General features: G+C 57.8%; 8 protein-coding genes across 15 annotated transcripts; 4 read left to right on the top strand and 4 right to left on the bottom strand.

Annotated features, from left to right (window-relative positions):
- The first annotated feature begins 5,691 nt into the window (after positions 1-5,691).
- LOC111161895 (Src homology 2 domain containing transforming protein D) lies at positions 5,692-11,556 on the top strand. Its single transcript, XM_022525956.1, has 6 exons — positions 5,692-6,057; positions 7,520-7,625; positions 7,705-7,893; positions 8,854-8,977; positions 10,167-10,286; positions 11,370-11,556. Exons 1-6 carry the CDS (start codon positions 5,761-5,763, stop codon positions 11,554-11,556), a joined length of 1,023 nt encoding a protein of 340 aa, XP_022381664.1. The 5' UTR covers positions 5,692-5,760.
- A 1,184-nt stretch (positions 11,557-12,740) lies between these two features.
- On the bottom strand, positions 12,741-18,016 carry LOC111161762 (transmembrane and immunoglobulin domain containing 2). The gene is made up of 5 exons (XM_022525691.1): positions 17,916-18,016; positions 16,081-16,431; positions 13,376-13,408; positions 13,196-13,297; positions 12,741-12,801 (listed from the first exon to the last, which is right to left on the bottom strand). The coding sequence occupies exons 1-5, from the start codon at positions 17,959-17,961 to the stop codon at positions 12,794-12,796; spliced, it is 540 nt and encodes a 179-aa protein (XP_022381399.1). The 5' UTR covers positions 17,962-18,016; the 3' UTR covers positions 12,741-12,793.
- A 1,893-nt stretch (positions 18,017-19,909) lies between these two features.
- LOC111161759 (fibronectin type III and SPRY domain containing 1) lies at positions 19,910-30,494 on the top strand. The gene is made up of 13 exons (XM_022525685.1): positions 19,910-20,012; positions 21,020-21,115; positions 21,347-21,478; positions 22,278-22,379; positions 23,283-23,305; positions 23,501-23,622; positions 23,913-24,122; positions 27,202-27,300; positions 28,108-28,267; positions 28,605-28,684; positions 29,660-29,911; positions 30,006-30,094; positions 30,201-30,494. The coding sequence occupies exons 1-13, from the start codon at positions 19,998-20,000 to the stop codon at positions 30,309-30,311; spliced, it is 1,491 nt and encodes a 496-aa protein (XP_022381393.1). The 5' UTR covers positions 19,910-19,997; the 3' UTR covers positions 30,312-30,494.
- Positions 30,495-30,637: 143 nt separating this feature from the next.
- LOC111161760 (signal transducing adaptor family member 2) lies at positions 30,638-38,070 on the bottom strand. Of its 5 annotated transcripts, none has more exons than XM_022525688.1 (13): positions 37,753-38,070; positions 35,506-35,577; positions 35,234-35,356; positions 34,537-34,593; positions 34,002-34,102; positions 33,707-33,841; positions 32,860-32,929; positions 32,666-32,768; positions 32,456-32,530; positions 31,474-31,629; positions 31,297-31,386; positions 31,119-31,207; positions 30,638-30,857 (listed from the first exon to the last, which is right to left on the bottom strand). In XM_022525688.1, the coding sequence occupies exons 1-13, from the start codon at positions 37,852-37,854 to the stop codon at positions 30,795-30,797; spliced, it is 1,236 nt and encodes a 411-aa protein (XP_022381396.1). In that variant the 5' UTR covers positions 37,855-38,070; the 3' UTR covers positions 30,638-30,794. The 5 variants fall into 5 exon arrangements, with proteins under 5 accessions (XP_022381396.1, XP_022381395.1, XP_022381394.1 ...); XM_022525687.1 differs by having other exon boundaries at positions 30,638-30,865; positions 31,133-31,207; XM_022525686.1 differs by having other exon boundaries at positions 30,810-30,865; positions 31,010-31,207.
- A 4,877-nt stretch (positions 38,071-42,947) lies between these two features.
- Positions 42,948-51,044, top strand: LOC111161674 (MPN domain containing). Its single transcript, XM_022525468.1, is given in 14 exon segments — positions 42,948-43,016; positions 43,096-43,307; positions 43,309-43,404; positions 44,127-44,363; positions 46,060-46,192; positions 46,611-46,695; positions 46,936-47,032; positions 47,301-47,373; positions 47,454-47,530; positions 48,527-48,695; positions 48,800-48,870; positions 49,253-49,342; positions 49,915-50,007; positions 50,858-51,044. Coding segments are annotated over 14 exon segments (1,527 nt in total). The 5' UTR covers positions 42,948-43,009; the 3' UTR covers positions 50,945-51,044.
- A 298-nt stretch (positions 51,045-51,342) lies between these two features.
- On the bottom strand, positions 51,343-82,265 carry LOC111161675 (SH3 domain containing GRB2 like 1, endophilin A2). Of its 3 annotated transcripts, none has more exons than XM_022525470.1 (10): positions 82,072-82,265; positions 56,953-57,021; positions 56,659-56,731; positions 55,597-55,740; positions 55,030-55,163; positions 54,721-54,879; positions 54,340-54,443; positions 53,566-53,690; positions 53,370-53,426; positions 51,343-52,874 (listed from the first exon to the last, which is right to left on the bottom strand). In XM_022525470.1, exons 1-10 carry the CDS (start codon positions 82,114-82,116, stop codon positions 52,678-52,680), a joined length of 1,107 nt encoding a protein of 368 aa, XP_022381178.1. In that variant the 5' UTR covers positions 82,117-82,265; the 3' UTR covers positions 51,343-52,677. The 3 variants fall into 3 exon arrangements, with proteins under 3 accessions (XP_022381178.1, XP_022381179.1, XP_022381177.1); XM_022525471.1 differs by lacking the exon at positions 82,072-82,265 and adding an exon at positions 76,296-76,356; XM_022525469.1 differs by lacking the exon at positions 82,072-82,265 and adding an exon at positions 57,491-58,191.
- A 3,075-nt stretch (positions 82,266-85,340) lies between these two features.
- LOC111161779 (chromatin assembly factor 1 subunit A) lies at positions 85,341-110,913 on the top strand. Of its 2 annotated transcripts, XM_022525725.1 has the most exons (15): positions 85,341-85,492; positions 88,074-88,124; positions 89,159-90,024; positions 95,197-95,250; positions 96,829-97,058; positions 97,241-97,301; positions 97,537-97,605; positions 100,992-101,218; positions 101,698-101,866; positions 101,992-102,072; positions 102,972-103,064; positions 104,156-104,408; positions 104,875-105,365; positions 109,768-109,864; positions 110,435-110,913. In XM_022525725.1, the coding sequence occupies exons 1-15, from the start codon at positions 85,441-85,443 to the stop codon at positions 110,533-110,535; spliced, it is 2,895 nt and encodes a 964-aa protein (XP_022381433.1). In that variant the 5' UTR covers positions 85,341-85,440; the 3' UTR covers positions 110,536-110,913. The 2 variants fall into 2 exon arrangements, with proteins under 2 accessions (XP_022381433.1, XP_022381434.1); XM_022525726.1 differs by lacking the exon at positions 95,197-95,250 and having other exon boundaries at positions 85,394-85,492.
- Positions 110,914-112,443: 1,530 nt separating this feature from the next.
- Positions 112,444-123,300, bottom strand: LOC111161886 (UBX domain protein 6). Its single transcript, XM_022525941.1, has 10 exons — positions 123,203-123,300; positions 120,168-120,331; positions 119,778-119,842; positions 118,877-119,005; positions 115,950-116,047; positions 115,319-115,394; positions 114,234-114,318; positions 113,791-114,141; positions 113,540-113,688; positions 112,444-113,014 (listed from the first exon to the last, which is right to left on the bottom strand). The coding sequence occupies exons 1-10, from the start codon at positions 123,283-123,285 to the stop codon at positions 112,886-112,888; spliced, it is 1,329 nt and encodes a 442-aa protein (XP_022381649.1). The 5' UTR covers positions 123,286-123,300; the 3' UTR covers positions 112,444-112,885.
- Positions 123,301-124,389: the final 1,089 nt, after the last annotated feature.

Below are 124,389 nucleotides of genomic sequence, written 5' to 3'. Positions count from 1 at the left end.
CATATATCATTTATCTATAAAGTACATATTAAAATGTGTATATAATTTAATATATATCGTGAAATTTATAATGTAATTTAATATTAATATAACTTTATATAATCTAGACTTACTTATTTTATTATTTATTACACAATTTTATTTTTTATTTCATTAATTTTTTTGAGCACCTACTTTGTGCACAGATGTGTTTTAGGGACTGGGGCTACAACGCTGAAGGAAAACCTATGACGATAATGCTCCAAAGAAAATAACAACAGTCCCCCCTCCTAATGGTGACATTATGTTCGGAAGATGGGGGATAGATAGTGAACGTATCTAAACAGAACAGCAAGCCCTGAAGAGAGGTGAAGTTACACTGGAGGCAGTGACGGTTCTGGATGAAAACAGCAGGGGTGAGGGTTGGCACCATCACGGGGTGGGTCTTGTCCCCCGCGCTGCCCCCCATCAGCTACCGCTGTGGAAGGAGATCCCTGAGAAGGGCGCAGTGGCAAACACAGGAGCCTGGGGGCGGATCTGCTGGGTTCTTGCCCTCACCTGGGGCAGGGCTGTGGTCTCATCTGAAGGCCCGTCCGGGGCTGGATCTGCTCCCACGCTCGCTCGCGTGGTTGTTGGCCATTCCTCACGGGCTCTGAGCCAAAGGCTGCCCTCGGCTGCTTGCCTACACGGCCCCCTGATGGCCGGACTCCGTAAAGCCAGCACAAGAGTCTGTGGGAAGTGGCATCCCCTCACCTTTGCCATGTCCCCCTGGTTGGAAGCAAGCCACAGTTCTGGCTACATTCAAGGAGAGGGGATCACACGTGGCTCTGGCCACTGGGAGGCGAGGGTCATTGGAGGCCAGTGGAGGGTCTACTTCCCAGACCACACCCCCCTCCCTCGCCCCCCATCAACTGTGAGCTTTATGAGGGTAGCTGTGTAGACGAGTGTAACCCCAGCACCTGACGCCATCTGGGCACTCAGTGGGAGTTAAGTGGAACTCACTGGACCCGTCTTCATCTTATCTCCCAGCAGGCTTTTATGTTTCCTTCTCCCACCTTATGAACTGGGAACCCTTCTGCCCTTGGCCCCCAGTTCCTGGTGGGGGTTCCTGGGGTCAAGTGAGCAAGCAGAGGGTTAGCGACACATCGGGGTCATGTGTGTGTGTGTGTGTGTGTGTGTAGACCCTCCAGGGCCAGGGCCTCAGGGCCTCTACTCACCTGCTCTCCCCTCAGCCCCCTGCACCCCCTCCCACTCTCCAGAGCCTGCCCTTCCCCCATAGCTGCTGACAGCCCCCTTTCCCCGCACCGCACTCCATGTCCTTCATCCCCGGGAGCGGTCAGCCTCATCCAGAGCCGCCTCCATCAGTGCCCCCTGGGGCCGCTGCGCAGCACCGGGACTTGTGGGGGTGGGCTGCCCTGCTAGAGCGCACTCGGCCTGAGCCTGGGCTGCACAAAGACACAGGGGCCGCCGCCCCATTTCCCAAGCTCAGCTGCGTGCCAGGCTCTGCCCCAAGCTCCCTCTGCACCAAAACCGCCTCTCCCTCAGACACATGCCCTGTTACTGCCTGGTTTTACAGAGGCGGGAAGCTCCTGGGCCAGGGACTCAGAGTGAGCAGGGGACGGGACCTGGGCTTGCCACCAAAAGGCTCCGAGGCTACACCTTTAATGACCACACTCTCCTGCAACTCCTGCAGGTAGAGCCTCCAGGGGCTGGGCCTCTCCCTTCAGACTGGGCGCTCATGACGACAGAGCTACGTCTCCCCCACCAGACTAGGTGTCTTTGAAGGCGTGACCATGCCTGCCCTATCCAACTGAGACTCCTAAGGATAGCCTCTTGTCTCCTCCATTAGACTAGGGGCCCCTAAAAGCAGGGCTGTATCTCGCAAGAGACAGGAAACCCCTGAAATCAGAGCCATGCCTTCTCCATCAGACTGAATGCCCCAGAGGGTAGAATCAGCCTCCCCTATCAGACTGGGAGCCTATTAAGGCATGCACCTGTCTCCTCCAACAGACTGAGGCTTCTGAAGTCAAGACCATGCCTCTCCCATCAGACTGTGGGTTTTAAAAGGCAAGGCTGTGTCTAGGAGCTTCTTAGGGCAGAGATTGTCTCTTCTATCGGAGTAGGAGCTCCTAGGGCAGGGCTACATCTCCTCCATCAGATTAGGAGTATTTAGGCCCCACTGTGAGCTGCCCCATCTTATCCTGGTGTCTTGACTCCCATCCCCGCTCCAGACTGACTGCTCCATGAGACAAGAGTGAGGGGACAGAGAAAGCAGGCACAGCCCCCACCCAGGGATCCCAACTGGCTCCTTCTCAAGGTCCCACCCACCCAAAGCATATATTGAGCACCTACTGTGTGCCACGTCATAGGATATTATTGGGCCATAAAAGGAATGAAGCTCTCTCACACACACGAGGATGAACCTTGGAAATGGTGAGTCCTCTCATGAACCAGCCACAAAAAACCACATAGTGTGGGATTCCACTTACATGAGAGGTCCAGGACAGGCCTGTCCAGAGGGACAGAAAGTGGACTAGAGGTGTCAGGGGCGGGAGAAGTGGGGGGGAGAATGGAGAATGGAGAGAATGGAACTCCCACATAGGGATGGGGTTTCTCGTTGGGGTGAGGAGAATGTTCTGAAATGAGTGGTGATGATTGTATGATCTTTTGAACATTCTCAACCTGAAATGCACACTTTAAGCGCGTAAATTGTAGAGCATGTGAATTGCATTAAAAAAAAAAAAAAAAAAAGGTGCTCCAAACAGTGTCCAAAAGCGCTCAGCAGAGGTTAGCTATCCTCCCAGCTCAGAGAGCTGTGTCACCACCCAAGGTCAGGGGGCTGGGATTCCAGAAAAGGCTGCACCCAGGAGATGCCCCTGATACAGGGCCTCTCAGACCCCGGGATGGAGGGCATGGGGAGGGAGAAAGCCTCAGCCCAGGACCCCTAGACCATCCCACCTGCTCGCCTTTGTCCATGCAGGGCCCCCCTCCACTGCCCATCAACACGCCGAAACCCAGGAGTTCCCGTGGCTCTTCAAGGGCACACCGCAAGGTCACTAGGCCCCCAGCCCCTCCTCATCCTCGCTGCTCCTCCCCGAACCCCTTTGCGGCAGAGGCGGGGCACCCCAGGAGCAGTGAGCTCAAAAGCGCAGGAAAGTCAAACGCCAGGAAAGTCAAATGCCGTTTGATTCTGCCTCGGGGGCCTCTAATTGCTATTCCTGACACACGCTGTAATTAGAAGGCCCCTTTCAAATATTTATACCTCAGACGTCTCCTATTTATCCGACAGGGAGAGGGCTCAGATTTGATGAGATCTGTCAACAGCTCATCCCCGAGCCGGGAATTGCCTTGCGGCTGACAGAAAACAGGACAATTACCCGCCGTGCTCCCCAGCAGTCCCCAGGGACACTGTCTTGTCGCTGATCAAAGAGGGCTGGGTTGGGGGGGGCGGGTGGAGGGGCTGCAGGAGGGGGACTGAGTTCAACAGGTTCATGTGGGCGACACAGCCAAAGCCGGGAAGGGGACATATGGAAGCCCCTGCTGCCATGAGGGACTTTGCCTGCTCAGCTCTGGACCTCAGCGTTGTCGCCTGGAAAGTGGGGCTGACCGTGGGGCAGAGGTGGAGAAATGCTGATCCCACAAAGACACTCTAGAGGGTCTTAAGAGCCACCCCAGCCAGCCCCCCACCCCCGCCAGGCCGCACAGTGCAGGCAGACCTGAGCTGTGGGGGGGCTCTGAGCAGGTCCTCCCCCCTCAGTGCCTCAGTTTCCCCATGGGAAAAAGTAACTCCCTTCTGCCGATCCTTCCTTCAGCTCTCTGGGGATTTCCCGTTAGAACCCCTGCTAGAAACCAGGAAAGCCAGGCACAGACAGCATAGACATGGCCCCGACTCACTGTTCCTCCCCAGGGGCCTTTTCCCAACAGTGTCAGCTCTGACTTCTGCTCTGGCTTCCCTCCCTTCCAAGCCTCAGGCACCAGGCCACCTTGGGGGCTGAGGTGGTGGGACAGAGCACTGGGAGAAGGGAATCTGCAGTCCCGTTCTTCCTGATCACCCCCTCTTACTTCAGTATTAGGGGGAGCTGAGCAAGCCCCCTTAGAATGAAAGAAAACCCATGTTTGCTCTGGAATTGGCCAGCACACCCCTTTGCTTCCCTTATCCCAGATCTCTTACTGTCCTCGCCCCCCAGACAGCTGCAGCTGCTAACAGGCAGCCAGGCCAGGCGAGACCCCTCTCATTTCTGTCCCCCTCCCTGCCTCCACCCCCAGAAGCCACAAAGGGACAGATGCTGAGGACCCGCGCCAGGCACAGATACCATCTCCCTTCCCAAGGCCAGCTGCCCCAGCCCCCCTCTCCCATGCTGCAATCAGTCCCCTGGGTTGGGGGTGGTTTGCAGAGAAGAGTCCTCTTGGGGAGGGGACGCCAGAACCCTCTCCCTTCCGCTCCCCGCTGCTTCCTTCAGCTCCATCAATATCAATTTTAGCCAGTGACCTCTGGAACAATCCGGCTGGTCAGTTGCGCCGCCAGATACTGGTTCAATTTCAACCCTCAACAGTGGTCGCTCTCACCCCCTCTGCTGGTCAGTTTTACCCCCTCTTGCGGTCACATCCAGACTCCCATTTCCCGGCCAATTTCCACCTCGCATCCCTCTCCCCGCTGCTCCCCAAGGCTCCCCGCCTCTGCACCTCTCGCTCCCCTGAGCAAGGTCAGCCCTGTCGGTTCCCACCTCCCGCTCTCCTCGCTCGCTCCTGCCAGCCGCGGTCCTCCGGGTCAGTGTCCAGCTGCCGCGGCCTCGGCCCCGCGACTCCCGCCCCGCACCCCCTTCCCTCGGCGGGCAGAGGCTCCCCTCCCTTCCCAGAACAGCTGAAGGTCTCAGTCACCTCCGAGGGGGGCGCAGGGGGAGCGGTGGGGGCGGGGGAAGCCGCGGAGGGGGAGGCGGGGAAGCCTTGACGTCGCTGCCCGGGACGCGGCCGGGGGCCGGTAGCGGCTGGAGCGGCCGCCTGCGCGCCCCCTCCCCAAAGTCCCACCTCCCGGCCGCGGCGGGGAAAGTCTCTCCGAAAGCGTGAAGGGGGATTGGAGGAGGTTTTATTTCCCTTTGTGCGGGTGGCTGGGGCCGGATCGAGGCGGCCGGGCCGGGGGCTGCGGGACCCGGGCTCCCCCCCGGAGCGGAGAGGAGCGCAACAAAGGATGCGCCGCGCGGAGGTCACCGTCCCCGCGGCCCAACTTTGCGCGCGGCGCCCGCGCCCCGGGGGAGACCGCCCGCGGCCCTGAGGACCCAGGCGTCCGTGCTGAGCCGGGCTGGGGGCGCCCGCCGGCGGCGCTTTCCCCGACTCCCGGCCGCAGAAGGGAATCCCGGAGCTTCCCGGAGGCGGCGGGCGGCCGAGCCGCGCACGGGGACCGAGCTTCCCGCGGAAACTCCGCGCGCTTCCGCGGATGCCCCTCGCCCTGGCCCGACCACCCGGCGCTCGGCGCTCAGGGCCCTGCGGGGCGCCCCCTTCCCCTGCCGTCCTTGCGGAGCCGGGCTAAGGTGGACTTTTGCTCTCCTTCTTCCTCTTCTTAACCACCCCCCTTCTCCTTCTTTTCTCTTTTCACCGCCTTCTGAGCCCAGCCAAGGGACACACCTGATCTTTTTCCTCCCCCTCCCTTCCTCCTCCCACGCCTCCTCCTCCCCCTCCTCCTGCCTCCCCCCTTCTCCCCGGGGACTCTGCGGAGAAAGGGGTGCGGGAAGGGGGCATGTGGGTCCCCCTCTGACAGTGGCCAGGTCTGGCGCGACACACGCACCGATGGCCAGGTGGCTGCGGGACTACCTGGGCTTCGGCGGTCGGAGGCCCCCTCCGCAGCCGCCGGCCCCAGACTACACGGAGAGCGACATCCTGAGGGCCTACCGCGAGCAGAAGAATCTGGACTTCGAGGACCCCTATGAGGACTCAGACAGCCGCCTGGAGCCCGACCCCGCCGGCCCCGGGGACTCCAAGGGCCTCGGAGACGCCAAGTACGACTCTCCCAAGCACCGGCTCATCAAGGTGGAGGCTGCCGACATGGCCAGAGCCAAGGTCTTGCTGGGCAGCCCTGGGGAAGAGGTGCGTGGCTAAGTCCCAGATGCTGGGTGGCCCCAGGAGACTGGGCGGGGAAGGCCAGGCTGGGTTTCCTGGATTTGGGGGACCTTGTTTTATGGGGCAGGCCGGGGCTCCCCAATCCCCCACCTCCTTAGCGGAATCTGATTTTTGTCCCTTTCCAGGGGTCAGCACTGGTTGTCCTACTATCTCTCTGGCCCTGCTTTGTCCCCCTGTCCTCCTGCTTCCTGCTCCCCACTCCCTAGTCCCCTTCCCTCAGCTTCCCCAAATAGGTCTGAGTGAGTCCAGCCCTGGTGAGCCCTGGAACCCCCAGCACTGTGCCCCTCCTCTGTTACTACTCCCATTTCAAAGAAGGGGAAACCAAGGCTCACTGAAGAGAAGCAAGTGGCCCAAGGTCAATGGCCCTAGTTCCTTACAACTTGACCCAGATCTGCCTCCAGTGCCCATGCTTTTCCAGTATTTTTCCTAGAGAATCAGGGAGTTGATCCCAAATCCTTGGGGTGGAGACAGACAGATGATTTGAGGAAGGTCACACAAGGCTGTGTCAGGCAGTGATTAAGAGCCCAGAGGAAGGGGTGCCTGGGTGGCTCCGTGGGTTAAAGCCTCTGCCTTTGACTCAGGTCATGATCCCAGGGTCCTCGGATCGAGCCCCACATCAGAGATCAGATCTGCTCAGCAGGGAGCCTGCTTTCCTTCCTCTCTCTCTGCCTGCCTCTCTGCCTACTTGTGATCTCTGTCTGTCAAATAAATAATAAATAAAATCTTAAAAAAAAAAAAAAAGAGCCCAGAGGAAGGAAGGAGGCAGGGACTCCAGGAAGCAGACCACCTGGGATGAAACCCTGCCTCTTATTTACCAGCTGTGTGACCCTTGGCAAGTCACTTACCCTCTCTGTGGCTTGGTTTCCTGATCTGTAAAATGGGGCTAATGTACTTCTGGATGTTGGGATTACAAGGAAACACATGTGAAGTATTTAGAACACGGCTCGCAGCTGATAGACATTAAAATTATTATTTTTTTAAAGATTCTATTTATTTTATTGGAGATAGAGCACACGCGCACAAGTTGGGTGCGGGGGAGAGACGGAGAGGGAGAAGTGGCCCCACAGAGCAGGGAGTCCCCATCGAGCAGGGAACGATCCCAGGACCCAGGATCCAGGATCCCAGGATCATGACCTGAGCCAAAGGCAGACGCCTAACCAACTGAGTCACCCAGGGGTCCCGACATTAAAATTACTGAAGGAGGGAGTTGGGGCTGTGTGGCAGGAGGAGAAATGGGAAGCTGGCATCTGAATGCAAACCTGGTGCGTGGGACAGAGGACTCCCTACCCCAGAGACAATGAGCTTCGTGGAGGGGAAGAGTCAGCCAACCAGAGGTGCACCATCACCCCAGAGGGGGTGTCTAGGGCTGGGCTTGGTCCCCCTGTAGCCCTTGCCACTCACTCCCTTACTTCTCTACTTCTCTCTCCAGCTGGAGCTCGACATGGAGTACTCAGACCCCTTTGATGCCCAGCCTCCCCCGCCACCTTCAGAGGATGGCTACATGGAGCCCTACGACGCCCAGCGGGCCGTGAGCGGTGAATGAGCGCAGCTTGGGAGAGGGGGACGGGGTCCCCGGTGGGTGTGGGAGCTGACCAGTGTTCTCGGCTCCCCCAGAACTACCGTGCAAGGGGGTGCAGCTGTACGACACTCCCTATGAGGAGCAAGACCAAGAGCCAGGAGATGGAGCCCTTTCTGGAAGTAAACCTCGCCAGAGCCGGCTGCCTCAGGAAGACGAGCGGCCAGCGGATGAGTATGACCAGCCCTGGGAGTGGAAGAAAGATCACATCTCCAAGGCGTTTGCAGGTACCCCTCCAACCCAGGCCTTGACCCTCCCCAGGCCCCGGATATCCACGTCCATTTCCTGCTCTGGTCTATCCTCTGAGTCAACTTACAAAATAGACCCCCAATCACCTGCCACCGGGGCAGTTTATTCATTCCCACTAAAGTGTGAATGGCTGATAATGGCACAGCCCTCTTCCTAGGAGAACTTGTACCTTCCTCGAGAACAGAAACTCCTTCAAAGCACCCGTGGGGCTCATTGTAGTGCAGGGATAGGCTTTGGGGTCAGGGGAGGCCTGGATTTGTGTCACTTGCTTGGGCAAAGTGCTTTATCTTTCAGTATCGGTCCCCTCCCCCCATCAAATGGGGATCACCGTAGCAGCTACAGAACATGCTGGGTGCCAGCAAGTGTTCCCACGGGCGCTGCTGGGGAACAGGGTAGCATTTCTTAGTAACTATCACTAGGCGGGCTTGGGGTCAAGTCCCGAGTTGGGGAAGCACGGGACAAGTCTGTGGCCTCGGTTTCCTCTTTTGTCAAAGGGTAACGATATGGTCAGCTTTAAGAAATGAAATAACTTGTGCGAACCCAGGTATAACTGGGAGGGAGACTGGGGCTCAGTGCCTCACCCTACCTGGCCTACCTTGGGTGGGGGGTGTCTAGCTCTAGGACTTGGCCAGAATGTGCAGAATCTGCAGAATGACCAACCCTAACGCATCCCTCGCCCCCTCCGAGGGTTTGTACCTCGTGGATCTGCCCCGCCCTCGCCAGCCACCACGCTTAGAAGTGACCACACCCCTTTCTTCTGAAGGCTGATTGGCTGCTCCTGGGCCAATCCTGCCCAGTCCTTAAACCCAGCCCCTCCTACCTTGGATTCTGATAGGTTGCCCAAGTTGGCACCGCCCTCCCGCTGAGTGCATTGGCTTACCCCGGTCCCGCCCCTCCCAGGTGGGTTGGACTTAACCCTTTCCTCTCTAACCCTCCAGTGCAGTTTGACAGTCCCGAGTGGGAAAGGACCGCAGGTTCAGCCAAAGACCTTCGGAGACCCCCATCCAGGAGCCCCCAGCCCGCAGAGCGCGTGGACCCGGCCCTACCCCTGGAGAAACAGCCGTGAGTGGGGAAGCTGACGTTGGAGGAGCCGGGCTGAATCCCTCCCCATCCCATACCAGCTGCAGACTCCAGTCCTCGGACTGGGGGGCCGGGGGAAGTACGACTCATTCATTCCCCTCATCCCTGTCTTCGAGTAACCCTCACTGGGTGCCGGAGCCTGCCGTGCGTCAGACATCTAGCTTAGGTGCAAAGCAGAATCACGTGGCATCTCATTCCTCTGGCATCGGAGTCTGGGTTCAGATCTCTGCATCTCTTGGCTGGGTAGCTTTGGGCAAGTCCCTTAACCTCTCTGAACTTAGGGCTCAAACCCCCAAGATGATACGCAGCTCAAACAGAGCTCCTGAGCCTGAGGGTAAAGAGATGGAAATCACCCTCACCCCCAGGAGATCTTGGGATGGAACTAAGAGGAGCAGGGTTTTGGGGGGTCCCAACTTTGGGCTGGAGTGCAGTGCACTAGCTGGGAGGGGCTGGGCCTTCTCCGTGTCTCTCCAGCCCAGCAGCTCCTCCGGGAGCTCCCCAAAAGCCCGCTGAGCCCAGCCCAGTGAGGTGGGGAACTAGGCATTTCCTTTAAAGCCCTCCAGTTCCAAAGACGCCACGGCGTGTTCGTCACAGTTATTCCCAAAACCCCTTAGGTGGGCCAGACAGAACTGACTGATGAACACGGAGGTACAGGGGGAGGCGTTTCTTCGCTGTTCCATTTTCTTTCAATACAAAACCCACGAAGTCTGTGTGACGCTCCTCTGTCTTGAGCCCTTGCTACAACCGCTAACCTCTCTCTGAGCACATTCAGTTCAATATTAAGTGAACGATGGTACACGTGGGCAGGTGGGTGGGGATACGGGGTGCGGGAAATCTCCAGAAGGCCAGATGCAGCAAGTGGTTCAACTTGAAGGACTAAGGAAGAGGAAACAGGACTCTGGGGACCCAGCCCAGGGAGGCTGTAAAGATCCAGGTCAGGTGGATCTTTTGAACCAGAGGGAGCAGCTCCATGTGGACCCGGGCTCAGCTGCCCAGCAGGGAAAACCGAGTCCGCCTGAAAACCAGGCTCTGCTAGAGAAGCCCAGGGGAATTGTTCTCACTCATTTGCCTGGAGCTCACAAGTCCTGGAAAGGGCTGTGCCTGCACCAGCCCCCAGGGGTGTGTTTGCAGGGGGATCGCCCTTTATGAGACATCTGCCCCCGCCCCCTAGGTGGTTTCACGGCCCACTGAGCCGGGCAGACGCTGAGAATCTCCTGTCTCTCTGCAAGGCAGGCAGCTACCTCGTGCGGCTCAGCGAGACCAGTCCCCAAGACTGCTCCCTGTCCCTCAGGTGAGCCCCCAGCCCCCTGAAGGGACCGAGGCTCACAGGACTCCCTGCCTCTGGCTTTCCGGCTTTGGCTTTTGGGTTTTTTGGTGGGAGCAGAGGGTGGCGCCAGCAGCCAGTGGGCAGGGCTTCTAGGGAGGCCACAAGCCTGTTTCCAACTGAGAGTGAGCACCCTGTCACTGGGGGTATGCAAGAAGGTGGAGTGCAAGCCATCCAGTAGATCTAGGATGTGAGGGAGGTGGGAAACTAGATATTTCCTTTAAACTCCACCAGCCCAAAAGTTGAAGCATACCCACTGTGTCTCTCGGGGCCAGAATCTCCTAGTGGCCCTGCAGGCATTTGACTTTGAGACCCTGATTCTACAAGCTTCTCTGCCTAAGATTCCAAGTGTGTGTGATTATAAAAAGCCCCAGAACTCGACTAGGCATCTGAGTGTGAGATTCCTGAAAGGGCAAGATTGAAGAGGGCTTGGAGAATCGCTTTAAATCCTGCCTCTGCCACTTTACAGCTGTGTTGCCTTAGCTAAATGACTCAGCCTTTCTGGGCCTTGCTTTTCTCATCTACGAAATGAAGATATAAATAGCGCCTGCTTCATGGTAATACTGCCACTAGGAAATGAAACACACACTCATGTGTGCACAGGCACACGGAACTGAGACTAGTGCCCCAGCAACAGGATGTGTTTCACTCATTTTAGTCATGATAAGATCATTCCCAGGTTCAAAGTCATTCCACTCATCAGAGATACAAGAAAGGAAAGGGGCTCCGGACTGGGGGTTAACTCGTGGGAAGCCCAGGAAGGGTAGCGCAAGGGCTCAGAAGGTTTGGGGGGAAAGTGTAGCCTGACCTCAGGGGAGGAGCCGCCACCAGGTAGGACCTCCAGCGGCCTTTAGAGCACATAGGCAGGCAAGGCATCCCTGCCAATGGGGAACAAGCCCAGAGCTTGGGCCCCAAGTGGCCATTGAGCAGAAATATTTGGGAATGCCAGCTGCCAGCTTCTGGGGATCACGAGGGGCGGTGGGTCTCTAGGGTCGGAGACCGTGAGCAGGTTGGGCGTGATCAAGGCGCTCTGTGATGCCTGTTCCCCAGGAGCAGCCAGAGCTTCCTGCACCTGAAGTTCGCGCGGACCCGAGAGAACCAGTTCGTGCTGGGTCAGCACAGCGGCCCCTTCGCCAGCGTGCCAGAGCTGGTCCTGCATTACAGCTCCCGGCCGCTGCCTGTACAGGGCGCCGAGCACCTTGCCCTGCTGTACCCAGTGGTCACGCAGAACCCCTGACCCCAGCACCTTCAGCCCCTGCCCGCACCCGGCGGGCCCAGAATCACTGGCTGCGAGCACTAGAGGTTTTTCCAGAGACTCGCCATCCCTCCAGGCCCTGGGTCTTCCTCAGTGCTGCCTTCTTGGCCCTCCTCTTAGGTGCTAAGGTCCAGAATTGTGTCGCCAAGCACTTCTCTGGCCTGGAAAATAAATAAGTTATTGTGTGTTTCAAGTGTCCTTTCTGGGAGGCGGGGATCCCAGCCCCAGGGAGAGGAGAGGGTGAGTGACCCTTAGACCCTTAGAAGGGAAGGTCATCCCCAGCTCCACTTGGGAGATGACTTGGGAGTGAAGCCTGAATTACTCATGGGGGCCGGGGTGGGGGATCACAAGTAATAGAGCCCGGGGTAGGCAGGGAGAGAGCGTATGAGGTCAGAGGAAAACCCGGACAGCTGATACAGACAGATACAAAGATGGAGAAACCGAGGGGGGAGGCTCTCAGGCCAGCCCTGCCCCCACCCGGCCCCTCCCTCACACCCAGGCAGACAGCCGTGGCCTGATGCTGCTGCGGAAAGGACATCTGTCCCCATGGAAACAGCAGAAGTGGGGGAGGGGAGCTGATCCCAGCTGGTGTCACATCAAGGTGACAGTCGGGCAGGAGACTGGGGGCGGGGTGTGTGATAAATTCCAGGGAGCCCCAATGTCTCCCGTCACCCTTCATCTCCACACTGACCGGGGGGTGGGGGGTGCTTCCAGCTCAAGGCGCTGTGTGGAAGTTGGGGACATCGCTTCTCTGCTAATTGGACATGACACTCCAAGGATAAGAGGGGGGAGCTGGCCAGTCATCACAGAGCCCCCTCGCCACAGTGGACCCCCCCCCCAGCCATCCTGGGTCTCAGGAAGCCCCAGACGACCCCTCAGACATCTTTAACACCCCCAACATCACAAAATCTGGCTTTCCTTTATAAGCCTTTATTGATTGCTTTGGGGGTGAGGGAGGAGACCAGCGTTACAGTAATGAGGACGGGGTCTTGGGCTGGGCTGTTGGACTCCCTGACTCTTTGGGAAATCAGTCACATTTTCACATGGCCGTTGGTGGGAGGGGGTCTTTTCTGGGGTTTCGAGTCGTCTTCCCACTTCAAGGAGCCCTCCTGGCCTCTGCTGCCCCGAGGGGCGTGGGTCAGGGGAGACGCGGGCAGTAGATATAGGGTGATTCGACCTGGGGCTGGGGCAAGTCTTCTGGGCCAGGCGCTGCTGGGGGCTAGGAGGCTGGGGGAAAGAGATCGAATAGAAGCTCTGACTCTTCTGGTCCTCCCTGGGGATGTCCAGCACCTTCCCCTCCGCACGCCACGCCTTAGTTTTCTTTGGGGCCCCCCGGGGCTGGTAGAGGACGTTCCCGTAGAGAGGATGCGCTGCAAGGGTGGGAGGGAGGGAGGACACACGCTGAGGCGAAAATCCCATGAGACAGCCTGGCTTTCCCCAGCCTACCTCTGCTTCTGCCAAACAGGAACGTTTCTCCTTTTATTCCCCTCCTCTCGCCCGCCCCGCGCAGCCCCACCCGCCCTCCCTCCCGGTCGAGCCGCTGCAGTTCCCGCCTCCGCCACGCGGGGGCAGGGCGGCGGCGGAACGCGTCTGCCGCCCGCCCAGACCCCCGAGCGCTCACCTGAGTCCTCGCGCCTGCTGCGACAGCGGCCCCACACCCAGGCGCTCAGCGCGATGGCGGCCACGGCCACGCCCCCTGCCACCAGCGGCGCCAGCGGGAGTCCTGGGGAGGGGGAGTTCGGGACGGTCTGACGGGGGGCGGGGCGCGGGCGGCGGGGCGGGCGGCGGGGCTGGGGCTCACCTGCGTCGGTGGTCTGGTTCGGGGACCCGCCATCTGCAGGGAAGAAACCTGTGTCTCGGGGGCAACTTCGAGTCCAATCTCCACCCTTCAGGGTCAGGGCCCCCCACCCCACAAGGAGTCAGGATTCTGCCCCTGCCATGTTGCCTGAGTCCGAGCAGGTGTCCCTCTGGACCTGTTTCCTCTTCTATGAGCGAGGCGGCCCATTTCGGCCTTGCTTGGTCCTTGTGAAACAATCGCCGAGCGGATGTTTTTCATCCTGAGCTCCACCATCCTTGCCACGAACCCCATAACTCCCTTAAGAGGTTCCACCATTCCCATCACAAGCCCTGTCGTCCCCATAAACCCCATCACTGACATCAGGAGCCCCATCCTTCCCACCGGGAGATACCCGATACTGGTCATGGGATCCACCATCTTTAGGGCTCCGGGGTTTTTGTTGTTGTTGTTGTTGTTTTGTTTTAGCTCAACTCTGCTGTCAAGCCCATTTTTCGTACAAGGAAACCGAGTCTCAGTCTGAGTCACTGGAGTCCCGCACCCAGGCAGCAACACCGTCCTGCTTTGAACAGAGGTGTCGCTCACCTCAGCTCCCCTTTCCTTTTCTGCTTTAGGAAAAAGAAAGAAAGGAAAAGAAAAGAAAAGATAGAAGGAAAAAGCTTATACAGTCCTGAACTTTTGAGTCTTGCTGAATAACCAGGATAACAGACATAAATAGTCACTTAGGTTTACTGAGGACTTATCATGTTCCAGACCCCATAATAAACGCTTTCGATACAATTACTTCAAATCCACCTAACTCATAGCTAAGGAAACAGGCACAGAGGGGCCAAGTTACTTGCCCAAGGTCACACAGCAAGTGAACAGCTGTGTGAGGACATGGGGGACATGTTTCCAGGTCTGTGTAGTTGACAAAAACTCCAGCCAAAGGTTCCTGGTGTGACTAAGATGAGGCCCAGTGTCCCGACCTCTTCATCGTGAATGTTTTAAAGTTGGTGTTGTGGGGGGGGGGCGCTGGGTGGCTCAGTCTGTGGGTTAAGTGTCTGCCTTCAGCTCAGATTGTGATCCTGGGGTCCTGGGATCGAGCCCCTGCGTTGGGCAGGGAGCCTGCTTCTCGCTCTGCTTCTGCCTCTCTCTCTGTCACTCATGAAGAAATAAATAAAATCTTAAAAAGAAAATAAAGTTGGCATTGGTCCCTGGGGGCTACCAAGCAGCTGTTGGTGGGGGGGGGGGCCAGCTGCGTGGAGCTGGACACGCGCCTGCCCACACCCCTGCAGATGTCCACAATGCACAGCCTGGTGCCTCCACTACCAGATTCTGCTAACTGCTAACTGCTCCTCTCATTACTGGAAGGTGGGGGCAGGCAAGACGGCCATGGCGCACCGCCCTAGAGGCAGGCGGTGGGAGGGTACTGCCAACCAGAGAGCAATGGTCACCTCTTTGGGCCAGGAACTGGGGAGGCACTCTGTCCTGTCTCATGCGTTGAGGAACCTCAGAACTATCTGTCCTTACGCACTCTGAAACTGAAACATTCTAAAAGCCTACTGAAAATATTCAAGATTCTGCAATTCCAAGACTCTAGAATCTTCTATTCCTTTACGTCAGTGTTTCTCAACCTTTTTTCATTACCACCTCCCCCAAAGAGACTTTTAAAATCGTACTTTGTTTCCCCGTGACATTTTAGTACCACAGACATAGTGTGACTCTCTTTTTGTACTGTCCATACATCCATACCTTATACAGAAAAAAGCAAAATTTTCATTGCTCCCCGAGAACCAATTCTTGCTTCCTGAGGAGCAAGATTCCCCATTAAGAATGCTGTAGTTTTAAGAGCCTAGAATTTTACACCGCTAGGATTCAAAATCTGCATGATTCTGTCTTATGGTTCGAGATTCTCAAATAGTCTGAGGCACAACAGAAATGTGTACATAGGCTAGCCAACGACCAGCTGAAAACTGCTCACAGTGCCCTTATTCGTGATTGCCAACAACTGGGAGCTGTGCAAATGCCCATCACGGGAAATTGGATTGGAGGACGGACAGCGGTGGATCTACAGCAAAGAGAAAGAACATTCCGCTGCTGCATGACCGGGATGGACGGACCTTCTGGCTGAGTGGGGGGAAGTCAGTGTTGAATGAAGGAAGCCAGACACAAAAAAGAATGCACTCTGTGATTTCCCTTAAGTAGCACACAAAGCCAGCGAAGTACGTCTATGCGGCTAAAAGACAGGATAATGGGTGTGGGCTTGGTTGGGGGAAAGGGATGTGGGAGGCAGGAAATCTTGTTTCTTGAGCAAGGTGGTGGTGCAAGGGGAGTTCGGGAAGAAGGCTCAGCAAACTACAGCCTGTGGACCCAATGAGGCCCACTGATTGTTTTTTTTTAAATAAAGTATTATTGGAACCTAGCCCCACCCATTCGCGCCCGTCAGGTCTAGGGCGGCTTTCACACTGTAACGGCAGAGTGGAGTCAAACATAGAACACAGAGCAGGAAGTATGTACTCTGTGGCCCTTTCCAGAATGTTTGCTGAGTCCTGGTCTCGAATTATAAGTTTCAGCATGTCTTTGGTTCTGCGAGTCTAGAACTGGATGTTCTTGACTTTGCAGGATCTCTGTTTCTAAGAATCCTGTTGGAAGAATTTAGAGTTTATGTTCCCAGGACTTTGAGATTCTAGAACCTTAAGATCCCTTCTTCCCTCCATGGGCCCCCATACCTTTCACCACCAGGAGCTGCGTGCCATTGCCCTGCTTCATGTTCAGGTTAGGAATCTCCTCGGTGACAGAACACACATAGTCCCCACTGTCGTTGAGGCTCACGTGGTCCAGCCGCAGGGTGAGATTGCCAGGTGGCTTCCAGGAAAGTTGTCCCCGGGGCCCACAGGCCTCCAGGCTGAGGCTGCCGTTGGTGATGTGCGGCTCACACAGGGACACGCCGTCCTTGGTCCACTCAACACGGAGCCGCTCCCAGACTTGGGACTGTATCACTTGGCAGGCCAAGGTCACCCGGCTGCCCGAAGTCGCCCGCAGCCACTTGGGCTCCTGCTGCACTCTCAGGCCTGTGGCTCCTTGCAGGATGAGGGGATACAAGAGAGTAAGGCTGTCCTGTGTGTGTGTGTGTGTGTGTGTGACTCACTCCCCTCCTGAGCCCAGCCCACAGGGCTGACGCTACATGATCTGAGCCTCAAAGTCCTCTCCTTCTCCTTCTTCTTCTTTTTAAAGATTTTGTCTATTTATTTGACAGAGAGCGTGAAAGAACACAAGCAGAGGGAGCAGTAGAGGCAGAGGGAGAAGCAGACTCCCCGCTGAGCAGGGAGCCCGATGTTTTATTTATTTGAGAGAGAGAGAGAGCACGCAAGCAGGAGGAAGGGCAGGGGGAGAGGGAATTTCGAGCAGACACCCCCGCACACACACACACTGAACTCAAATCCCCATGTCAGGATCCCATGACCCTGAGATCATGACCAGAGCTGAGATCAGGAGTCGGACATTCAACCAACTGAGCCAGCCAGCCGGCCCCCGATTTAAGTTTTAAAAAGATCACCCTGACTGCTATGGTAAGAACAGACTGTGGGGTGTGGGTGGGGGTCAGGGTGGCTGGGGGATGAGGGCCAGGAGCATAGGCACAGACTGAACCCTGGAAAAAAGCAATCCGCAGAGGAATGGATTGCAAGAGGGAAAGAGGGACAGTAGCAGATTCCCAAGGTTTCAGCCTCAGGGACCATGTGAATGGCGGTGGCTTTGGGCCAATATGGAGGACCCTGACAGAAGACCAGGGCTGGAGTAGAAGAAAAGTTTGCCCTGGGCCCCCCGAGATGTCTGAGGTGTCTGTCCGAGCCCCCAGAAGGGGTGCGTTTGGCTCAAGATGCTGGCATCTGAGATGTGATCGCTCCTGATGCTGGAGAGGTGAGATCCAGGCCGAGGGAACAGCAGGTGCGAGGTCCCAGAGGTGGGATCGAACTTGGTGTGTCAGAAGAAAAAAAGGAAAGAGAGAGACAGAGACAGAGAGAGAATGAGAGAAGGAAGGAAGAGAGGGCGCCTGGGTGGCTCAGTCACTTAAGCCTCTGCCTTCAGCTCAGGCCATGATCCTAAGGTCCTGGGATCGAGCCTCGCATCGGGCTCCCTGCTCAGCAGGAAGCCTGCTTCTCCCTCTCCCTCTGCTTGCCTCTCCGCTCTTGCTCTCTGTCAAATAAATAAATAAATAAAATATTAAAAAAAAAAAAAGGAAGGAAGGAAGGAAGCAAGCAAGAAAGAAAAGCGAACAGGCCGCACAAGGGTGAGAAAGGGAATGCCGTGGAGGGAGAAGAAAGACGCCAGCGGCACCAGCTCACGCAAGCCTGGTGTGTAGGTGCTGGTGTGAGTTCTACTCTACGGACCCACTCCGAGTATCCTGCTACAACCTTCAGCCCTCGCAAGCTTCTGAGTATCACAGAGAAGCAGTCCCTGTCTAGCAAAGCACAGAGTTTCGTTTCGAGGGGCTCAAAACCAGGGGGCAGGCTGCTGAGATGATGGGCAACAGGAGGGAGGACGGTGGTGGGGGGCAAGTACTCACCCCAGAACTGCACCAGGAGGACAAGCGCTGTGCCCAGGGACTCCATTCCTGGCCCACCAGGCACCCCTCTCCTGGCTAGCGTCCCACCCTCACCCCATCTCCCCAACCCCCACCATCCTAAGTGACAGACTTCCTGCCACAAGCTCCACCCCCGTCACGGATGCAGATGTGACACCCAGGCCAGAGGTCTAGTAATTAAACCTGCTTAGAGCCCCACTTCCTCTCCTCAGGTGCCTGGGTTTCCCTAAAGATTTTTCATTTTTGCTTTTTTTTAATCTGAAAGGCAGTATGTGTACGTAAATGGGATAATGCATTCCAGTGAGAGCAAATCTTTCCGGGAGATGCTATTCAAACACACCTGAGGGCCCCTGGGTGGCTCAGCAGGTAAGCGGCTGCCTTCCCCTCAGGCCATGATCCCAGGTGCTGGGATCGAGCCCCGCATCAGGCTCCCTGCTCAGCACGGAGTCTGCTTCTCCCTCTCCCTCTGCCTGCTGCTCCCTCTGCTTGTGCTCTCTCTCTCTCTCTGTCAAATAAAGAAATAAATAAAATCTTTTTAAAAAAAGATTAGTTATTTCTTTATTTGACACAGAGAGATCACAAGTAGGCAGAGAGGCAGGCAGAGAGAGAGGGGGAAGCAGGCTCCCTGCTGAGCAAAGAGGCCCAAGCGGGGCTCGATCCCAGCACCTGGGATCATGACCTGAGCCGAAGGCAGACGCTTACCTGCTGAGCCACCCAGGCGCCCCAATAAGTAAAATCTTTTAAAAAATAAAAATAAAAAATAAACACACCTGAGCTGGGGATGGGATGCACATTGGGAGTTTAGGGAATGCAGGTGCGGGGACAGGGGGCTGGGAGAGGAGGCCTGAGCTTGGACTGAAGATCAGAATCCTGGCTTCCGGTATTTGGCCCCCAAAGCAACCTCCTTTAAGGTTCAGAGTAGATTTGCACTGATGGCTTCAGGTCCCACAACAGGTATGGGGGCTTCCCCTGTCCCCACAGACTGCAGAGAAGTTTGGGGGCCCAGTTGAGGGGGGTTCATAGGCCCTGGAATTTCTGCCAACCCTGCATCAGTCACCCAGTGGCTGGGAGGAGGTGACTTCAGGCCTCAGTGTGTCACCGCAATCACGTGATGACCTCTTTTCTCACCCAAAAAGAAGAGGGCCCATGTGCTCTGGGACAGTGTTGTTCCTATCAACCACAGGATGACCTCTGCCTGCCGTGACACTCTGCCCACACAGCCCCAGCGGACGCACACAGCTTCCCAGCCTCCCCTGCCCAGGCCACCTCCTCCCCTCTGGCTGACTTTCCTCTCAAACTCCATCCTTCCCCCACCTTTTGCAGAGAGACAATGCTGGAGATCCTGGATAGATCTGGCCCCAGGCTGACAGGGAAGACCAAGCCAGACACAGACATTCAGAGACCTGTGGCTTCCGGTCAGACAGAGAAACTTCTGGAGGAGATATGAGAGCCTGGGGCTTTGTGGGATGTGCAGGAGTTCAGTTGTGCCTTGGGGAGAGAAAGAAGTCATTGGAGGCTGAACATCTGCTTCGGCAAAATGTAAATGCTAGGAGAGAATGCAAGGAGTGTGAGCGCTTAGGGGCCAGATCTCATGGCGGGGTCGGGTGGGTGAGGCGGTGGGGAGGGTGTATGGAATTCCAGTTAGAGGAGATGGCACGAAATGACACGGGTGCAAGAGTGGGCAGGCTTGGGCATCAGGAGGACTGGGGATGGGCTTGAGGTCACACAGCAGGGCCGGCTGTCGAACGCAGGCAACCTGCTTCCCAGCTCCCAGCTCTCCGCAGCTCAGTCATCACTACCAAAGCCGCCTGGCAGGCCCCAGGCTCTGGGGGTCCCGGCTCTCAGGGACCCCAGCGCCGGACTACGTTTCCCAGCCTGCCGCGGGGGTCGCGCGTGCGCACTGAGGCCAGTGATGGAGCGCTGACGGGGGGCGCGGCGGCGGCGGCGGCGGCGGCGGGCAGGGCTCGGCGGGCCATTGGCTCGTGGTCGCGGCAAAGGCAGCTTGAGGGCTAGAAGAGCGAGAGGGGCCCGCGGGCCGGGCCGGGGACGACCTGGGCTGAAGCCATGGAGGACCAGAGGGTAGGACCTGGGCGGGGCGGGGCGGGGCGGGGCCCCCGGTGGGGGTGGACAAGGGGGAGGGGACCAGGTGATGCCGCAGCGCCCCCCCCCCACCCCCGCAGCTGCTTTGCGGCGGAGGCCCCACCCCCGCCCCAACCCCTCCCGGATCTAGCCCTCTAATTCGGGACGCAGCTCCCCCCCAGCCGTCACCCCGACCTCTCCAAGATGATCTTGGCCGGGATCCAGACGGGATCCCTTCCATGCCCGGCACCGGCGCCCAGAATCCCGGCCCCAGCCTTGACCCATCCCCCACGCCTTCCATCCGGACTGCGGACCAGGTGTCCGGGCTCTGCCCCGCCCCTCCCGGGTGGACACCCCTCTAGCTCAGCACTGGTGGTCCCACCGACCCTGCACCCCCAGGAATGCGACCCCTCCGAGGCCTGGGTCAGGGCTCCAGGCCCCAGCAGGATCCTCCCACGCGGCTTCCTTCTCTCCAGGCGTCCCCTCACCCAGACCTCGTTCTCCCCCTGCCCGGTTACCTGGGCTCTCAGGCACCCTGTTCTCCAGGTTCCTCTTTTCTTCTTGCTAATCCCCGTTCCCCAGGTATCGCCTTCCCCAGGTTAGCCCATTTTCTACAGGCATGATTTTGCTCTGCGGTTTTCTTTCCCCACGGAGCCCCTCACCCCATGCCCCGCCCTCGGATAGGTACGAGGTTGAAGGCTTTGTGCGGAGGCGGACCTGGCTCAGGGCCAGAGTCTGCCCCTTCCCCAGAGCCTCCTTTGGAGCCTCAGTTTCCTGCGCTGTAAAAACGGGCTTGCTTGCAATGCCCATCTGCTAGGGGAGGGAACACGCGGCCAGAGCTTTGCCCAGGGCCTGCCTCGTGGCGGGTGCCTGAGCTCACCGGCACTGTGGCTCCCGCATCTCCTGGATCCCAGGAAGGCAGGGTGGGGAGCCCCTGGTGGGGGAGCCTGGCCTGGCCCAGGGGGGCTTACCAGCCCTGCCTGTATGCGTGCTTCCCGTGGCGGCAGGAGGCCCTGCGGAAGATCATTACTACCCTGGCTGTGAAGAATGAAGAGATTCAGAGCTTCATCTACTCCCTCAAGCAGATGCTGCTGAACGTGGAGGTGAGGCTGACACCTGCGGGGGGAGGGATGGAAGGAAGTGGGGACCTCTTGGCCAGGTGGGTGGAAGGGATGGGGGTGGGGGGGCGGGAGGGGCAGCAAGAGGAGTTAGCCTGTTCCTGCTGTTGCCCATCCAACACATGGCCCGGCTTTGGTGTCCAGACCTCAGTTTCCCCATCTGAGCATGGGCTTTGGCCACCTCTGGGCCGGCTGACCCCGCAACGTCTCTCCAAGGCAAACTCCACCAAGGTGCAGGAGGACCTGGAGGCCGAGTTCCAGTCCCTCTTTTCCCTCCTGGAGGAGCTGAAGGAGGGCATGCTCATGAAGATAAAGCAGGACCGCGCCAGCCGCACCTACGAACTGCAGGTGTGTGGGGGAGGGAGGGGGCCCCCCAGACCCCACCCAGACCCGATTCCCTACGGCACCCCTCAGACTCAGCAGAGCCCATATGGCTTCCGTGTCTGCCACCAAACCTGTTCGTCCTCCCGCCCCGCGTCTTGGAGAGACCCCCAAGGGTCTCCGGCGTCCAGAACCAGACACCCCAGGGGTATTGGCCTCACTTTCTCTTTTTCTTGGTCTCTTCTCAGCCCCCTCCCTGGCCTTGACCCATCAGTCCCCGCCCCCACCTGCTCTCCTTGATCTCTGTTCCTCCCACCTCCTGCCCCCCTTCTCTGTCACCAGAGCCCCACCCCCATGTCTGGCTGCTCCCTCTCTCCAGTCCTCACCCAGCACCTCCAATTTCTCAGCCCTTCCCATGGGTCCCCCAGATCTGGCAACATCCCCTCTTGCTAAATGCTGCCCCCCAACAACCCCGCAGCTCCTAGGGGGTCTTGGACTCTAAACCCAGGCACTGGGGCTGCCTCAGACCGTCCTGGACAACTTCCTAACATCAGATCCTCAATCCCAGGAGAATTGGGGGCCCCAGGGCTCAGGTGTGGCCCGGACATGTGAGTTTTAAAAAGAGGGATTCCCAGTTAAAGAAAGGGATCCCCAGGTGATTCTGGACTGCTACCAGGAGGGATGCCCCATTTCCCTCCCCCCTCCCTCCCCCACCCGGAGTTGGAGAAAGGCAAGGGTCTCTGAATCCCAAAGGCAGTGGGAAGCCCCAAAGGGTTTGATGCCATGCAGTGAGGTGTCTCTTCCGTCCGTGACATGCCACTCCCAGAACCAGCTGGCCGCCTGCACTCGGGCCCTGGAGAGCTCAGAGGAGCTTCTGGAGACAGCCAACCAGACCCTGCAGGCCACGGACAGCAACGACTTCCCTCAGGTGGGCCCCTCAGGAGCTGGGATGTGCCCTAAAATACAGGACACCTGGTTACATTTTTTCATTTCAGATCAACCCCAAGTGGTTTTTTTTTTTTTTAGTGTAAGTATGACCCCTACAACATTTAGTGTAAGTATGTCCCAAGGAGACCATGGGGCATCCTTATGCCAAAAGATGATTTGTGGTTGATCTGAAATCTAGATTTAATGAGGAATAATTCGTTTAGTGTAAGCAGATCCCATGCAAACGTTGAGTGTAAGTATTTCCAGATGTTGTGTGGAACATATTGATACTAAAAAGTTTTTGTGCATCTGAAATTCAAATTTAGCAAATTTTAAAAAAGATTTTATTTATTTATTTATTTATTTATTTATTTATTTATTTTGAGAGGGAGAGAGGGCGGGGGGGGGGGGCGGAGGGGAAGAGGGACCAGCAGACTCCACACTGAGCGTGGGGCCCAACGTGGGGCTGGACACAACCCTGAGATCATGACCTGAGCGGAAACCAAGAGTCGGAAGATCACCAACTGAGCCACCCAGGCGCCCCTAACAATGAATAGTTTTTAGTATAATATGTCCCATGCAGTGTTAGCACATGAATGGGACATATTTACACTAAAAAATCATTTTGTTTATCTGAAAGGAAGATTTCACTGGGCATCCTGTGTTGTGATTGGCCAAGTTGGCCAGCAGGATAAAATGGGCACCAGGCACTGGGGAGGGGTGGGTGGGAGTAGGAGCCTGTCTTTGCCCCCGTCCCTTTGGGCCATGGCCAAGCGTTTCTATCCCCGTGATAGGGGACTTTGGCCAGTGGCTGCCACTTTGGGCCTCCGTCTTCCTGTCTGTGTAGCAGCTTCCTGATTCACTCAAGAAAACTCTTTGAATTTTATTCTGTCGCTTTTTCTAGGCTGCCAAGCAAATCAAAGATGGGTAAGATGCTGGGATCTTGTTCCCACCCCAGTGCCCCGCCCCTGGTGTGAAGGTGGGGGCGCCCAGGTGAGGGTCTCTGGGCCCAGAGCACTGGACCAGAACAAGGGGAGTGGGTCTCCCACACACTTCCGAGAACCGGGCCTGGACCCTCTTGAGATGCCTGCCAGCAGGCTGCCTCCACCTTCTTCCCTGCAGTGTGACAATGGCCCCTGCCTTCCGGCTGTCATTGAAGGCCAAGGTCAGCGACAACATGAGTCACCTCATGGTGGACTTCGCGCAGGAGCGGAGGATGCTACAGGCACTCAAATTCCTACCTGGTGAGAAGGGAACTTTCTCAGGGCCTGGATTTCGGGGCAATGGTGGTACACTGAGAAAGGCGGGAAAAACCTGGGATTGGAACCTCGGAGGCACTGGCCCTGGGGGTGGAGCCCTGAGGATCCCCTGCCCCCTGTGGGTGGAGCCACGAGGAAGCCCGCCCCCAGTGGACGAGCCCTGAAAAGCCCCACCCACTGGGGGGGGGTAGAATCCCATGAAGGCCACACCCCCTACCCTGACCGAGAGCCTCTTCCGCCCCTCCACCACCCCGCCTTCCCTCTGTCCTGGACAGTGCCCAGCGCCCCTGTGATTGACCTGGCCGAGTCCCTGGTGGCAGACAACTGTGTGACCTTGGTGTGGCGCATGCCGGACGAGGACAGCAAGATTGACCACTACGTGCTGGAATACCGGCGGACCAACTTCGAGGGCCCGCCCCGCCTCAAGGAGGAGCAGCCCTGGATGGTCATCGAGGGCATCCGGCAGACGGAGTACACCCTGACCGGTAAGGGCAGCTCCGGGCTGCGGCTGACACCCCCGCACACCCCCCCCCCATCCCGGAGTGGCTCAGGAATTCCAGGATCCCCTTTCCGCTTTCAACTGGGGGCCTGGATGGGCTGATCTGTTGTAATTACAATGAAATTATAATGAAACCGATATTGATGCTCGCCCCGCGCTGTTCGCGGAGGGCTTGTCAAAGGTTTTACCCACGTGTAATGGACATGCTTCTCATCGGCATTTCACAGACGAGGGAACTGAGGCCCAGAGGGAGAAGACATTCTCCAAGCCCCTCCCTCCCCAGCTATGACCCAGCATTCGTTCATTTCCGCGAACTGAGTGCCAGTGGTGTACCAGGTGCCGCCCTTGCGTTAGGAAGCGAAGCGGACAAAAATCCCTCCTCTCCTGGGGCTGGCATCCTCCCAGTGTTGGGGATTTCCTTGGCAGGGGCTAGAGAGCAGAACACGTGGGGGAATCCCCCAGGCTGGAGGGGAGGGTCTGAAGAAGGTAAAATCAGGGACCTCTAATGAGTTTCAGAAGCCATCCTGAGCCAAGGGAAATCCTCAGCGGCGGGGGGTGCGCCTTGCTGACAAGATAACTATCTCCATAGCTCTCGGGCTGTAATCAGCCTGTTCTTTATCTGTAATTAGCATACATGGCTAATAATGAGCATGCTAATTGCAAGAAAGAAAAGCTACCAGCCAGCAAGAGGGGCTGTCCTTTGCGTCGGAATAAAAATAAACATACGCCACTTTTTTCCGATATATATATATTTTTTATTACGGTAAAATACATATAATGTAAAATTTACATCTTAACCGTTTTTAAGTGTCCAATTCGGTAGTAGTAAGTACATGCATGACGTTGTAAAGCCATCATACTGTTTTCATCACTTTCCATCTTGCAAAACTGAAATTCTGTCCCCATGGAACATTGACTCTCCAGCCCCTGGCTCCCACCATCTACTTCCTGTCCCCATGATTTTTACTACTTTTAGTACCTAACGTGAGCAGAATCCAACAGGATTTGTTCTTTCGTATCTGGCTTATTTCTCTGAGAGCGGTGGGCCCAGGGGTCATCTGTGTTGTAGGGCAGATCAGGATTTCCTTCCTTTTTCAGGCTGAATAGTGTGTGGAGAACCTGGTTTTCACCCCTAATAGCGGCTCATGTAACCATAGTTCAATGTCAAAACCAAGGAACCCACACGAGCACGTTCCACGGTGTCGATCCACATTTCCCTGGCGATACAGTCGCCGTCATCCGTGTGTGCGTGTGTAATCTCTCCCCTATGTGGTTTCTCCCGTGTGCAAATTCCCATAACTGCCACCACGATCAAGGCAGAGGGCTGCTGTATCACAGGCTTCCTGATGCATCGCCCCCTCGCCATACCCTCTTGCCGCCTACAAAATTCCTAGCGAGTGAATTCTGCAGGGCGGGAAGCTGAATTCATAAAAAAGTGTGTGGTCCTGAGGGTACAGACGAAGACACTCACCTAGTTAACTAACCCGCGAGGTTATATGAACCCCAGCTGCCATCTTGATCACTGGGACAGTCGAGAGGGTTTTGGTTTAGTGTTTGTAACTTACATGCCTGTGCTCATCCCATCCTCATGTGAGCCCTACTTAGGATGGGGAATATGATGGTTGGTTTGCAAGATAGGAGACCAAGGCCCGCTGTGAGCCCAGACCAACCAGAGTCAGATGGGTTCCAGGTTTCTAAAACCAAGCCTTCTGGTCAGTAATCTTTGCTCGGGGGGGGGGGGTGGGTGGGCAGTAGACGGTGTCGCTGAGCCAAGCACTGAACTCTCGGAGAAGGGAATCCAAGAAGGGGGAGATAGTCCTGGGTGCCTGGAGGAGGTGGCAGCCAGCCTGCAGCTGGAAAGAGAAGGAGTGGCTGGAGAACGGCCTTCCAAGCAGAAGGACAATCAGATCGAGGACTCAGAGGCCAGAGCACTGAGACTTTGTGTCTGGAACTAGTTAAGTTTGCCACTTAACTAGAGAAGTGAGAGGAGGAACGGGGTCTTTAGGAGGGCAAGGGGAGCTATGGGAGGTTTTATAGCGGGGGTGGCTGAGTGCTGTTTGGGATGATCAGAGAGTGGGCATCCCATGGGGAACTCTCAGGAGGCAACTGGACATGTGGTTTGGGCTACAGGTTGGGCTGTGGGTGTTGTGGTGGATGGATGGTATCTGAAGGGCAAGGAGGGGTCAGGGAGCAGAGTGAGATGAGTAAGAACCCCAGACTGAGTCACCCCGACATTTAAGGGAGTCAAGGAGGGAGGAGCCTACAAAGGAGACCTAGGGAGAACAAATGGAGGGACTAGCCAGGACACACAGTGCCTTGGCTGCCAAGGAAAGAGAATGTTCCAGGAGGGAAGGAATGGTCAGCCAGGAGACCCTACAGGGTGGGGACTGACCAAGCCAGAGGAGGGAGAGGGAGCGAGGCAGCAGAGAGGGGGTAGGGATGAAGAGAGCTCTCGAAAGAGGTTTAGTTTGAGGGGAAACATAACTAAAGACAACTAGGTAGTTGCTTTTTATTTTTTAAGACTGGAAGAAACGAATACAAAAAGGACAGATGGGAGTGTGGGACATATCCTAGAAGTAGGGGAAATTTTTAGCCCGGCATGGCTAGATCCAGGGGTTCCAGCAAATGACTGGCTCACCGTTGTTCCCTGCACTTTGTTGGATCTGGGGACTGCATTCTGAAGGGGCCTGCAAATGCACTGAGAAATTTTCCCAAGAGGAGCATCCTCCAGCCACCCCGGACAAGACAGTGACTCTGCTCCCTAGAATACCAGACCAACGCCCCAGGGAAGATTCTTATTGGCCAGTTTGGGTCATGTGCTATTCCTGAACCAATTGCTGTTACTGCTTCCTAAAGCATTCTGATTGGCCAGTCTGGGTTGGAGGCGAAGCCAAGTCATCCATAGCCCTGCAGGTGAATGAGGGCAAGGGGGGTTTTTCAGGGATAAAATGTCCTTTGCAATGTGGTCCTTAGATTGAGGAGTGGTGGGATTACTGGGGGATGCAGGGACCTATAACCAGTTGCTCAAAGCACACACAACGTTGTGATCTTTCTCTTTGTCTTAGGTCTCAAGTTTGACATGAAATACATGAATTTTCGTGTGAAGGCCTGTAATAAGGCCGTGGCAGGCGAGTTCTCTGAGCCGGTGACCCTGGAGACACCAGGTGACTGCCCCTCCCCACCTTGTCTGTGACTCCATAGCCCCTCACACCAGGGCCCCAGGTTCTGGTGTATAATGATAATCTTCTAATCGGGGTTCTGTGGCCCTTTTTGCTCTGGCTGCCAGGAAGCTCAGCACGTATCCACAGTAGATTCCTCAGCCCAAGTGTCTACTATGTGCCTGCTATCGTTTTTTGCTTTTGCAGTTGATCCCATGGTGCCTGTATGGTTTTGATACTCTTTCCCTCTCTCTCACACACCTCAACACACACACTCATTCTCTCTTCTTTAAAAAAAAAAAAAAGAAAAGAAAAGAAAAAAAGATAAGGGCTCTTAGAGAAGGGGGGGGGATATCCGTCGCGAAGCCCGATCTTACTTTCCTGAAGCAACACCTTTGCGTGCCCTCATAGGCAGTCCTTCTGCAGTGTACCTAAACTACTGTCTTATGTATGACCCGGCCCCTTCTCCTGCGGTCAATCCCCAAGAGAAGCAAAGAGCACAAGCCCTTTGGAAATACCTTCGGACCTAAGGAACCTTTAGGCAACACGCTCCCAGCCGTCCCTCCCCTGGCTGCACTCTCTGCCCCTACTGCGCTTCCCCATCTGTCTTGGTGTCTTGCTGCCTGTCCTGTCTGTCTGTCTGCCCCTGAGTCCGTCCGTCACCCTCTCTCTGTCCTTGTCTCTGTCGCCCTTGTCTTTTTCTGTTCTCTGTCCCTGTCACGGTCTGTCTTGGTCACTGTCTGTCTCTCTGTCTCTCTCTGTGTCTCTCCGGGTTTCCCCATCTCTGTGACTCCCGCGTCTGCCCGGCCCCAGCGTTCATGTTCCGCCTGGATGCGTCCACATCTCACCAGAACCTGCGAGTGGAGGACCTCTCTGTGGAGTGGGACGCCATGGGCGGGAAGGTCCAGGACATCAAGGCTCGCGAGAAAGATGGAAAGGGGCGGACGGCATCTCCCGTCAACTCCCCAGCCAGGTAGCCTGCCCCCTCCTGCCCTCCCTGAGTGTCTGCTGGAGGACAGCGAGCTGGACACGGACACCCAAGGTCCAGCATGGTCGAGGCTGGGGTGGAAGGAGGGACACAGAGCTAGAGGAGCCCCAAGAGTAAATGAAGGGAGAAGAGGCTTTTAATTGGGTTTTGCCACCTAAAAGGTTTTCCACACGGGGAAGGGCACGATATGCAGGACCCAGGGTGAAAGAACCAAACCCTGTGGAGGACTGAGGAGAAGACCATGGTGGCTGGGCGGGCCGGGGAAACCCTCCTTGGGAGCAGTGAGGCCCGAATTGAGCCTCCCCCTCCCTGCCCCTCACAGAGGTGTGCCATCCCCCAAGAGGATGCCTTCAGGTCGTGGGGGTCGGGACCGCTTCACTGCTGAGTCCTACACGGTGCTGGGTAAGGAGGGGCGGAGACAGGAGGACAGATGGGACACTCTGGGCAGGGCCCTGATGGTGGGTGGTGGGAGAGAACTCCTTTGGGTGGGAAAACTGAGGTAGCCACCCCCAAAGCTTTCTGGAAATGGTTCCAGTAATGTGTTGCTTGTGGTGCTGGAGGAGTGCGGGGATTGGGGGGTGTGGGCTTTCCGGGGGTGGGGAGCAGAGCTTATGTAGGCTCTGGCCTGGAGATCAGCCCGGGGTGCGGGGGGTCCTGGGGTTTGTGGAGTGCCTGAGATTTGCAAAGTAGCTGGAAGGAATGGTTGCCATTCTTGGCTAGAGGTGGGGTTAGAGGAAGAAGCAGGGGAAGGGGCAGAGGGGGGCGGTGTGCAGGGTGACTGAGACTTCAGAGGGGAGAGCCTCACCTAGTTGTGGTTGGGAGAGTAGCTGAGGTCGGGAAGGAGCAGGCCCAGGGAAGAAACGTACATGGGGACAAGCCCCGCATCTGTGGAGGAGCTGAGCTGGGAGATGGACAGGAGCTGGGGGCCTGGGCAGAATCTGGAAAGCATTAGGAAAGCGTCCCAGAGTGCTAGGGAGCATCGCACTCTGGGAGGATGTGAGGCCTGTGGGAGTACTGGGGAGTCGGCCGGGAGCAAGGGTCTGGGAATCATCTAGTCGCTGGAAGGACTGAGGACTGAGGAGTAGCTGAACATGGGGAGGAACTGGAGGAAGTTTCTGGAAGCATCTGGAAGGAGTAGCTTGGGTCTGCAGAGAATCTGAAAGGATTAGTTGAGGCTTGGAGAGTATCTGGGCTCTCTGAGTGTCTAGAGGGAGTGGCTGTAGCCTGGGGACTCCCCAGGAGGAATAGCCGGGAACTGAGGAGTATCTGGAGGGAAGCGCTGGGGCCTGGGGAATACCTGGGTGACCACCCCTTTGTGGAAGGACCTCTGGCACACGACTCCACCAGCCCCCGCTGCCCCCCCCCCCCCCGCCCCAGGGGACACGCTGATCGACGGCGGGGAGCATTACTGGGAGGTGCGCTATGAGCCGGACAGCAAGGCGTTTGGCGTGGGGGTGGCGTACCGCAGCCTGGGCCGCTTCGAGCAGCTGGGCAAGACGGCCGCGTCCTGGTGCCTCCACGTCAACAACTGGCTGCAGGTCAGCTTCACCGCCAAGCACGCCAACAAGGCCAAGGTGCTGGAGCCCCCCGTGCCGGACTGCCTGGGTGTGCACTGCGACTTCCACCAAGGTGACCCCGAGCCCCCTCTCCCTGCCCGCCCTTAGCCGTGAGCCCCTCTCCCTGCGCCCCCCACCCCAACCCCGTCGCTCTCCCTCCACCCCAGGCCTCCTGTCCTTCTACAACGCCCGAACCAAACAGCTGCTGCACACCTTCAAGGCCAAGTTCACGCAGCCCCTACTGCCTGCTTTCACAGTGAGAACGGTTCAGCGGCTGGGCGGGCAGGGGTGGGGCCGGGGCCGGCTCTGCGGTGCCTGAGCCTGCCCCTGCGGCTCACCGGTCCCCGGTCCCTGGTCCCCAGGTGTGGTGCGGCAGCTTCCAGGTGACCACAGGCCTACAGGTCCCCAGCTCTGTGCGCTGCTTGCAGAAGCGGGGCAGTGCCACCAGCAGCTCCAACACCAGCCTCACCTAGGCCCGGGAGCGCCCGCCCAGCCCGGCTGAGTTTGGGGAACCCCCCGCCCAGCCGCCCAGGCCTTGTTGCAGCTGCCACCCTCATCTCACCTGCTGCTTGGAGCCTTAACTCCTGATGGGGGGAGGGGGCACCAGGGCGGGCCCTCGTCCCTACCTCACCTCCTAATAAAAGTCAATCACTGGCCAGGCCGTGCCGATGGTTCTTTGGGGCTGGCTGGCACTGAGCGTGCCCCCGACCTCTCTGGACCTCAGCTTTCCTGGCTATGAAATGGGTCTTTCCTGTAGGGTCAGGTGGCAGGTTTGGCCAAGTAAGTGGGGCCTGCTGAGGGCGGGCATCTGACCCTCACTGCCCACCGCCCCCAAGCCAGGCCAGACACATCAGCCCCCAGGGGATCACTTGAGCTTTTATTCTGGGCGGGGGGGCCGGTGGCCTGGCTGACTTCCGCAGCCGAAGAGAGGCTCATGGATCCCCGGTGCCTACGCCTCAGTGCTCCAGCGCTTGTCTCCTCTGCAGTTTCTCTTCCAGCTCTGCTGTCAGATCTGCCAGCTTTGGGGCTGGGGAGGGTGGGAGGTGATGGAGGCCTCAGGTGCACCGGGCATGGGGGGGGTGTTTTCCCTCGTTCATGCCGTCCCCCCACCCTACATCCACCCATGACTCCCTGCAGAATCTGCGGGGCCCTGTGAAAAGTGAAAACGTACCCAAAAGCCCCGAGGAGTTTCAAGACTGCCCTGCATCAGACCAAGCATGGGGCACTTTGGAGCGGGGGTCCCATGTGGCTGCGCTGGCCGCCCACCGGGGAGTGCAGACCCCACAGGCCTCACCTGTTGTGGGGAAGAGAGTCTGCATTGAGCCCACCGCTAGCTTCTTGGCCAGGGCGCTGTTGAGGACTTTGGGCTCTGGAGGAGAAGGCAGATGGACAGATGAAGGCCAGGGCTGGCTCTCGGCTGGGTGAGGGAAGGCCCCGGGGGAGGCAGGAACCCCCTACCTGGCTTGGGGGCAACAGGTGGCTTTAGAGGCTTGGCCTGAACCTCCGCCAACGTCCTGGGCTTCGGGACCAACCGACTGGGGGGAGGCACTGCGTGGACAAAGGTGTGGTGTGTCACCTCCGGCTTTTAGCCCCCTCCCCCTGTCCCCATCTCCCCTCCACACCCTCCCCACCTACCATCCCCATTCATGTAGTTGGCAGCTGGGTTGTCTCCGAAGGGAATCATATAGTTCTCGTCCTGGTTCAAGAGTGGGGGTGACCTGTCCTGGCTTGCCACAGGCGTGATGGGCAGGGGAGGCAGCTTCTTGGGGCCACCCAAGGCCAGTGTGGGCCCTGGTGGGAAACGGCAGTTCCCCATCTGGGTCCACGTGGTGCAGGGACACCTTGGCGTGTGTCTGTGTGCGCCCGAATGTGGACGTATGTATACATGCAGGGATTCAAGCATGTGACCCTGTGTGTGTGCGTGTCCGTCCCTCATCGTAGAAACATGTACACTGAGTGAATCCGCATAGTTGACTATATGTAAAGGGTTCGCACACCGCACCTAAACATCTGTACGTGCATGGCACTGCGTGGATACTGAAGTGCGTGCCCCCAGCTCGTCTATACCAGTGTGCACACCCACGTACCTAGAAATGTCTGAATTTGCGCCCACGAGTGAGCATTTGTGTGTACACGCGTGGTTGTGGCTTAGGTGCGTGCACAACGGTTCCCCCCTCCACGCATCTGCCCAGCCCCAGGAGAACCAGACTGCTCACCCCACAGACCTTTCCAGCCTCTTCTTCCTGCTCCATAAACCGGACCACTTCCCACCCCAACAGCCAATCCGGATGCTGTCTCTGGGTAGTTTCTTGCTCCCAGTGAAGCCCATCTCTAGCTACTGAAATCCTTTGAGACCTTAAGCAAACACGCCCTCCTACAGGAAGCCTTCCCCCTACACTGCCCCCTTTCTCTCCCCAAGTCTAGGTGCTGCTGCCTCCAGCCCCAGGTTCTACCTCACGGGGCTGGGAGCTGTCCAGCTCCACAACCCGGAGGGCAGGGTCTGGGTAATTTCTGGGTCCTTGCAACTCTGGGTACAAGATTGGACACGGGCGATGCCATGAGGGTCCCAGGTCTCTCCCCAGGCTGGCACAGCAGCGGCTGCAGGGCGGGGCATCACCTGGGCTGGGGGCCGCGGGGGTCGAGCTTGCCACCCATACACTCTCGCCATTCTCTTTATCCGCCTCCACGTGGCCTAGAACAGAGAGCGGTCCTAGAGGAGGTGCGGCGGCTGGGCATTGACCCCGGGGTGGCCTGCGGGGGAAGGGGCTGGAGAAGCACGTACTGGCACACACACCCCCCCCCCGGAGTTCCCTGAGGCCGCACTTACCTAGAACCTTCTCGTAGTCTTCCTCCAGCAGGAAGGGCACCAGCGCGTTATTGGTGTGTGACACGAAATAGTTGACCACTGAGTCCAGTGAGGCACAGGAGAACTGGAGGCGGATAGGGGTCTCAGTCAAGGCTGTTGTGGAAGGGGCGCACAGCCCATCACTGCGCATCGCCGGAGCCCGGCCCGACGCTCACCGGCTCCTCCACGTCGATCACATACTTGGGGCCCTCACGCTTCACCTTGTAGTGCCGGACCACCGACGTCCTGCACAGGCAGTGGTGAGTGGGTGGACGGGCTCCGACCAGGGAGGACCCCGCCCTTGTCCTGGGTCCGCCCCCACGGGGGGCCTAAACTTTTCCAGCTCGCCGGCACGCTGACCACGCCCCGTCCTGGCGTGTGTCTCTGCGGAGAACCAGACCCTCAACGGACTGCAGCCTCCCGGAAGACCAAACCACAGGTCCTGGCACTGCCCCCAGGGAGGACCTAGTCCTGAAGGCTCCACCCCCGGAGGCCCTGCCTCCCTGCTGGCCCCGCCCCCGGGGTGCTGACTCCACCTTCAAACCACCCGACCCCTCACCGGACTATCCCAAAGGAAGCTTTACTGTCAGGCTTCGAACCGCCGCTAGAGTGTCTTCACCTCCGAAGCCTGAGTCAACCACCAAGGGGGAGGGCCGGGGCGTGACTCCACCCACAGGTCCTGACCCCGCCCAAGGGGCAGGTTAGCACCCCTGGATTTGATTTCTTCCCCGCCCCAGAGGCCTAGACCCAGCCGATCTTAATGCAAAGGGCTGACCTCGCCTGGAGTCCGTCCCCGCTCCAGGATCTAGCTCCTCCCCCAAGGGGGATCCACCGCCCTGTTTGGTCTCTAGCCCCGCCCCCGGGCTCGGACTCCCTCCCGCATCCCAGAGCCCGGCGGGCCTCAAGACCCCAAGCTCCGGGAGCTCTGGCCCCGCCCCCAGGGCCTTCCTCCTCCCCGCGTCCCAGCTCTGACTCCGCCCCCACGCTCGCCCCTCCTCCCGGCCCGACGCCGCGCAGGCGCACCCGTTGAACGTCTGGAGCGTGGTGACCGACACGTCGTCCCCGCCGTCCCCGCTGGGTCGCAGCAGCAGGTTTCCGCAGTCGGGATAGCGCTCCAGGAGCAGCTGCGCGTCCAGCCGGCTCACCTTCAGGAAGCAGCTGGGGCGGGCCGCGTCCCTCGCTCAGGGCAGGACCCGCCCCCGGACCCGCCCCCGGACCCCGAGGCGTCCCTGCACACCCGGCTATCCTCCCCAGCGCTCCCGCCCCGCGCTTCCGTCCGCCGCCGTCCTGGGGCCCCAAGGCCCCGCGGGCCACTCACGAGGGCAGCTCGAGCGCGCGGCGCGCCTCCTCTTTGGCCAGGGCCTCGGCCATCATGTACAGGTGTCCGGGCAGCAGGGTCAGGTTGGACGGGACACGCAGCTGAGGGTCGATGGGGCGCCCGAAGACGCCCTGCTGTCAGGGCTCTAGCGGCCTGTGCTCGTGTCACCGATGGGCTCCCTGAGGCCGGGGTGCGGGCCGAGCCCGGATGGGAACCCGGGTCTGGGGGCTCCGCAGCCCCCCAGGGCAGGGGCCAAGAGGCCTTGCAGGGGACGTGAAGACACTTCACTGATGGGGAGGACAGCGCAGATGCTAGAACGAAGGCCGGGTATCGAGCCCGGCGCCTGCAGGGGCCACGCGGGGCACCAGTGACCAAAAGAGGAATCAGGAATGTTGACAAAAACTCCAGGCGACGTTCGCATGTTTGATGTCTGTGGGCTCCGCCTGGCCCACGGGCCACCGTGTGGGAGGGGCTGGTTGGGGGGGATGCAAGGTGGAAAGAGCAAAGAGGGCTCTGGGCAGGCGACCGCTCTCACCTCGACCACCGTCAGGATGAAGCCTTTCCACATCTCCCGAGACTCCAGGCTCTCAACCTGGGGAGGGAAACAGAAGGAGGCCGCGTCGGTGAGCCTCGGCCCACTCACCCGTGGAATGCGAATGAGGAATGGTAGCTGTTTTCAGGGTTAAATGAGGAAGGACGGGTAAATTTAGGATGCCTGAACCAAAGTCCTTAGTGATGTGGGATGCTGTCCCCCTAATGTCCCTGAATCAGCATTTATTTATTTGTTTTTTCTACATCGACTTTTTAAAAAGATTTTATTTATTTTATTTTGAGAGAGAGAGAGAGAGAGGGAGGGAGAGAGCATGAGTAGGAGAAGGGGCAGAGGGAGAGCGAGAAGCAGGCTCCCCGCCCCCAGCAGGGAGCCCAATCCAGGGCTGATCCCAGGACCCAGGGATCATGACCTGAGCTGAAGGCAGGTACCGGGAGGGTGTCTGGCACATAGTAGGTGCTCAGTAATGTTGGCTGAAACATTGCAGGCAGGCAGCGACCCTCCGCGTAGCTCCCATCCTGTTCGGACTACTTTACCTGTATTATCCCTTTTTGCAGTTGTAGAAACCAAAGTGTAGAAAAGCAAAGTGAGTCGCCCAGGGTCACCACTCCAGTGGTAGACCCCGTGTGAATCCATCCTAGTGGGTGTGAATGGTGAGTGTGGTGGGGAAGGTTGGGCCTACCTTGAACTTGATCAATTGGTTCCGGAGGAAGAGGCCAAAATAGATGCCAGGGTCTCCGGAGCTTTCCCAGGGCACCTCATGCGTGAACTTCACAGATGCTCCTAGGACTAACTTCTCCACGTGCTGGGGATCCAGAAGCAGGAGTCTGAGCACCAGGCTTGTGGCTCGCCAGGCCCTCTGGCTTGGCCACACCAGCCCGGCTCTCGGCTTGGTCCTTGAGGTCAAGCTTGGGGCTGGGAGATCAGCTCTCAAGCCCTCCTGCCCATCCTTACCTGGGAGTCCCGATTGCTGTTATAGAAATAGAGAGTGCAACCCTGGAGGCCTGCCCAGAACTTCTTGTAATCCTGGGGACCAAAGGTAGAGAGCAGAAGATGAGAAGGCAAATTCTGGCTGCCTCCAGGACACCCACTCCTGTCTCAGGACCTTTGCACTGGCTGTTCTTGCCGCCTAGATACTCTTTCCTGAGATCTTCACAAAGTTTCCTTCATTGCCTGCTTTGGGTCTTTGAACAAATGTTGCTTTCTCTGGGAGGCCCTCCCCATCCACAGCCCAGCTTCTGGGGACCCATTATTCTTTGAGAAAGGGTTGAAGAGAACTTGGATGGGATGGGAGATCCAGAGCAGCCTCCCAGTGTACAGAGGTAGGAGCTCTAGGAGAGAACTGAACTAACCATCCTCCATCCATCTGTTTACTCATCCGCACCTACATACATCCCCCTTCTCCGTGTCCAGCCCATAGATATTTACTGCAATCTCCTGATTTCACATGGTTCTAGACTCTAGAAGGACTGTAGATTCAGGATGTCTCCCCAGGATTCTGATTTATAAATGTCCCAACTCTCAGGAGGTCTAAGGGGCTGACACAGCTAGGACTGTAAGCTTCTAGGTTTTTTTTCCCAGGAAATATTCCCCGAACACCTACTCCACACCCAATTTTGTTATTGTGTTGCAGGCAAAATAATAAATGAGACATGGCTCCTGTTTCAAAGTAGATTATCTTCTGGAAGAATACAGAAAGCATAGATACTAAAATGCGGGGTGCCTGGGTGGCTCAGTCGGTGAAGCGCCTGACTCTTGGTTTTGGCTCGGGTCTTGATCTCGGGGTCCTGACATGGGACCCTGCAGAGGGCTCTGCTCTTAGCAGGGAGTCTGCTTGAGGATTCTGTCTCTCCCTCTGCCTCTGCTCCCCCTCCCCTCATGCCCTCTCTCAAATAAATAAATAAGAACTTAAAAGGAAAAAAGAAAACATAGACACCAAAATCCTCTAGGGAAGAGAAATTAGTAACCTTGGAGGGACAGACCCTGAGCCTTGAGGTCACAGAAGATGAGAAAGGCCCTCCAAGTAGGAATTTGGGAAGACTTCCTGGAGGAGAAGGTACTCTAGTTAGTCCATAATGATAGCGAGGATAGTTCTCATATTGACGGCTAGCATCCATTCATCAATCCACCTGTCACTGCAACCGTCTGCCTCCCTATCCATCTGTCCATCCATCTATTCATCCGCATATCCACCCACCCACCCATCTGTCCGTGTAGACATACATTTAACATTTACCGAGGACCTACTGTGTGCCAGGCACTGGGAACAGAGCAATAAGTGATTAAACTCAGCATGGTCAGACCTGCTTCCTCGGGGACCACACGGTATTTAACTGCTCTGTGCCTCAGTTTCCCCACCTATAAAATGGCCATAGAGATGTACCCACCTCGAGGGTTGTTGTGAGAATTTGGTGCATGAATGCCAGTAAAGCACCAGCGATGGTGGAGTCAAATCCGCAGACCACTGAGGGCTACCCCTCTCCTGTAACCTTGACTAGGGCCCTAGCCCTAGCGTACCCATTTTGTACTAGAGAAAAATGAGGCACAGAGACAGAGAGTCACTTGTCCAAGGCCTGGGAGTCAGGGAGGCTTACAGCAGGGATGTGAAGCTCGTTCTTGCACTCTGGGGCCAAGCCTTTCTTAGCCCCTGGGGTCTCGATGCTGTCTAGGCTGGGGAGGATGTGGGCACTTGGAGGCACAAGGAAGGGAAGAGGGAACTGCAATGACGGTGGCTCTGGGGGTGGGCAGGGAAAGCAGCAGGTGGGTATTTGGGGTTGTAGCAGGAGATGAGTGTGAGCAGTGGGGAGGGGGGCTGGGGCTTCGGGGAAGGAGTATCTGGTCCTGCCAGATGTGGCCCCCACAGCTTGCATTGTCCCCACATACCACCTGTCCTGGCCTTGACCCCTGCAGCTGAGGTTCATGGTTTCTTAGGGACTAGGGGTGGGGCAGGGGAGTCCGAAGGCTTCCCATTTCCTGGTGAAAGTCCCTGATCCTTCCTGTATCCAAAGAGTCAGAGAGACTGGGAGGGAGACCCATGGAGACAGGCAGGGAGAGGCACAGAGAGAGAGAGAAAGAAGCTTGATGATGGACAGCCCCCAGCACACACCCTGCTCCATTCAGTCCCACCCATCCCCCTTGGCCAGATGCAGAGTTCTAGGCCACCCAGGAGCCCAGCTGTGCCAGCTCCCTGCCCCACCTTACCTGGTCATGGGGTCCCTTCTTCTCCAGAAAGCTCTCATAGTAGTGTGAGGGTAGAGCACCCTTGTGTTTGGGAACCCGGGGTGGGCTTAGGGCTGAGGCCATGGCCTGGCCTCTCCCTCCAGTGGGTGCCCCAGCTGGGCCAGGAAGCAGAGAAACAGGTTCCCGGGGAATTTCCTCTTCTGTCAGCTCCCCAGCTCCCTCCCCTGCCAGCTCTGGGTGGGTGCTGGGCCAGGCTTGTCCCAGGGAAATCCCAGCCTCTCTGGTCTCCCCAGCAGGTTTGGGAGGTCTGCAGGAGTTACGGAGTAGGGAGCCACTGGGAGGCTTTCAGTTCAGGGCAGAGACTGGACAGAGGGTTCACCGGGAGGAGGGACCTGCCTAAGCAAAGGTCTGGATGTGAGAAAGGGAGGAGCAATGTGTCAGAGTGGCAAGCGCTGTGTCACGGGAGAGAGCACAGCAGGACAGAGCATGAAGGTCTGAATGCCCCTTTAGCCCAACCTTGCCTAAACCTACCAAAAAATCTCGCTGAGTTAGGGGCGCCTGGGTGGCTCAGTGGGTTAAGCCTATGCCTTGGGTTCAGGTCATGATCTCAGGGTCCTAGGATCAAGCCCCACGGAGGCTGCTTCCCTCTCTCTATGCCTGCCTCTCTGCCTACTTGTAATCTCTGTCTGTCAGATAAATAAATAAGATCTTTAAAATAAATCTTGCTGGGATTTTGATAGGAATTACACCTGTATATCGACTGGTGAAGACCTGACATCTTTACTATGTTGAGTCTTTTTTTTCTTTTTTTTTTTTAAGGAATCTCTACACCTAAGGTGGGGCTGGAATTTACAACTCGGGAGATCAAGAGTCACGAGCTCTACTGATCCATCCCTGTTGTGTTGAGTCTTATCCATGGACATGGTCTGTCTCTTCACTTATTTAAATCTTTGAATTTGTTCATCAGCAAGGTATAGTTTTCTCATACAAGACTTGTGTGTGTTTTGTTAGACTTATATCTAAGCATTTTTTTTTGAGAAGTTATAAATGGCATTGTATTTTTTAAAAAATAGGATTGTATTTATTTATTTGACAGAGAGAAGAAGAAAGAGAGAGCGCGAGAGCACAAACAGAGTGACAGGCAGAGGAAGATGGAGAATCCGCAGGCTCCCCAAGGAGCAGAGAGCCCAACATGGGGCTTGATCCCAGGACCCTGGGAATCATGACCTGAGCTGAAGGCAAACATTTAACCAGCCGAGCCACCCAGATGCCCTGGCATCATATCTTTCATTCCAGATTTCCCTGCTAGTAGACAGATGTGCACTGATTTTTTTTTTTTTTAGGTATAGATTTTTTTTTTAATTTTATTTATTTATTTGAGATTGAGCAGGCATGAGCAGGGGGGAGAGGCAGAGGGAGAAGCAGGCTCCCTGCTGAGCAGGGAGCCCAGATTCGGGACTGGATCCCAGGACCCTGGGATCATGACCTAAGCTGAAGGCAGACGCTCCACCAACTGAGCCAGCCACATGCCCCCTTTAAAAAAAATTTTTTAGGTGACTCTTTTTAAAAAGTTTTATTTAAGGGGCACCTGGCTGGCTCAGTCAGTAGAAGATGTGATTCTTGATCTTAGGGTCATGAGTTTGAGCCCCACCTTGGGGAAGTAGGTTGTACTGAAAAATAATCTTTAAATTTTTATTTAAATTTCAGCTAGTTAATATACACATTATATTAGTTTCAGGTGTACAATATAATGATTCAACAATACCATACACCACTCAGTGCTCATCCCAAGTGCCTTCCTTAATCCCTATCACCTACTTCTCCCCTCCCCTCTGGTAACCCTCAGTGTGTTCTCTGTGGTCAAGACTCTATTTCTGGGTTTGTCTCTCTCTCAATGTCTTCTGTGAATCAACTCTTCCCAAACTCCTGGTACTGTTACTATTTTGCCCCCTTCCCATAAGCCACCATAAGTACATAATAATGATGGAAAAGATTAGAATATGATGAGAATTACCAAAATGTGACACAGACACGAAGTGAGCTAATGATGTCATGAAAATGGTGCTGCTTGACGCAGGGTTGCCGCAAACCTTTAATTTATTAAAAAATCCAATTATCAGTGAAGTGCAATAAAGTGAAACACATTCGCCTGAGGTGGTCCTGTATGCTTCTTGGCATTTTCCGTGAAGACCATCACATCATCTGCAAATGGGGCTAGTTGTGTTTTTTCCTTTCCGATTTGTATGCCTTTCATTTCCTTTTCTTGTCTTATTGCACTGGCTAGAATTTCCAGGACTGTGTTGGATATGGGTGCCCTGTTCCTTCTGTTACGGGGAAAACGTGTAGACTTTCACCATCAAGTAAAATGTTAACTGAAGATCTGCGGACATTCTGCAGCACGCAGAGGTGGTTTCTGTCTGCTCCTAGCTGAGTTTGTGTCATGCATGGGTGAGTTCCTAGGCAAGTCTGTATCATGCATGGGTGTTGAATTTTGTCAAGTGTTCTTCCTGCATCAGTTGAAATGCTCTTCCAACCTTTCTTCCTTAGTTTGTGTGTTGGTTTTCTGTGACTGCTTTGACAGATTATTGTAAATGTAGAGGCTTAAAACGACACATATGTGTTACCCACCAGCTCTGTACAAGTCCTACATGGATCTCAGAAAGCTGAAATCAAGGTGTTGGCAGGGCTGCATTCCTTTCCGGAGGCTCGGAAGATGAACCCATTTCCTTTCCAGCTTCTAGAAGCTTCTTGCATTCCTTGGTTCATGGTCCCCTTTCTCCATCTACAAATCCAGCAATGCAGGTACAATCCTTACATCGTATCACTCTCAGTTTCTTCCATTGTCACTTCTCTCTTCTGCTTTTAGGAAACCCTGTGATGACTTTGGGTTCACCCAGATAATCCAGGATAATTTCTTCAAAGTCAGTTGATCAGCAGCTTAAATTCTATCTGGACCTTAAATCCCCTTTGCCATGTGATCTAACATATTCACAGGTCCTGGGGATTAGGATGTGAACATCTTTAGGGAACCATTACTCTACCTACCACAGCCTGTTAAATGTGGTGGATAACACTGATTCTTTTTTTTTTTTTAATTAAGATTTTAGTTATTTATTTGACAGAGAGACACAGCGAGAGTGGGATCACAAGCAGGGGGAGTGGGAAAGGGAGAAGCAGGCTTCCCACCGAGCAGGGAGCCTGACAAGGGGCTTGATCCCAGGACTGTGGGATCATGATCTGAGCCAAAGGCAGGTGATTAACGACTAAGTCACCCAGGCGCCCCTCCTGATATAAATTTATTTTATTTTATTTATTTATTTGACAGAGAGAGATCACAAGTAGGCAGAGAGGCAGGCAGAGAGAGAGGGGAAAGCAGGCTCCCCGCTGAGCAGAGAGCCTGATGGATGCAGGGCCTGATCCCAGGACCCTGAGACCATGACCTGAGCCGAAGGCAGAGGCCTTAACCCACTAAGCCACCCAGGCGCCCCTTGATATAAATTTTTAAGAGATTTTATTTATTTGAGACAGAGAGAGAGAGAGAGAGAGAGAGAGAGAGAGAACTCAAGGGGTGGGGAGGGGCAGAGGGAGAGGGAGAAGCAGACTTCCCACTAAACATGGAGCCCAACTCAGGGCTCTATCCCAGGACTCTGGGATCATGACCTGAGCCCAAGGCAGATGTAAATTCAATTTCCTTCATTGTTAGAGGGCTGCCTGGACTTTACACACGTGGCAAAAAATAGCCTTTGGAATCCATTCAAGAGCTGGTCATCTCTTCTGACGAACTGTCTTATAAAGCTGACTAACCATACCTGCCACGAAGGGGAGTCATAAATGGTTATTGAGGTCACAGCCGTTTAATTTTGTTTATCAAAGGCAATGGGGAGCCATAGAAGGATTTAGAGCAGGGGAGGGAGGGGGTCATGGTTGCCTTTAGTAAGATCTGTCTGGGGCCAGGGTAGACGCTGGATAAGGCAGATGGAGAGGCTGGAGGTCTGGGGCAGGGTCTTGGGAACAAAGACAACGTGGGCAAGGTATGGGGTATGAACGGAGGTCGGAGTCTGGAGGTGCTGGGGATGCCCCGCGGTGGCTGGGCCGGGGTGGGGGGCGCGGCGCGTGGGTAAACTCCGGGAGGGGCGTGAGTTTATCTGGCTCTTTCTGGACGTCCATCCCGGATCTGCAACACCCTGAGGCAGGCGTTACCACTGTCCCCCGAGTAACACCGGCGAGGGGCCACGTGGCTGGGAAGCGCGGAGCAGGACCGGGAGCCAGTCCGGTCGGACTCCAGACGGCCGTCCCGAACATCGGGTCCTCACCGCATGCCCTGTCGCCTTCTAGACCCGCGCGAGGCCCAGCCCACGCTGCCCGCAGGCTCCGGCCACCCCCATCCCCCACCCCCGGACTTCCAGCCCTGCACGGGGTTGCGGACTCTCCGTTCTGGGAAGTGCTGCCGCGCCAAGGAGCAAAGGTCCCGGGATAGGGACCGGGGACAAAAGACAGGGACGCACCCGCCCCACGGACGCGCATCCCGGCCCCGCCCACTAATACCCCGCGCAAGGGGGCGTGGGAAGTGGGTGGGCGCGCCGACCGCGGGCGCGTGTCCGACCCGGGACCTGATTGGCTGGCGGAGGACCAACGTCTACCACTGAATGGATGCGTGAACCTCAGGAGCTCCTGCTGGTTGGCCGAGGGGGACGAGCTTGGCGGAAGCAGCAGCTTAACACTGATTGGCTGAGAGGGAATCCAGCGACCGCTGCCTATTGGTTAAAGTTTAAGTGACCCTCCTATAATTGGCTGTTGGGCTCGGTCCGATCGTGGAATCAGTTCAGGGGTGGAAGTTAACCCTCTAGAGACTGAGGTCCGACCGGGACGCTTCAGAACCATGGCGCGCGGCCCCTTCGCCGTTCTGCTTGCAGCCCCAGGGCACTCTGGCTCGTTCTCCGGGCCTCAGTTCCCCGACTGAGCTCTCCGGCCCCTCGTTTCCCGTCTCGTCCCCCTGAGTTGAACGGCCGGCAGCTCCAGGCCTTGTCCAGGGGAGGCACTAGTTCCCCGAAAGCGGAAGTCCCGGAGCCTCAGTTTCCCCACTTGTAGGCTGCCACGCGCCTCCCACGGGAGGCAGCCTCGGGCCTCGGTCTTCTGAAAGGTCCGGGAGGGCTGAGTCCCCCGGCTCCCCGCCCGCCCCCAGGCTGGGGCTCCTCCCCTTCGGGGCGGAGCCGTGTCACGTGCCGGGAAGAAAGGGCCCGCGGCGCGCGGGGCGCTCGGGGCGAGGGGCGGCGCGGCCATGGCAGGTACAGCGGGGCTGGCGGGGCTGGCGGGGGTCGGGGGGCACCCGGCGCGGGGGCTCATGCAGCTGGTCGCTGCCCGCAGCTCCGGAGCCTCTGTCCCCGGCGGGCGGCGCCGGCGTGGAGGCGCCGGAGGAGGAGGAGGACGAGGCGGAGGCCGAGGACCCCGAGCGCCCGGCTGGTGCGGGAGGCGCGCGCAGCGGAGGCGGCAGCGGTGTCGGCGGTGGCGGCGGCGGAGGAGGAGGAGGAGGCGGCGGCTGCGGGGTTGGGGCCGGGGCGGGGAGCTGCGGCGGGCCGGGGGGGCGCGCTCACCAGGCGCGCGGTCACGCTGAGGGTGCTCCTCAAAGATGCGCTGCTGGAGCCGGGCGCCGGGGTGCTGTCCATCTACTACCTGGTGAGCGCCCCTACCCCATCCCATCTCGGCTGGGGCCGGAAGGGGAAACTGAGGCCCAGAGCTCCCTGACCGCCGGTCGAGCCCGGGTGTGGGGAGGGAAAGCCGAAACACGGAGCATGCAGACCCAGCAGGAGCCCCTTTGGGCTGGAGGCCCTCGTTTCCCCAATACCCCGTTGCACAAAGGAGAAACTGAGCTCAGGAGAGGACACCGCCGCTTTCCTGGCTGTGGCACCTTGCGCAGCCTCTCCATATCCTAGCGTCCTCATACATAAAATGGGATTTTTTCCCCCTTACGGAGTTGTATGAGGATTAAATGAATACAACGCCCAGCCGGGTGCCTCGTATCCCTGGAGTGCTTTTCGGGTTTGCTGCTGTTGCTGTGGGTCTGTGTGTGGGAGCAGTTTATGAATGGAGTGCTTGCCGCGCCTGGCTGTGTGCTGCATGTTGGGGACTCGGCAGACCCCGTCCATGCCCTTTGGGGACTCGTGGTCCAGTGAGAAGGTGGAGACACAGAGCTGGACACTTTCAGTCCAGGCTGATGAGCACTGTGATAATGGACACACAGGTGCTGGGAGGTCCCTAAGCCAGAAGGCTTCCCGGGAGGGACGCTGTAAGTGGAAGTGGGTGCCAAGCCCTGGGGAGCAGCAGGGGGTCAGGGAGGGCTTCCTGGAGGTGTCTTGGTGGGTCCAGCTCTCGGCCCAGCCAGGCCACTGTTACTGCAGGGGAAGAAGTTCCTGGGAGACCTGCAGCCCGACGGGAGGATTGTGTGGCAGGAAACTGGGCAGGTGTTCAACTCTCCCAGTGCCTGGGCAACCCACTGCAAAAAGCTGGTGAACCCGGCCAAGAAGTCCGGGTGTGGCTGGGCTTCTGTCAAGTACAAGGGCCAGAAACTGGACAAGTACAAGGCAGCCTGGCTCCGGCGACACCAGCTCCACATTCCCACGGCTGCTGCTGATGAGGTGCGTTGCTCAGCCTCCTGGAGCAAGGATAAGGGTTCCCCAGAGTAAGGGCATTGGAGCTGGGGCCCCGTGGGATGAGTAGGAGTTCGTGAGAGCAAGGTGAAGAGAGTTTGCCAAGGGAATGACACAGCCAAGCCACGTTGGTTAGAAAGCAACACAGCACTTGGGGAGCCCTGATTAGCTGATGGAGCTGGAGGCTGACGTGGCTTAGGGAGCTGAGGGGACTGGGGACATTGGCAGGGACCAGATCTGGGAGAATTTCCAATGCTATGATAATAGATCTTTGTATATTCACCAACTAGGTGGACCTAGCCAAGGACCTCTCTGGGTCCTAAATCTTTGTACGTAAAATAGAGATGATCACAGTACCCATATGTATCAGATATGTATATCTGGCTGGCAGGGCTGAGATCCGTAGGGCCGCTGGCAGGCTGGAAACAGGCAGGGAGGACTTGGGCTTTTGCCCTGGGGTGGGTGGGAGCCCTGGAAGGCTAGGGGCAGAGGATGAACAGACCTGACTCAGGTGCCCACGACGCCCTCTGGTGGCCGCTGCATGCAGTACAGCCAAGGGGGCGGGGCGAAGGTGGGAGCCGGGGACCAGTATGCAGGAGACTGAACTGGTCCAGATGGGGAGATGATGGGGTGGACCAGCCCAACAATGGATGGGGAAGAAGTGGGCGGGTTTTGGCTAATTTTGAAAGTGGGTCTCATGGGATTTGCTGCTGCATGAGATGTTGGTGTTAAGGGCAATTTTGCTCTGAGCAAGTGGATGGCTGGAGTTGCCATTGTTAGAGATAATGGGGATTGGGGAGGAGCAGGTGTGGGGGGACAGTCGGGTGCAGTGTGGCTGAGCTGAGCGTGAGATGCCTCAAAGCCCCCCACAAAGAGACCTCCAGGATTAGCTGGACCCCGAAGTTAAGCTCAGGGGAGGGCCGGGCTGGAGACAGGACTGTGGGCATCATCTCGCCATAGACCGGTTGGGGGTGCAGCGGGTGGTGGATGAGGCTGCCTGGGAGCGGAGCAGGTAGGGAGGGAAGAGGTCCGAGGACCCACCCTGGGCATCGGGGGAGGGGTGGGAGACTGAGGGGGCTGGAGAGGTGGGAGGGAAGCCGTGTCCCTGAAAAGCTCCCAAGAGAAGGAGGGTCAGTGAGACATCGTGGCGAGGGGGCGAGGACAGAGACTACGTGACTGTTCGATTTGGACACTGGGAAGTCACCCCAGCAGTGGTAGTTAAAGGGAGAGCAGGAGGAGGGATTACTGAGAGAATCTGATGAAGTAATCCCTGTCAGCCTTCGCTTGCCCAGTGAGTGGATCGACAAGAGGCATGCTAATGGCTTTCCAGGCATTATCTTACTTCACCTGGATGCTGTCCCTGTGCAGCTGGAGGTCATTGTGTGGCTTTACAGATGAGGAGGCTAGAGCTCAGGGAGGTCAGGGTGCTTGCGGGAGGCCACACAGCTTGTAAAAAGGAGAGGCAAAGTTTGCATCTTCTGCCAGGCTCTCAAATCGGAGTTGCAACCGAACCATAGGCCGCCTCTGCTCACTCCCTCCCTCTAGTGGACATCTAGGGCAATGGCAGGAACCTAAGGCTCAGGCCCACCTACAGTCTGAGTGGACCTCTGGGTAGACCACGGTGAGGAGGGTGGGCAGCACCCAGCTGAGGGTCCTGTGGCCGTCCCCACCCCCACTCCCCCAGAGCCCGGCCAGTGAAGGGGAGGAGGAGGAGCTGTTGATGGAGGAAGAAGAGGAGGAGGTTCTGGGGGGCGTCTCGACGGAGGACAAGAGTCGGAAACCCCCTGCGAAGGGGCCCTTGGAGCCTCCCCACCCAGGTGAGAGGCTTAGGGGAGAGGAGGGGCTGGCACAGGAGACGGGCACAACTCAGGTGAGAGAGGTGGCCAAGGACGGATCTGGTCTTCTGCCTGACTTCCTAGCCCTGCTGCCTAATTTCCTTCCCCTGCTGCCTGATTTCCATGACCCCCTATAGGACTTCTTTGCCTCGTCGCCTGATTCCTTTGGCCCCTAGCCTGGTATTCTGAGGTCCTCACCTGGTTTCCTAAGCCCTTCATGGGGCATTTTAATTTCCTTTTCCCGATTTGTTAACCTGCCGCCCAATCTCTCCGTTCTGCGGCCTGATGTTTCAAGCTGCCTCTGGAGGTTTTCTTTCTTGGGCTGCCCGGGCTTGTGTTTTCCGGTTCTGGGCTGGAAGGGATCGATGCCGCCTTCTTTCCGTCACCCCACACTGTGCAGAGGCCGTGTCCCCGGGGAAGCGGGTGGAAAACAAGATCCGGGTGCCCGTGCGCTACTGTATGTTGGGCAGTCGCGACTCTGCCAGGTCAGATACCCCTGTGCCCGCCCCCTCATCCCCCGGTGTACTCGTGCTTTGCGGGAGTGGGGGGAGCACCCCAGGCAGACACAACCTGTCCCCCCGCCCCCCCGGTGTTCACATGCTCTGCGAGAGTGGGGGGACCCCAAGGAGGTGGGCACAAGGCTTCCCATGCTCAGAGCTGGCTTCAGAGGCCTGGGGAGCTGGCTCCTGAAGCTATGGGGCTGTGGGACCCTCTGGCTCCAACAGGAACCCCCACACCCTGGTGGAAGTCACATCCTTTGCTGCCATCAACAAGTTCCAGCCGTTCAATGTGGCCGTCTCCAGCAACGTGCTGTTCCTGCTGGTGCGTGCCCCGCTGCCCCCTTGTCCCTTGTGGGCCAAGGGCCAGGCCGGCGCAGGTGGCTGGGGCACCTGGGGGGGGTCCCTGGAATGTTAGCTCTGTGAGGGCAGGAAGTGCTCTGTCACTGCTGAGAAACTGTAGGCACTCAAGGTCCCAACGAAGGAGGCAGGTGGGGTGGGCCCTGCGCATTGCCAGGGCTCTGGGCCCGAGGATAGACTTTGGGGTGGGGCCGCAGCCTGAGCCACTCTTCCAATGTCCATCCCCTCCCCAGGACTTCCACAGCCACCTGACTCGCAGCGAGGTCGTGGGGTACCTGGGGGGCCGCTGGGACATCAACAGCCAGAGTGGGTATTCGGGGCCAGGTGGGCAGGGGGGTGCTTGGGGCCAGGGTTGATGTCTACACCTTTCCCCCGCCTCTGCGCAGTGCTCACGGTGCTGAGAGCCTTCCCCTGTCGGAGCCGCCTGGGGGACGCGGATATGGCCACCGCCATGGAAGAGGAGGTGAGGGGACACCTGGAATCAGGGTGCTCTGGGGAGGGCAAGGGTGGACACAGCTGTCCTGGCTACCGTGTCCTGGTGGCTAGCACAGTGTCCTAGTTCAACAAGTGTGCAAATGTGTGTGTGTGTGTGTGTGTGACCCCATGGTCATCCTTTCCCTGGGCACAGGTGGCCAGCCCCCTTTCCCTCTGAACCCCCGTCTCCAGATGTGTATCAGGGGCCGTCCTGATAGTGCTCACACCGTGCAGCTTTGCACGTGCCTGGCGCCGGGCCGAGCGCTCCGGCCCGCCTGCTCCCTGCTCCGCCAGGAGCTCTCGGGGGGGCGCGCGAGCAGGCGTGCACTTGGTGTGCGCGTCTCCCGGCCTCTGCCTTTCTTGGTCCTTAGGCTAGCGCTTGCCTCTACTTGCTTCAGGCCTCTGGATACGCCTGTCCTGCTCCAGTGCACCCACACCCACCCAGCTGCTTGTGTAACTATTTGGGCGCCTACTGGGCACCGGGAGTTGTTCCCTGAACTAGGGATACTGCAGGGCCCCCAGTAAACTTTCGCCGTTGCTTGGTGACGGGTGCATTTTTTTTTTTAAAGATTTAATTTATTTATTTGACACAGAGAGATCACAAGTAGGCAGAGAGGGAGGCAGAGAGAGAGGAGGAAGCAGGCTCCCTGCTGAGCAGAGAGCCCGATGCGGGGCTCGATCCCAGGACCCTGGGATCATGACCTGAGGCGAAGGCAGAGGCTTTAACCTACTGAGCCACCCAGGCACCCCCGGGTGCATTTTTTTTAATGGATTTGTTGACTGTGCCCCCTCCCTTGGCCTCACGGAGGGTGGTGGGGGCAGGGTCTGGCGTGGTCACCGCGGTGTCCCCAGGCCTGGTACACACCAGGCACATAGGTAGTGCTGGCCTCACGTGGGGGATGGAGCGCGGCAGGTGGGTGCACACACCGGCTGGGAGAGCCCCCGGCGCGCACCCCGCCCGCCCCAGCCTCGCCTGTGCCCCCAGATCTACCAGAGCCTGCTCCTGCGGGGCCTGTCCCTGGTGGGCTGGTACCACAGCCACCCGCACAGCCCTGCGCTGCCGTCGCTGCAGGACATAGACTCGCAGATGGACTACCAGCTGCGCCTGCAGGGCTCCAGCAACGGCTTCCAGCCCTGCCTCGCCCTGCTCTGCTGTAAGTGTGGCAGTCCCCCCGTGCGTGCGTGCGTGCGTGGCACCCTGGGCCGCCGACCCCACCCCACCCCTGGCCCAGCCCCTACTCTCACTCTCCTCCTGCAGCCCCTTACTACTCTGGCAATCCTGGTCCTGAGTCCAAGATCTCGCCGTTCTGGGTGATGCCGCCCCCTGAGGTAGGCGGGGCCGCTGGGGGGGGGCGGGGCCGGCGCTGCGGGGGCGGGGCCTTAGCGTCCCCCGTGAAATGAGAGCATAACCGTGGCACTATCTGAGATTTGGGCGGTGAGGGATGTTGAAGAGGTGTGGCCCCCATGGGGAGCGTGCTGCCCGCGTTACTGAGACGGCCCCCTTCCCGAACCTGTCCTGGGGTCAGAATGGGGTTTTGAGAGCTATTCCTGGCCTCTTGTGCTGGGGGCAGGGCCATGTGGCCCTGAACCTGGTCACGGTGCAGAGCCGGGCCTGCGGTCTTGATTTGCCAATTGCTGGCCCAGGGCACAACCTTCATGGGATGCAGAGGGCTGGAGGTGGCTGAGGGTGACTGGTTTGTGTCCCTGGCAGCAAAGGCCCAGTGACTACGGCATCCCCATGGATGTGGAGATGGCCTACGTCCAGGACAACTTTCTGACTAATGACATCTTGCATGAGATGGTGAGCTCACTCCCAGGGGGGTGGGCAGGGCCCCAGAGAGGAAAGGGTGGAGCTTTAGGGCCCCAGCTGGCCGGTGGTGATAGTGCAGGACTCAGGGTGGCTGAATGCCCTGGAGAGGGACTGCCTCTCCAGTCCCAGGTTCTTGTCCACCTCCCCTCCCCCCAGCCTCCTTGCTGTTCTGGAACTTGCTGGAGGTGCTCATGCCTCTGCATGTGCCCCCAACTGTCCAAGTGAAGACAAGTGAGGGCCTTCTGGTGGTGCCAGATGAATGTTTTTAGGTCCCATGTTCCAGCAGCCATTTTAAAAACAGCTAGTAGGTCACCGTGGTACTGCCGATCAGCTGTTGCTTGGGAGGAGGCTATACAAGGGGGTGGGGGTAGGAATTCAGAATCACGGGTGCCTCCCTCATTTCCCTCTGGGGGCGCTCCTCCGTGGTCTGTCTTGGGGTCCTGGGTGGCTCCCGTGTGCTGTATAGGACCAGGAGCCCCCCGAGGGGGGGCTCCCTGCTATATCCTGAGCGCCTGGTGCGGGAGGGCAGGGCGAGGGGGTCTCACTGGCCCCCTGTCCTCTAGATGCTGCTGGTGGAGTTCTACAAGGGCGCCCCGGACCTCGTAAGGTTCCAGGAGCCCTGGAGCCAGGAGCACACGTACCTGGACAAGCTGAAGGTAAGACATATGCCCCCAGCCTCCTGCGAGCCCCTTGAGGAAGACAGTTCCTGGAGGGCCTCCAAGGATCTATCCATGGGCAGCCTGAGACACGGGGTGTCCTAAGTTGTTCTGGACACGAAAGCTGATGAAAAGGAGTCTGGTTTGGCCACAGGTGGGTGGTGATGGGGACAGGGACCCCTGCTGGAGGCAGATGATGGCATAAAGGCCTGGGGAGCACAGGCTGGAGAGAAGTACACAGGGCATCTCCCAGCCTGGGCGCCCACAGGGAACACAGAGGGGGCCGCGGTCCGAGCCAGAGCCGCAGCCGCCAGAGAGTGGCTGGTGCCCTGAAGGGTTTCTCCAGCTCTCTGGCCCTACAGTCATTGAGGGGGACTCCTAGGGCTTAGTGGCCTTGGGGAGGGGGCAGGGTGTGTGTGTCTGACTGACTTCCGGCATAGAAGTCCTTCTCAGATGGCATTTTCAACTCCACTGGGTAGAGAAACACAGTTTTGCATGCTGGCTTGTTTTGTTCAAACTTAAGAGTGACCAGAGCTTTGAGCTGCCACTGGGCCCCCTCCACCCTGTCACTGGGCTGGTGGGGTGGGGGGCAGATCCCCACGCAGCGGATGTGAGATCCTGACAGGGAGGCAGCTGGGGAGAGAGCAGTATGTGGAATGTGCAGAAAGGACCCCCTTCCTCAGCCCAAACCAGAACACGCACGAGTGGGCCGCCTCCTTTAAAAATAAAACCTCGTTCTCAGGACACTACTGTGTACCTCTGTTAGTAGAGCTCCTCTGCGGGGATGGGGGGCGGGGGGACGCCGGGACCATGGGGCCCAGCCCTGAGGTGCCAGCCCTGCTCGTTTCAGATGTCCCTGGCCAGCAGGACACCCAAGGACCAGGGCCTGTGCCATGTACTGGAGCAGGTCTACAGCCTTCTTAAACAAGGGAGCTGAGGCACCGCCTCCGAGGTCGTCCTCCGAACCCCCAGTGGTTCCGGCTGAGGGGGAATGGGTCAGGGGGCTTTGTTGTGGCGCAGCAATAAAGGGGAGAAGCAAAGAGCCTGGGCGTGTGTCTCACCTGGGGGGTGCCCCCTCCCCGCACTGGTCACCAGGCACATGGGTGGCTGTCTGGGTGGCATGGCCCCTTGGTCGGTGCAGGAGGGGACACTTGTCACGCAGCTGTGGTGGGGGGCATCCGCGGCCAGTGCTGGCAGCTGGGCAGAGGCCAGCTGTCCCTCCCCAGCTCCTGGGGAGGTCCCCAGGAGGTCCTGACAGAGGTCCCCTCGGGGGAGCTATGAGGGTCTAGAGGAGCTGGGGGAAGACCCACCCTGCACCTCAACCAAGCAAGAGGCTCTAGAAAGAGACATTTAATACTTTAAAAAAAAAAAAATCCGATTACATTTTGATCTGCCCTCGACTGTGACCAAGGCTACGCTGGTCATCTTTGCCAGGAGGTCAGTGCCTCCCCCCACGAATGGCAATGGGGGGTGCTCAAGGAGGAGCAGAGCCTGGTGGCCCCAGGGCTTTGCTGAGTCATCAGAGGAGGGGAATGTGATCCAGTCCCAAAGTCCCCGAGTTGAGCTGATTTTTGGACTAGGCAAGAGAGGAAGTGGCTGCGGGGCTGGGCTCTGCTGCTCAGGGCAGCTGCCTGCCTGGGTCTGTAGGGAGATGGCTGGGGCCACTGTCAGCAGCAGGGACAGTGGCCGGCTGAGGAGGGGGGAGGTGCCTGGACCCTCCTGAGGTCAGTCCCAGCAGCCAGGGGTCTGGGAACATTCATCAAAGCCTCTGTGTTTGACCTTCAGCAGAGCAGAGGCTGGAGACTCCTGTGGTCCCGTTTGTGGTGCACACGTATGTGCCATGTGCACAGCTGGTGGTGGCAGCTCGTGCCAGAGAAAAACGTCTGTGTGCTTGTCTGGGGCACCCTGCACGTGGGAACTGAGGAGAGGGTGCAGGACGGGGCAGTGGGGTGGGAGGAGGGCGCCGCTGTGCAGAGCTGAGCGCCCTGCAGGAGGGAGACGCCAGCAGCTCCAAGGCTGCTCAGGAAAGGGCCAGTCTTTAGGGGAACCCTGAGGACCCCAGGATTGTGTGTCCCCAGGGAGGTGGCACCATGGGTGTGCCGGGGCCTGGGGAACCCTGGGGTTGGGGTTGGGAAGGAGTGCTGCGGGGTCATTTAAAAGCCGGCTGGTGAGCCTGGGCTAGGGGTCCTGCTGAGAACAGCCAGTGGCGTGGATGTTCTGCTCACCCTGTTAAGGGCAGGTCTCCTGGGGGGTGGGGGACAGCCCAGAATAAAGGGGACGAAGCAGAGACAGGACAGGGCATGTGCACACACACACACACGTGTGCGTGAGTGAGTGAGGGGGCCCACCTGGAGTTGCCCGTTCCTGGAGGGGCGTTCCTGGAGGGGCGGGAGGAAGTTAGTGTTTCTCAGAGCACCTTAGTGTCCACCCCCTCGGGGCACAGGGCTGGGGAGAGGCAGTCCAGGAGCAGCGGGCACGGGGAGGGAAAATACTGCCCGGCCCTGAGACTGCTGCGTGGAGAGGGGCTGTGGATGAGCATGAGCGTCAGCGGGCCCTGCCTCCCCGGCGGGGCCTGCCACCGCCTGCCCCGTCCCAGTCCCCGTGGCGCCGACGCCCAGCCCTGGCTGCAGAGGCAGGTGGGATGCAGGCCGTGGGGACGGGCCGACGCGCTCACTGCGGCAGGGGCACCAGCACCTCCACGTAGCTGAGGGGGAAGAAGCCCGACTGGCCGTGGAGCATGCCCTCGTACCAGTTCTCGTCGATCTGGTTGGTCAGCGTGATGACGTCACCCTCATGGAAGCCCAGCTCCCCGGCGTTCTCAGGCTCGAAGTCGTACAGCGCTTTGCAGCTTGGCTGGTCCAGGGGGGCTGGCGGCAGAGGCTCGGCTCAGACCCCGGGCCCCCTCCCGCCCCGCCCCAGCCTGGTTGCGTCCCCGGAAGGACAGCTGCCGCTGCTCCTGATGTCCCCCGGCCTTGTCAGAAAGGAGGGACGAGGGCCAAGAGGGATGGAAACGGGCTCCATCCATGGGCACCAAAACACTCCTGGGAGGAGCTGGGGATGCCCAGGAGCATCAGGGGGACAGAATGACCAGAAGCCCTCAGGCGGCCCGTCAGAGAGCCTAGAAGCTGTTGGCCACCCTCGGTGCTGTGTATGGGGAACCCAGAGATGCCGTGCTGTGCCGGGCAGGCTCCAGGGCCTGACTCCTTCCCTGCCCAAGACGGGCCAGGAGGACTTGATCCCAGGGGCGTCTGCTTCCAGCAGAGAAGGGGAGGAGAAGGGTCCTTCTGAACAGACCAGAAAGCAGCGTGTCACACTGCGGCGGGGAGCTGGTGAGGGCAGGGCCCGTGCCCGCAGGGACTCACGCATGCTCCTGCTGGGGGTCCGGATGGGCTTGTCTGAAGACCGGAAAGATGACGAAGCTGCTTGCAGACAAAGCAGAAAGGGGGGCTGAGAACCTTGGGCTGGGCCCCTTCCCCGGGGTGGGGGGCAGGGGCGGCGGTTGGCTCCGCGCTTTGGACGGAGCAGGAGGCTGTGTGTGGCCCCCTCCCCACTGCTTACGTGTGATCTTGGGGGCCGTGGCACAGGGGAAGCCCCCGTTGGACTGCTCCGGCTCCCCAAGGTCGAAGGGCTCCCGAGGCTTGGGCTTGTATTCCCGCTTGGGACGAGAGGAGGCGTCCCGCATCCTGCAGGCAGGGGGACAGCTGTGAGCAGCCAGCAGGGGCCGAGTCCTGTGCATGCCAGGGGGAAGGGACACCCCCATCCCCACCGTTGATGCTGCTGCCCAGGACTTGGGGTGGGAGGAGGAGCCCTGAGACCGGCCTGGACGTAGAGGCCCAATGGGTCTAACCAAAGGGCCTCCCAGTTGATCAGTTCCCCTAGCTCAGACCCTGCTCAGAGGCTGCCAACCGGCCAGGTCCTGCCAAATTCTGCAGCCCCGGAGCGTGCCCACCCCACCTGGGGACATGGCCCTCGGAGGGGAGCGCCATCCGCCCCTGCCCTGGGTAACCCACCCCCTCAGGCCCAGAGCTCTGAAAGGTCTCTTTCTTCTGGCCTCCCAGCCTCAGGTCGCTCCAACCCTCCCCTGTGAGGTGGTCTTGCTCCCCCTGGAGCCCCCGCCTGACGCATGCGGCCTTCATCTCTTGATGAAGAGAAGCCGGCCCCCTGCTCTGACACAGACCCTAAGCCGGGCTGGGCCGTCGGGGATGCTGGCGGTGGTGTCTCGGAAGCCCAGAGGGCCGGCCCAGGGACCCACGGGAGCGGCTCTGGGCTTCCAGGGCGCAGCACAAGGCCAGCCCCCCCAGGGGGGCTCCCTCGGGGAAGGCCGGGGCTCACCTCCGCTTGAGCTTGTCGGCCAGCTCGTCCAGGATCTGCACGGCCTGCCGGTGGTAGTCCAGCTGGGCGTCCACCAGCGCAGAGAGCTGGCTCACCTGCTCGATCTGCGAGGAGCAGCCCGCTGAGGGGCCGGCCCCCCGTGACCCCTGCCTGCGAGGCTGCCTCTCTCAGGGAGTCTTGCCAGAATGCTCCTGGCACCGGGGCCCTCCCCCTCCGCCTGACCCCCTCACTGCTGCTGGAGGAGACCTTAAAGCTTCACAGGGCCGGGGGAGGCCCCTCCGGTCCTGCGGCTGCCCCTTCGGGCTCCGGGTAAGGCATGCGTGACTCCGCCCACGGGCCCCAGTTTGGGGAAGTCTCCCCCCGGGGAGGGCCCAGACGCACATCGGTCTCCAGGAGGTTGTGCATGCTGGTCTCGGCCACCTCCTTGGACTCCTCGAACTTCTCCAGGGCCTGGCGCAACTCCTCGTCGGGGATCCTACCCTGTCGTTTCTTCTTGTAGTCAAAGTCCAGGCGGCGGCCCTCCAGCTTCTTCAGGTGGTGCTGCGGGGAGGGGGAGCATCAGGGCTGTGAGGTACGTGCTGGGGCTCCAGGAAGCCGGGCACTCTGGGAGGCACAGACATGCAGGGGGCAGGGCTGTGAGGCACCTGTGCCGGGTGACGGTGGGCACACGGGGGGGCGGGGGGGCGGCACCTGGATCTCCTTCAGGTCTTTGTCACACAGGTTCTGCAGGGGGTCGATGAAGTTCTGCTTGACCTCGATGTCGAGAGAGTCCTTCACCTCCGCCAGGCGCTTCATGGACTCCCCCGCATCCAGCAGGGCGTCCCCTGGCGGGGGGAGTAGGGGAGAAGCTGTCATAGGAGGCCAGGGCCTGGGGTCCAAGATACCCCCAACTGCGAACCTGCCCTCACCCCCAAGGGCCCAGACGCCAGAATTCAGAACCAAGCGAGGGTCCCTGAAGTCTGAATCTGAGCCCAGCAGCCAGGAGGAGCCGGCGATGACAGGGGTCAAACCCCCCATGCCCCCACGCGCAGCTCCCCTGATGTTAGCTGTGGCTCAAGGGCAGGCTTTCCGGCGGCAACACTTCCGCTCCTTGCTCATCCCCACAGAGGAAAGAAGGGTGTTCTGGGAGCTTCTGTTGCCCTCATCCAGGGAATTAACAGGCCCCGTACAGGACTCTGGAGCACGGCAGGGAAGTGGCACCCCACCCTCCAGCGCCAGGCGCTCTGGCCCTGCAGCCTGGCCTTCTGGAGGCCTCACCGAAGTTGGACTCGCCGCCCAGCTCCTTCCCGTGGCGGAGCATGCACTCGCCCAGCAGGCCCTCCGACTGCGGGTAGCCGGGGCTCTTCACCTGCCCGCGGATCTTGGACACCGTGTTGAGCATCGTCAGCTTGGCCCGTGAAGCTGGAAGAGAACGGGCTGGGGAGGCCTGCGGCCGGTCTCTCTCCAGAACAGGCCTGCACTCTGCCAGCGCTGTGGGCTGCCTGTCCCCAACACCTTCTTATAGAGCGCTGCCCTGGCCCAAGGAACCTCAGTTCCTGGGTCTGCTGATGGCCAGGCTCCGAGGATAATCTCCTGCACGGACCTCCCACCTCTGCCCACCCTGGCCACAGAGGAGCACTGGCAGCAAGCAGGTGATCGGCTCCCCTGGGCCCCTCGGGGCCTCTGCATCCTGGAGCACAGCTCCGATCCCAGAAGCTCCCCTCCCTGGCCTGGGGACTAGCACCCCAGAGAAGTGAGCGGGCAGACATAGGTGTGTACAGGTGCCTGGCACAGGGGAGAAGCTGTGTGCTAGCCTCGCGCCCGCTCAGCTCTGTCCCTGGCGCGGGCCTCGAGCAGACCCGGCTGGAGCTGCTGCGGGTCCCACAGCCGTCACCTCCTACTGCGGGAACTTGAATCTGGACTGTCCTCAGGGAAAGGTTCCCGTCTCTGTCTCAGACTAGAGACTCCCACCTCACGCTCCAAAGCTGGGCCTGCAGCTAGGGCCTGGCATATGGTGGGCAGCCAGTTGAAACTGGTGCAAAGAGTTGGTCAGGTGGGAGAGATGCCCTTCCCGGCGGGGACTACTGTGGGGTGACTAGGACTGCTGTAGGGGTGACTTCGGACTAGGGCTGCCACACAGAACAAGAGCTGCCTGATGGAGACGAAAGGAAACACGGGACTCTGAGGGCAACCTCTGCACCCCTGGGTCCAGCCCCCCATGAAACCCGCCTGCCTACTCCCGGGCACTTCAGTTCTCTGAGCCCACACGTTCCTCCTTCCGCCCCAGAGACCGGTGGTTCCTGGCTGACACGGGCCCCTCTAGCCGGCTGGCACCCCTACCTGGGTTGGGCTGCAAGTACTCGATGGTTCTGGCCAGCACTTCCGTCACGGCCTTGCTGGTGACATCCACCTTCTGTTGAGAGAGGCGGAGTGTGGGCTTTCACAACCACTGGGGCGCTGGAGGCCAGACCGGGAGTCCCTGGACAGCCCCTGCCTCTGCCCCGCCCCCTGCCTCCCAGGGCCAGAGGCCCATCCATCCGGGACCCCCCCATCGCAGCCCAGCTGTGGTGTGGCTATGGCCTGGGAGGGTGATAGTGCTGGACGTCAGACGGGCCGCACCAGCTCTCCCGGTACCTTCTCCATTTCTTTGAAGTCTTCATCAAGCTTGGTCCCTTCAGCCCCTCCGACCTTCTCGCTGACCAGCTGGGAAACAGAAGGAGGGAAATTAGTGTGAGCCTCAGATGAGGAGAAGGCCCGACTATGCTTTCCAGCCATGTCCACTGCCAGGGCAGCTGCTGAAGGGGTGCGCCCTCCAGGATGGCTTCCCAGGGGCGTGGCTGACGGCAAGGTGGGTGGCCGGGGGAGGGGGGAGTAGGGGTGGCACCTCCTGCTGGAAGCCTTCCCTGGTCACGCCTACCCCTCGAGGCCCCACCATCCCCGCAGACACACGTGGGGCCAACCACAGCTGAGTGACGTTTTCTCTCAGGGCTCAGATGCCCACACCCGGACAGTGATGCCATGGCTCGGCTCCAGGTGTTGGGATGAGATTCACCAGAATAGCTCTGCTCGGGGTCACACAGCTCCCTTTCCCGCACTGAATTCCTGCCTCTTTGGGAAGAATTCCTGGAACCCGGGGGCCAGCACTTCCCCAAAACACATTCTCCCCGGGCACCTCTGGGAAGTGAGCAGGTCTGCAGTGGGGAGGCGGTCCTGCAGCTGAACGGACATGCGGACGACGCAGGCCATCGCTCTGTGCCCTCCACCCCTGGATCCGGAGCAGACAGGGTCTGTGCGCCAGTGGGTCGGGGTCTCCACTTGGCTGACCCTGGGAGTCAGGAGGGGCCTGCAGTGCAGGCGAGCAGTGAGGCCGCTGCAGTGCGGGGACAGGAAGGAAGCAGGGCTGGTGCAGGGTCTGCCTCGTGACTGTCGCCACCTGCAGTGGCTCACGCCGTGCGCCATCCTCTAGGGGACCCGGCAGGACAGGCAGGGGCTGCCCTCTGGGCTCCTGCTGGTCACTCCATAAGGAAAGTCTGGTCTCTCCCTGGGCCATCATGGGGCGTTCCACTTTATTTCGTGGGACAGTTTCACTTCTTTTGATGACGGTAAAACAGGACGTTCTCAAATTCAGTGGTTGCCAGAGAGGGAAATGAGTTCACTGCCTGTCGTGAGACAGGACTCTTCTGGTGAACTGGGAGGGAGTTGAAGCGTAAGCACTCAAAACCACACCTTCCGGGGCCCCAGGACGACAGCCTGCTCGGTGCAGGAGGACACGGCGCAGGGCAGACAGGGAAGGTCGCGCAGGCAGGAGCCACAGCCCGCCCCTCACCGGAGGGTTACAGGCAAACCCTGCAGGCTGGGGAGGGGGCGGGCATGTGGGGCGCCTCCCCGTCTCCCCAGAGCCCTCAGCTCCGCAGGCAGCATGTGTGGGGCTGGATTTCCCAGGCTGTCCCTGCACCCGGGCACACAGGAGGCCACACGGGGTCCCTACTAGTCTCCCTTCACCCCGCCTGAGAGCTCTGGGCTCAAGGCCCTCACAGAACAGATGACCATTCCCCATGTCCTTTCTCTTCAAAGCTCATAGTCTTGGACCAGCACAAATGGATGAAAGGATGACAAGAGGCCAAGAGGAAAAAGGGAAAATTAAAGAAGTCATGTGCCAACCGTAGCAACAGAGGGCCGTAGCTCTCAGTGGGGGCCGGGCCAGGGTGCAGACCGTGCCCGGCCGAGAGTGGCCCGAGCGGCCCGTGGGAAGAGCTGCAGGTGTTGGTAACAAGCGTGCACCTTTGGGCAGGAGGAGCAGGTGTTTCTAGGGACCGGAGCCTCCTGTCACCGAGCAGCCAGCGGTGGAGGCTCAGCGGCTGGGATGCTGCCTGAGTGGAGGGGGGGGGGAGGGTCCCAAAGGGCCCTGCCCACGGGGAAGGCCATGATCCCGACATTCCACTCCTGCTCAGGAGGAACGCACACACATTTTCAGATCCAATGAGAGAAGCAGATGCCCCCTCGGAAATAACCTGTCCCCCCGCAGAACGTGCACCACACCCAAAGCTCCCTTCCCACATGCCCCCGGTCGGACTCCCTACAGCCCGATCCTGCGGGGCAGGAAGAAACAGGCGTGGTGCCTGGTGGGGCCCGCTTTTCCTCTCCACACCTGAGATCGGCCAGGGATGCCCACAGGCTTCCAGCGCAGAAGGTCCCCTGCTGGCCGAGCCCTGCATGGCCACGGCACCCCCGCCCCGAGCACAGGCAGAGAGGGTGGTGACCAGTGCCCACTCTCCTGCAGGGCCACTGCAGCAGTGTGTGGAAACCACAGCATCCCGGGCCCCACCAACTTCATCGGAGCCTGAATCACCAGCTCCAACCCCATAAAGGCCGCCGCTGAGAAAGCCAGGCCGGCGCCTCCCTGGAGCCAACATGAAGCCCAGCTTGGGCCAGAACCTTCTCCAGAACATTGCCCCAGTTCAGGAGCCAGTCTGTGCCCCCAGCGGCCCCCACGGGGTGAGACCCACGGCTGCGAAGAGGCTGCCCGGCAGTGGGACCTAGTGGTGGCCTCCAAGGGGAGCTCCCCACGGCCCAGCAGACGCGCCCCCGCTCCTTCTGAGACCAGCTCGAGCTCCTCGCCCCCTGGACTGGCGCTGCCCACATGGTGGGCCTCAGGGTAGTGCTCAGTGACTGTGTCCACGAAGGGCTAGAGCAGGGGGTCTCTCCTGGGGGCCTGTCACCTGTGTCTATGAGCAGTGGAGCCTCGTCCGCTGACAGCACCCCCGACGAACGAGGCACCTGGGAGACAAGCGAGCCTGGAACAGCGCCGGATCTTCACCCCAGCATGCCTACATGACTTTCAGGCACAAGGGTTGGCCTGTGGGCATCAGTAATAGACTGTCTGGGGGAGGGGCTGTTCTTTCGGAGACCGGTGTCATCATTCCAGACCTCTGGAGAGAAGCAGGGAATCTGACCATCGGGACAGAAAGAGAACACGCAGTGGAAGGACCCACGAAAGGAGCGCAAGTCAGCTGGGCAGCCGCTCTGGCCTCAGGACACAGAAGGGCAGGAGAAGCTGCTTTCGGGGGCGGGGGAAGGGATCATGGGGAGCTGGTCACTGGCAGGCATGTCCACGGTGGCCACTTGGTGGCAGCTGGGGAAGGAGTGTGAACCCTGCGGGGTGGGAAAAAGCCAACAGTGGCCTCCGGCTGAATCGTCTCCACAGGAAAACCGGATTGACACGCATGACACGGAAAATGAAGGGGTCCGTCTGCGGCTCGGTGACCTGGGCAGACCTGCTTTGATCATGTAAGGGTTTAAGAGAAAACGAGGCAGGGAGAGGAAGGAGGAGGGAAAGGAGGAGGAGGGGGAGGAGGAAGCTGGCACGGAGGTGCTAGGAGGAGGGGAGATGTGCAGGGCTGCCACGTGTGTCCCTACTCATGCCCTGCGCCTCGTGTCTGTGGGCCACTTGCGCTCCAGGACCACATCCCAGGGTAACACCAGAGGTCATCTGACCTCTCCTGGCCCAGACTTCCCCTCCTGCGTCCATGTAGCTAACTTTTCCCTGCCCATCTGTGGGCGCCAGGATGACCTTTGCCAAGCCAGGCACGGGGGGGGGGAAGCCGGGCAGGGGGGGGGAAGCTGCTTGTCAGCACAGGTGACTGAGACCAGGGCCCCAGGGCAAAGGGGGCCTCAAGGGTCGGGGCCCAGCCACTCCAGCTGTGGCCCTACACGAGCCATCTGAGGATCTGGGCCAGTGAACAGGCCTCCCGGCTCTCAGGCATGAGCACAGCTGCTCCAGTTAGCGATGGCTGTCAGGATGGGGGTCGACCAGCGAACGACCATGTTACGCGACGCCCGGTGTCTGAAGCAGGGCAGGTGCAGAAGGAGCACGAGAGTCTGACTTGGCCTTGGGGATCACCGCTCTGGCAGGGGAGATGAGAAAGTCTGACGAAACAGCAGTGCAGTGCAGAGAACACGTGAGAGTCACAAAGGAGGAGTAAATACGCCCATAGGGGAGCGGGCTGTGGCTGCGAGCTGGACCTGAAGGGCAGGGCCCCAACTGGCAGGGCCGGGCCAGGTGGGTAGAGAGTTCTGGGTTCTGGGTGAGAGGCAGGTTTGGGGCACAAGGGCTACAGTTCCTGGCCGACTGCGTGCCAGGCGGTGTGTAGTACAGGCAAGAGGGTGGGGGGACCAGCCGGCGCATTTCACAGATGAAGAAACTGAGGAGTAAGAGACCGTGGAACTGTAAGTGGAGGACACGGGTGCTGTGCCCAGACCTGTCGGACTTGCCAGTCTACCTGCACTGTGTCCTGCGCTGGGGGAGGGCGGCAGTAGGATACGGGGGAAGCCTGAGGCCCACGTGGGCCTCCGAGGGCTGTGGGGAGGGGTCAGAATGAGTCGTACGCAATGCCTGGACACGGGAGGCCCCAGGAGGCAACGGGGATGATCCCGGGCACAGCTGAGACATTCCTGAGCCAGGGTGACGGCACAGGGATGGGAGGGGAGGGGATGGAGCCCGAGGACAGACACACTCCCTCCAGATCCCTTCCAACTCCACCCGCCTTCCCTGCCGCCTCCTAACATCTGGAAGGCTCGGAGCCAAACGCTGCAGAGCAAACCCCTCTCGTTTCCATCACGGTCTTTGGTCTCATGACACCCCCTCACCCAGCTCTCCCTCCTCGCCCTGTGCCCCCAGGCCCCCATCTGAGGGGGCGCTGGCACAGACACCAGCTGCTGTGCTCTTTGGCTAACAGGCTCCCTTTCTGGAAAGGCAGGGCGAGGCGAGCATGCTTCTGGGGAGGTGGCGTGTGGGGTGCACTGACTGCCCCAAGCCGCCACCTCTTGATGCGTCCGTCCCCACCCAGGAACCCCCAGCGGCCCCTGGCGTCACTGGGACACTTGGGGAAACTGCCAGAGCCTGGGCCCTCGTGAGCCTCGGGAGGCTGAGCTGCTTGCCGAGCAGGGCAGAGCTCCCCCGTGGCTCTGAGAGCAAAGGCCACGAGATGTGGGGCTGGGCCCCGGCTCTGGGGTGACGAGGGGGTGCCAAGGAAATGGAGTCTATGGGGACACTAGCTGTGCCTGCACGAACCTTCCTCCTCCTCCTGGAAGGAGCTGGAGGACGTGACGGAGACATGTGAGCAAGACTGAGAGCGCCTGCCCCAAGCGCGACACGTCTGTCACAGGTCCTCCGTAAATATTTGGGAGGTGACTGAGAGAAGAGGTCGCCACCCCCAATGAAGGCAGGGTTGGGACAAGTCAGAACTCCCCGAGGCATGCCGGGAGTCTGAAACTGCCCCGGATTTGCCGGCACCTTCACACCTCAGGGCGCACACTTGCTCTCCTCCAGGCCATCCAGTCTGTGTTTTCCAAAAAGCAGCTTGGTGGAAGGGCGTGGTGGCAATGATGAACCAGGAATAGTCTTGTGAGGTTAGATGCCACAGGAAAACCACCAGCTGGGTGCCATGGCCACCAGCTCAGGCCCCAGTGGGCCAACCCGCACCCAGACACAGCCCTGCACGCGGCACGTCAGGGCTCCCCGGGGACGCCAGCTCTGGTGCCGAAGGACCGCGGCCTCTGAAAGCCCGAGCGTTCTCTCAGCAGAAGGCGGCGGCGGCGGCGTTGGTGCTGGCGCAGAAGCAGAAGCCGGAGGTCCCCCAGACTATAGGGCCATGCCAGCTGCTGGTTTCCCTGCCAGAGCGGGGCTGCTGTCATCTGGGGACAGAGCAGCAAAGCTGTGGCGAGGAACCGGGCAGGAGGGCCTCGGTCAGACCAGGCTTCCGAAGGCTGAAACCCCCGGGGTCTTCTGCTACCCATAGGGCCGGTCCTTGATGCCGCGTCCCGGGCTGGCTTGAGCCTCCCAAAACCTGGCACAAATGCAGCTCAGGACAGCTTGGCTCTTGGCTCCTGGAGATGAAGGATGGGACACTGGGCTGGCACGGGGAGAGAAACGCTGTGCTGCCTGGAAGGCGATGAGCCGAACAGCCCACGAGGTCCCAATGGCCGCTGCCCTGCCTGGCACACGCTGTCCGAATGCCAGAGGGGACCCTCGAGTAAGAAAACGCCTCCACGTCACCTGTCTGGCTTCACCCCAAAGTCTGAGCTGGCCACTGACCACTGGGAGCAGGAACTGACCACTGGGAAGAAGTGACTTCAGGAGGAAGTGGCGAGGCAGACAGGGGACCATCACCCAGTGACTGTCACGGCAGAGTGAGGAGCCAGATGACGAGGCTCCATGTGCTGCTGTCCCGGAGACGGAACACAGCGGAGGGACGCAGTGGAGGCCAGATATGGAGACCTTGACCTCTGCTTCTGCAGTGACGGTCTGAGTCCCGGTGGGGACAAGTACCCACTGGGCAGACACCAGGACAGCTGCCCCCCTCGCCCCTCCCCGCTCCAGGCTAAGAAAGTTCTTCACGGACTCTACTAGAGCCCGGTCTATCCACCCGCTCTGCACCATCACACTCTTTGCCCGCGATACTGAACCTAAGGATCTGTGGCAAGGGCCACGTGGGCCTCTGCAGCACCCCCACGCGCCCGGACCAGGCCTACTCCGACCCTGGCTCAGACTGTCCTCGGTCCTCCCCAGGACCCCAAGTCTCCCTCCCTGGGCCTTTTTCTCGCCTCCAGTCCAGAACCCTCCACGCGTCACGTCGAGGCCTGCCACCCTCTCCAGGCTCCCACCCTGTTTGCACTGCGGCCCCCAGGACTGCTCCCTTGTCCGCCACCGCGGCCTAGTCCCTGCGTGGAGTAGGCGGCCTCGGCTCCGGTGCAACTTCCTGCAAGAGTCCCCCAGGCCTTCCAGAGCACCTCGCATCCTAACTCCACAAGCCAAGCAAGCCTTGGATCCCACATTTATCTCCGGCTGACCGCCAGCTCCGGGGGTGCCGGGACCCCATGTGTCTTGTTTTCTGACCCAACCCGGCCCGCTGCACAGGTCTGCTGGACACCATCTGACTGGCTGGCCCAAGGCCCACCGAAGGGCGGACTCTCGCTGGCCCCTCTCCCCACCTGCAAAGGGCCGGCTCGAGAGGCGGTCTCTCCTCCCGCCTCCAGGTGTGGCTAACGGACAGAGGTGCAGGGTCCCCCAAAGACGGGGAGAAATCTGAGGGCCCGAGGCTGAGGAGGAACGGTGAGGGGCAGAGCAGACACACACAGTAGCGAGGTGCCATTTCTTGTTGCTTGGGTCCCCGTTCCCGTAAGTGATGGAGCCGGCCTCAGCCCTCTCGGTTTGAGGGGAGCGCCTTGCTCCTCCCAGCAGGGTGACTCAGCAGTCCCAGGAGATGGGGCAACAAGGAACTCCTGCCCGGCCCCAGCTCCACGTGGAGGGTGCGGGAGAGGGCAGGCCAGCCGGCACTGGCCACAGGCAGGGATTTCCCCTCGCGGTCCGTCTGGCCAGGAGCCAGGGGCTGAGCACCCACCCCCCACGCACTGTGGGGGGGCAGTGGCCTAAGGTCCTGGCGGGGCTCCTCTGGGGACCCTCCCAGTTTCCTTGTCCATGAAATGGAGTGTTGGCCCAAGTCCAACCGTAAAGATCAGCAATCCTGGGATTTCTAGGAAGATGCCAAGTTTCCCCAAAAGGAAGCAGAAGCCATTTAACAGAACTGGTCCCTGCTTTCATCCATGGTTCCCCAGTTCCCTGGTTGATCTCACAGAATCTGGGGGAGGAAGTGGACCCTGCTGGGCACCAAGGGGAGCCAGAAGAGCAGGAGCTCAGGAGGGGTCAGGCAGCACCAATGACCTTCTGTGGTCTTGATGCCTTGTTGGCTCTTCTGTCATCCTGGAGACCCCAAGAGGAAGGGACAGAGGCATCCAAGACCTCCAGCAACCATCTGGCCCAGCTGTGGCCTCTGGGTCGGTATCTTTACCTTATAAATGGGACAACCGGGCCCCAAGATATGCCTTGCCCAGGGCCAGGCGGCGTAGTGTGCTTGTGTCCGCGGCAGGCAGGAGTCCCAGGAGAGTTAAGTCCAGCCCAACTCCAGAGGCTGGTCCTGCACTCCTCGGCTTGTTCCTCGTTTTCAGAGGCCAGCGGGCATCAGGGTGCTGGGAGACGAGCGGCTGATTAATAAGGAGCATGGGTCTGCTGGAGACTGAAGCCGGCACTCAGGCAGGGCTGCAAACCGCAGCCTTCCCACCAGCGAGTGTGGAGCCATGTCTCAGGCCCTGTAAGCAGGTCGGGAGGACTTTACTTGCTCCTGGACGCCAGAGCAAGGCCCCGAGTTCAGAGCCGTCCAGGACTACTCTGAGATAACTGTGCTGGCCCTGATGCCAGACACCTGAAGTTGAGGGCCGGCTTTGGCCTGAGCCTTCTGGAACTCCACACAATACCGACGGCTCAGGGCTAATAGGAGACCAAAGCTCCTGGAACACTACAGGGCCCTGTGCAACGCCAAGAGCGCACTGGAGCCATTCGGGGGTCCACCAGTCTCCCTCACATAGACCCTGGCCCAGGGCATGCTACTGCTCACCTAGGAGGAGTCGGGCGGGACTTTTCTCTCACCCTCCCGCTGACTGAGGCTCAGCCCAGAACACACCCTGGGAAAGTGCGGAATCTGGGCAGCACCAGACTTGGCGGGGGGGTTGGGGGAGGGCGGGCGAGGGGCTCAGGCTGTGAGCTCATTCTGCCTCCTCCCAGGGCGGGTGGAAGGAATGAGGCCTGCGGACCAGGGGACTCTGAACTGGGCCCGATCCCAGCTGGCGTCCCGGCTACACAGATGGTTTTTACCAACAACTGAGATGCTAGCAATTGCTCAAGGAACAGATCACCCCTGGGACTCGTGGTCGGGCTAAAACGCCTGGGTATATATGTTGACCTCCTGGGTTCTGTCTTCTCATCGTGGGGATGAGGCAGGAGGACTGCAGGTCACACAACTGGGGAAGTCAACTTCAGATGAAAACTTATAAAAAGAAACACCCAAGCCACAAACAAATGTAATATAGCCCCAGGCCCGCCCGGCTTCACATCAGTGAGTGTGTGTTGAGCGGCGGCTGCCAGCGGCCAGGCCACAGTCAGGGCGGCAGAGCATGAGGGGGTCTGCACACGCACAGAGATGACAAGGGCGGTCCGCAAACTCGTCTGGTGGCGATGGCAGAGCTGACAGAAGAGGAGCCATTCAAGAAGAGACCAGAGACGCAGCTTGGAAATCCTGCCTGGCCTCTGGAAGGCACCGACAGAACGTCCAGATCAAACACTGTGAGCACAGCCTACCACCCAAGAGGCTGGGCGCCCAGGCCAGAGTCTCAAGGAGGGGCACGTGTACCCCAAACATGACAAGCTAAGGCGATTCCCTGACCGACCTAAAAGCCCAGGGCCCCTGCCTCTTGCAACACAGATGCCTTCTCTCTGGTCTCTAAGACCCCTTCCATTTCTAAAGTCCTAACTTATGAGAAGCTGTCTCTTCCAGGAAGCCCTCCTGATTCTCCATCACCTGCCTCCTTACCCAGACGGGAGTGCTGTGGCCAGTGGTCACCTCTCCCATCACATTACCGGCACCTCCTCTCTCAAGTCCCTGCCCCCATCAGACCTCACCTGGGGCCAGCTCACCCGGGCTGTGTTTTCTGTTCTGTGAAGTCACCTGCCTCACTCCCACTGGACTATGCCCTTGAAGTGGGCAGCCCCATCATCGACAGGAAGCACTTCGATCTGACCTCATACACCACTCCATGGCAGCGAGGCTCTGGGAGGGCAGTGGGCTCAGGAGCTGACTGGATGGCAGCATGCCTCTGAATCCCCAACGTCCCTCCGTTGCCCGCAGGTGGGAAATTCGGGTTAGGCTGGCAATCTGGCTGGAGGCTGCCCGTCCAACTCCCTGCTCTCCACCCAAGGTCTGCCCACAGCAGGCTCCTGCACTAGAGAGCCAAGGGTTGATGAAAGTTGCGAAGAAAAACAAAATCTGGGCGCTTGAGTGGCTCAGTTGGTTAAGCCACGGCCTTCGGCCCAGGTCATGATCTCAGGGTCCTGAAATCAAGCCCCACATCGGGCTCCCTGCTCAGCAGGCAGCCTGCTTCCCCCCTGCCCCCCACTCGTGCTCTCTCACCATGTGCTCTCTGTCTCTGTCTCCCTCTCGCTCTCAAATAGGAAAGGAAAGGAAAGGAAAAAAAAGAAAACCCAAATCTGGACCAGTCAGGCCCCGACTGCTTCGTATTCAGAGAACCCCCCTTCCTGGAGAGGCGTGACTTCTCAGTGACAGGAACCCCTGTGAAAGCAACAAGTCTGTGGTTTGGGAGGACAGGACGCCGGAGAGGAAGGCTGACAGCAAACAGCCTCTGAACAGAAACACGCCAGACTGCAGCGGGGAGCCGGGGCGGTGCACACTCAGGGCGGCGGGCATCACCGGGCGGGCAGGGCTCCGACGCGGAGCTCCTGGCCACAGCTCCAGCCAGAAGTGCTGAGAGGGTGCCGAGGAGCGTGCCGTCACCTGGCGCTACTGCTCGCCGGTCCCACCAGGGCGGTGACAGCAGGCCTGGCTGACAGATGACTCACGGCCACCAAGACCAGTTTCTTCAGGTGTGGCTACATATGCTCCTGGGCAGGTGCGGACCCCGGGACAGCACATGGCGAGCAGCAGCCCTCAGCACAGCAGACCCAGCCCTGCTGTGGGTCAATGACCGGCGCTGTGAGTGGGGCCAGGTGCTAAGTGCCAACGTTCTGCCACCCTACCCGGCCACTGCTCCCCTGCCCCCTCCAGTGACACCTGCCTGGGTCGGCTGCAGAGCCAGTCTTGGAGAGCCAGAGCTGCAAGGAGTCTAGTCTCAGCGTCACTGTCCAGCGCCTCCACACAGATGAGGACACCAACAGGGCTGAGGAGGAAGGAGCCGCCTGGGTCAGGCAGGTAGTTCCCGGTGGGCACGGGAACAAACTGCCCCATCCCTCCAGCTGCCACCCTCCCTTTAGTGACCAGAGCAGGTGGGCCTGTCCTTCCTCGGGATACGTGGTCAGATGCATGCGCGCGCGCACACACACACACACACACACACACACACACACAAAGCCATCAGTGCTCATGCCCCAGCACTGGGGGAGCACCCAGGACTTGGAGGTTCTCAGGGACCCTGCCGCAGGCCACCGATGCACCAGTGCAGTTCCCAGGGGCCCTCTCTCCTCCCTCAGGGTTGATCTTCATTCCAGCAAGGCCACTTGGGACAGCTGGTCCCACCTCCCCGCTCCAGGGCGCCCCGTCAGCCAGCGCTGCAGTTATCATGAGGAGCCAGGAGGGCAGCGCAGGCCTGGATCCCGGCAGGTGCTTGGGTAACCAATATCCGTTGAGATAGTAAATAGATGCATGTTGGCGCGCACACCCTGCCCTCCGGGAGCCGCTGGGCGGGCGCTCTCAGCAGAAACACACACCGCCTCTGCCTACCAGCCACGACTGTTCGCAGGAACGCGGACTCTGCTGAGCCTCTGTTTCTTCAGCTGTAGGGTGGGAGGTGGTGACGATGTGCTGCGGGGCTCGGGTGTGAATGTGCTTTAAAACCCACAGACAGGGGGTGCCTGGGGGGCTCAGTCGTTAAGCGTCTGCCTTCAGCTCAGGTCATGATCCCAGGGTCCTGGGATCGAGTCCTGTGTCGGGCTCCCTGCTCAGCGGGGAACCTGCTTCCCCCTCTCCTGCTGCCCCTCCTCCCTGCTGGTGTACATGCACACCCTTGCTCTCTCTCTCAGATTTTATTTATTTATTTGACAGAGAAGAAGCAGAGAGAGCGGCAGAGAGAGAAGCAGCAGCAGATTCCCCGCTGAGCCCGGAGCCAGATGCAGGACTCCATCCCAGGACTCTGGGATCATGACCTGAACCAAAGGCAGACACTTAACCAATGGAGCCACCCAAGCACCTCCACTCCTCAAATGAATAAATAAAATCTTAAAAAAAAAAAAAAAAGCCAAAACAACCCACAGACTATAGGTGCACGCCCACTGGTCACCGCGGGACAGGCCCCGTGAGGAAAGGCAGCCAGAGGGCTGTGTGCAGGCGTTGGGGGACGTTCCGCGGCTCGGGCAACGTCCAGAGACAGGATCCGCCATGTGGCCCATAAAATGGGGTGAAAGGCTTCCCGGAGAGCCCTCCTGAGGGACCCGTGGTCCCACACACGCACAACCACACTGAGCCAGGCAGGGATAAAAACTGCGCCCACAGCGGGCCAATCTGCTAGCTCTTCTTCTGCAGCAGAAACTCCGAGGGATCACTAACGGGACCTCGACTCCAGAAAGCTCACGGCGCAAGAATGTCTGTTGACAGGCGGCTGCGATACACAATTCTTTGAGAGCAAGAGTGAGCGAGCGAGCGAGAGAGAGCCCGTGCAGTAGCTGGGGGATGGGGGGGGAGCGGGAGAGGGAGAAGCAGACTCCCCGCTGAGCAGGGAGCTCCACACAGGACTCCATCCCAGGACCCGGGATCATGACCTGAGCCAAAGGCAGACGCTTAATGACTAAGCCCCCAGGCATCCCTAGTTACGCACACACGCTGCCGGTTACGGCGCTTACGCTCTGCAATGAGAGCTCACCCCCACAATTTGGGGATGGGGGCGCTTGCCGCATTTGCCAAGGCGACTCTGCTGCTTCGACTCACGGGACCCCTCAGCAATGCTTTTCTGTATTTTGCGGGAGAAAAGGAGCCCGGCCTCCCAACCTAGTGGCCTTCCTGTCCTGTTGTCACCCCATGATACATGTCTGGTGTCGCTGCTTCTTAAGCTAGGAGCCTTAAGCGCACTCAAATCCCTCCCCACCTCCTGATGCCGATCTAGCAGCCCAGGGCCGCCTCCACTTCCCGGGAAGGACAGACCCCACTGACACACGGTGTCTGGGCTCCTGGATGAGGGCGGGAAGATTGCAACAAGGCAAGCCAGCAGCCCTGAGGCTCCAGCACTCGCTCTAGCCGCCCATCTAGAAAGCCCTGTGTGCTCCTTTGCTTTCTTCCTCCCACGTCCAAATGCAAAGGCAGAATCCAGGGTCATCACCTCGGGAATCATCCCTGGTTTCTCGCTGCCAGCACTGGTCATAGGACCCTGTGTTACTGTATCAGCCCTGTTCCAATCACTGAGTCACCATTCGTGTTTGGGACACTCTCCTGCCCGGAGCTGATCTGCTCTGTCAGGATGGGGATGAAGATTTGGGGTCAAAGTCAGAAGGCCAGATTTCCCCCTTTTGAAAAGGTTGCCCTATTCATTCAACAATTCATTATATATGCCAAGTACAGTAGGGGGAAAAGGATTAATAAAACCACAGACAAAAAAGATTAATAGAAGGGACTCACAGGGAGAAGCTACTTCCTCCTTATGGGGAGAGAACCAGGGACGGATCACAAAGGACACGACCCTGAACTTGGCTTTGAAGGATAAACTGATGCAGAAAGGAGAACAGGATATGATGTGAAGAAAGGCACAGACGAGGGGACATGGAATCTGAACCCATGCTGAGGACAGAGGAGCTGAGGGCTGACATGGAAACAAATGCCCTCGAGGGGTCCTGAAGTGTCCCTCTTAGAGACGGGGTGGTCTGGTCATTAAGCAAAGAATATCTAGTGTGAGCTCTAGGCTCTCCGATGCGAAGAAAGGGGCCCTTGGACTCCAGACCTGCCAACTTCCTTCCACACAGTCAGCAGGAGCCGGTGACCCTCCTGCAGTGTTTCCTGCGAGGTGCCGCCCTGAGGGCAGACGCGCCAACAGTGTTTTTGGCATAAAACCTGAACACAGCGCTGGTTTTCAGATTCATGTTAAACAATGGTGGCGGAAGACTTCCCATCAATCAGCTTTTAAGTCACCAAGGTGGGATCCAGGAACCAGGGAGTGCCTTCCGCAGAGCTCCGGAGTCCCTCCACAGAGCGCTTTGGCTGAAGACGGCTGTTGGGGGGGAACCTGTTCTCAGCACGGTGACCCAGAAGTCGACTTGGCCAAGTGAACTGGTCCTATTTTCTGGCTGACTGTGGCCGTCAAGTTGGAGGCGAGAGCTGAGGGAGGATAAAACACAGGAGCGCGTGCACACGTACCCACCCTTGAAGAGGAGCTGAAAACCTTTATCAGGACAAGGCTCTCAGACAGTGCAGACCTATGGCTGCAGGAACAAATCACTGCAACTCAGTGACAAACAGCACAAAACGCTGAATGACCGGACACTAAAACAATACAACCACAAATCTTAAAGAGGTGAGAAGTCCGACGTGGATCTCACCGGGCCAAGTCCAAGGTGTTGGCAGGGCTGCATTCCCGTCTAGGGGCGCTGGGGGTCTTGGCGCCTCTCCTGGCTTCTAGAGCGGCCCCCAGCCCTTGGCTGTGGCCCGTCCTGTCCTCAAAGGCAGCCAAGCAGACCTGCCACACTCCCTTCTCCCCGACCCTCTCCCTCTCACCACAGAGGTGACAGGAACCTGGCTGGAAGTGCCCTGATCCCTAGACGGGGCCCGCTGGGTCAGTTCCAAGTGATCTCTGCACCTCCAGGTCCACACCCTGGCTCCCATCAGCAAGCCCCCACGCCAAGGCAGCACACGAACAGGTTCCATGGAGCGGGTCGAGGCCCCCTGCCTGCCACAGGAACCGTGGGAGGGCCTTGCCACCCGTCCATAGCACTCCTGTTCTAAAAAGTCGCCGCAAACATTGAGCTGTTGAATATGAACCCACTGCTCCTAGGGGAAACAATGGGGTTAGGTTCTTGTAAGCCTCGGGCCACAGCCGATCAATACATAACCTTGTTGTCACGTGCGTTTGTTTCAAGACACCATATTTAACACACGCTGTTGACTCATCTACACTGAACTTGGCCAACAGCGCCATAACCCCCTTGTGTACGAGGTTCATCAGACACACGGGTTTCCTCCGTACGGAACAACACGGTCTTCTTGTACTTGGGAATGTGAGCCGGCCCTGTAGCTCTGGGCTTGGGGCCGTTTCAGACAGCAAAGTCACTCACAAAAATGCAAAAAAATGTGGCACTTAACAATACCACAAGGACCCTGGTTAGCAGTCTGAGCTGAAACACAAACGCAGAGCCACTTTGATCCCCCCCAGCTGGAGAGCAAGCACACGGGGAGACAGAATTGTTTGCGCCTCAGCACAGGTTTGCAAGGACCGCTAAGTGCCCCAAGCGCTGACTTGGGGGCCACGAAGAAATCCCAGCGGCCGGGGAGCGTGCACGCACAGCATCTCCCACCAGGGAGCCTCAACTGTATATGTCGGCGCGAGTGGCCCTCCGCGACAAAGCCGGGTGCCAGGTGCTTTCCGCACACTCGGCCTCCCCGCGGAAAGCAGGACTGAAAACCAAGCTACTGAGGAGCTGACAGGCTGATGCACAAATGAATCCTGGGAGGAGGACACAGGGCAGAGAGAGGGCTCTGGGAGCCGGCTGCGGCTGCAGGCCTCCCTGCTTTATCCGAGGTTCGTGTCCCTCCCAGGCACCCCCCAGCGAACCCCAGGCCGGGGAGCCTCCGCCTCGCCCACTCGGTGTCCTGGCCGGGGCCCCTGGGCGGTACCGCAGAGCACACTGGAAATATCATCCTTATGAGTGTTCAGACACGTGACTCCCATCAGCTTTGGGCCCAGGACTTCAAGTCATGCAAACTATTTTTTTCCAAGCTGCTACCACAGAAAACCTATACGGTTAGATTAAATGAGGTCTAAGTCTGGAAAACCTGTCAGACACATGCCCGAGGGGACACCTGCGAGAGCGCTCACTGCCACACGGTTTGAAAGAGCAAAGACACGGGAACATCATAAATGCCCACCGGCAGGGGATGGTGCGGTCACGCCAGGGAAGACCATCCAGCGGAGTGCTGAAGCCGGAGCTAGCCACGTCCGAGCGGCGAGCAGCTCACGACGGACAGTCACGCGACACCCTCGGGCGGAGGGCGGACCGGAAGACAGCGCGCGCACCTGCTGGTGCGAACGCCCCGGCGGCAAAGGCGTCAATGAGGGAGGGGCTTTGCCTGGGACGCACTGCCCGGGTTTTCGTGACGCTCTTGTGGACGTGTGGCTACTGTGGTGGCCCTTCTTTGTATCTTTTTTTGTGTCAGAACCACTTCGTGACATGGCAACAGCAGCAGGGATGCAGCGCGACCGTACGTGGACACGCATGACATCAGCTGGGTAACAGGTATCAGCAAATGATTATTGACAACACACCGAGGGGTCAATGTACCCAGATTAATGGTTACAACGTAAGGATGTGATTAATGATAAGGAATGCTAATACCAGCAGCCACCGCCCTACCAAAGTGCCTGAGAAGCGACGTACCCTTGAAGGCACCCCAGGCACCCCAGCGCTGACTGGCTTGGGGCCTGCTGAGCGTGCGGGGAGCTACCCCAGTGACCTCTGCAAGGTCGACCCTGCGGCTCTGCTGGAGAGCCTAGCGGACTCCTGGACTCCAGAAGCACGACGGAGACGACTGAGCAGAAGAGTCTTCTCCCCGCCCTCCTGAACGAGCACACTTCCCTCCTGCGTCTGCCGCCCGACTCCCGAGCCCGCTCCTCCCGAGGTGGTAGACAGGCTCCGCTCAACAGAAGGGCCCCCCAACCCCCGAGCTGAAGCTGTGCTGGGGGCAGAGCAGGGGACCCGCTATGGGAAGTGCAGGCCGGGACAGAGGGCACTCAGGGGCCCCGAGGCAAACAGCTCAGATTCCTCCCCGGTGAAGATGTCCCATGCCAAAGCTGGGGGACAAAGCCATCTGGATTCTGGGGTCCAGGACCTCCTCACAGCCCAGCTCAGTGTGGGGCATCCCTTGCACGCGTTTCAGGGCCCTGACCCACACACCCACCTGGCGGTCAGTGGGGAGCTGCAGCGGCTCTTACGTTCCACGAAGATGGGGGAAATGCTGCGTTGTGCAGGCCAGAAAGCAGCGGGAGACTAACCCACAGCGAGGGTTCTCACTCTCAGGAGCTAAAGGTCAACCCTAGACCAGCCGGGTTAGATTCAGAGATGAAGAGATCCCATCCCCACTCCCTCAGCTGCCCTCCTGTGAACCACACAGGCTGGCCTTGAAGGGCCGGCACTGGGTGTCCATTTCTGGACAGTCATGGCTCTGATGGGTCAAGGCCTTCAGGCTGACGGATGCCTGCCCGTCTGCCCCTCGGCCCCCAGACAGCCGTGGGGCCTCGTCCTGGGAAGGTGAGTGGCAGGGGCCAGAGGGAGACTTGGGGGCAAAAAGGAACAGGAAGTTTCCAGTTTCCTTCCCATGGGGCTTCCTAAGAATGTGGATTGCTGCTCAATCCTGGGGCTGAGACCCTGAATGACAGAAAGTTCATCATCCGGCTGCTGCACTTTAGAAAAACCAGGGCTGGGTAGAGGGGTGCTAGTGAACAAGATGTGAATTATGGGACCCGGTGAAGGCTGGGGACTCCCCTGAGAGTACCGACAGAACCAGACACTTACTCTCATGCCAATCCAAAGCCACGGGAACAATCTCTGAGTTTTGATTTCTTATTTTTAAACCAGCTGGACCTGTTCCTGATGGAGGGCTGTTAGCCACTCCCAGGGACATGGCGGGAGGCCACTGTCACTGGACTGCCCCACTCCCACCATTTCTGACAACTTGGTCAGCAAGTGATGGCCCAGGGGGCCCTGGGCCTGTCACAAGTCACCAGGCAGCCGTGCTCCATGAGGAGCTCAGGTCTGATGAGCAGAAAAGCACACTCTGGTGTACGGAAGTATCTGGCACAAGGCATGTGGGCGGGAGAGCAGTCAGCTGCTCAGAACACGGAGAACCCTTTCCAGTGGGCGGCCCCGGGCGAGGGCAAGGATAAAGGGAGACACAAACAGGGCTTTATAGGGCACACAGGAAGTGGACAGAGAGACCCGGTTGGGATGCGAAAGGTGAGGCTCAAGGCAGGGCAAGGCGGCCCGGCCGGCCGGCAGACCGGTCAGACCGGAGTGTGCCACCGTGAAGGGAAGAGGTGGGATTTAAAACTGGGACCAGGGCGCCTGGGTGGCTCAGTGGGTTGGGCCACTGCCTTCGGCTCAGGTCATGATCCCAGGGTCCTGGGATCGAGTCCCGCATCAGGCTCTCTGCTCAGCGGGGAGCCTGCTTCCCTCTCTCTCTCTCTGCCTGCCTCTGTCTACTGTGATCTCTCTCTCTGTCAAATAAATAAATAAAATCTTAAAAAAAAAAAATAAAAAATAAAACTGGGACCAGGCGGGGCTCCAGGAGGTCCTGAATGCTAGGTCAGCGGGGGATGTTCCCACCTCCCGCCTGTCCCGGGCTCGGCTTCCTCCGGGCGCGCTGACACTACGCCTCCGGCATCTGCACCCGCAGCCCGTGACGCAACCATTTGCTCACTAATGTGCAAACAAACATCCGTCTGTCCATCTACCCATCCAGTACTTACTGAGTGCCCAGGACTGGCCAGGGACTGGGCTCAACGGGGCACACAGCAGTGGCAGGACCACAAGGGCCTTGCCCGCAAAAACTTAGGATCCAGTGACAAAGATGCCAATCTTGGTCCTCGAATGGGAAGGCAGCCATGCAGGAGTCGGAGAGATGGGAAGACAGGGGCTCTGAGTGGCCGGGGGCTGGGGAGACACCATGCAGAGGCTGAAGGGACACGTGGAAGGTGAACTGAGGTTCACCTACCAAAGGCCAGTAGGGCTGCCAAGCCTGTGAGAAGAGCCTGCGCCCTCCGTGACACTCGGTGGACCCCTCGCCTGGTTGGGCTAGGACGACACTCCCCACGACTGCAAGCCCTGCTAGGACAGGGGCCACTGGGTGGATGGTCTTGGGCACGGGGTGAGAGGCCACTGGTGGGCACCACTGGCGGCGCCTGATTCCCAGGTGTGGACTCTGGGCAGCTGCGGAGTGACCGATGCTGAGTCAGGTCCTTTGGAGGAAATCACACTTCAATTTTCCTGCTGTGGTTGGGAGTCTCTACATGACCTCGCTCTCTGGGCCCAGTCAGCAGGTTTTTTTCTAGGAGCTGAGCGGAAAAGGAAGATGGAGCTGTCCTCTGGGATCCTGGGTTCGTGGAACCCTGGTGACTGGCTAACAGGAAACGAGCGGAAATGTACCCGAACTGCGCTCGGTGGAAGCAGCTGCCACGCTCAGTCCTGGGAGCGGCTGGGGAGGGGCGGTGGACAGGGACCAAGCAGGGAGGAAGGGCAGGGGGAAGGGAGAGGAGAGGGGGAAGCGGGGAGGGGAGAGAGGAGAGAGCAAAGAGGAGCGAAGACAGAAACCAGCTGCTGCATGTCTGACATACCCCTCCAACCAGCTTGCCAGGGACAGCTTTGAAAAAGAACCCAAAAAAGCCACCCCTGACACCTCTCCAGGCAGGAAAAGCCATCGGGGTTGGAGTACAAAGGTAAAGACGCCTCAGTGGGCCTGTAAAGCTCCTAACCACCGGGGCAGAGAAGGTCTGTTGCTGGAAAGCTTCAGCATCAAACCGTCCAACAGCTTACACATCTCACCGCCAACCCCCACCCCCCGCCACCCTGCCTTGGAAATCAGGAACAGAAGACTACTAGACTTTCCTCCAGCCCCCCGCCCCCCACCCCCCGCAACTTGCCACAGTGCCCAAATGTGCAGCACACTTGCCTCTAAAACCCTGTGGAGGAAGTTGGCCACAGGACCCATATTAAAAACTAAGGTTCCCCAGATTGGATCAGTTTCAAAATACTGGCAACAACGGAAGAGGAGGAGAAGGGCTGAGATGGGCCAGGGCAGAACTGGCCTATGTCCTTGGGTCAAAGGCCCTGGGACGCGCACACCAGAGGCAAAGGGCAGGCCTGAGTAGGCTGGGAAACAGCGCCAAGTGTTTCCTCTGAGGAAAAAAGCGAGCAGATCGACACCTGAGGGGCCAACCAGTGAGCTCAGGCCTGCACACATACTAAGGTTCAGGGGGCTTCGCAAAGGGAAGGCTGGGGGGGGGGGCAGTGTGCAGGGAGGAACAGCACTGCATGCCCGGTTCACTCGCTAAGTTCTGGGGTCTCAGGAATGTGGCAGCCTCCAATGTCTGAACTGAACAGGGAGACACTACGAAATCCCTAACCTCGCAGGCCATCATTCAGTGGCACGCGGACTATAATTAAGTACCCTGTGGGCTCTGCCCTCTCGCTGAGCCAGATAAGCAGGGAGAAGTGCACCCAGGCGGGCTAACAGGTCTTTAATAAACACAGGGTTCTGAGTCAGAGGGGAACTTGCCACCTCACGTTTGGCAGACACGGAAGCCGAATCAGAGCAGGGCGCCCTCCTGGTCCTGGTTCGTTAACAAGAATACGCAGGATTCTGCTTGGCTACAGAGCGCCTCCAGGACTGTGAACGGCGTGTCCTGGGAAGGCGGTCGGGCGAACCCAGTTTTACCGACAGGCCTGGGAAGTGGTGGGGTTCAAGGAGGTCCCAGGGTCCCCTGGGGGAGAGTGGTCTCACACTTGTTCTGCTGCTCCACGGTTCAGCCTAGAACAGTGGGCTGGTGACCGAAGCTGGGCAGGAAGAGCAGCCGGGCCTGGCCACCAACGGCGCAGGACGGGAGCATCTCCGTCCAGGGTCCCACAGGAACATGGCCAGTTCAAGGGTCTTTCTTCTGGCAGACGGAGTCAGGAGAGTTGCTTCCGGCAAAGTCGGACTTAACGCAGCTCCCATCACACACGGATATCGCCAGCAGCCAAAAGCCATTCCCAGGGCTGCTGAGTGTCTCCAGGAAGTCAGCCACCGCTGCTGAGCTCAAGGGCTTGGGGCAGGGACCCAATTCAGCCTGTCACTGTTGTTCTCAGCACACAGGTCCCATGCTTTTATTCCGTGCAGGTGACGGAGGTGCAAGTTCCAGACTTTGCATCTAAGACCATCCCGTGTTTGTTACTTAAGAGGCCAAACCCTTTGCTGGGGAATCAGAAGCCTGATTCCACACAATAAGGTTTTTAAAAAGGTCAGAACAGGTCGTAACTGGGGACATTCCAAACACCAGCCGCGTCCCCCAGATATTACTTACTCTAACAGTCTGGGGAACTGGGTGCCCCAGCCCACCACAGGCCTCTCAGAGGAAGTCTGATCTTTCCTCCCAGGCACAAACCCAGAGCCTAGAAAGCACCCAGTGAACTTCAAAGCCATGGGAAACGGCAGTTGTGAATTTTCCTCCTAGCTCTGATGGAACCAATCTTTTAGTTCAAACTCTCTCCCTCCGTCCAGGCAGGCAGGCAGAAAGAGAGAGAGGGAGAGAAAGAAAGTTAAGTCCAGCCAGCATTCCAGGCAGCTGCCAGATCCATCCCTAGTTACACTCTCAAATCTGGCCTGGCCACAAGAATTATCAGAAACCAGCGAAGAGCTCAGGCCTGGAAATTAACATCGAACCACAGCGAGAAGTGAACTTCCTAGTTTGGATCTCACTAGCTGGGTCCCTAACCCTCCTTATTCCCCCAGAAATACTCAGATTAAAGCATCTCCCCCAGTTCTAGATGTGCATGAGTACCAGGTGGGCAGCAGGACTGGGGCCCCAGACAGACGCCTCTTCTTTCCAGCGCTTTCCTCTACAGACTCTTTAGCAAGCTTCGGCAGCGGCCAGTTCTGAACAAGTAAAAGCTCACAGACTTCTCATGCGAGCCCGAACCGACCTTATACGAGACCTGAACGTCTGCACCAGAGGTGAGCTGGGGTGGGATTTGCCAGGATACTGCCAGATACTAACAACTGGTTTGTGACCAGTATCATCAGTGAGATCAGAAACTTTCAATGAACGTCACAGCCTCAGCTTCTGGAAACCAAGCCTCTCCATGCCCCACTCTCTCCCACAACCACCCGACTTCTTTTTCTCAATTTAGAAACAGCACCTCTACAAGCCTCTGAAATCAAGAACCTGTTTCAAAGCGTGGTTTCTCAACCTCGGTGCCACGGACATGTGGGGCCGGATAATTCTTTGCTGTGGGGAAGGCTGTCCTGTGTACCATAGCATGTTTAGCAATCATCCCTAGCCTCTACCCACTCAACGCCAGTGCGCCCTCTCCCCAAGTAGTGACAACCAAAAACCATCTCACACATCGCCAAACGTCCCTGAAAGGGCGCACAGGGCGGGGGAAGAAGGGAAGGGTTAGTCGCCCCAGCGTACGCTTATGTCTTCTTAAAAATACCAGAGGCCGGGGCACCTGGGTGGCTCAGTGGGTTAAAGCCTCTGCCTTTAGCTCAGGTCAAGATCCCAGGGTCCTGGGATCGAGCCCCGCATCGGCTTCTCTGCTCAGCAGGGAGCCTGCTTCCTCCTCTCTCTCTGCCTGCTTCTCTGTGATCTCTGCCTGTCAAATACATAAATAAAATCTTTAAAAAAAAAAAAAAATACCAGAGGCCAAGGGGCGCCTGGGTGGCTCAGTGGGCTAAAGCCTCTGCCTTTGGCTCGGGTCATGATCCCAGAGTCCTGGGATCGAGCCCCACATCGGGCTCTCTGCTCAGCGGGGAGCCTGCTTCCTCCTCTCTCTCTCTCTCTGCCTGCCTCTCTGCCTACTTGTGATCTCTGTCAAATAAATAAACAAACAAACAAAAAAATACCAGAGGCCAAAAGATACCCTGGGGTTCTAACCACCTGCGACCTGGTGCTGAGCTGTATGTTCACGTCCACCTGTGCATACGTGGTTATCTGTGTTCTGAAAACGAAGAAAAGCAGGCAGCTGTCATAAGAACGGCCCAGGAGAGAGTTGTTGGTGTTGTACTGGTTTTCTGTTTTTGTTTTTGTTTTGCTGTAATTATTCTCACTTCTCACAAATCTTAGGGCAGGGTTTCTCTTCCTCAGCACTACGGCCATCTGGGCCCAGATAATTCTTGGTTGTGGGGGCTGCCCAGCGCACTACAGGGCGCTGGGTGGCATCCCTAGCCTCCAGCCACTAGACACTAATAGGAACTAGGTTTGCGACAACCAAAAACGTCTCCAGATATTGCCAATGTCTCCTAGAGAGTAGAACTGGCCCTAGTTGAGAACCAGCGTCCTACAGGAAGATATAAACGGCCCCACATTGTTTTGTGTAAACAAGGGGGTGCATTTACTCTTATGCCAGGTAAACGAGACCGGAGGCTGAAAGCAGACTGCCGGTTCACACAGGGAGGATTCAACAGACATCACCCACGGCCTCGTCCTCCTCAACAGCCGACCCTACTCTGAGGACAAGAGGATGAAGAGAGGTGCAGTGAGCACAAGGAGACACACAAGGAGACGGACACGTTCGGATAAACCGCAGAGATGCTGGGGGCCTGTGGGAACTATTCCGGAAGAGAGCGGAGCGCGGCCAGCATGATTCCTGAGAGCACAGCTCGGCAGAAAGTCCATCAGGAGGCCAAGACAGCCGCTCCCAGAGTAGGACGTGGCCGCTGCGGCCCTTGTTTGGGGATGGGCCTCAGACTGGCGAGATCACAAATCGATGTGAACCAGCGGCGTATGCTGCATGGTGCTTTCCAGGCTCCAAGGTATTTCTCACAGATCTGAATGTAGGGACCCTGCTTTCCCTGAGACATAAAGCTCTGGTGGCCGACCAGAGCGGCCTAGCTAGTGCCTCTAGCAGAGTGTGCCTGCTTGGGACAGCACGGGCCTCCAGCATGGGCCTTGAGAGCTGCGGGTTGTGAGGAGAGGGCTTCTCCTGCAGGAGGGACTACATCAAGGTCATCAAGGTCCAAGACAGTAAGTACCACCCCCAGATTCTCTGGTCAAGCCCTGGGGATCTGGTGTCTGTTGAGAGAGGTCTAACCCAGGGCCAGGTCCCTTTAATTCTATCCTGCTGGGGCAGAGGGCTGTCCTCTCAGCAATAATCCTGGAACCCCTCTGGATTAAGTTTCTCTTCCTCCAGGGGTTGGCCATTGTCTGGGCTTTGCCCTAGATAAAACACTAGGGTGGGGTCAGGACTTTTTCCATCAAAGGCAAAAGGTGCCAGCTGCGTTCCTGTGGACTCATTTCTCTTCCCTCCCCCTGAACTTCTCCAAATTGTGGGAAAAGCCCAGTCCGCCGGCAGGGCCCACACCACCCCTGGGATGGCCGCCCATTCCTCCGTGGAGCCTATCCACATGTACTCCACACCTAAGCTTCTGAATCTGAGATTAAGATGCGGGAACCAGTAGGAGTCAAGGAACCGGGACTTGACGTGGATCTGAAACTCTAAGCTGAACTGCCCCCATCGCCCAGTTTTCTGGAGAGCGGACGCACAGCTAGCACCAGACTCACGAGCAATGGGGCACGGACGTTCCAAAAAACCTATACTACCCCGTCACAACTAAAACCCTGTTCTCTTGGATTCAGCATTCCCCTTCTGGGCATTTACCCTGTAAGTCCGATCCCACCTGTGAGCAGAGATGGTCAGTGGCTCATCACTGCCGTGTCATTTGTAGCAAAAACCGGTTGGAAACAATCTACACATCCGCCCCCAGGAAGCCGGTTGAAATTCAGCCAGTCCCAGAGAGATGACAGAACCACCAACCCACTACATAGATCAAAGAAACTCTGGGGCTATGCTCCGGAGCAGCAGCTCTGGGGTAAGGGGAGAAGGGGAGTTCCCCCAAGGACACTTGGTAGCGCAGGGAGATGTAGGTGGTGTCGGGATGGTGGGGGGTGCTCCTGGGATGGAGGAGGTGGGGCCAGGGATGCCGCTCACCACCCCACAGTGCCCAGGACCACCCCCCCCCAACAGAGAGCGATCTGAGATGGAGAGAATTCCAGCTCTAGCGTTACCTCCAAAACCATTTAAGGAAACCCCGAAGCACAAAGGGCTGTGTAGCCTATGCTACCACCGCGTGTGTGTGTTTTGTAAAGGAAAAGGTGTACCCTATCTTTGGAAAGGGATGTGAATCGTGGGTGACAGTCCTTGCCGCTGGGGAGAGGGGCCGGAGGCCCGAGGCACTGGAGGCGGAAACGGACTTTTCACTCCACTCTGTCCCAATTCTGTACCGGGTCCATCAAAAGGGGTTTTCGTTTGTTTGTTTTAAAGAACTACTCCAGACGCCAAATCTCCCTGCCCCTGGGCTCTCTGGCAAGAGTCCTGTGTCGACAGCCTCAGGAGCGTTTCTTCCCCTGCTCTTTCCCCACTCCCCGCCCTTTTACAGGGGAGGGAGGGAGAAGGGGGCCCTGCCCGGGGTCAACCTCCGGGCGCATCTCTGCCGCTCCCAGGGGTCTGCCCACCCTTCTAGGGGATACCGGAGCCCACATGGCGGGCAGGGCCTGGGCCACTTCGTGGGCACCCCCGTCCCTCCTGCGCTCTCCCCACCCAGCGGGGGACACGCGCCAACGCCGCCCCCTCGGTGCCTGCGGCCCCCTCCCGAGCCAGGGTCGGGCCTGGCCGGCTCCCCGACTCCGGGCAGCCTGGGGCCTGGGGCCTGGGGCCCGGGGCTCGTTCCCCTCGCTTCGGCCTCCGCTCACCTGGCTCGCCTTGTAGAACTGCTTCTTCAGCCCCGCCACCGACATACTGCCTCCCGCCGTGGGGGCTCCCGCCCGGACCCAGCGAACCGGAGGGACCGAGCAAGCGACAGGCTCCCGGGCGCCGCCGATACCCCGCGCGCCTCAGCGGGCCCCGTCGGCGCCGCCTCCACCGCCCTCTCGCCAGCTCCGCGCCCGTCCCGGCGCCGCCTCAGCCCCTCGCGCGCCCGCGCGGCCAGGATATTACATGGCAACCGCACACTTCCGGTGCCGGAATGCGCGCGCCCCGACGGCCCCGACTGCGCACGCGCGCCCCCTGCCGGCCAGGGAGCGCACGCGCATGTCGTCGTCCCTGCGGCGGCGGCCTCCGCCAGCGAGCCGACAGGAGCGAGCCTAGAGAGACCATGGAGATTACAGCGACCCCTGGAGGCCCCGGAGGTAGTCCTAACATTTTAGGAAAGGCGCTTAAATCCTGGAGAGGTTGGGAGGCGGAGTTTACAAGTCTCAATATACCTGTTTGTTAATCTCAGCTAACCCAATTCTCTGGGCGTTTAGTCCCTCCCGCACACACTGCCTTCAACCCTGTCACGGGCTCATCCATACAGCTGCCCAACTCAGACATCAGGGTGTCACTTCTACTTCCTTTCCATCCCCTTATCCTCCCTGCCCTGTCTAGACCATCCCATTGGCCTCCTCTCTGTATGTCTGTTCGGAGGTTCCCCCTCCAGTTTCCCCTAAAAATAGTCAGAAAGATGCTCTATAACACAATTCATATCACGTTATTCTACTGTCCTCAGAATACACTCACAGGGGGGCGCCCGGATGGCTCAGTCGTTAAGCGTCTGCCTTCAGCTCAGGTCAAGATCCCAGGGTTCTGGGATCCAGCCAGCCATCGGGCTCCCTGCTCCGCAGAAGCCTGTTTCTCCCTCTCCCACTCCCCCTCCTTCTGTTCCCTCTCTCGCTGTCTTTCTCTGTCAAATAAATGAATAAAATCTTAAAAAAAAAAAAAAAGAATACACTCACAATTTCCTAGCATGGTCTGCCTACAAAGTTTGCACATTTTGGCTCCATCTTGCACAGAACGACTCTTCTGACTTCAGCCCTCTTCCTCTTCTATAATCCATGATCCCTGTTTCCTATGGCCCTTTTCTCATGTTCCTTTCCTGCACATTCTCCCCCAATCTTCCCTGCATCCTTTGTACATAAAAGAGAAATCTGTTTGGAATTTCACCTCCTTTGGGAAGTCCTCCTGAGTTTATACATGTTAATTGATTTGAGTTTTTAAAAAAATCAACTGTTATTGAATTGAATTGATTGGAAGTAATAATGAATTGAAACAGATAAATTAATCCAAAAAGAGGAACAAGAAAGTGGCTAGAGCTAACGTGTTTGCAACTTCAATGCTGAAATCTCTGACAGATTTGGGTGATTTTCTGAAGCAGAAGATTGTTGGAAGTTTCCAAATGCCTCAACAGAAGGTACTGGACCTAGATGGAGGATTGTTTCAGAATATGTACGCCACAAACCTCCTTCCCAAAGATCCTAATGGGGCTGTTATGAGTAGTTTGTTTTTTTTTTTAATTCCCCATGTGATTCTGAAAGGCACTCAATGGTGACCCTCTGGTTTAAATCATTGCAAAATGCTAGAATGTCATGATTCATACGGGGGAATCTCATGCTTTGAGTAAAACATGACCCGCCCCAAATGATATGCCTAATAATTCAGCTTTAATTATCCAATCTATAGAATTGATAGAATTCTGAACTTGGGCTAAATGTCAGTCTTCTTTCCTAACTTCTCCGCTTGAGAGATTAAATTGATGCTAAAGAAAACTAATTCTAGCGGCACCTGGATGGCTCAGTCGTTAAGCGTCTGCCTTTGGGTCAGGTCATGATCCCAGGGTTCTGGGATCAAGTCCTACAGCGGGGTCCCTGCTCACCGGGAAGCCTGCTTTTCTCTCTCCCACTCCCCTTGCTTGTGTTCCCTCTCTTGCTGGGTCTCTGCCAAATAATTTTTTTAAAAAACTTAAAAAAAATGGTTCTAAGCCTTGCTGGTTGACGGGGAAGGTTTCTGTTCTATGTGAGGTTTTTAATCTACATGATCACACAGCCCAATCAAATGAAGTTTATGCATTCACTCAACTATTTATTGAGCTTACTAATGTGTCAGTCTCTGAGAGGTACTGGGGATACAGTGTTAAATTATTCCTTCCCTTATGGAGCTGGTGACAAATACAGATACTAAATCAAATAACAAGTTAATTAAAAAAAAATAAGCTGTAATTGCTTCAAGAAAAAGAGAGGTGCCTGGGTGGCTCAGTCGTTAAGCGTCTGCCTTCGGCTCAGGTCATGATCTCAGGGTCCTGGGATGGAGCCCCGCACAGGCCTCCTTGCTCAGCAGGAAGCCTGCTTCTCCTTCTCCCACTTCCGCTGCTTCTGTTCCCTCTCTCGCTGTGTCTCTCTCTGTCAAATAAATAAATAAAATCTTTAAAAAAAAAAAACTGTAAGGAAAAAAGGGCGGGGGAGGAGGAAAAAAAAAAGAGGGGAAAGAACCCAGTTGTAGGAATTTCACCTTGTTGGGGATAGGGAGGGAAAGGCTCCTCTGAGGTGCAGATCGAAGATCTGAAAGTTAGATAGAAACTAGCCAGGAAGAATGCTGTGGAGAGTTTTCTAGGCGATGAAACAGTGTGTGCAAAAATCTTGAGGATTACACCAGAAAGATCCATTTCATTCATTCCCTCTGAATATATTTGGTGCACCGTAAATGCTTCTAAAGCGCTACAAAGAATTTACTTTCTCCCTGTTGTTCACCTAAAAAAGACACTTATAGTTTTAATACTTATAATATTTAGCTGATGCCCAATCAGCATAAACTAAAAACTTTTCTTCCTCTAAACCGCAATTTCAGGTTGTCACCCATCAGCCTACGTAAAACGTTTCGTCATGACGTAGGAGCCTGGCCCTCCCTCCTCCTGCCGACCTATCCCACGCGCCTATCCAATCACAGTGTTGAACTCTCAGCTTGACATCTTCTGCCTCCAATCGCAGGGCACCTCCTCCCCGCCAATGACCGGCGGCCGAGAGAAAGCCCCGGTCTTCCGCGGGAATATCAATAAGGGAGCCATGGGAGGAATGGAAGCCTCGGCTCTCGCGAGGATGCTCCCGGCGCTCCCTTCTTCCCGAGGCGGGTTGTCACGTGACGCTGTCTCGCCCAATCACCGCGCGGGCTGCGGGGGTCGCCGCGGTTCCCGCCAAATACGAGCTCGGCGGCCGCGGCAGCAGCGGCGCGGGCGGGAGGGCGAGCGGCAGTGGCCGCCTGAACAGAGCCCGCGCCTCCGCCGCCTGAGGGGAGCTCGAGCCGCCGCCGGGGCGATGCTGGAGGAGTTGGAGTGCGGGGCGCCCGGCGCCAGGGGAGGGGCCGCAGGTCAGTTCGGTCCCGCGCTGAGGGGAAGGGGGGGCGCGGCGCGCGGCCTGCGCAGGCCGAGGCGGCAGTTGGGGGCGGACGGGCCTCCCGGCCCCAGGCCCGCTCCTCTTCGGCGGGTGTTCGGTCGGGGCGGCTGTTACGGCCGAAGCCAGAGCCCTGCGACCCGAAGGGCGCCTTCCTTGACGTTATTGTTGCGGCCGCGACCATTTTCCCCGGCGCTTTTGCGTCAGTTCGTCCTTGCTGGGCTCTCTACGGTGACGGGTCGGTGTGGCCCGGAGGGGAGACCGAGGCCCAGGGAGGTGGAGGGGCTGGCTTTGCAGGGTGCCGAGTGCGTTTGTGTCCCCTGAGCAAGCTGGACCGTGTGGGGAAACTGAGGCCCGGGAGCCCACGGGCTCGGGGACCAGAACAGCTGCGTCTGCCGATCGGGGCAAGCCCAGGTAAGAGGCCCGGATGGTGGGCCCGTCCGGGAGCTGGGGCTCCCGGGTTCTTGATCCTGCCCTCTATGCAAGGTGAAGACCTGTCTTCCCCTCCCCCACCGCACCTTGAGAGGGGGCTTTCCTGCACCTGGCGGGGCCTGGGAAACGTGGGATGGTGAGCCGAGGAGGGCTAGACTGCCTGTCTACTTTGCTTGACTCCCATTTTGTGCCTAGCGCCGGCGCAACGCTTGGCGCACAGTAAGTGCCTGATAAACAACCTGTCCCTTGAGTTGAGGGCTGACGGGGAGGTCCACTAGTCTGCTCCAGGGCTTCCCAGCCTGGGCACTGTTGACACTGGGGCTGTCCCTTGCATTGTAGGGTTGAGCATCGTCCCTGGCCTCCACCCGTTAGATCCCAGTAGCATCCCCTTTTTCCTACTTGTGACGACCAACAAAGGTATCCGAGCAGTGCCAAGGGGCCGCAGGATGGAGGAGGGGGTGGGACACAGAATCGCCCCCTAGTTGAGAAGCACCGCTCCTTGGAAATTTCACGGAGACCTAAAATTCATATCGATAAAGTTGGGACCGATCGTCTTGAGCGGTCATTTGATACAGTAAGAATGTTTAATTTAAGAATTTAAAAAAACACCACCTCGCTGTGACCCTCCTATCGTAAGAGGAAGGGGTGTTTTAAGGCTCGGTAAAATAGGATCCATGTAATCTCAGAAGAAAGAGCCTCGGTAACTTTAGGCACGAGTGTGTGTGGGTCGTATGTGTGCCTTTGAACGGTTCACATCCCTGGGTGAGCTACTCTTTCATGCTTCTGGGCCTAGGTCACTTTTGTTCCCCTCACATCCAAGCTGGCGGGCCACACCGGTAAATCCTTTTGGTTGTCCTAAAAATAAATTTACGTGGGTAAAGATTATGTATACTTCAGATAAGGGGGGGGAAATCCTGTCTTTGGTAAACGAGGACCTGGGAATGATACCATCTTGAAATGGGAAGAAAGGAGACGTGAATCCTGGGGGTCCTTGTATTCCAAGCCTGGGGCTTAGGCGAGAGCAGTTTCATCTCTGGACAGCTGAGTTTTTCAGAAACCTAGATCTGCTTTTTGAAAATACTCACTTGTGTGTATCTCTTACAAAACATATGTAGATTGCACCAAATAACTAACCTAGATTTTTTCAAGCCAGATCTCCTAGCGGGTGTCAGCTTCTAAACTTACTCTAACCAATTTAAGGATATTTTCCCAAAGACTTAGCTCTATTTGCAGTCATTTTTGTCTCAGCTTTGATATTAGATGCTTTTTTTGACATTTTTTTCGTGCAGGAAAATACTCTCCCTTATTTCTTGAGAGTACGTCAGGTCCACCCCGGCAAGCTCAACAGGCTTTAAATTGTTTTACCTGTATGGACTCTATTTAAGAAGAAAATTAGTCCTATTCTGATTTTGCAGATTTGGTGGTGGGGATGGTTTGATTGGAGGAGGACATTTTGGGGTCATTAATAGTGAAATCTGTAATGCAGTGTTTTCTATCATCTCTGCTTGCACTTGTTTCCCTTTTTCTTCTCTCTCTTTTTCAAGATTTTATTTTTTAAGTAATCTCTACACTCAGTGTGGGGCTTGAACTCACAGCCCTGAGATCAAGAGCGGCGTGTTCCTCCAACCGAGCCAGCCACTTGCCCCATCTTTCCCCTTTTCACTGTCCCTGTTACCATGCTCATTGGTGTCCCACTATGTGCCAGTTCTGAGCTAGGTGCACAGGGTACAGTGTGGAACAAGTCTCCGTGTTGTCACAGAGCTGCCATTGTGTGGGGGAGGGGGAGAAGAACTCATAATGCAAGTTTCAGAGCCATGGTTACCACACAGAATGAGAAGGTGTGACAGTGTTGAGAGCAGAATTTCTCAACCTGTTAACATTTTGGGCAGATAATTCTGCCTTGGCTGCCATCCTGTGTATTTTAGGATATTTTGCAGTATCTCTGTCCTCTATCCACTAGACACTCCCCCTCACAGCAACCAAAAATATCCCTAAACACTGCCAAAGGCCCCGTGGTGGGGGTAGCAAAATCGCTCCCACCGGACAACCACTTTGGACATGTTAGGTGGCTCCATATGAATTACTTCCAACTTTTAATAACTTATCCTTTGACACTTCATTCACAGCCATGGATTGCAAAGACAGACCAGCTTTTCCAGTCAAGAAGTTAATACAAGGTAACTGTCTGGGAAGGGGTTAAATACTGTTCCTAACTTGTATCCTTCATCATCTCCTCAGCAGTATTTTTAGTTTTCTTTGAGCAGGGGCCTTCCACTGGGGTCCTCAGGGCTCAAGGGCTAGAGGTGAGATAACATTTGTACCTTCCAGTCAGAGGCTGTGGAGCCCCTACGATTATGTTGCTATTTTCTTAGGTTCCCGGGAGCAAATCCAGTGGTCACTGCCCTTACTTGGGTTTCTCTACGTCAGCACTGTTGACATTCTGTAATTTTTTGTCACAGTGTGAGGCTGTCCTCTATATTGTATGGTTTAGCAGCGTCCCTGGTCGCTCAAGTCATGACAAACAGTAATATCTCCAGACTCCGCCAGAAATCCCTGGCAAGCTCCGCTGCCCCTGGTTGAACCATGGTTGTACAGGACGATAAATGTGTCCAAATCCTTTGGTGTAAAAAGAGTGTTTATTTGCCCTTAGGCCAGATTAGTTAAGTAACTGTATAAAAAACTATGGTTTCTGGTGTTTAAAACTTTTTTTTTTTTTTAAGATTTTATTTATTTATTTGACAGAGATCACAAGTAGGCAGAGAGGTAGGCAGAGAGAGAGGAGGAAGCAGGCTCCCCGCTGTGCGGAGAGCCCGATGCAGGGCTCGATCCCAGGATCCTGGGATCATGACCTGAGCCGAAGGCAGAGGCTTAACCCACTGAGCCACCCAGGAGCCCCTCTGGTGTTTAAAACTTGGTATCTGGTTCCACTGGAGCAGTTTTCCTCTTCCCGTGATAACCGGTGGCAAGTTTGGTATTGAGGGGAGTCACGTTAAGGGCAGCAGTCTCTGAGGTGACAGGATCAGGGGCAGGGGCAAACCGTGGAGCCTGAGGTCATGCGTGTTTCCTAGAGAAGTCCCGACCCCCTGGACCCCCGGACTCCCCTCCAGCCCAGCAAGGTCGATGCTTGCTGAGCTTGCGGAATATCAAATTATCGATGCGTTGTCGCCTTTCACACTTCCCCTGTAAAGACGTCCTTCTCTCTCCGTTTCAGCTCGTCTGCCCTTCAAGCGCCTGAATCTTGTCCCAAAGGAGAAGAGCGAGGACGGGTCGGATGACACCAGGAGCTCTGAGGGTGCTCCTGCCCAAAGTCAAGTCCCTGATCTGGAGACCTCTTTGGACACCGTGGAGAACAACTGTCATATGGGCTCTGACATAGACTGTAGTCCCAAACTTGTCAACGGGAAGGGTCCCTTAGATAACTTTTTAAGAAACAGAGTCAAAACCGATATTGACCAGACTGCGGTCATCATTGATTTGACGGAGGACTCGAGTGACCAACTAGATGGCCTTGTGGCCCACAGTAAACTAGATGCTGCAGCCTCTCCGTCTGAGGAGGCTGTAAGTGGGGTCGGAGAAGAAGCTGGAGGTGACAGGAGGCCGCTGGAGGCCAGTCCGGAGGATGAGCTGGCATGTTCTGAGGAGACCCTTTCTGACATTCCATGCAAAACCGAGAAGAAGGGTGCCGGCTCTGGGGGCCCAGAGAGGAGTGGAGATGGGCAGAAAGGCTCACCCCCAAGCTGCCCTGTGCCAACCAGTGACGCAAGAACGTGCCGGGAGAAGGACCAGGATGGTTGGAGTGAAGCCAGGGGCATCCTGTTCAAGGGGAAGGTGCCCGTGGTGGTCTTGCAGGATATTCTGGCTGGGAAACCTCGAGCCAAGTCTCCGCCCATGACCCCCACAGACCAGGGCGTGCCCTCTGAGAGCGAGACACTGGAGTCCGGCCCTGAAGAAGACTCTGTTCTTAGCCACTCGTCCCGGGGTTCTTCCTCTCCCACCAGTTCACCCGAGGGGCAGTCTGTTTCCAAAAAGCAGCACGGCAGTCCCAGGCCCTCCCCAGCCTGCACACCTATCCGCAGAGTGAGTATCTCTGCCGAATGCCGGTGTGGCAATGGCGACGGGATTCAGCCTCTTGCTCTCCTCCTGGGGATACTGCGTGGCCCAGGTGGTTAGTGGCCAAGTAGGTGGGGCCACAGACTGATTGGGAATTCTTTTTTTTTTTTTTTTTTTTAAGATTTTTACTGATTTATTTGACAGACAAGAGATCACAAGCAGGCAGAGAGCGAGGAAGGGAAGCAGGCTCCCTGCCGAGCAGAGAGCCCAATGCGGGGCTCAGTCCCAGGACCCTGGGATCATGAGCTGAGCCGAAGGCAGAGGCTTTAACTCACTGAGCCGCCCCATGATTGGGAATTCTTTGGCTGTCAAAACCGTGAGCGGTGTTTGGTTACATGTGCCCCGCGATGTGCTGGTGGCTCTGTTAGTCACCAGCGTGTCAGGTGTCTTCTGTGAACTGCCATCTTGGTAGCCGTGGTTGTTCACACCTGAGTGGTGCCAGTCAACTTGCCCATGTTAGTGAGGAGCGCGTGTAAGCAGGCAGCTGCGACCCCCCGTGTCAGATGTCAGCTCCCTTCTCCTTGCTGTTCTAACGTGGGCTCGTAAGGGGGTTAATGGGAGGGAGTCTTGATGAGGAGATCCCAAGACAGCAAGAAGACTAAAACGGGGGTTCTGCAGGGTCAGCTCTCGTCAGCCTGGACACCCAGACCTAGACACTGAAAAACTGCCCCCAGAGCGACGAGAACCAGAGGAAAACATGGCCCCATTTTAAGGACCCACAGAAAGATGACTCTCGAAATGCCTGTCCCTGTTGCCGGCTTATCATCGGCACAGTGGCAGCTGTCTCCGCTCTCATGCCCCCTTAGGGTCTTCTGGGTAAAACTGATAAAATGAGTCAAGAATCCAGAAGTGTGTATAATGGCGTCCTTTGGTTTGGGTTTTTTGGTTTTTGGTTTTCGGTGTTTTGGTTTGGTAGAATTTTTGTTCACTTTACGTTTTTGTTTGTTTTAACTAGGCTCAGTGCTCAGCGTGGGGCTCAAACGCATGACTTTTTAGATCAAGAGTCGCACGCTCCACGCGTAGAAGAACCAGCCAGGTGCCCTTAGGTGGTTTTGTGTTTTTGGTTGCTTTTTAATGTAAGATCAGATCCCGGGTTGGATCAGTCTCCATTGAACCTGCTTGATTTGACCTTGATCACTTTGTGAGATTTGATCTCTAAGGGACTAATTATTTTTCTGGGTGACTGCATGGCTTTTATCTCCTGAGGAGTTTAGAAGGAAAGAAACAGTGGCTTTCTCTTTAGGTTTTCAAAATGGCAAGGGTGGAGCAATCTTTTTTTCTTGCAGACAGAGATACATTTTTAAACTTCCACGTGAGCCATTACTCAGACGCTCAGAATCAGAGTTGAGTCCCTTTTCGCCGTCAGCCATCTTGTTCGGTCCGGCCAGTTGCCTGAAGTCCTTCCAGCCTGCTGCTGCTACTTGGCCTAGATCTTGTCATGTGACATGTTACAGCCAGTTAGCCTAGAAAACAGGACATGCACACGTGTTTCCGTTCTTCTCAAGCACTTTATTTTTTAAGTTTGTTTTTATACCCTTAGCCAAGCCCGAGGATTGGGAAATGACATAGTTGGGCCTTGTCATGAAACAGTTTTACTTCTGTCTGCTGGCACCCTCGGCAAGCCAAGCATTAAACCGAGTGTGGCTGGTTAGGAGATCCTGCGCCTCGGGTGTTGGCTCCTCGCTCTCAACACAGGCCTGGAGGTCTGAAACGCTCGAGAAGGCAGTGTTACCATGTGGCTTTGCAAATAATTTGCACTGTGAGTGGCAAAGGTTCACACGGCCCCAGAGCCTGCGGCAGAAAATCACCCCTGCCACCCCCGGTGAGCTGGTCGGTCACAGGAGTGGAAGTGGAGCCTCCTGGTGGTGGTTGGCACCGGATGGATGAGAGTAAAGCCAAGTGATTATCAGGTGTCCCCGGTGCTGTGAGAGCCAGACTCGGGGCGGGGGGGGGGGCAAGATGGACCACTTGCAACCACGCCCACAGCCTCATGCATTATCTCCCACCACCTCCCCCTCCCCAGGAGCAGGAGTTTACAATTCGCCGCTTAGTTTTGTGTTTGGTGCTCAACCAGCACCTTCTCTGGGGGGCTCAAGGGTTTCCTGACCGGTATTAGCTTGGGGAATACTTGTGTTTTTCCACTTTCCCTCTCCACGTCCTCCTTTCCTGATTGTAGATGGAAACTTAGTGGAAGCTCACATATTGTTTCATGTTATGGTGTAACGTGTTTGGTTTTATTTGGCTTCCACAGTCCTGGGTTGGTACCATAGTCTCTGCATTTGGATGCCCTACGCATGCTCCTCTAGTGCCCGCATGCGTGCGTGCGTGTTTCCCTTCCAGGGAACTTAAGATGCAGCTCCTGCTGTATCTTCCCAGGGAGTCTGAGATAGTCCGCTCAAAGAGCTTCATTCGGTTGTTTCTTGTGTCGTTAGTTGTGTTCGTTAAAGCACCAGGGTTCCGGAGACTCTTGCGTTGAGAACAGGTCTGGAGGAGCGCAGTTTGGGCTCATGCGGGCTCTTCTGGCTAAATGGTCACTCCGTAGCATTGGAGCGTTTTACCATCTGGAATAGAAGTTGGCTTGTGCTTTAGCCGTGAATTCAGCCTGCTTTAATGGCGATAAGAGGTTTATTTTTTTCATAAACGAAGATGTGGATACAGCTGTGTTCCTGGAATCTGGGCATCTCTACAGATGAGCCCAGATCGCTGGAACTTTTCCAGGTATAACTTAAATTACACAAGTGCTAAATTCTTCGTGTTCAAAAAACATCACTGAAGCATGACACTCCCTCCAGCCCAGCTCTCCCAGGAGTTTGTCACAGTTTATGCTTCCCTGTGTGGCTTATGTGAGAGATCCTTGGGAATACACGGTATCGTTTTGTGTCCTTATAGGAGCCATGTGCTGTAAATATGTTTCTTTTTCATTCTGGGGTGTCTTCTGTATGTTTGATATTTTCTCTACAGGCCTGGGAAGGTCTCTGGTTAGCTGCTATGTCTTACACCTGTGGCCTGGACATACTGTAGTTCACGGAGTCGGTCTTGTTGGTAGATGTTTCCATGGTCTAATTCTCAGCCTTGACAAAGCAACTGTAATGCGCTTCCTTCTGCATGTTTCCTTGGGCTGCTGTTAAGTAGCACTCGGAGCTCCCGGAGGCCCAGGTGAATGTTGCCTACTCACTTGCCCTCCACCGTGGCTGGAGCGGTTTGCAAAGGTCACATGTCTCTCCCCTGCGAGGAGGTTTTTAGCTGCTCCTGCTGCATCACTGCCTCTCCTCACCTCATTCACTGCTGCTTCGGAGCGAAGAAATCGACGTCCCTGTATACATAAAGTCAGAGCAAGTGGCTCTGAACGGGTCCTGCCACGTGAGGTTCGTGCCCGTGGTTTTGTCCGCCTTGACAACCGGGGTGTCGATGTGTGTGTGTCAGCTTCCTGCTGGGGTCTTGGTCTTGTTTTTGGCAGCCGAGTTCCAGACCGGTGACGCGTGTGGTCTCCACTTGGGGAGAGTTTCATAAACACTGGGACCAAATGTCGAGAAGATATTCTGTCAGACCAGTGAGGCCCATCTGGGTTCCTAGTGACGCAGTACGTCCTGGTTCCACATGAAATGATCACAGCTCTGGTCGTCGATCAGGAGCCGGCTCCTGGGAGTCCGTCACCTGGCCGGACTCGCCGCAGAGGGGAGGCTCTGTCAAAGGCACTGACTGTGTTTTCCTCTCAAGTGCACTCCTGGCATGGGAATCCGGCCATCACGTTGGGTGCTATCCATTTGAACACAGAGGACAATGACAGAAATGCAGCAACTTGCAGATGCTGCTGTTAAATCCTTTCTGGTGGGGGTGACGTCCGGGGACTTGGCAGGCAGAGCGGACTCTGGAGAGGCAGGTGGTGTTTCTCAAGCCCTTGGTAAAACCGCTTCAGAAGCCGGCATCTGCGCTGGTGCGGGCTCAGTAAAGACAGGCTCGAGCATCCTGGCACGATGCTAGAGGCATTTGAGGTCCCGCCGGCACGTGGCTTTCATGTGACTGCTGCCATTTCCTAAGGGAAGGCTTAATCCAAAAAACTCGGTGTGTCCCAAGTAAGAAGGATGTCGTCTTGATGTATTCGTCTGTAAGTTGTCTTCCACACGCGGTCTTGGGCTCTCCCCGAGGAATCATCGCGACCTAGTCTTGTCACTGTTGCCAGAGCATCTCAAGGAAAATGGGCCTTTGGTTTTTCAAGTCTCCAGTCTCACGTTCTGGCTGCCTCTCTGTCTCCACGGAGCCTGGGTAGTTGCTGCTGCTCTGCGCGCGCTCTCCGCACCGCTCTTCCGTCTGACGCTTTGGTTTTCAGGCTTCCCCGCTCTGGAGGTAGCTTCGGCCGGTAGTCTGAGTTGTTCACACTCAAACCTGAGGCCGTGAAGCCAGCGGTGCGTCTTGGTGAGTCCTTCCGGCTGTGCTCACCCTGCAGCCGGGCGGCAGAGGCTGTTGTGCTCTAGGATGTAGGGGTCCTAGACCAGATCGCTACCTCCGGCAAGCTGACCTTTTCCCCTGAACGTTCGCTCCACATCTCGGAAGGCGGAGTACACATTGGTGGCTCATGGGAAGCTGGGCCACAGACCCGTTGTATTTGATTCACAGTGTTAACTTTTAGACATTACATAGAAAATGTAAACAAAATTACCAGTATCAGCTCCTCTTGGAAAAATCAGAAGGGGCTGCTGTGCCGGGTTACTGGCTCTGTCCCTTTCACACAGGGTGTGTCTCATGTCCTCTGTTACAGAGCCTTCTACTTGTGTCACCTGCCGGACGCCGAGGCTGGCTGTCCACTGCCATTTGGTGCTGAGTCTGCCGTGTTTCTGCTGTGCTTGGCCCCCCTTCATTTTTGTTATCTGTCTCCCCAGTCTCCTGTTTCATCCCCAGAGACGTGCATGTCAATGTTCTTTGGAGTTCATGACCCCACCGCGACATTTTGGTTTTTGGTTCTGTTTGGTGGAAACTAGTCACTGGGAAGGTTTTCACTGAGCTCTTTTTGTAAAGAAGTTCTCAGTAGTGTGAGCCCCTTACTCCCCCTTCCCCTTCTTTCCCAGAGAAGCATGTGATATGTTCCATGTACTGAAGTGATTGAAGCAAGCCATGTTTAAAGAGAAATATCTTTCATTTCAGATAACTAAGAAACTCAAAGCTTCTGCAGAGAAGGACAAGCTCAAACTGCAAAGAGTAAGACATTTCCCCTGAAACAGAAAGTTAACCTGCTGTGCTTTTTGTATTGAATAGTAAGCAAGGCCCCTGCACCCCTCCTTTGCCTGTTGTCACCTTTCCCCGCTTATCCTGACCATGACTTTGAATCTTGCTTCATTTCACACAACTGTGCCCTGGGATTTGTGGGTTGCATCATTTTAGTGAAGATTTTGCACGTAGTCTTTCTAAGCTTCTGTTATGATCCTTGTTACTCCTACTGTCTTGATAGCTGGGCTTTGTAGCTGACACCAGCCCCTTCCCATGTGCTGTGCTGGTCTGGTGGCCACGATGCTAGATGGGTGATTACTGTCTAGTGTTGCTTCTGAGTCTTCGTTTCTGTCGCCTGGGGGTCCCTACCTGTCTCATGCTGCAAAGCAGAGGACGTTTTCCTCATTGCCGTAAGGAGCAGAGAAGGCCAGTGGGCTTCCCCAACCCAGCCAGCCTGTGGAAGGGGTGATGAGGACAGTGGGTCTGGGCTCACCCCGTGCTTCCTATGCCATCCGCCTTAGGGCTGCATTCAGTTCTTGTGGGTCAGCTTTTGGTGGTGATTTTAGAGTTTCTCTCATTCTTGGAGAATTTCAGAGGTTGACACACATGGGGTGGGGGAGGGACATGGGGCTCAAGTATGGCCGGTTTCCAGAAGCCTTCTGCCTTCTTACTGAGCAGTAAGAAGGGCCCACATGACTCCTCACCACCTTGCACGCTTTCCCCAGTCCAGACACCTTCAAGTATCCGACCCGTCGCGGAAGGTGCAGAGGGCGGGCGCTCTGTGAGAACAGAACGCTTCCGCCATCACTAGCGGAGAGCCTCTGTGGCTTTCCTTAAAGCAATGAGAGGCTTCTTAGGGCAGAAGGTGGGACGTTCCCTAGAGGCGAGGGCGGAGTCCTATGCCCAGACCAAAACCGGAGTTGCCAGGCTCCTGATGTTGAGAAACCCATTTCCGACACAAATAGTCCTCGAACTTTCCCTGGTGCTGTGGCAGAAGGGGAGCCCCCGTGTCTGGCAGGTGTCTTGCCTGCTGAGGAGGAGCTCGGGCTTAGATACTGACGTAGGGCCTCAGGCCGTGTGACGGTTGTTTGGAATGAGGAACTGATGTAAAGATAAAAGCAAATTCATTTTTTCTTTTATTGTTTATTTTCATTTCCCCCCCTGACTTAGCAGATTCCCAGTCCCTGCCTCATCCCGATCTTCCATTTCAGAGGAAAAAAAAATAAACCCTATAATTTGATCTGGTTTGGGGAGGGTAGGAAGAAAAATGCTTTTGTTTTAAAGGTAGGGAAGCAAAACCTACAGGTATTTTTGTGTCTTTATTTTATCATCATTTTCTGATTATGTCATTGTTTTTAATTAAGTAAAAAGATAAACTCCGCCCCATGTTTAAAGATGGTATTTTGAGTGAAGCGTATTTCAAATTGCACAGAGGTCCCGTGAGCATTGGCTGGTGGCCGGTGTGGGAGGGTGCTGGCGAGCAGGGTCCCTCCCAGGGGGGCCACCTCTCCTCGTCCTCCACGGCCTGCGGGCGCAGGGACACAGCCGTGGGACCCTCTCTTGGTGCAGGACAGGGAGCGGTTGGGCAAGCAGCTCAAGTTACGGGCGGAGAAAGAAGAAAAGGAGAAGCTGAAGGAGGAGGCCAAGCGGGCCAAGGAAGAGGCCAAGAAGAAGAAGGAGGAGGAGAAGGAGCTGAAGGAGAAGGAGCGGCGTGAGAAGAGGGAGAAGGACGAAAAAGAGAAGGCGGAGAAGCAGCGGCTCAAGGAGGAGCGGCGCAAGGAGCGGCAGGAGGCGCTGGAGTGCGTGTGCCCTTGGAGGAGGGGTGGGGGGACGGGAGCACGCACCCTCCCCAACCCCTGCACACGCGTGCACACCCCTGCACGCGCGGGCCTGCCCGGGACCGGGACCGCGCCTTCCCAAGGCGGGCTGGGTCTGCGCACACCCGAGCTGTCGGACTGAGGCTGAATTTCCTGTCTCCCAGGGCGAAGCTGGAGGAGAAGAGGAAAAAGGAAGAGGAAAAACGGTTGCGGGAAGAGGAGAAGGTAGGTTATTGTCACAGGACCGCTGCGGGCGTCCCCTCTGCCTGGGGAAGCCAGGTGGCCCCCGGGGGTTCCAGCTGCAGCTTGCGGGCGTGCGCAGTATCGGACGCCCCCGGGCCTTCGTGGGTTTAGAGAGCTGACAGCAAAGGAGTGCTCTCACCTCTAAATCGCTGGGCTCGCGTTCTCGGGGCCACCGTCTCTCTTCATTTCTTCGTGTTCATCTTCTCTTCCGCTGCAGCGCATTAAAGCAGAGAAGGCCGAAATCACTAGGTTCTTTCAGAAGCCAAAGACCCCGCAGGCCCCCAAGGTAAGCGCCCGGCTTCCTCCTGCTGGACTTTCTCTGTCACGTTTGTCCTTCTGAAAACTACAAACCCTTGTAAATCAATCAAAATCTTCTGACCAGGGAGCTTCCCTTTGATCAAGAGGGGGTCTCTGCTTACAGAGGGAGGTTTTACTTCTGACGGAGGCTGGAGACGCGATATTTTGTCATTCGCTCTGTCCTTGAAAAGGCGAAAAGTGGCACGTGTGGTAAAACCACCGCCAAGTGTTCGGAGGTTGCTTCCTGAGCAGTTTTGCGTTCGGAGCTGTGTGGGAAGGTGTCAGAGAAGACGTAGTGCTTACGTTTAGGGAGCTGAGGCTTGGGGTGGGAGGCGAGAATAAGCATAAAACAACAGTTTGGAATTCAGCACAGAATTCTGCTTCTCCAAGCTGGTATCTGTCGCCTTCCAGCAGCATCTGCTTCTGGAGACCCCAGACTTCCCTCCCCCTCCCTCTGCGCTCCAGAGGTAACCCATCTCCTCCGATGCAAGGGTGTCCGTCTAGAGCTTTCTGCGCATTTACACATCTTCTTATGTTTGTGTGTTTACGTACGTGTCATGAGTGTGTTCCGTCCCTGCTTCGTTTACATCGCCGAATCCTGGACTCTTGCCATGCTGGTGTGTTTGGGTCGGCTGCGCTCTTTCTGTTGCCACTTAACTTTTCATAGTGTGGATGGTGTCACCGTCTACGGCCATGGCCCCGTCGAGGCCCCACCAGCGGCACAGCGACTGTCACTGACAGTCCTCTCTGCGCGTGTGGCTTTTGTTTTTGTTTTTGTTTTTTTAGGATTTTATTTATTTCTTTGACAGAGAGAGAACATCGAGAGAGGGAATAAAGCACGGAGGGTGGGAAGGACAAGCAGGCTCCCCACTAAGCAGGGAGCCCGAGGTGGGGCTCGATCTCTGCACCCTGGGATCGTGACCTGAGCCAAAGGCAGATGCTTAAGGACTGAGCCCCCCAGGCGCCCCACGTGTGCCTTTCTTTAGGACGGCTGCCTGGAAGCGGGTTGATGCTCGGTCCAGGGGTACACACTCGGACAGAATGACTGGTTGTATTAGTCCTGCCCAGGTGCCCTCCCAGCGGGAGTGTCCGTGCTAGGCCTCGTGGGGAAATGAGCTCTTCCCCACCAGCACTGGCGCGGAATGGAGTAAGTTTTACCTTCGCTAATCCAATGGGCAAAAAAATTGACGTTCTTCTTTCACTTTACAGTTTTCCTTGATTCCAGCTGGACATCTTTTTGTCTTTTGTTCGCCATTTGATTTCTTCTGTGACTTGCCAATTCCTATTTCTTACCTATTTTTCTACGGGATTGGCTTTTGCTCTGAACTCTAGGAGTTACTTCTGCAGCCAGGATTTTCTTTTTAAAGATTTATTTATTGGGACGCCTGGGTGGCTCAGTGGGTTGGGGCCTCTGCCTTCGGCTCAGGTCATGATCTCAGAGTCCTGGGATCGAGCCCCACATCGGGCTCTCTGCTCAGCAGGGAGCCTGCTTCCCCCCTCCTTTCTCTCTGCCTGCCTCTCTGCCTACTTGTGATCTCTGTCTGTCAAATAAATAAATAAAATCTTTAAAAAAAAAAAGATTTATTTATTTATTTGTTTATTTGAGAGGGAGAGAGAGAGTGTGCATGCACAAGCAGAAAGAGGCTGGAGAGGGAGAAGCACACTTCCCACTGGGCAGGGAGCCCGATGCAGGGTTGGATCCCAGGACCCTGGGATCATGACTGAGCCAAAGGCAGACGCTTAACTGACTGAGCCACCCAGGTGGCCTACAAATTTCCTGTTTTAATGTCAACATTTAAAATTTTTTTTTAAGATTTTATTTATTTATTAGAATGCAAGTAGGCAGAACAGCAGACAGAGGTAGAAGGAAAAGCAGGCTCTCCACTGAGCAGGGAGCCCGATGCGGGGCTCGATCCAGGATCACGACCTGAGCCAAAGATAGACACTTAACCGAGAGAGCCAGCCAGGTGTCCCTTAAATTTTTTATAGCATTTGACTTATGGTTACAAAGCCTTGTATGCCCTCTGGCCATAGACAGATATCATCTCTTTCCTAGTTTTTTGGTCTAGTTTTCACTGTTTGTTTTTTTTTAAAGATTTTTTTAGGGGCACCTGGGTGGCTCAGTGGGTTAAGCCTCTGCCTTCGGCTCAGGTCATGACCCCAGGGTCCTGGGATTGAGCCCTGCATCGGGCTCCCTACCCAGTGGGGAGCATGCTTCCTCCTCTCTCTGCCTGCCTCTCTGCCTGCTTGTGATCTCTCTCTCTCTCTCTCTCTCTCTCTCTCTCAAATAATAAATCTTTAAAGTTTGTTTTTTTTTTTAATAATCTCTATACCCAATGTGAGGTTCAGACTCCTAGCCCCAAGATCAGGAGGCGCCTGCTGCACTGGCCAAGCCAGCCAGGCCACTGTTTGTTTTTTATGTGTAGTTCCTTAGCTTGGCTGGAGTCTTTGGTCCTTTGGGCTCGGCCCTAACTCTGTCCTCTCTGGGTGTCTGATAGCCCAGTACCTGCTCATTAGTGAGGTGGGCCATCGGCTGGTTCTTGGCTTTGACTGCAAGTTGGGAATCACCAGGGAGATGTGCAAAATCTTGGAGCCTGGATCCCATCCCGGAGCATCCCCCAGACGGCCCTCTGTGCGGCCTCGGTGAAGGCGGTTGCCGTAGTGTTCTCTCCTCAGTGAGGTTGGAGGCTGGCTGGCTTATACTGAGCTTCACAGACAGGGACTCTCCTGACCCCGCACGTCCTCGTGTGCCAGCTTTGGGATCCGCTGACAGACATGGCCGATGCTGCAGGAACTCAGAGGGGAGAGTAAATGCACCAGAACTTGTCATGAATGGTTCTCAGGGAGCAGATATCGATGTGCAGGTTCATGTCCACCTTCAGTGTTGAGATGGGCTCTGGCTCGTGAGTCAGCTTGTCCCAGGCAGCTCTGGGGAAGCGGCGGTCACTCCCTGGGGGTTCAGTTCTCTCCCGGGATCGCGGGTCCTATTGCGCCCCACCCCCTTCTTTTTAAAGAGCCGTGTTTAGTGGGTATAATGCAGAGTAAAATTCACTCATTCGGTGAGTTCTGACAACGCGTAGGGCTCCACGGCACCCCCATACTCAAGAGCTGAAGTGTTGCTGTCGCCCCAGTTGGCTCCCTATAGTCGGCGCCCTCCTCCCCGCTTGGCCCCCAGCCCCTGGCAACTGCTGATGTGACTTTTGGCCTCTAGTTTTGCCTTTTCCGGAAACTTGTGTAAATGACATCACACAGCGTGTAGCCTTTTATGTGTCTCCCTGGACTTACGACCTGGATGAACGTGAAAAGGAGCATCCCCGTGCGGTGTGCCCGGCGGTGCCCTCCCCGGCTTGTGTCACGTCGTCTTCTCCCTTTCAGACCCTGGCTGGCTCCTGCGGGAAGTTCGCCCCTTTTGAAATTAAAGAGCACATGGTTCTTGCCCCTCGGTTTCGGACTGCCTTCGACCAGGACCTCTGTGATCAGTTGGACCAGCTCCTCCAGCAACAGAATGGCGAGTCCTCCTTCCTGAAAGATCTGAAAGGCCGGCAGCCCCTCAGGTCCGGACCCACCATGGTTTCAAACCGAAACACGAATATTCATAACAGGTTAGTGGCCGGGGAGACCGTCTTTCACCTGTTGGTGACGTCAGAGCGCAGTTGGAAAATGCCAGGGGCCCGGGGCAGAGCCCTGCCTTCTGGTCCGCTGCGGGCTCGTCATGGCCGGTTGTCTCCCCCCGGGGCCTAAAGCCGAAACCTCAGTGCTGAGTGTCGGGGGCGCTGGCCTTGCCGAGAGCTGCTGCTGCAGAGGGCAGACTGGCTGGCCTGGCTCCCTGGGAGCAGTTGCCCTGTTCTTGTCGACCCCCTTGCTCTCTGGGAGCCCGCTATTGTACATCCTGCGGGGCAGCTGCTCGGCGATCTTGTCTCCCCCTTCTCCTTGCTCTGTGTCCCTGGAATGAATGCCCCTTAGCTTTCTTGGGAGCAGGTGGTCTCCCATCTCTGGAAAACGTTGCTGGCCTGCTTCCCTGAGAAGCCGGGGTGGCGAGCGTCTCAGAGCGCGGAGGCGCATTGCTGGGTTTCCTCCTCAGCGATGTGGTGATCGTGGAGAGCGGCAAGGCGGACGGCGTTCCTGACAGGAGGAAGTTCGGAAGGATGAAGCTCCTACAGTTTTCCGAGAATCACCGGCCGGCGTACTGGGGGACGTGGAATAAGAAGACGGCCATCATCCATCCAAGGGACCCCTGGGCCCAAGACAGGGTGAGCACGTGGCGGCAGTGCTGCTGGTCCCGGCGCGTCTGTCTTCCTGCGTCTCTGCCATTCCAGTGTTTTCTTCTTTGCTAGCCCCAAAAGAGCCGTGACATGCTGCTTCTTTGTTTCCTCAGAAGTTCCTGGACTATGAGGTGGACAGCGACGAGGAGTGGGAAGAGGAGGAGCCGGGAGAGTCCCTCTCCCACAGCGAGGGGGTGAGCACGCGCCTGCATGGCTTTCGGCTCCCGCCCAGAAGGCTGTGCTCACACTCACAGCCAGCCTGTGTCTGACCGGTGGTGGGGACACCCAGATTTCCAGGAACACCCGGCTGGCCTCATCAGCTGAGCTTCCAGCTCTTGGTTTCGGCTCGGGTAGTGGTCTCAGGCACGTGAGGTGGAGCCCCATGTCAGGCTCTGCGCTGAGCAGGGAGTCTGCTCGGGGTCCTCTCTCTCTCCCCTTCCCTCTTCCTCTGCTGCCCACCCCCAACCCCCACCCCGTGCTCACTAACTCTCTCAAATAAATAAATAAATCTTTATGTTAAAAATAGTTAAAAACAACCAGATTTCCAGCATCTACTGGAAAATCTTACTTAGTGACGCTAGCCCACCTGGCGGTGGGACTGAGCAGTGTCCGGCCTGTGAGATGGCGCATGCTGACCCCTGGTCTGCCTGGTCCCCGCCCACGCCTCCCGTCTTACATCTGGGCGGCTTCGCTCGCTTGTGTTCTGCCTGACACACACCCCCACCGCCCCCCTCAAATAATGGGATACAGGGGCGCCTGGGTGGCTCAGTGGGTTAAAGCCTCTGCCCTTCGGCTCGGGTCATGATCCCAGGGACGTGGGATCGAGCCCCACATCGGGCTCTCTGCTCAGCAGAGCCTGCTTCCTCCTCTCTGCCTGCCTCTCTGCCTAGTTGTGATCTCTGTCTGTCAAATAAATAAAATCTTAAAAAAAAAATAATAATGAGGGTACATTCACGGGGTTTCACCCCGCGCCCATGAGCATGACGCTCAAGGCAGTAGATGCCTTTGCCTTCCTTAGATGTTCGCAGGTTAACATTTTAAATGACGTATATATTCTCTTGCCACATATTATGAACCATTTTTCTTTTTTGAGGATGATGATGACGATGTGGGAGACGATGAAGATGAAGACGATGGTTTTTTCGTGCCCCATGGGTACCTGTCTGAGGACGAGGGAGTCACTGAGGTGAGGGGAGAGCGGGGAGGTGACTGTCTCGGAGAGAGCTCGCTGGGCCGAGCTGGGCTGTGAGTGTGGGGGCTGTGACAGCGGTGCGACAGCCCAGCTCACCCACCCTCGTCCCACGTGCGCTTTGCGACCCCAACACGTAGTCATTTGTGGGGTTTCAGGGGCCTGAGCTTGAGTTTTGCCTGGGGAGGGTAGTGTGGGTCTACAGAGGTAGGAGAGAATCCCAGATGGGGCAGCGGCATGAGGAGAAACCCGAGTCAGAGGCCAGGATATTTATGCTAAAGCATTTTGGTTCTGTTTACATTTTCCTAGCTGAGGTTTAACAAACTTATAAGAGAACATGCAGATCTTAGTTATTGAGCACAGTGAGCTTTAATGATTGACATTTGTAAATCCATCACCTGAAATAAAATCTAGAACTTTCTGTGTCTCCAGATGGTTCCCCCGTGCCCCTTGGAGTTAACCCTCAACCTCTGCCACCAACGTGCTAGGCTCTGGCAGATGGCTGCTTTTAGGGCTCCGACAGCCGGTCAGGTTGTCGTGTTGGGACAGTGGAGATTGGAGAAGTATGCCGTTGCCTGGAGGAGTGGTTTTGTCTCTCCCAAGTCAGGCTGGAGGGGCGGGTGTTCCTCGTACATTTCCAAGCAGCGAGGCAGGCTGTGGAGTCCATGGGCCTCCCCGCCTCTGAGAGCGGTGTTGGGCCTGGCTTAGAGGGTGAACTTTGCGTGGGGTTTGGGCTTGGTGATTGGACGGCCCTGGCATCACACTGTCCCCAGAAAATCTAGAGTGGCCTCGAGCGGCTTACTGGTGAGGATAGAATACTTTAGCTCCTGCTGGTCATGGCCAGAGAGGATGGGCACGCCCCAAAGAGCAAAGGGCATGAGTGCCAGTCTCCATTGCATCTAGGAAAGCACTCCACTGTTTCCCGGCGGTGATGTTAGGAAGAGGGGTGTGGGACACGGTGGGGGCCGGGACGTGTGGACGGCTGTGCCCAGCCCCAGCGTGCTCGTCCCTCTCCCTGGCCCGGGGGTGGGACGAGAGGGCACAGGGGCCTGGGAACCCTGAGAGAGCATTGCTGTCTGCCCTGCAAGGAGTGTGCTGACCCAGAGAACCATAAGGTTCGTCAGAAACTGAAGGCCAAAGAGTGGGACGAGTTTTTGGCGAAGGGGAAGAGGTTCCGCGTGCTCCAGCCCGTGAAGATCGGCTGCGTCTGGGCAGCTGATAAGGACGGGGGCGCCGACCGGAAGGTGCTGCAGCAGTTCACGGCGTGCCTGCTGGAGACGGTCCCCTCCGAGGAGGAGCAGACGCCCAAGGCCTCCAGACGGGAGAAGAGAGACCAGCAGAGTGAGTTCCGGCGCCTGCCGGGAACGGGAGGGGATTGGGCTCCTAGCGCCCCGGGCCCAGGGAGACTGCTGGGCGGCTGGACTGCGATGCAGGAGGCCTGTCGGCCAATCAGGAAAGCAGCGCCGGCTGAGCGCATCTCTTGCTTTCTTGATACGACGGCAGGACCGAGCCCTCTAATTAGCACACTCCGCAGAGGGCCGGGCTCAAGGTCACAATGCCTGAGGTCGCTGCCTCGCTCTTCGGAGCCGGGGAGCCCCGTGGCTCGGGAGGAGTGGGCACACGGAGGGAGGCATGCTCGTTTACCCGGAGAAATCCCGCCTCGGGAGACCTGGGCTGCCCAGCCTCCCGCAGCTCACTTTGAAAGGCCACCCCGCAGCTGACCGCGTCTCTGACCTCGGTGACAGCCCGGGAGCCTCGTGCGACGTGTGTTCTCTCTCCCCGTGTCTCCCCGCCCCGCCCCCACCAGTCTTGGCGCAGCTGCTCCCGCTGCTGCACGGGAATGTGAACGGAAGCAAAGTGATCATCCGGGAGTTCCAGGAGTGCTGCCGCCAGGGGCTGCTCGGCAGGGGCGCGGCCAGTCCCGACAGCAGCTCTGCTAGCCCGCCCAGCCCCGGCTCCTCCCGCCCGCAGACCCCCACCACCAGCGAGGACGCCGCTGTCCCCTCCAAGGCCAGGCTCAAGCGGATCATTTCCGAGAACTCGGTGTATGAGAAGAGGCCTGACTTCAGGATGTGCTGGTACGTCCACCCGCAGGTGCTGAAGACCTTCGACCAGGAGCACCTGCCCGTGCCGTGCCAGTGGAGTTACGTCACCATGGTGCCCTCGGCCACCAGGGAGGACAGTGGAGGCGTCCCCGCCGCGGGGCCCAGCCAGGGGACGCCCGTCTCGCTGAAGCGGAAGTCAGGCGGCAGCATGTGCATCACCCAGTTCATGAAGAAGCGCAGGCACGACGGGCAGGTGAGGGGCGGGGCGGGCGGGGAGACCCCCACGGGCGCTTTTCAGTTTCTGTGAAGTGTCTTTGCTAGAGCAGTTTTCGAGTCGCAGCAAAAGTGAGCAGGAAGGGTAACGATTTCGCGTGCTTGCCTGGTCCCCAGGCGTCCCGATGGCCCATTCCTTTTTAGCCCCCAACGGTGCTCTGTGTGGACACTTCTCAGCCTTTTTATGTTTTTGCTTCTGCCTTCACTTCCTTTCGTTGGAAGCACTGACCGGTCTGGGCTTTGCCTGACCTCGCCCACAGTGGCGAGCAGAATCATGACCGGGAGCACGGGCGGCTCCCTGATCACTGACGCGCTGTGCCGGGAGGAGCCAGTGCGAGGAGCCAAGTGTGGGGACCTGAGGGCATGGGGGCGGCGCCGTCTCTGAGGTGGGCTGCGGGCGCAGAGGGGCGGGGACCCGGCCCCAGCCTTCACTGCTGTTGGACGTGCATTTTTTTCCTGCTGGAATAGGAATGTGATGAGTTTCTTCCTTTCGCGCAGCTACTCTTACCGGAAACCTATTTTGCGGTGCGAGTCCCGGGTGCTTGTCTTAGGCAGGCGTCTTGGGGTAACAGACTTCATGAGGAGGGTGCGAGGAAGGGGTCTTTGGAGCCGTGTCTGCAGCTCGTGTCCGGCGCCCTCCGCGGGGGTCATGTGGCGTGGGGAACTGCACGCCGCGGGCTGGGTGGTGATGCCCCCACACCCCCAGCTCCTGCCCACGGCTTCTCTGACAGGAGGCACCGTTCAGCTTAGAAAATCCGGTGGCCGTCAGAGCAGGAAGGCGGGAGAGCTTGCTCCTGGAATGACGCCTGGCCTTCGCCCTGCTGCTGTAGGCAGACGAGGCCTTTGACACATTGTAAACCTTCCTCTTAAACCCGGACTGTTTGTGTCCTCAGCGCGGGGCTGTGTGCAGGGCTCCACCCCGCCTGCAGACACGGCTCGCCCCTCGCACCGTGGGGAGCCTCCGGGGTGAGGAGGCAGGGCTTGGGACACGCAAATACTTTCCTGGGCCTCAGCCCCAGTGACGGGCTCCGGCAGATCTGTCAGGTGTTCGAGCTGTGTGTGAGCGGCAGAACCTTCCCAGGGCCTGCACCATTGTTCCCCCAGCAGTCCTAGACGGAGCTGGAGCATGGCCGGCTCTGCTTGAAACCAGCCGTGGGAACCCCAGCTTGAAAATGGCCTTGTTCGTCTGTTTGTGTGGGCAGCCTTCCTTCAGGGCCCCGCCATGTCCTTGCCCGTTCGGTGGGCGTGGATGTGGAGTCTCACCCGAGCTCGAGGGACGGCCCCAACTGCATCCTGAGCTCCATGGTGCCCTCTCCTCCATGGTGGTCCTCACTTTCAGGACAAACAGTGTTTTTGTTTTTGTTAAGATTTTATTTATTTGTTTGACAGAGATCACAGGTCGGCAGAGAGGCAGGCAGAGAGAGAGGGGGAAGCAGGCGCTGAGCAGAGAGCCCGATGCGGGGCTCGATTCCAGGACCCTGGGATCGTGACCTGAGCCGAAGGCAGAGGCTTTAACCCACTGAGCCACCGAGGTGCCCCGAAAACAATACTTTTAGCCACTATTACATTCCCTCAAATGCCAGGTGCTAGGCTAGGCGCTTTCTGGGAATCCCTGCGTTTCGTCTGTAAGATGCTGTGTTATCGTGCTTAGCCGCCAGGAAAGGAAAACCCCCGGTTGTGTGTCCGGGAATCCGCGCAATGGGGAGTCTCACCTGATGGTCCGCGCGTGAACAGTCGCCTGTTCCCGTGCCCTGTTTCCGGGTGGGGCCCTCCAGAGGCTCAGCAGTGCTGGGGACTCAACCGAAGGCTGCAAAGCAAGCGAAGCCCCTCCAGCCCCTCGCAGGGTTCACTTGCTGCCCCTGGGGTTCCAAAACCGCTCCCGGCACACACACCACCCAGAGAGCGCGCCGAAGCTTCGGCGTTCTGGGCGTCCTGGGCCCGGTGACGCTGATTCAGCACATTGGAGCGAGGAACTTGGGGTCTCCGTGTGATTTTATTTAATTTTTAGAGAGCGAGCGAGTGAGCGCCCTCAAGCAGATTCCCCGCTGAGCGCGGAGCCAGACAGCACAGCTCTATCTCAGGACCCTGAGGGCATGACCTGAGCCAGACACGACGCCGACCCAGCTGCCCTGAGGTCTGCGTTGTAAAAGCTCCTCGGAGGGCGGCTGGGTGGCTCGGTCAGTGACGCGTCTGACTCGTGATTCCTGCTCTGGTCGGGACCTCAGGGTCCTGAGGTAGAGGCTGCCCGCCCGCTCAGCCCGCTCCCGGCGGGGAGCCTCCCTCTCCCTCTGGCCCTCCGCCCGCCTGCTTCTGCGCATGCGCACTCGCTCGCTCTCAAATAAGTAAATAAATCTGCAAAGCGAAATTAATACCAGAAGCCCTTTAGGAAATGCCGCGTGCCAGGTGCAGGACCTCAGCGTGGGCCAGCACAGTGTGTGCCTCATGGGGAGGAAGCTCTGAGCGCTTGGCTTCTGGGGTGTCCTGGGAGCCGCGCCGTGGGCAGAGGGGGACCTCTGCAGAGGGGGACCTCTGCAGAGGGGGACGCAGTGCTCGGCGGTCCTAGTGTCGGGCCACCGCTCACGGCCCCAGCGTCAGCTTCAACATGGGGTGGGGGTTTGTCCTGAGCTCCGGTAATGACAGGCTCCCCCCGTGTCCCACTCCCTCCTCCTTAGCGTGTGGCCTTTGTCTTCGTGGTCACACATGGCTGTCGCGCCTCCCGCAAGCAGCAGAGACTTTCCACTTAGCTGGGTTCACAGGACTGGTCGCGCGGCCTCACTCGGCTTCCGCGGTGCAAGGGTAGGGTGGGGGGATGGCTTTGGGGCAGCCTTAGCCGGGGCGCCCCCCACTGACAGCACCCACATAAACGCGCCCGACGCAGGTAAACTTCTAGAAGGTAAGACTGGAGGCCCGGAGCCTGTGGAGCGTTTGGGCTTGGGTTTCGGGAAAGCCGCTGATACTTCCCTACCCTTGCCGATAGCTGCTGTCAAACCGTGAACATCCGCACAGATTCTAGATGGGGTTGAGCTTTCCTAACTTGTGGGAATTTTTTTTTTTTTTTTTTCAAATTTTTGCTTCAATTTTTGTTTTTTGTTTTTTTCAATTTTGTGGGAATTTAAAGATCCTTTTGAGTTGACAGCTGGCCTGCTACACCGCATGTTCCCGAGGCATCACGATCAGTCAGGTGAACAGGGCCAAGCGAGGCACCAGGACTGCGGTCTTGTGTGGCCCCCGGGGGGACTCGAGCTTTAGGCTTTGATTTTATTCTGAAATGGGGAGAGGCCCTGTTTCCCCTTCCAGTCCCAAATCACCTGTGATCAAAATCACCCCGAACAGGTGTTGCTTGGAGGTCATTCCGGATCGTGGCTAAAGGCCTTTCCAAGCCCAGAGCTGGGCCCCCTCGGGCAGTAGCAACAGCCTGAGCACCTGTCCTGTGGGGGTGGGGCTGCGGCTGGGGAGCCCCCTGCAAAGTGGCGGCGCCCAGTAGACCTCGTTCCTGTTGCTCCATAGACCCGCCGAGTGCCTCCCGATCAGCGTGGGGAGAGCCCGGCTCTGCTCTTCTCAGTCAGTGAATTCTCTGGAAACGGGTGGTTGGAGGCATCGGTGCTACATGCTCTGGGGGCCGCTGGCGTGTCCGTGGGGCTGCCCAGCCAGGCCAGCAGGCTGCACACCGCATGGTCCTGCACCGTCGCCCCTTCTCCAGGCAAATAAATGCCCATTTCTGTCGCAGAGGAATTCCGGGAGAGTTTTGAGAAAGAGCCTCCCCTTTTGAAATAAGCCCATCTCTGCCTCTGCTGGTTCTTTGTTCATCTACATAAAGTAGCAGCACTTGTATGGATGGTTAGTGTTTAAAATTGGCCCTTTTAACCAATTAATTAATTCTTAAAAATTGGCCCTTTTCCACGTGGTCCTTCTGTCCCCTCTGGTAAAAGCCGATGAACACAGGTCCAGAGAGTCAGTGGAGACTCTGCCCACAGCGGCTCGGATGGTGTTGTCACGGGCAATAGTGCGAACATGAGCGACGAGAGAGAGTTGTTGGGGGCCAGGCAGCTAGGGGCTGAGCCCTGAGCAGAGGAGGCGACGCTGGCTGGCGGAGTTCTCCACTGTTTATTTCAAGAGAAAGTGAAAGTGGGTGTTTTATCACTGTATCTTCAGATCAAACCGGAAAGCCAGATTGCTGATTCAGAATCGGCCAATTATTTTTATAAATAAAATTTTTTTATTGGGAGATCTGAATGAGGTCGTTGGCGAGAACCCCCCGCCCCGACAAGGCTCCTTTGCGCATAGGTTCTGAAGCACATCCTGCAGCTCGTTGCCAGATAGGTGGGGCGCACACGGCCCATCTGCTGCTGCTGCTGATGGCCCGTGCCCCCTTGTCTGTCCAGGTCGGGGCTGGGGACCTCGATGGCTTCCAGGCAGACACAGAGGAGGAGGAAGAGGAGGACGGCGACTGTGTGATCCTGGACATCTCGGATGTCGTGGGTGAGAATCTGGCAGGAAAAGAAGAACGCACGCCCCGTCGCTCCCACACTCCTGTCTGTAAACAAGGGGGCTGAGCTAAGAGACCCCAAGAGGCGCTGAGTGGGCTGGATGGGTGGGGGCAGTGCGTTCTGGTCCACGGTCTGCAGGATCCGGCTTATCCGAAAGCTGCCACGTGCACAACGGGACTGGACTCCAGTAGCCATGGCAGAAATAGGTACAGTAATGGGCCAGCAGTTGGATGCTGACCACGTTGTGGTGCTGTTCCAGAAGCTTCCCGGAGAATCGGCAGTGCTGCACCTGCAGCGCCAACCCCTGGGCTGGGTTGCAGGAGGGGAGCCGTGGAGTCTTGGGGTGGTCTCGGGTGTAGAAGGGGCTGAGTCGGGGACACCTGGAGGGGGCAGTGAGGGAGGCCAATGTTTGACTCTTGCCGAGTGAGCCCAGGAGGGGACAGGCTCTGAGGGCCGTGAATGAGTGTAGCTGTCTGAAGGAGGGCGTGGGGGCAGTGACTTGGGCCCGTACCCAGTCTGGGGGTACAGCCAGCTAAAGGCCCCTCCTTCTCTTGCCTTGCAGAGGCTCCGACTCCGTGTGGAACCACTTCTGGAGCTGGGGGGTCCGTGGGAATGGACACCAGCGAGAGCCCCGTGCCCACCAGCTCGCTCAGCCCCTGCTGAGTGCCCCGCTGGCCCGGCGTGTGTAGGTAGAATGGTTAGGGCATTCACAAACGCCTCTCGGATACTTGAAAGTCCTGCGAGTCCTGTGTAAAGAGCACTTTGTCCTGCTTCGCAGGCCTCCCCGGAGGTCTGGAAAGTTTTATAGAGGATGCTTGATTTGTTCCTTTTGGTATTTGTAAAAATCCCCGCCAAAAAGCTGCATATTAATCTGCCCTTGAATACAGCATTATTGCGATGTGAGGATCTGTACAGGGACAGCCTGGTCGCGCCTGTGGGCCCCCAAGCAGGCGCTGTGATGAAATGCTTGTAAATGAGGTGGAGCCCGCGGCGGCTCCTCGACCTGATGAGGGTGTGTATAAACTTATTGTCCAGCCATGACCTGGTGCATCTGTCGTCTTTTCAAGCATCGTTCCTCGTGCATGGTTCCATCCCCTGGGGCTGGCCCCCCGCTCTGGGCTGGCGGGTGTGCTCTCCCCTACCAGGTATGTGGCTCTGTTTGTATAAAGGGTCACACCTTGCAGAAGCACTGTCTCCACTCTGGGCTGTAAAATCCTTGGCCTCTATGCTGACCTGGTTCAAGGTGACAGCTTCCAGAAAGTGCTTCTGTCAGCCTCTCCCTGCTGCCCGTCTTAGGCCACCGGGACTGGAACTGTAGCTTCCAGATGGACTTCAGGGTTGGGTCACCCTTGGGGAAGATCGCATGGACAGCTGTGGGCCCCTGTGCCCTGGAGGGGCCCTGTGTTGGGGCTGTAAGCAACCCCACTGAGACATCAGAGGCCTGGGGTGCAGGGATTTTGGCAGAACTCCTGGACCCCATTTAACCTGGACCAGTCCCTGTCGAGTTCTGTTCCTGCTGCGCCCGAGGGAGAGGAGGCAGCCACTGTTGGTGTTCAGCAGCCCAACTCAGCCAGGACCCCTCGCTGGGGGCAGGTGTGTGCGCTGCCTCTGGACGGGGCTGCCCCAGCCAGTCAAGTCCCCTGGGACCCGTGTTACGTGGTCACCTAACAACTTGGGAGTTAATGTCAAGTCACAGTTGGGCAGGGAGGGGACCGAGATGGGGCAGCAGAGGACAGGCCCCCATCTTGCCCTGTGTGGGAACAGCCAGATGGGAAGCAAAGGTATGTAAGGGGGCTTCTTGCCGGCTGGGGGGGCTACAAGGTGTTTTTGATGGTAAAATCACATTTGGGCCTCAAACTTCCAAGTCTGTCACTGAGCTGGCAGTGGCCAGGGGACTTGCCACCACAGGCCTTTCTCTCTGCAGAAGAGGAGAAGGTCTGGAAGGGGCCAGCCTAGGGAGAAGGGAGGGGACAGTCCAGGTGAAGTCAAGGGCATCTCCCCAGGGGACACGTGACCAGGGCCAGTGCCTCCTGGGCTCCATGCTCAGCTTCCGTTATCACTTCCTACGGCTGCTGGAACACATGGCTGCCAACTTGGCTTAAAACCACACTTGTTCCTATGGTTCTGGGAGTCGGAAGTCTGCCATGAGCCTCACAGGTCGGAAACCAGTGTGGGCAGCGCCAGCTCCTGGAAGCCCAGGAGGGGGGATCTGCCTGCCTTTTGCAGCTTCCAGAGGTGCCCATGTGGACTCGGGGGCCACCCCGCAGCCTCCTACCTCCTTCTAGAGGTGAGGACCCCTGTGGTGACACTGGGCCCACCTGCCTACCCAGGACACTATGGGTGTCCCCAACCACAGGCATAGCCACTTTAATCCTATAAAGTAACCACCATAGGGACGGGCTGAGGACGGGCTTCCCGTGGGGACCTTGTTCTGCCCCCCCGCCCCAACAATAAGACGAGAGCTCCCTGGGAGGTCTGCTGTCAGCAGGTGCCCACCCTGGCCCACCTCCCCCGGGGTCCACTCGGGGCTCCTGTGCCGGCAGCCCAGCAGCCACTGCTTCAATTCAGCACCGGGGGACAAGTCTGATGTCATTTATTCGGGTTTGCAATTCAGTAACCACAGAACCGTGTCCTGACAGGCCCTGCATCTCTGCCGCTGTCCCCAGCAACTGCTGTCCCAGCAACCCCGTGGCTCAGCATCAGGGCCAGCCGCGGCCACCTGGGCCACAGCACATGGAGACGGGGCCCGTGCTGCAGGGCTACTCTCCTGCCCAGGGGCTCTGCGAAAGGTACAGCGGCTGCCTCCCGAGAGCCCTCTCCGGTGGTAGTCCCAGGCACGTGTCACAGCCCGCCAGCGCTCCTCCCTGTGCCTGCAGTGCTCTCTGGGCCAGGGCAGGCACTTCCGGGGGAGTGGGGGACCCTGGGAGGGGGGAGACTGCGTGGGGGGCTAGTGGTGGAGGAAGCAGGAGAGCATGAGACACCCACGCGGGCTGAAACCAACCCTGCTTTTATTTTACGAGAGTTTCTCGATGGCCGCCAGGAGCTCAGGTTTCAGAATAGATGAGTCCGGATCGGCCCCCGCGGCCTTGATGTCCTCGAGCACGGCTGCATCCCACGAGAAGGTCAGGAGGGCCGAGGGCACCTGCGGTGGGGTGAGAAGCCTCAGCCGCACTCCGGCGTCTCTGTCCTGGGAGTCTCTGCACTCATTTCCTGGTGCTGGGGCCAGGGCCACGCTCGCCCTGGGCGGCTCCACTCCGGGGACCACACACAACCAGCCCATTCCCATGGACTCACCAACCTCAGGAACTCAGAAAGTCCCTCCAGTCTTCCCATGGGAGGGTCTGACAGCCGCCGCCCCCCCACTTCCTCCCCAGGAAGGCCCTCATCTGGGATCCATCTGCATTGGTTCTCCTTCTCAGAGAACTCTAACATGCCTGCCCTGTTCCCACTCTCTAGGTGGGAAACTGAGGCAGAGAGACATCACTTGGGGGCACACCACACGTCCACAGGAAGGTGGGACTTGAACCCAGGGGCCCAGACTCCTGGGCCCCACACCACCCACTGCTGAAAGTGGCCCCCCACCCCGTGGGGGTTTGTGTGGGCAGGAAAACCCAGAGACGCACCCTGGGCCGCCACCCCCCCCCCACGCAGGGAGCCCATCACCCACCAGCCCGCACTCATTGAAGGCCAGGCTCTCGTCCTCTGACAACCTCTGCCCGCCGGAGGCCAGCAGGTCAAAAGGCAGCCAATCGTTCCGCAAGGCCTCCCGCACGAACGCGTACAGCGCAGCCACACGCTCCCGGGCGTAGAAGGTCCCTGGGTGGGCGGGACAGTGGGGCCCCGCGGTCAGCAGGAGCACCTCCGGGGAGCACCCCCGGGCCCACCCCGCTCCCGCCGCCGCGGCCCACGGGCGCACACCCTGCAGCAGGCAGCCGTCGGGGAGGCGCACGCGCAGCAGAGTGTAGGTGTACTTGCGCAGCTCGCGCTGCTCCTCCCGCTCCCGCATGGCCTTGGTCCGCAGCACACTCAGCCGCTCCACTGCCTCGGACCTGAGCCTCTGCTCCCGCTTGATCTCCTCCGCCGTGAGGTTGTAGAAGTCCCGGGGCAGCTCGAACTGGGAGGCCATGGGCGAGGGCCGGAAGAGCCGGCGCTGGCGGGCCAGGGTGGCCCGCACGGGCTCAGCGACCAGAAGCTGCTCCTTGTGCCTCTGCAGGCTCTGGGGCTGGGCCAGGACGCCCTCACTCAGCACGTAGAACTCCTCGGGGCCCTCTGGGGTGCACACAGAGGTCACTCTGCCGCCGCAGGGTGAGCCCCCCACCCCTTCTCCACGCACGGCCAAGACCCCGCTCCACCTCCCTTACCCTGATCAGGAACTGGAAGCAGTGCCTTCTGGAAGCCAATGGCCTCAAAAAACTCATGGGTCCCTTCCAGGCAGTTAATGCGCTCCTGAGGGAGTGCAGCCAAAGGTCACACAAGGTCCCAGGGCCTCTGGGAGGCCACTAGCCTCACTGACCACCCTGCCCAGCTCCCAGGTCTTGGAGCGACGGCCAACCGGGCGAACCCCCGAAGCCGTCCCCAGAGTGGGGCACGAGCACACTCGCCGCAACACGGGCTGCAGGGCCGCCACCAGCAGCTCGCAGAGGAGGCTGAAGGGCCAAGGGACAAGCAAGAGGACCCCAGAGGTGGGGGAGACCGGCTGCGTGGGATGTGGGGGCAGGAAGGGGGCCGGGGGCGGCCACGGCCACCAGAAGTCAGCAGCAGGCACCCTGCCAGCGGCACAGCTAACGGCCACGGCGGTGGGACCCCGCGATTTCTCCACAGAAACCCCAAGTCTGCGTTTATGGGAGAAATCTCACCAGTGCCCACGGCATCCCAACACATTCAAATGACAGTTGAAACCCGCCAGGGTGGTGGGGAGAACAGACAACATAGACCCGTGATGCACGACCCGTGTTCCTGAAGCCCTGGGTCCCTAGCTGCCCCCTGCTGCCCACCCTGCCCCACCACCCCTGCCCCAGCCCTCCAGCCCCTAGTTCCGGCAGCCTCCCCTACACCCCCCACGCGCTCCATGTGCGTGTGCGTGCGTGTGTGTGTGTGTGTGTGTGTGGGCGTGTGTGTGCATGTTATGTGTGTGTACGTGGTGTGTGCATGCGTGTGCGGGCGTGTGCATGGTGTGTGCATGTATGTGTGTGTGCGTGTGATGTGTGCGGGCGTGTGCGTGGTGTGTGCGCGTGCGTGCGTGCATGTGGGCGTGCGTGGTGTGTGCATGTATGTGTGTGTGGTGTGCGTGTGTGCGCGTGCGTGCACGTGGTGTGTGCGTGCTGGTGTGTGTGGTGTGTGCATGTATGTGTGTGCGTGCGGGTGTGTACGTGGTGTGTGCGTGCATGTGCGTGGTGTGTGCATGCATGCACGCGGCCCGGCCACACCCCGCCGTGGGCAGCCTCACCTGGAACACTCGGTTCTGCAGCTTGATCTTCCTGTATTTCTCCTCCTCGGGGTGCAGGCAGATGTTGTCCAGGTACCTGAGGGAGAAGGGGGAGCCGGAGCTGACAGTCCTACCTGGCCTCGTGCTAAGACGCACCCCGGAGGGCCCCCCGTGAAGCCCACCCCCTGGGGTTGACAGCCCCCACTGCTGCCCCCGACACAGCCCACCCAGGACCGTTCCCGGGCCTCCCCCTTGGTCCTGTTTCCCCAAGGACACCCACACACACAGCAGTGGGGTGCGGCAGACAGAGCCAGAATAAGGGACCACAGAAGCCCCCAGGGCCCCAGGGGCTCACGAGCTACAGGGACTTCCTGGCATCCTTCCTCCCCCAGGCCTGTTCGAACAGATGAGGGGAGTTAGGGGGGACCCTTCACTCCTCTGATAATTCCAAAGGAAAGCCAGGGTTGGGACCCCCTCACTTGGTAAACCCCTCCGTTTTACAGACAGATAAACTGAGGCCTCTGGAAAGGGGCTTGGGCAGGGAGTGCAGGGTGGGGCCTGGCTGTACTCCCGTGCCCCTTCCAGGCTCCTCCAGGAGGCTGCGGTCTAGGATGGGGGCGACACCCTGATGGGAGGGCAGCTGCCCGCTCACTTGGCAATGGTGTCCACACCCAGCTTAACCCGGTCCCGGTCTTTGTTGAACGTGTGGATCTTCATGATGGAGGCAGCCACGGGGTCCGTGGAGAAGTGCTGGGAGGAGGACGGGAAGTGCATCAGGCACCCTTCCCTGCCCCCAGCAGCCCGGTCTCACTACTCAGGTGACATCGGGTGACAAAAGTCCCCTGGGAGGCCAGGAGCGTTTCACTGAAACAAACTCAACTGTGTGTTTTCAGCAAAGGAAGAGAAGGAGAGAGCTCCGCTGTACTCCGGCCTGGACCTTGTCCTGCCTGACCTCTAGGGAAGAGGGTGCGTCAAAGGTCAGATGATGCCGCTTCCGGGGGTCCATTGGACAGACCTCTGCTACCCGGTTTCCCAATTTAGTTGTCAGGGTGGCACAGAGGGGACAGAGACATCGATCGGCAGAAAAACCTGTCTCCAGATGAGAGGGAGCATGCTCTCAGGACGAGGCCAGGCCAGGCCTGCGTGACCTCCCAGACACCCCCCAGGGATGAGCTACTGCTCCAAATACTGCTCTCGGGGGTTTCCAGGTGCAGGGCCCGAGGGTACACAAGGGACAAAGGAGCAGAATGTCCAGAGAGGAGCCAAACCCATACAGGAATCTGCTTTGTGATTGAGGCAGATTTCACAGCTGTGACCAAAGAGCAGGTGTGTTCCATCACAGGGGTTTGGGGGGTCAGGAGAAGCTGGTAGCTATCAGGGAAAAGAGCGCTGGCTTCATGCCTCATGCTGGACAGGATGAGAGCTTCTAGTCAGATTCAAGTGTTTTTTAATGGATCAAAGTTTTAAACATTAAGTAACAAAAAGCAAAACAGAAAAGCACTAAACAAACCATGCAAGAATCATTTTAAGGGGTGCCTGGGTGGCTCAGTGGGTTAAAGCCTCTGCCTTCTGCTCAGGTCATGATGCCAGGGTCCTGGGATCGAGCCCCGCATCGGGCTCTCTGCTTGACGGGGAGCCTGCTTCCCCCTCTCTCTCTGCCTGCCTTTCTGCCTACTTGTGATCTCTGTCTGTCAAATAAATAAATAAAATCTTAAAAAAAAAAAAAAAAGAATCATTTTAATTCCCAAGCGGGGAAGGCCTTTCTAAGTGTGCCACAAAACCCAGAAGCCATAGGACCAACACATTTAATTACACAAATCAAAAACCTCCACGTAGCAAAACTACCACAAGCACAATCTAAAAGTAAAAAACTAGGGGAAAACATGCATGATTCATGTTACGGGCAAAACACCAATTTCCCTAATATGTAAGAAGTGCCCACAAATCAACTTCAGAAAAAGCCCAGGGGCACCTGGGGGCTCAGGTGGCCAAGCATCCAACTCTTCTTGGTCTCAGCTCAGGTCGTGATCTCAGAGTTGTGGGGTCACCCGCACCGGCCTCTGCACTGGGCATGGAGCCCACTTTTTTTTTTTTTTTTTTTTTAAGATTTATCTATTTAACAGAGAGCAAAAATGAGAGAGCGCACATGCACACATGGGAAGAAGGAGCTGCAGACTCTCCACTGAGTGGGGAGCCTGATGCGGGGCTTGATCCCACAACCCTGGGATCACAACCTGAGCCGAAGGCAGATGCTTCACCCGCTGAGCCCCCCAGGCTCCCCAGGTCCCCCAGGCATGGGGCCTAACAAACAAACAAACAAACAAACAAACAAACAAACAAACAAATAAATAAATAAATAAATAAATAAATAAATAAATAAAAGATCCAACCATCCAACAGAAAGACGAGAAAGAGACACATTCTCTTCTGAAAACACGGCCAACCTGAACCAAAGTGAAGGAAATGCACATTAAAACTAACCCGAGATATTTTCACTTGTCCATCCGGGGGAAGACAGAGAGAGCATCTGCAACCCCCACAGGGACGGTGTGGTCACCGTGATCTGGGAGGGCCGCTGGCAGAGCGTGAGTGGTGACAGCCCCTTGGAGGTTCAGCAGCGGCTGCTGTCCGCACCCCACGCACGCGTCCACGCAGCGCTCCCTCCCGCCCCGGGACTGACCATGGCTCTGCGTCACGTCACTGTTCCCACTAGGACAGGACACACCGGCCATATGTCCTCAGCAAGGAGCTTTCTAAACAGCTACGGAACTTATGTCAAGTTGCTAACAGTGCAGAACTGTCCCTCAAATGGTTCAGAAAAAACTAGAAAGGGGTGACAGGACAAATGCAGAAAAACATTAATGCCCGTGAACTGGGGGTAAGGCGCGGCAGATGCCCCCGTCCTCACCCCTCAGTCTTGCGGGCATGTTCGGTGACACGGGAGGGGGACAGCAAGGAGGCAGATAATGAGGGCTGCTCATTAGCGGGCCTTAAAATAGGGAGATTAGCCTGGATTATCCGGTGGGTGCAGCGTAATGTCGAGGTCCCTTCAAGGGGAAGAGAGGAGAGAGGCAGCCCGAGCACGACCCGGGCCTGGCGCGCTGGCTATGAGGACGGAGGGAGCCGCCATGGACAGCCTGGAGGCCGGACAGGGCCGGGCCGCATTCCCCCTGGAGCGTCCAAAAAGAACTCGGGGCCGCTGCCACCTTGACTCGAGCCCAGTGGGACCTGTTCCACACTCCTAGCTTCTAGAACCAGGAGGGGACACGTGCCGTCTGAAGCCACCGGCTTCGTCAGAGTTTGTCATGGCAGGGACAGCAAACTCAACCTGGGGGAAGTGGGTGTGGGGTTCGACAGCTGCGCCTACCTGGAACCTCTCTCTGGAAAGGGCCCGAAACCACTTAGAGCGGTCGCCTACAGGAAGGAAAGGCGAGAGGCGGCTTCTCTTCACCCGCCCTGGGGCACTGGACATTTCGTACCCCACGCACACACTGCCTCTCCAGAGAGACAACACACACACCATCCATGCAGACCCGAGCCACCCAGCTCCCTGGGGCGGGACCTGGCGCTACCACTCACCGAGAGAATGGCCTCTTTGATGTGGGCATCCCGCTGGTCCTTCCTGAGCGTGGCCCCGGTGAGCGGGCACGTGAAGCACACGCCGGGCACCGCCAGATGGGCTGAGCCCTCCTCTTTGGCCTCGGGCACCTGGGTGGGGGTGCATGTGGCTGAGCCCAGAGCCACCAAGCCGCCCCCTCTGTGGGTTGACGCTGGGACAGTCCGGCCCCGCACTGCAGCCCTGCAGAGCCCACCTTCAGCTCTATAAAATGGCTTAGTGGGGCCAGCACACAACCGAAGGACGGGGGACAGAAAGTGGGGGGTGGCTCTGGACGCGGGGCCAATGCTCTGCAGCGGCCCTGCTCATGGTTCCCCCATCTCATGGGAGGCGGCCAGCGGCCGAGTCAGGAGTCACCGCACCCTAGAGGAGTCCCGACTGCTCTCTGGACCTCCGTCCCTAGGCACTGTCTAGGGCCTCTTCCATTCTAAAACTCAGTGAGAGCCCCAGGGTCAGACTGCTCAGAACACCCTTTCAGCCAAGCTCGCCTTTAAAGCCCACCTCCCCCAGGAAGGCGTCCCTGATGCCACTAGTCTCCGAACAGTCCTCCCAACTCCCTGGAAAACAGCTGAGGGCAGGAGTTGAGTGTGATAAGGTCCCAGTCAACCCTACCTTCAACCACAACCTGCTCCCACCATCCCAGGTGGGGATCCCCACACTGCCTTTGTGCACAAGGCCAGAGGTGACCTCCGGCCACCCTGACTTCTCCTCTGTATCCCCCACCCCAGCACCGCACGCTTACAGCCCCAGGGCTGGACCCCTGGCTCGTAATGAGGAATGGCCAATTAGACCAACACAGGCAAGAACCAGCTCCCTGCTCCAGAAGGCCCCGTGGGCGTCTGGCTGCCGTGCAGACGTCTTTACCGTGTTGCTCCCTGGGGCCTCTGTGCTCCCGCTGACAGTCGCTTCAGCTCGAAGTTCCTTTCTCACTGGAGATGGGACAGAGACAGATGGGTTGTAAGCCCTGGTGTGTCCCCAGGCACACATCTCCAAGACCCAAAGACCGGAGAGGGTCAAGATCTAATCCATCCTCTCCTCGGACCCCCTGCCTGAGCCACCTCCCCCCACCCCTGGGGTTCCCCTGATCGCCCGATGACAACCCTGTCTCGGTTCCCTTCTCCCCTCCTCAGCCTTCCAGACTGCAGCACCCTGGGCCTTTCTGCCCTGTACCCCTCCGACTTGAGACTTCAGAGCCCCCAAAGTTGCTGGTCCCGTAACTATTTCCACCCCGGACCAAGCACAGGCCTCACTCACCCTGGTTGCGGATGGACTCCTGCGACGTGGGGCCCCGGGCCCTGGGCTGCTTCTGTTCAAGCCGGGCCAGGGCCGCTGCGGCCGCCATCTGGGCCTCATCCGTGGGTCCCTGACGGGCTTGCCGCAGTGCTGGCTGGGTGGGCTTTTCTTTGGGGGCCCTCTCCCTGGGGACAGGCAGAGGAAAAGTCAGGTGACACGGGGTCAGACAGAAGAGCCTCTGTCTCTCTTCCACTTCTACACTATTGGACAGACCCCTCCCTCTTTCCCCAGGGGTCACCTGCAGCCACTAGATGGTTCTAACACAGAAGAGCCCCAGGAGGCAGACGGCAGGTCTGCTCCCAGCTCTGCCCCTGAGGGCGAGTCCCGCATGAGCCCGGGCCTCAGGGTCCTGGCAGCTCAACAGGGGGACTGCCAGCCTGCCCACACGGGCCACCACTACACAACTGTGAGAAGTCACCATTGCCCTGAGGAACTGAGGAGACTCAAAGCTCTCACTCCTCTCCTCCATCCCTCCCGAGCAAGACCAACCCTGCCAGTCTGTGGAAGCCAGGCGCTGCAGCTTCATGAGTAGGCACCTACTGTTTGCCTGGCAGTATGTCAGGTCACAGGGCAGGGGCTGGGTCTGCTCTTGTCTCCACCTGCGGAAACTAGCCCAGGACGCATGCTCCCAGGTCCACAGGGCACAGAAACGATCCGGCCTTCCCCTGCGGAGAAGCCCGTCCCCACACCCTACTCTAATTGACCTGCCTCGCCTCCTTCCCTCAAGACCCTCTCCAGGTGCCAGGGCTTGGAATTATCTGTACTACATCCCCAGAACTTTCTAAGCAGCCAAGGCTCTGGGTTCCTGGCCTCACTCCTCCTGCCCTGCTCAGAGCCACGGATGGCCTGATTTTTGTGTCCCAACATCTCTGGGACCTGCTTCCTGCCCATCCCTGACCCTCTGTCCACAACTGACAACCTCGTGTTGAAGAAAAGATGAATCACACACCCCACCCTTGCCCCATGTGACATTTAGTTCTATCAAAACACCATTTTCAAAACACCTTACTCTCCCTCTTGAAGGCTCCATGGGGCAGCCACAGGGATCCTTTTAAACCTAAGCCAGAGCTTGTCACTCCTGCACCAAGCCTGTCCACCACATGCACAACACAGTCCTAAAGCCTCCCCGACCTGCAGGCCCTTCACACCTCCCAATCTACTCTGCTTTCCTGCTGTTGCTCCCAGAGGCCCAACTGGCTCCTACCACAGGGCCTTTGCACTTTCTACACTTTCTGCCAGGAATATTCTGTCTGCATGTGGGATGAGGAAAGAAGGTCTGGGAGCAGCCGAGGCTGCTTAGGGGTGTGTGTGTGTGTGTGTGTTTGTGTGTGTGTGTGTGTAAAGACTGATTTTCACATGGCTAAACTTCTCCGGCTCTTGGCTTAGATGTCTCCTTCCCAGAGAGGGCTTCCAGGATGACCTAACAGCCCCCCAAATCACTTGCCATCTCCTGACCCAGCTTATTTTCCCTCACAGCTCTGAGTACCACCTGATCTCTCACCACACATGTGCTGGTTTATCTGTTCATACCTCCCCCCTGGAAGCTGAGCCCTGAGACAGCAGAGACCTTCTCTTACCCATGAAACCCATGACAGCCCTTGTCATACACCCTGAGCCCCCAGTCTTGCCCAACGGTGTCACAGAAGCCCGGATCGCCATGCTACTTCCCTCTTCTGTCCTCCCAGGCCTCTTGTCTTGAGACTTCAGTCATCACCCACACGGCCCCTGCCTCCTCCCCGTCACACTCAGTCCCTGCTGCACCAGCCCCACCTCTGCCCAGTATTTGTGGAACAAATGAATGGACCCTCTTGTCTGGTCCACCCCCTCTCCCTAACCCTCTCTTAAGCTGCCCTCCTCACTCAGGCTCCCAGGACCTGATTCAGTCTACTGGGCTTCCCTCCCTGACTCAGGAACTTGGCCCTAGTGGGCCTCCTTCGTCCCACTCTCAGGAACCCCCAATCCCCACGACAGATGCCCTGAAGTCATGTACCCACTCTACCTCACCCACCCCTGCTGCTTCATGATTCCCCTCCTGCAGCCTCCCTGCCTCTCCGCCTACCCCTCACTGCCGCCCTCTTCACAATCCTTTCCATTATTCCCCACAGACCCCACCACACAGAGCTGACATCTCAGCCACTCCTCTTCCTAGACCCCACTCAGTCCCCAAAGCCCCCGACCCTCTACACTTGCTTTGGTCTTCCCAGCCCACCATAGTCCTCCATCTTCTGCCCTCCCCTGAGTCTCCAGACTTGCCCCTGGCCCTTCTCTTCCCTGAGTCCTCCCCAGACGTCCACAGTGGCCTGGATGAGCACTCCACTGGCCTTCCCTCTCCTCCCCTCTCCTCCCAGGTCCCCCTCAGGACCTCCCATCTGACTCAGCCTTCGCCCACAAGGTCCCCATCTCTTCCCCAGATGCCTCCAGCTCCCCACCTCCACCATCACCCGCCTCCATTTCCCTCCCAGACCTCCCTAAGCCTCTCCGGCCCCGTGCCCCCAGTCCACCGAGACCTCTTCCAACACCGCCTCAGGCTCCCTGGCCTTAATCACACTTACCCAATCCTCCCTCACGCTCCAGAACCAGGGCCCAGATCCCTACCGCCATGGATGATACGCCTCCCCACTCTTTACGACCCCAGCTGTACTCACTTCTTCAGGCTCTGTGTGCAATCTCCGAACACCTAGATTCCCTAGGTGATGCCCTTCTGGGGCCCCTTTACAGCCCACATACTCCCCTACGGTTTCTCCAGTGACCCCCAACTCTGCACCCCGCCCCCTAGCCCCCGCCTCCAGCCCCGCCCCCCGAGGCCTCGACCCCCCCCCGCCCCGCCCCCAGAGGCTACCCCTCCCCTTGCTCCCACCGTCGCCCCCCGGTGCCCCGCCCCCAGAGAGCTCTCCCCACCCCCAGACGCTAGGACTCCCCTCCCCGCCCCTAGCCCTCTCTGGGCTCCCCCTCCCATGCTCGCCCTCGGATTTCAAGCATCAGCGCCGGTCACGCACCCCACGGACTCCGTGAGCTTCTGACCAGGTCCCGCGCTCTTGAACTTGATGTCAGCTTTGATCTCCTGAAAGAACTTCTTCATGGTGGCGGCGGGCCCGGCGGCAGGGGGCCGCGGGGGGCGGGGGGGGGGGCGCAGGGCCCAGTCGGGGTGGGGCCGGCAAGAGGCAACAACCGGAAAGAAAATACCTTGCTGCCGGAAGTCCCGCCTTCAAGAGGCCGCCCACGTGACAATCGGCCCGGGGTGCCTCTCTAGCTCTCCGCGCCTCGCTGGCCCGTGGCAGCCGCTCTGCACCCCCGGGTCCCATCTCGGCGCTTTTTCCGGACTCGGTTGCCAGGGGCGACGAGCGCGCTTCCGGCTGGAAGCTACGCCGCGTTCCCTGCACAGCTTTCCTCAAAGCGGTGGTCGGAGAGGGTGGGACCGTCCCGCGGAGCTTGATCCTGACCTTTTCCCTGCGCGAGAGCCTTCCCTGGCTACCCCACGCAGTTCAGTGTGGGGGCGTTCAGGGCCGTGGTGACCGTCCCGGTGCCCGGCGCTGTGGTTCTCTCGGGCACACGTGCTGGGGGCGCGGGAGAGGGCGCACGAGCGAGGGCCTGGGGACCCACGGGGGCGCATCCCCACGGGGTCTGGGCCAAGGCGCCCTAAAGTCATCTTCACAGGATTTAGGAAAGAATCCGGTGCAGCCCAGACAAAGCTTGCGGAGCTTTGGTTTCCTGCGAAGTGGGCCCAGGACCGGCATCCCCCTCGTCGGACCCCATTGTCAGGATGCCGTGAGAAAGCTTTCAAGAAATGTCAGACGTTGCAATGACTTGCTCTCTGCGTACTGAGAGTCGGCCCTGTACCAGCGGGGAAGCACACACAAATTCCCCGACCTCGAAGCCCTCATGGAGTTTCCGATGGGGCTGGGCAGACAGACGAGACGAGAGTAGGTCTGGGGCCGAGTGGATGGTGTTAAGCGCTAGAGAGAGAAGGTGGACGCTGGGAGCAAGGGAGGGCGGCTGGGGACGGTTTGCAACATCACCTAAGAGGGGAGCCGGCGCAGGAACGGGGGGCATTTTGAGACCGCGGGGGGAAATGCGGTTGTGTCTGGGCATCAGATGATAATAAAGTAGCTGCAGTTGCTTTTTTTAGGAGTGAGAGGGCCACGGCAGTAGCTTTGGTTCATCTGAGTTTTGTTTTGTTTTCTCT

The sequence above is a fragment of the Enhydra lutris genome, unplaced genomic scaffold (genome assembly GCF_002288905.1).
Source record: "Enhydra lutris kenyoni isolate GAN:26980312 unplaced genomic scaffold, ASM228890v2 scaffoldscaffold86, whole genome shotgun sequence".
Lineage (NCBI taxonomy): Eukaryota > Metazoa > Chordata > Mammalia > Carnivora > Mustelidae > Enhydra > Enhydra lutris.
Note: the sequence above shows the minus strand (reverse complement) of the source record. Positions and strands in the feature narration are given on the sequence as shown.

What these genes read in the sequence shown, in the direction of transcription:
- LOC111161895 (XM_022525956.1), top strand. Translation starts at nt 5,761, where the DNA reads ATGGCCAGGTGGCTGCGGGACTACCTGGGCTTCGGCGGTCGGAGGCCC. An exon ending in TGGGCAGCCCTGGGGAAGAG is followed by an intron (nt 6,058 to 7,519) that starts GTGCGTGGCTAA and finishes TTCTCTCTCCAG; the next exon opens with CTGGAGCTCGACATGGAGTA. An exon ending in CTACCCCTGGAGAAACAGCC is followed by an intron (nt 8,978 to 10,166) that starts GTGAGTGGGGAA and finishes CCCGCCCCCTAG; the next exon opens with GTGGTTTCACGGCCCACTGA.
- LOC111161762 (XM_022525691.1), bottom strand. Translation starts at nt 17,961, where the DNA reads ATGGAGTCCCTGGGCACAGCGCTTGTCCTCCTGGTGCAGTTCTGGG. An exon ending in CCTCCTGGTGCAGTTCTGGG is followed by an intron (nt 16,432 to 17,915) that starts GTGAGTACTTGC and finishes TCATCCTGCAAG; the next exon opens with GAGCCACAGGCCTGAGAGTG. An exon ending in GCAGCTCCTGGTGGTGAAAG is followed by an intron (nt 13,409 to 16,080) that starts GTATGGGGGCCC and finishes TCTTCCCTGCAG; the next exon opens with ATGGCGGGTCCCCGAACCAG.
- LOC111161759 (XM_022525685.1), top strand. An exon ending in GGTGACCCTGGAGACACCAG is followed by an intron (nt 27,301 to 28,107) that starts GTGACTGCCCCT and finishes GCCCGGCCCCAG; the next exon opens with CGTTCATGTTCCGCCTGGAT. An exon ending in GCACTGCGACTTCCACCAAG is followed by an intron (nt 29,912 to 30,005) that starts GTGACCCCGAGC and finishes CCTCCACCCCAG; the next exon opens with GCCTCCTGTCCTTCTACAAC.
- LOC111161760 (XM_022525686.1), bottom strand. Translation starts at nt 37,854, where the DNA reads ATGGCCTCAGCCCTAAGCCCACCCCGGGTTCCCAAACACAAGGGTGCT. An exon ending in TCATCCTGACGGTGGTCGAG is followed by an intron (nt 34,103 to 34,536) that starts GTGAGAGCGGTC and finishes ATCGACCCTCAG; the next exon opens with CTGCGTGTCCCGTCCAACCT. An exon ending in AGACTACGAGAAGGTTCTAG is followed by an intron (nt 32,531 to 32,665) that starts GTAAGTGCGGCC and finishes TCTCTGTTCTAG; the next exon opens with GCCACGTGGAGGCGGATAAA.
- LOC111161675 (XM_022525469.1), bottom strand. Translation starts at nt 57,871, where the DNA reads ATGATGGCCCAGGGAGAGACCAGACTTTCCTTATGGAGTGACCAGCAG. An exon ending in GACCTGCTCACTTCCCAGAG is followed by an intron (nt 57,022 to 57,490) that starts GTGCCCGGGGAG and finishes TCTGTTTCCCAG; the next exon opens with CTGGTCAGCGAGAAGGTCGG. An exon ending in GGGCGGCGAGTCCAACTTCG is followed by an intron (nt 55,164 to 55,596) that starts GTGAGGCCTCCA and finishes TCCCCCCGCCAG; the next exon opens with GGGACGCCCTGCTGGATGCG.
- LOC111161779 (XM_022525725.1), top strand. Translation starts at nt 85,441, where the DNA reads ATGCTGGAGGAGTTGGAGTGCGGGGCGCCCGGCGCCAGGGGAGGGGCC. An exon ending in CGCCAGGGGAGGGGCCGCAG is followed by an intron (nt 85,493 to 88,073) that starts GTCAGTTCGGTC and finishes CTTCATTCACAG; the next exon opens with CCATGGATTGCAAAGACAGA. An exon ending in ACCCCTGGGCCCAAGACAGG is followed by an intron (nt 101,867 to 101,991) that starts GTGAGCACGTGG and finishes TTGTTTCCTCAG; the next exon opens with AAGTTCCTGGACTATGAGGT.
- LOC111161886 (XM_022525941.1), bottom strand. Translation starts at nt 123,285, where the DNA reads ATGAAGAAGTTCTTTCAGGAGATCAAAGCTGACATCAAGTTCAAGAGC. An exon ending in AAGCTCACGGAGTCCGTGGG is followed by an intron (nt 120,332 to 123,202) that starts GTGCGTGACCGG and finishes GCCTGTCCCCAG; the next exon opens with GGAGAGGGCCCCCAAAGAAA. An exon ending in CCTTCAATGAGTGCGGGCTG is followed by an intron (nt 113,015 to 113,539) that starts GTGGGTGATGGG and finishes ACCCCACCGCAG; the next exon opens with GTGCCCTCGGCCCTCCTGAC.